This window comes from Centrocercus urophasianus, unplaced genomic scaffold (genome assembly GCF_019232065.1).
Source record: "Centrocercus urophasianus isolate 14NV4802_14NV808 unplaced genomic scaffold, USGS_Curo_1.0 seq_16, whole genome shotgun sequence".
In the NCBI taxonomy this organism is placed as follows: domain Eukaryota; kingdom Metazoa; phylum Chordata; class Aves; order Galliformes; family Phasianidae; genus Centrocercus; species Centrocercus urophasianus.
The window spans coordinates 38,432,741-38,548,164 of record NW_024884711.1 but is presented as its reverse complement, the minus strand read 5'-3'; the positions used below and the strand labels follow the sequence as shown (position 1 = coordinate 38,548,164).

The window sequence follows — 115,424 nt, the reverse complement described above, 5'->3', positions numbered from 1 at the left end:
AGAGGCAGATCTCTGACCAGGCCTAATCCCCAGCAGCAGGGGACAGCAGCTGTTGGCTTCCAGAGTAAAAATACCAGAAGAAGGGAAATTTTCCTGCTCTGCAGAAAAGGATCGGGCATAAGGCTTGCTGCAGGTCCTATGGTCCTGACTTTGTTTCTTAAGGTTCTTCTTGCATTTATTCAGCTAAGTGTAACAGGCCTGTGAAGCAATTTGCTTGAAGTAAGTTGTATGAGCAATTATCATACTTGTTGAGGAGCAAAAGTAAATTAAAAAGTATGAAAACTGACATTTACGCATTGTGCTAAAGTCAAATTTTTTGCATATATTAAGAATCTTTGACATTTTAGATACAAACTGATGGATTTGTTTATCACATCTCTTGTGTGGACTGAATATTTCATTAATACCTTGATTAGGCTTTAATTAGGTGCTGCATTAGTCACCTGGTTACAGTTTATTTAGTCGGGCACCTATCCATTTAGCATATGAATGACAACATATTCTAGCTAACAATTTGTGTTGCATAGCAACCACAGAATGATTTTTTCTTGGTCTTGAAACTAAAAGTTGATACAGGTAACAACAGGCTGGGTAACAATGATTCATTTTAAAGAGCCACATCTAAAAGCACAGATGCAGAATAGGGCTGTGTTGGATTTTTCAAGGATTGTGCTCGAGCTGTGAGCTGGTAATGAAGCTACAGCCCTATTTTCAGTTTCTCTAATGTTCTTCCTTTCATGAGTACCAAATTACATGCCTCTTTTTGACATGTCTGTTCATCTGCTCAAAATAATCTATACCCTTTGATAATAATCTTATATTTATTATCATTTTCCTGTCAAGTCAAGTTAAGGCAAAAATGAAAAATAGGCCTTCCACACATGGTTGCTGAGCAACAGCAAATAAAGATTTGCTTTTGTGCTATCGCTTCATAAACTGATCTTTATTCTTGTTGGTAACCTGTGTAAGAGATCTCAATTACGGATGCCTCTCAGGAGAATATCACTGTTTGGACTTCACAAATATTCTGTTTTAACCTGTATGTGACAACATTATAAATGCTTGTGAAGAAGCAAGCAGGTAATTCCCTGAGTGTCAGATGCTTTCTTGACATTCAGATTATTCTTTTTTTAATTTACAGTGTTATTTTCTAGATAATAACTTCCGATGATATTATTGTACAAATTATCTGCTCACCTATTAGAATTGTTACTATTTTTCATTGAACATGCAATACAATACAGATAATACAGAATCTGTGAATCTGCTCATCCATGAGGTGTGCTGTTAATCATTTACATGCCTTTGTTGCCCTTATCTTTTTGTCGTCCATACTTTGGTAAATAATCAGAACAGCACAGGAGAGAGCTGTAGTTTCTGAAATGCTATAGAATGTCCTCAGAAAGAAACTATTTTTGACAATATTTGCATGGCTAAATTCATCCACTGTAAATATAAGAAGTATTACTTTTCATGGTAACTACACCATTTTATGGCACAAATTCACAAACATCTTTCAGATTATTATATATCGATGAGTACATTTACATTTATCTGTCATTTCAGATGTTCCATTCCATTTCCATCTGCCGTTGCCTAGATTACTTTCACTCTCCTAAATGTAACATCCTGAGTTGTTAGAGACCAGCAGCTCTGGTAACACTCCTCTATATGGATAAAGAGAAGTCTATATGGATAGTCTATATGGATATTAGCATTATATATATCATTAGTCTATATGGATAAAGAGAAGAACTGTTTCTGTCGTACAAAAATACTGTTATTGTTGATTTTGTTAAAGCTTTTTTAAGTTTCAGTGTGACAGAGAGGCATCATCAAGATATGTGATTAATTTGATGTGAGATTATCAGGTGGAACATCTGTCCACTAGAAAACTTGAATACTTTGTGTAAATATTGGGCCAGGCATGATTTACTTGTTCATATTTGTTTTTATATGTGTGCGTGGATATCTATCTATCTATCTACACAGCATACTAATTGGTTGCAGAACATAGCAGCGTTTATTTGCCTCTCACATCACTGTTGGCTTTGTTAAGCCTGTGACAAGAGTGTTCCCCGTGTTCCTGATCTGGATCAGGAGCCTAACCAAAGCCCATTGCACTGTTCTTACAGGCTGTCTGTCCAGTTTCCTTCACAGGGAAACAAGTAGGAAATGGAGGGGTCTGTACTGCTTGCTCAGGGCTCTCCCAGTCCGTGGGGATATGGCTGGAGCACTCAGAAGTGCTTACAAGCTCACTTGTTTGGATGCACCTGTCTGTTATTCCTGTTCTGTGCATCAACCAGATTTAGTATCACAAGACCTCCTGCCAATGTCATTGGGCGTATTTTATGATCGTGTCCTTAAACAAAAGTCGTTTTGTAAGATACATTTTTCTATTAGAATTTTGTCTTTGCCAACTTTTCCCATGTTTATTGTACTGCTGCATGATGGAGTTTCTAGCCTCATTCTTCAACCATTAGAAAGAAATGGCTAAAGCTTGATAATGTTTCAAGTGTGATGGTCAGGGACTTTTCCCATGTTTTAAACTGTAATTTGACTTCTGTCTCCTCTGACTGGTTTCAAGTTTTTGCACTCAAATCCCATGATGAACTCAATTCTTTAAGTATCATCTGTGATCCAGAGCTAAGAGGGAGAGCAGAGCACATGGCAAATATGCCCTTTGTTTACTGCTTTTAAACTACGATGACTTCAGGCTCCACTCCCAAGGATGCCCAGGATCCAGGCCCCTTGACTACTGAGCAAGAAATGAACAGGCAGCAAAGACTTTTCAAAATAGGGTCTGCAATGCCATCTAGAGGAATATAACAGTGTTTTCAGGAGAAAAAAAAACATGCACCATGTCCATAAATCCAAAACTTTAGTCTTGTTGTGAAAGATCAAAAAAGCAAAGCTAAAATCCTTTATAAGAAAATTGCATGTTAAAAAATAAGCATTTCTTGTTATTTCCAATAAAAAACACACACTAGAAAGCGTGTTAAATACAGTGAAAGCTATGACCCAGAACAAAGTTGCACAAAATTCAGCAAGCGCCTCAGCAGTGCCAGTTCGAAAACACAGCGAGGTGTTGACATGAACTAAACTTCCAAAGAACAAATGGGGATCATGCAAAATACTTGGAATATTGGCAGAAGTATTTCTCCTGTGTTGAGGGATGCAAAGAACTGTCTTGAAGAGTATTTAATTATTAAACTGTGTGAAGTGCTTGGTAAGCTTCCTTTGTCAATTTGTGAGGATCGACAGAATAACACATTAGTTTGCAAATCCACTTGAAGAATAAAACATTCTCATTTGAAATTCAGTGCTGGAAATGACGACTATTAAATCTGAGCACCTGTTTTTGTTCTAGGGATCCTGCCTCAGCCATCCTGTGGGATTAATGGCCTTCATTCAGTACCTGTGGCAAAGCTGTTGCTTTGCCAGCATTATCTGTGTTACAGCTGAAATTCTGTGCATAATATTTGTAATTACTAATTTTTTTGACACTCACTTATTAAAGCTTGCAACCTTTCCCTTTCTTTTTTTTTTTTTTTTTTTTTTTTTTTTTTGTGCTCAGAGTTGCTACATTCTCAGCTGCAAAAACCTGGGGGCAGGCAGCAAAATACCCATGAAGACCTGCTGCAGAGGCCCAGGAGTGCATTTACTGATCTTTACATTAAAAGTGTATTGAAGAGTCACAGAATAATTCAGGTTGGAAGGGACCTCTGCAGGTTATCTAGCTGTGACGTCTGCTTAAACACAACACAACAACACAAGTTGTCCCAGTTACTCAGCAGATTCTCAGCACATATCTGATAAATGAAATTGGGACAGGCAGGTTACCGGGATGCCACAGCTTTCTTCTGATGGTCACTGCTTGCACACCATCTCTGGGGGCTGTTGGATGATCAGGAGTGCATCCCATCGTCCCCAGGCAGGAGCCACCCCTGGACGTGGGCACATGCAGCCCCATTGTGAAAAGATCTCAACTAGCGTTGTGTGTCCTTGTGTCTACTTCCATATTAAAATTAAAAGGGTGGCAGGTAGGCCTCACAGTGAAGTTTATGGCTAGTGAGGACACAGAGGAACATGGGGAAAGACATGCTGGCTTCACTTCAGTTGCAACTGAAGAAACAGATCTGCAGCATTCTGCTCAAATTGGATCCACCGTAGGTGACTGGCAAGCAGTTTTCCCTGCGGATGGTGAGAACAGAGAGCATCGCCTCTATCACATGAATACAGATTAGAGAACTTTACTCCCAGAGCTGCTGTCTAATCTGGCAGCTAAACTCACTGCCTAACACTGGAAGAAATAAAAGTGAATTTCTTACTGTAGTTCCTTTGCAGTTTTCAAATAATGTATTTCAGAAGTTGGCAGAGAATAGTGACAGCCCAACTGTAACCCTTAGAAATTAGCAGAAGAGCACACAATGATTAGACACTTCATTAACCTGTATAAAAGCATTAAAAAAGCATGTTATTAACTCAAATCTTTCAGAGGTCAGCTACAGCCACAAATGGATCCAGGAACCACCTTAAGTTTTGGTTCTTTCTACCAAATATCGAAATTACGATCAGAGTTTGTCTAGAGGAGAATATAGGTAACTAAAATAATTAAAGCATAGGAAACTAATTTTGGATTCAGCTCTTAGCTGTGAAAACACCTCAAACAACTCTATCGGTAACCATATAGGCAAATACTGCTCTAAGATACAAACTGGTCCAAAGCAGAGTAAACACAGCAGGAAATTCTAAGAAGTCTAGTCTTGGCTGAGCCTGTCAAATTAACAACTAAATCCATCTGGAATGTCATATGTAATCATTTCTGCTCTCTGATAAATCTTGTGAATGCATTCTCTCCAAGTGCAGACCCACTGGCCACCTGAAGGGAAGGTTTGTTTTGGATCCCAATCTGGAACATGGAGATACCTGAACAGCACTGGGACTGACTGGAGGTTTGCCAGCCAGGCACACCTTCCTGTTATGGAGTTATGAACATGAGCATGGTTTTACCCAGCATTTGCTGTCTTTCCAGTAACAAGCAGAAGCAATTTATTCTGCTAAAAAGGAAGATATCTTCTGTAAAAGAAAACCAAACAAAACAAGATCCTGTAATTTTATAGTTAGTATCAATGAAGTGTCCTTTCAAAATACAACACCGACCAGGTAATGAACTTCTGCAGCTTTTCTCTACAGATGATGACAACTTAAAACTAAGAATTCAGACACTTTTCAGCTGTTTAAGGAAAAAGGCTTTTATTACAATTACTTAATACAAACATTTTTCTGCAACAGATAGATGAGCCGATGGCACTTCTCTACTTTATCAAGTACATAGCTGTATTTTCTTCTAATATGTGCATTTCCAAGCAGGTGGAATGAAAGAATGCCATGTAGAAATTTGATGGTTCCAAATCCAAGGCAATTACATGCAATTCCAGGTCCTTTTGAAAGCATATTTCATGACATTCATTAGGAAGTAGTAAAATTCTGAGAATTTGATTAATTGATCATTTTATGAGGAAAAAAAAAAGCAGCACTTAAACTGAGCTTAATTCTTATGTGTGAACTGCTGCTCTTGGACCAGGGCAATCCCAGATATGTGTACAGAATGGGAGAACTCATTGAGAGTGGCTCTGAGAAGGAACTGGGAGGTCCTGATGGATGAAAGGCTGGATGTGAGTCAGCAGTGCGTGCTTGCAGCCCTGAAGACGAACAGTATCCTGGGCTGCATTACCAGAGGGGTGGCAGCAGAGAGAGGAAGGGGACTGTTCCTCTCTGCTCTGCCCTTATGAGGCCCCAGTACTGTTTACAGGCCTGGGGTCTCCAGCACAAGAAAAATGTGTAGCTGTTGGATAGGGCTACAAAGACGTAAGAGGGCTGGAACCCCTCTCATACGAGGAGAGATTGAGGGAGCAGGGCTTGTTTAACTTGGAGAAGGCTCCGGGGAGACCTTCCAGTACTTGAGGGGAGCTTATGAGAAGGAGGGAGAAAGGCTTTTTACACATTTGACAGTGGTAGGATGGAGGCAGGTGCTAGCTTTAAGCTAAAAGAGTGGAGATTTAGCATAGGTGTTACCAGTTAAAATTCTTTCCTCAGCGTGCTGTGAGGCACTGGAACAGACTGCCCAGACAAGCTGTGGATGCCCCATCCCTGGCCGTGTTCAAGGCTCTGGGCAGGCAGACTGGGGGAGCAGCAACCCTGCCCACCGCACTGGGCTGGTCCATTCCAACCCAAACCATTTTATGGTTCTATGATTCTGCACTTCTCAGTTCATTTTCCCTAATGTAAAATTCAACAATCTGCCCCCAGAGCAAGGCTACCTAGATTAGAGTGGTTGGTATATATAACTATATTTAAGAGCATAAAAAGCTCTTGTAATATTGCAAATAGGACAGGAATATGAAAATGAGTGCGCATGTGTGTAGAGGGAAGCAACACACTGACTTCCATATGAACCATTTATTGAATAAATACATGCATCATAATGTAGAATTACATGAGCAAAAAAGGCAATCTGTACAAAATTGATTACCCTTTGTTCTCATTCAACTCTCACCATTAGCTGCAGCTCTGATAAAGAATTCAAGACAAAATTAAAATTCTTTTATTCCAAACTCATGTGATATGCATGCTGATTTGAGTTTGGGTTATGCCACCGTGGTAAAAGAGAGCTGGTTTTCTCATCAGTGAAGCAGTTATTCTAAAAACAGTTTCAGCAGTAGAGAACATGTTGGTACATACAGGTAACAAAGCTCAGTTTTAGCCACTTCTTAAACTTCTTCATACGTTCATATTTTAAGGCACAGAATAAACAAGAACTACGTGAACAGAGATCAGTTGATACTAAACACATTGACTTGATAATGAGGTGCAATATCCATCCAGAGGAAAAGTGCTTGTCCTTTCTTCTTCCACACAGACAGAACACTTAGAACTTTGTAACTGTGATATAGAGGTTTGATTCTGTTATCTAGAACAGCCAGTTACGTTCTGATCCAAATTCACAGGGGAAAACTCTTCTAAATAAAGATCATCCACAAATGATTACTGTCAACTGAAAATACTGTTGTTGAATCACAAAAAAAAAAGAAAAATCTATCCATTTAAGATTCTTAATTAGGAACTGCACTTCTCTTGAGATCCTATTCCTAACATGGGGTCCCGAGCTATTTTGAAAACCTACTCTACATAATTTATCCCCGTCTTCACTCTGTGATATCACCTTGCATTTACCCAAACACTGCATCTTTTCCTCTGGAGACTTCAGAAGACAAAATACACACTCTTTTTTGTTTAAGTGCAGAAACATCTAACATCTGTCCTCACAGCTCACTTATACCTTGAAACACCAAATCAGTCTAATGACTTATTTGTAGGCTAGGGATGAAACCGGTGAGTCGTCGGCCAAGATGCAGAACCAAAGTCTGTCCACCTCTGGCTGAACCAAGGCAAAGACAGCTGTGCTGAACGACTGCATGTGCATCTCTTAGTTACAGCAGCTTTCACTTCTCTGCATTTCAACTGCATTAACAATCATTCTCTCTCTTTCCATTCCCAACATTTTAATGGAGAACTAGCAAAGAGAATCTAATATGAACAGATGAGTGTATATACATATAGAGACACTCATACATTGTGATATAGAGTGAAGCTTTCAAAAAGAAATGTTTTCTTACAATCAGGCTTGTTTACTAAAATTGTCTTATTTGAACTGTGACAATACAAAGGCCATCACTGTATAGAGATGTATGTATGCCATCTGACAAATGTTCTACCAAACCAAATTCAGACAAACTGAAATGAGTCAAATTCTTAAACTGGAAAATGACAAAAAGCTACATCTATGGTAGGCACTTTGGTACATCTAGTCATGTAGGCATATTCTACGTCTAGAATTAAGGTTCTGTCAGTACTTTTACAATAAAGCTAATTTCAGGAGTTTATTATTCTGCTTTAAAATTCTTTCTTGGCTGAGAGATCACTCTAGAATCTTAAACTAAACAACATACTTTGTCTGTCTACTTGCATACTCATCCAAGAAGGAGGCTGCTGGCTCTGAAAGAGCCAAACTGTTCTCTTGGATTCATAATGCACTTTTTTTTTTTTTTTAATATAACAGTCAAGAAAACTAGTTCTGGTTACAAAAAAGTTCCCCTTAATTCATAAAACTAGAGTAGTGAGCTCAGCTCTTGAGGCTGATGCTCTTCCTTCAACTCCCTATGTCTACTTTCATCAGGTTGTGCTAACCGTGCCACTGCTGCTCTTGCACAGACTGTGGCAATGCTTCAGCACCATGCCATGATTTCTCAAGAAAGCTGTGTGGACCACTCCATGCACCAAGCACAGTAAGTAGCAGTGAGGCAACTGTAAAGACAGTTTCAATTCAGTTTCACACTTCCTTACATACTGGTGTTCCACTGTAGTATTAGAGAAGGTACAGCATAATAACTACTTAGCACAGCACTGTATAATAAAAATAACATGTTTTGTACGTATGCCCACTATATGAACTTACAATGCAAGCTGATTTGTATACCTTATCAGAGAAACAAGGCAGCAAGGACAGTTCTGAACAGCTAGAGATTCTGTTTGTAATACAGACAAAGCCCTGTTCTCATGTCTGCAGAGTGTCTGGTACTGTAGAGTGCAGGAATAAATAACAAAACCCAATGAACCTGTATAATAAAACTCCACAGTTTGTAATGTTTACTCCATTACATGAAAGCTCAAATTTATAGACTGATTCATGGACCTCTTTTTATACAATATTTATAGAATTTTCCTTTTTGTTTATAATATTCTATAGCATGATTTTTGAATAATACATTTATATATAAATATTAAAATGTTAATGTTTTGTACATTTTAAGTTTGCCACGCCGGGCCAGAAGCATGATAAAGTAAAAACGTTTTTCTGCACTTTGTTTTTGAAGACTATCACAAAATGATAAACATTAAGACCATTGTGCTGCAAAGACAAAAGAGATTCATTTGAAGAAATTAACATGCATTTACAAGAAAATATCTATATCCTTTATCCGATTTTCTTCTCAATTCAAACCAGCATGAAAGAATTATAAAAAAATAGTATATATTTACATAGTACAGTATATCTTGGTGAGATATAAAACAAGGCAGGAAAACAGCAGAACATCTTTTCACTTTCTAATTGGTATAAATGCCATAAAGATGAATTTAAACACAAAAGGTTACATTACTGTATTATTGCACATGACAGTAACACGTAAAATTGTGGAGCAAATTAAAATACAAAGTTTAACAGTGAGAAAGGATATGTCTACATAAAATGGCCGAGCATTATAAAATTATTGGGGATGTGTCTAACAACTAAATTGGTAAAGCTATAAAAATAATATTGGTACATCTGTGAGAACAATGCTTTAAAAATATATAAAGGTTGGCAAAAGGAGGTGTGGGGAACTGCCAGCATCCATGGGCCTAGCTCGCGCCATGTGGTCTTGTACCATCTTCTGTTAAATCATACCTTAAATTAAAAAAAAGGCAAACTTTAAAAAAAAAAAGTATGTTATTAACACTATTGTTAACACACCAGTTATTGGTAGGTAATCTTATTAATAAAGGAAATGCTACACTTACCACTGGGTCCAGCCTTTAGCAAGTTCTTCAGATGCTAGAGGTATCAGTACCTATGGAAAGTTAAATTCATGCTTAATGCATTCTGTCTTTCATTCTGTTTATTTTTTTAAAGACTAAATTTGAAAATCCTCAATAGTGCAGTACAAGTAATGCCATTAACAAACAACATATTTTACTACTTACATACCTTCCATCATAGATCTACCTATCAACTGTAGCCTTGTAGTGAGGTCTGAAATTGCTGGCTTTGACCTAAAAATCTGCACCCTTAAGTAAAAACTTCTGAACCAGGCACACAGCAATCAGATGATGTATTTATGCCAACAGTCTTCCTTGTACAATGAAAAATTTAAGGATACCACTCACCACAAACTGACCACAATTCTGATCTATCTTATCCTCTTCACAAAACTTGATTACAGCAATCTGCATGGCTGTAAGAACTTCCTATTTCTTTTTGGATGCCCAAATCAAATGTGTAGGAAAGAGAGTGATTTAATGAGAGCCTACAGAACGCAAGGCAAAAACACAACAGCTGGTTTTGGTATTGGGAAAGTCTCCAGTAGCAGTTCTTTTTCATGGATTTCACAATCTGGAGTATTAATTACTAAAGCTAAATGTATTGTGTGCTTCTAGACAACGTGTAATCTTGCTTGTCTTTCTTGTTTGATATAAAGCAAAAGCTATCCTCTCACCGCTACTGCAAATAACATGTCAGAGCCACCTATTCAAGACCAATTTTATCAGACCATTTTCTGAGATATCCCTAGTTTTCTACTGGTTATTTCCTTTCTCTGGTTCTATAATTACTACATCAGACATGCAGGGTTTTTTTTTTTTGTTACTGCCAGCCTCAAAACTTACCATTCTTTAAAAGATGACCACCCCACTGTCTGATATCTGTCCTCTCATCCTCTGTAATTTATTCCTTCCCTTCTTGAAGTCTGACAGAATCTAAGCCATTTTTAAAAGCTTACTACCTGAATCGAGTCAGTCAGTCAACACTAACAAACTCATATCACAAGAGGATTTTAGTCTCTATATAACAACATACTGTATGAAAGGAATTTATTTTTAACTTACTTTGCCAAGAAGCCCTTTGTCTTTGGACAAGAAACCACCGCTGTTCTTCACTGCTACATCGAGTGTTCTTCTCTGTACTTCAGGCAGGGAAACACTGAAATCAAATCTGACAGGCAAGTGATGTTTTAGAGAGAATTTCATAGCTTAAGTGCAAATTCAGATCCTAAAGCTAAACAACAATTCAGATGAAAATCAAATCATCTCCTTTGGCAAACTACAGAAAAAGGAAAAAAGCTTGGAGATAAACGAGATTTTAAAAATCCCAAAGTTCTGCCAAAATACTTTCCTCTATACTATGATCATTATCAATACTCAGCATCAACATCAGATATCAGAGACTTCTGTCCAATAGTAAAAACAAGTAAAGAAAGCAAAGGCATCCTGATATCTTGACAGCTCAGCACCGGAAAAGAGAACAAAAACTAGTTGGTCTTGATTTTCATTCCTCTAGAGCTTGTTTTCACACTAAAGAAACCTACTAACTTTTAAGAGGCAATGAAACTTATGAAGAATTAGTACTTGACTGTACCACAACCAACATCTGTTTGTCACTACAGCTCTTAAACAGCTTTATGGTTTTCCAATATCCTTTACCTCAAAGGGCACAGTAGAAGCAACCTGGAATAAACAGGAGTGAATTGCACTACCAGCTACACCTGCCAGAGCCTCCAGCTGACCATCTGCCCAACTAGAGCACACTGCTTCTTAGCTACCAGCACAAACAGCGTGTAACAGACATGGGATAAGGCAAAAGAGAGAAAGGGCTGGTAACAGAGTGAGCAGGGCTACAGGCAGAACAGGGAATGGGAGGATGGGAAGAGCTGTTACAACTGAAGAACGAGGTATGACCAAATCTGCTGGTGACAACTGGGAGTTCCAACAGCACACATTAAGCTAAGTAGAGAAGTCTTGGTTTGTGAGCTTTATGATTAGATGATCTGAAACTACCACACACAATTTAGAACATACATTTGATCAAACACTGGGTTTAATGTCTTCTTTGATACATGTGTTTTTCTTCTTCCCGATCTTCTCTTATCAGGCAATAAATACATTCGAACATATGGATCAGATCCTTCTTCTGAAAATGCAATTAGATTTCTGTGACAAGTGAAAAACAAGGAAAAATGCTTTAGAAAATAAATGAAACACCGCTAAGTATATCTACATCACTGTCTCTTCATTTGGCACTTTTTACTTAACCTTCTTTTCATCACCACATACATATTCTTGGTGTTTCTCATGCATCAAGTCCAAATTTGCTGGAAAAAAAATCTCTAGAAATAAAGCACATAAATCAGTTGTGGAACATCCTGCACATAGTATGAGCAGGATGGTTACAACCTGATATGTAGAACAGTGAAAAAAAAACCACCTGAAAAATACCAAGCAGTAACTTGTACAAAATCAGAAAAACTGCAGGCAGAGAGCAGAGCTGAGAATACAGTGTTTCTTAAATTACAATTCAGTGTGTAGGGATGGCTTTCCAAAAATCACGTGATTTTTGTTATTCTATGAAAAACTTGAGGCTCTTCATACAGCTTCTAGATACTACCAATAGAAATTTACACACCATCTGAAACCACAATCAGATGCAGGCAAATAAAAAAATCACAGCAAAGTCTTCAACAAAGTTTTTACTGCTCTCTGTATGACTTAGTATATTCACAATTACAGCCAGCATGTAATTTTGAAAGCAACAAAGACGGTCCACACAATCAACTTCAGAGAGTTAGTCAAGCTGTGCTAATGTTTACAAAGAAACATGCACAGAAATAAAGTTTGGTCTCTGATGCTCACCTGCAGGAATGCACCACCACGATCAATTTGTTTCTCTGTGAACTATGACGAATTGTTAGCTGTACCTGTCCTAACGGAGACTGCCCCAGAGTTGTTCCACTGTGGGGGAAAAAGCAGAACAAAAGCTCAGTTCTGAAAAAGCACGTTTACAGTAAGATCCAACTGAAGTACATAATGAGGAATATTTATCCATTTCAATTTCTGCTTTATCAATGTGAAAGAAGAGAGCGCACAGAAGTTAGCATGTGAGTGTATCATTATGCTTGTAGTTTAGGTCTTTGTCCAACAGCTCCTTTCATCAAAAGAACGAGCTTGAATTCCTGTTAACTACAGGAAAAGAGAAAAAGCAACTTAGATGCAAGAACAACTAATTGATATCATACTTCTCAAGTTGCCGTAGTCTTTGCCGGAGCTCCTGTGTGGCAATGGGCAGAGATATGTCTGAGGCTATGCTAGGAGTTGGTTCTTTGACTGAGAGATGGCTGGGAGAATAATTGAAGTTAGAGGCATGAAGACTGGAGGAACTTCGGCTGAGATCTGTTGGCCATTGTGGGCTCGCATTAGGAGGATGGCTCTTTTCAGCCACATCAGCCTTTTTATCACCGTCTGTCGCTGGGGAAGCTGGAGCATGTTTGCTTGAGTCGAGCGGTGGTGAGACAGGAACCTGAGGCTTAAAAGATGATTTTCTTGCATCTTTGGAAACAGACGGCCTTTTTACTTGTGCTGAGTGTTGATGATCTGGAGATCTTGCTTGCTTTTCAAGAGAAAGGACCTAGATATAGTTAAAAAGATGTACAATGTTAAAATACTACAAAAAAGAGGAACATGTTTGTTTCTTCAAGAGTACTACTGACAAGGTGTTCACTTAAGATAGTAAACCACAACAAAAAATGCTACCACTAACTCTACAATAGACATTGTGACACAATCTATCTACTATCTACCTCATAAGGCTAGAATACCAGAAGTCATATTAGTTGTAAACACGCTTAAATATTTAAAAATTTTGAAATTTTTAAAAGTTTACAAAAGTTTGAAAAATTTTAGGAGTACCCTGAGTGCAATCTTCATGTTTATAGTGCTGTTTGGACCGGAGTTGCTCAACTGGAACCGCTGATGCATCGTCAAATCTTCACTCTCCAGCAACTGGCTTAGAGGCAGTTTGAAGTTCCCTAGAGAACATTGGTGCTGTTCATCCCTCACCTGAAGGAGTACAGAAGCTCAGTAACATGGCACCATGTAATTGGAAATATTCAGAGAAAGGAAACAATAGTTTTATTTAAAAACAAAAGCAGTAATGCATGCAGAACACAGTTCTTCAGCCAAGTTTTCCTGATCATAAATTTACACTGAAGAAGACAATAGCAAATATGCTCCACACCTATTACACTTCCACAGAAAAAGCAAGACAGAATATTAACCATCAGATCTACATCTAATTGATCCCTGATCTGTGGTGTCCAAATGATCTGTGCAAAATGAATTCCCAGAATTGTTAGAGGAAGGATGCAAATGGCACGTTGACAGCAAAAGGGACATTTGGATAAAGCGAAGACTTCCTCAGTATAAGAAAAGAAATAAATCAACCATACATAACAGCACTTCTGCTTGTAATTGAGAAGACTGTTAAGATTCAAAACAGACAGCAAAATTTACTTTTGTTTGTACTTTCAAAATATGACAACTATCAACTGTTATGTTCTTCTGAGGGACTGGTTATAATCTTTTTTACTTTTAGCAGTAAATGCAAACAAACGTTTCATTGCCTATTCTTCAAGTATAAAATTAATGGTGTTCACAATATGACATTCATGTCATAACAGCTGTAACACCTAAATATTGCTACTGAAATGCCTTAGAAAAGAAAGATATCTAAAGCGTACCTCAACTTCAAGATCCTGTCTTTTGGGATTGTGTACAAAGAAAGTGAAGTTTTCCTCCCATACTGGTTCATTGGTCTTGTATCGAATCTAAAATTAGAGAAAAAAAATAATAGGAAGCAGACAAATTATTAAAAAAAAAAGTCTAATTAAGCTAGTGTCAAGAGTACTTTTTTTTTTTTTTAATTTATCTTTGCAAAATACACAAAGGGACCTTCAAAGGTCATCCTGTCCAACTTCCCTCCAAGGAACAGGGACACCTACAGCTCCATCAGGAGCCCTGTCCAGTCTGACTTTGAGTGTCTCCAGGGATGGGGCATCCACCACCCCTCTGGGCAATCTGTGCCAGTGCTTCACCACCCTTATTGTGAATAACTTTTTTCTTATATCCAGTCCAAATCTGTGACCAGTTTTGGTCCCACTGTCCATTTAAGAGCCATTAAAGCAGCTGTTGAGGGTCTACTGGAAGACCATGAAGATGATCAGTGAGTTGGAGAACTTGAAACATAAAGAGGTTTGAAGGAATTGGGTTTCTTTTAAAGACAAAGATGTGCAAGGGCGATGGGATCGCAATATTCCATTATGTGAAAGACAGCTATTGACCAGTTGGGGATACTCTTTCACGAGGGTACACACTGACAGCAGAAGAGACAACAACCACCAAGTTCTTAAGGTGAATTTTTGTCCACATATATTAAAAAAATTATTTACCATGAGAACAACTGAACATTGGAATAGGTTGCTCATAGAAGTGGAACATCATTTTCTGGAAATATTCAAGACAGCTACATAATACTTAGACTCATCTAAGGTCCTTCTTAAATTGCATCACAGAATGCCTTGTGTTGGAAAGTACCTTAAAGCCAGTTCAGTTTCAACTCTCTTGCACAAAGCAGAGTTGCCAGCCACCAGATCAGGCTGTCCAGAGCCCCATCCAACCTGGTCTTGGATAACTCCAGCGACTGGGCAACCACAGCATTTCTTGCATGTCTGTTCCAGTGCCTTACCACTGGATCTGAGTACAAATTTTTCCTCCTAATATCTTATCTTAATCTCCCCCCCTTTAAAGCCATTCCCCTTGTCCTATCATTGTCAAGACTGTGTAAAAAGTCAGTCTTCCTCCTGATTATAAGCTTCCCTCCAGTACTGGAAAGCTGCAATGAGGCCTCCATTGTCTTCGCCAAACAGAAGTGCAATCTTTCCTCCTAGGAGAGGTGCTCCAGCCCTCTGATCATCTTTGTGGCCCTCCTCTGGACCTGCTCCAACATCTCTTGTGTGCTGGGGTCCCCAGGCTGGACACAGTACTCCTGATGGGGCTTCATGAGGGCACAGCAAAGATGAACAATCCCCTCCATTTCCCTGCTGGCCACCCCTCTTTTGATGCAGCCCCAGATACAGTTGGCCTTCCAGGCTGTAAGTGCTCATTGCTGGCTTCTCATCCACACAGAACCACCGGTTTCATAAAATTGATCCTGATGATCTTCAGAAATTCCTTCCAAACTGGATATTTCTGTAACTGTGATTCTACACATTTTATCTTGATCAGTGTTTTTGAAGCCTGCTCTTTGTGTGCAGTGTTACTTACACAACCACTATGGTAGAAATCCCAGTTGCAGATCACAACCTACTGCAAATGGACAGTAGTTACTACTACTAAACAGTAATTAATACTACTAAAATAGTTACAAATCTGGTCTCTCCTCAAGGACAGCTTGAATTAAGTACCTATCCAATTCTTGGCTTCCTGGTGGCAGTTTCAGTTCTGATGACACATTTTAGTGCAGTGAATGCACTCATCCACTTCACAGCCAACACCAAGTGAACACAGCCACCAAATGCCTACAGACAGAACCAGACATTGAGAGCAACAACTTACCTTACTTTCCTGTGCCTTATGTCCAACTGACAGCAAAACAAGCGGGTTGGGATTGCTGTTTAGTTTCTTTCCTGACTGGTAAAGAAAAAGCAAAAACTTTGTCCTCAGAATAAACTCCCCTCCTAATTGCCTCCTCTGAAACTTATATGTTTTCATCTCAGAAGTACAAATCATTTGCATTCTATTGTATGTGTATCTACTATTCTCAACATTGTACAATTTTATTCAGCAGGCTGGAATAGCAGTCTTGTTAGTAAGTTGAAAACACATTAACACAAAGGTGTCAAACTATTCCAAGTAAGCTAAAATATACCACTAGAATTCAACAGGAGTTTTAAACTCCTTTCTGTTTTCTTTGGATGAAACTGATAAAATGCAAACTGCTATCTTTTAATGAGCATTGAAACAACTCCCAGAATCCACGGAGCATAGTTAACATTGCAAAACAAGAATTTCATGCAGATGGGAGATATGGAGAAAACACAAACTTGGGAAATCACTTTATGTTATACTGCAGTAGAATAATTAAAATGGATGTAATATCAGAACATTGATTTTCTCCCCTTTTCAGTTTGGGGGGAAAGAAGATGCACTATAATGTACCTAATGTATATTTCTACAGTTTACCCAATTCTCTTTATCAGAGAATCAATCATCTGCCATATCTGAGCCTTGCTCACCAGCTGTACAGCATTACATCAAACTGTGAAAATAAACACGGGTTTAGAATCAAATCATATACACAAAGATACATTCTGAACTACATATTTATTTAAAAAAAAAACCCTTAATTTACATGACAAAGAAAGTTAGACATGAAAGTTAACCATCTCAAGTAGGTGTTAATGAAGTTTTAAAAGCCTAGAAAATATAGTATGCATGGTTAATGATATACTTTGAGCTCTACTCTGTAGGAAATTGTTCATAGGCACTGTAAACAGCAAGTTAGTTAAGATCTGCTTAATGCATGTAAGGTCACAACCAATTCAAATAATTAAAAATTTAAGAATGAGAGTATTTGAGATATTTTTGGATCTGAATTTACATCTTTGACATCATCATACTTTCACTAGTACTACTTGATTTTAACGTTACACACTGGTTATAACAATGCTTCCCTTTAGAAAAAAAAGCTGGTAGGAAATTACTCCTTTCTTGGATGAATGCTGCATCTCTTTTTGTGATTTCTAATCAAAACAGTGTGGCTCTAAGCAGAGGCAATGGAACACAAAGGTTTATAGAATACAGAGAAAGCTGGATTACACTCTAACTGGTGGTGTTAAAAATAGTAAGAGAAATTTGTTCCATAAAAAGGTGCCTAAAGTTTCCTTTCTTCATAAAATCAAGAAACTACCCAAGTTTGCAAAAAGACCATTTCTATTTATGTATCAGAATAAGCAACATTTTAAATTCATGCTAAATAGGTAGTAATATATACACACACGAACACGATGTACCGCTAACATCTGCCACTGACAGATTTGCTGCTGACAGGATATTCAGACTATCTGAGCTTGCCTATTGTCCAAGTTCTTCAGCTAAGAACTTGGCTTACGCCTTCCAACTCTGCTTCTCAACACCATGTCTTCCATATCACATGGCTGGGTTGAATATATTCAGCATTCATATAAATGATGTAAAACCTTCTGAAAACATCTAACAGAAGAATTTCAAAACCACATTAAGATACTGGTTAGTCACTCAAAATTGATCAGTGAAGCACTGTTCAGTATATAAAAGATGTCTTAGCTTTCATGTCAGCTTGGATCTTTAAATATTAATTCATACCAGTTCTCAGGAATACTTTATATTGATCTCCAAGAGCAGCCTGTACTCACTGATGCAAAATTCAAATTCCCCCAGACCACAGTACTTCACCAGACTCTTAGCCTCTTCTTGAAACTGAAAATAAAACTGAATTGTTCTAAAGAAATTCCATCCACCGTTGGAAGAGAAACGTTGCAGGTGTTTGTGCATTTCCAATTACTACTGCGACCTTAAATGGACAACTATGTTAATTTTACCTTCAGGGCTTTCTGAACAGCAGACTTCTTCAAGCCATCAGGATTAAATTCTAATGGATTATGCTTTTAAGTCAAGAGAGAATGAACACAGGAAGGGTTAATAAAGTCATGCAAAGAAGCAATTTCATTAGGTTAATTATTACATGACAACACAGGACAAAGCAAAAAAAAAAAAAAAAAAAAATTAAAAAAAGAAAAGAAAAGAAAAGAAAAGAAAAAAAACTCCAAAAAAAGACCACAACAATATTTCTAATAAAACACTGAAGGAATCACCCAAGTAAATAAATAAATAAAATCTGGCAAAACTTTTGCTTTCTGTCCTCTCTGGATGTTTGCACTGTGCTTTAAAACTAAGATAGGCACTTTCCACTTCTATTTCCCTTACCAAGTCTTCTAAAAATAATAAAGAAAGTTCATGAAATAGTGGTTTGGTGGGTTTTGTTTGTTTGTTTGTTTGTTTGTTTGTTTGTTAGTATATATTATATTATTGTTTCAAAGGATTTTAAAAGCCCTGAACAATTATAAAGGTAGGCAGCCAATGATTTGTGGCTGTTGAGCATGTCTCAGTTCCTCTGGAATCACAGCAAGGACAGGCCAAGAGGGATATTAGCTGGGGCAAATATGTTTAAGCCAGACTTCGGTTGAAAAGGGAACAAGCTACAGGTCCACGAGGAAGAGGGCTGAAAGGCTTGGAGGGAGGAGACTATGAGAAGAAATGGGAGCATTCAGTAAAGAAAGCCAATAAAGGACTTGTCTTGGGTGACAAAATCATTTTGCTGTGGTTCTGTCTCTACAATTACATGGAAAGGGGATGATAATCCAAAAACTACACCAATAACTGCAACGATGGAATAAATCATTAGGCTGGCATTCTGTAATGGCCAATGACATTTGCAGTAGATCCTAACAAACCCACACATTACGCGGCAACTAACAAGCTGTTTTATTACTAAGCCAGATGCTAATTTGATATGCTTTGGAGTACAACTTCTTACTTCTGTTAACTCACTAATTCTTGCCTGGGGTTCAAACGGTGTTTTAAAAGTTTCTAAATCTCAGCTGATGACCAGAAGACAATCACTGATCTGTAAGAGCTGATTTAAAATATGGATAATTTATGTTACACATACAACAAATATAATCATGAACTAATGATATCATAACAATAGCATTATGCATTTTCAGAAATTACAGTAAGAACACTACTCAAATTCCTTATCTTCAGATAACTCAGGTTTAGACGTGTAAATATCTGAATTAGGAGTTTTCAATCTAGGCTCCCAGCAATCAATAAAAGCATCTAGAAAGAATTAGAGCACTTAGGACTTTGGATTTTCCTCTCCTCCATATAAAGCAAACCTTTTTAGTGGCCACTAAGAACATACACACCCACAAAAAATAACTCAGACATGTCAATTTTGTACCTGGACTTAGAGGTGCGAATGTTTGCGTAAGACCTCACACTTGAAGAAGCCCTTGAAAACAAGGTGTGGTTCTAAGACTGTGCTGAAGCTGTTATCTCCAGCCTAGACTGTCCTCTCCTCCCTCCTGCCCTGCAGTCAATAATCCAGCCCCCTGCTTGCTGCCAGTCTGGCAGCCATGCACTGCAGAAGAAGCACCGTAACAGCGCTGCTGGAGGAAACTCAGACCTGGCTATCTTAAAACACTTCTATGCTGACTCCAAGAGAGCTTCGGGGATTTGGAAAGCTTTGTCTTGCATGTGAACAGGTGCCATTCTGTCCACCTGACACACTGTAATACAATGACCCTCGGATTGACAAAAACACCAGGACTTCGCTTTTATCAGAAATTTTGATTATTATTTTCTTATGATCTATCTGTACTTTTTATAATTACAGCAGCAACCGCTTATTGGCTGTCAACTGAAGCATGCAGTACATTGTTTGAAGCCTTACAACACCTATATGCGATGTGTATTTCCCCACAAATATATATATGGTAATAAATTGGTAATAAATAAATCTTATATGTTAAATTTTAACACACTTTGGTAATGGATGCAAAGGTTTTGATACTTTCAGATGGACTTCTATAAAGAAACTAATTGAAAGGATCGAAAAAAGGATTTTGTTTTGTTGGCTTTTTTGAAGAAAGAAGAGTGTATTTAAATCACTGATATGAAACAAAAGTAGCAGGCTACAAAGTAAATCTGCACTACCTACAACTTTCTGGCAAAAGAGTTCTTATTTTCAGCAAACACTCATTCCTCCAGGGGACGCAATGGTTGTGTTTACAGATCTAAGCTTTCACAGGCTCATTGATTTGCAATCACCTTTTAATGCTGAATTCAAGGAAAAAATATTAACTTGTGGTTCTCCTTAGCTTGGATTTAACAAACTACAGACTAACTTGGGGGGGGAAAAATGAAATAAAAAGGAGCTTGGGAATTTGCAAAACAAGGAGCAATATGGAGTGAAACAGAATTTACAAGGGAATTTCAGAGTCTGGTGATGCACAAAGAGTCGCAGCCGTTTTAAAGTTTTTAAGGAACACTCGAACCTGTGTGGAGAGGTTACAAGTTCTTGCAAACATTGAGTGCATCACAGTTTAACAAAATGGTAGGGATGTTGGTTGTAGTATTTAGTACTGTTTTGTTTTTCTGCAGTAAAAACCAACACGTGACCAGCACCCAGTGTGCTAGGATAGTATGCATTTTATTTCTCAAACTGAATCACAGATTTCAGTTAAATGGAAGAGCTTTTGTAGCAAAATTTATATTGGGTTTTTATCAGAAAAAAAGTTAGTTACTTACCCAATGGTATGCTGACCAATGAAATTTAAATAGCCTTTAAAATGCAAGAAAAATAGCACAAAAAACAATGCACACTTGTTGAAACCATGCAGCAAAACAAATTGCATGCTCTCATTCCACTAGAGTGAGTGGCTTTAGTAGCACTAATCCACACTCTGGCAGATAAAAGGTACAATACAAATAATACCAGAGAACTCACAAATAGTGCTCTATAGAGTGAGGTAGTGTTTTCACAAAAGACTAGTCCCGATGCTCTCCTCTCTTTTAAGTATCCACACCCAAAGTTTCCCTCGTAGATACTCTTAGGAAGATGGAAATGGAAGGAGAAAGCAGAGTGATGGGATTGTGGCAGAATGAATGCTTAAGCAGCTTTACTACACAAGAAAGTTAAAGAAAACAGTCAAAGGATTCCAGAGAAAACAGCAGATACAAAAATATTTGTCATTACAAATAGTCTCATCTGTTAAACAACTTTCTGAAGCACACTAAGGTGAAAATTTTTTATTACTTAATAGCACTTTATTGATTTACTCTTGGTAGCTCAGATTTACGTGGCAGACCCAACTAAGACAATTTAGAAACCACACTTCTAAGGCATTTCTCTTTCACATAAAACATATTTCTGATAAATCATCCTAGAGCTCACAAATTCACAACTTGTGATGATGGAAATGAAGATGCAAAAGAGAAACTTATGATAATGATCCACTGTAAATCAAAGAAAATAAGGCCAATACCAAATCTAAAATGTACCTGTGATCAGCAATAACTTAACAATATTGAAGATAATAAAAAGTTCTTATTCATTCAAAAAATATTTCAATTTTAGCAAAGAACTCATGGACAAAAGTCCTCAAAGCTATTAATAAAGAGCATAATTTTAAGCGAGAATTCACTGTCTTTTAACTTTTGTTCCTCATAAATATACGCAATGCTGACGAGCAATTAGTTTTACTATTATATAGTATATATATTACATAATAGTACATAAATATATAAAAGTAGATATTAAAAATTTACTACATTAACCCAATCAACAAATACAACATGAGAAACTAGCAGACTTCCATGTTTAGTCTCATAACTGTTGCTCCATATCACAAACTAATGGACATTAGAAGGCTGTCTTCACTACTATTTGCTGCATTTTATTATGGAACTCTCTGGCAGGATCTAATTATTGCTGTTAAAGAATCTATGGAAAACATTCCAGTTCTGTCACATGATGAAGTCATCCCATGGTATTTTTATCCCCAACTCCTTAATCAAAAAGCCTCTGTATCTGTTTTTTGTACAATGTGAATTTAACACAATGTTGTATTCATTACTGCTGTAAATGTAATTTTTAACTTTTGTTGCTACTTTCCTTTGTATTCTTCATAACACATAACTGGACAGAGAATAACTTGCAATTAAATACTGAGTTTTCCATAACAAATACTTCTATGGCCTGGCAGAGCAAGAAAATGAAAGGGATAAACAGGTCTCACATTATGACCATCCTTGTTCCCAGCCCCACCCAGGCAGTCCTATACTGTAAGCAGAACATCAGACAGCAGTAAGAAATTTGAGATCGTGTTCCCAAATTACCTCACTACTCAGCTGTGTGTGAGGAACTTCCTCTTTCTGTGCTCTACAGCTCAGAGATCTACTAATCAAAAGTACAGATTAAGACACTGACATGAAAACACTGTCTCACATAATAGGCTAACTTAAGGCTTGCAATCAAACCATTCTGATGAAGGGAGACAATGTTGCAGAATATTTAAAATAAGAAGGAAAAAAACCTAAAATTTATCACAAAACCTATAAGTATTTGCTGGAAAAGCTATTAACACAAGCAAATAGACATCATTTCAAATGGCAACCTGACAGACATCTCATACAAACATCCTGCCACTGCAATATCAACAACACAGCCGATATTTTATGCTGAAGGACTTTATTTCCTTGAAATCTACCACAAATTGCCTAAACCAAAGGAAGCAAGTTTACCTGAATTCAAGGGAGTAGGCCTTTTCCCAGTTCTTAAAATTCCCCATGCTGATCCCATACTATTTATGGACAACACTGCATAATAAAAACATGCAGCCTTTCAAGTCCAGGAAAGGAGCATTCTTTAAAGAAAAAATCACACCTATTGAAGAGTCATGTCTTTTAAATACACGTATACATGACCATACGACTAGAAATATGGACCTTACATTACACGTTTTGAGAAGAGAGGAAGTGTAGAACACATGGCTTAATGTGTTAGTGAAGCAGTGTGCCATACTACCAAGCAAGACATGCTGGAAAATAAGCAAGAGATACCTATGATGAAAGGTATCCACAAGAACATAACTTACAGGCAGGTTTCTTGCTGAGTCCAGGTAGAGAATAAGCAATGCAGAAGACAGCCCATCATTGGCTTGGTCTTTATCAGCTCTAATGCTTGTTAATACCTACATAAAAAACATACTGTGAGCTTTCCTGTAAATCAAATAATAACAATATTACTTCTGTCCCACTCCTGAAAAGTATTTTAAAAACAACTCCCCAGACCCAAACATTCACAAATGCACACTATAAAATACACAACACCTTTTTAAGACTTCATATAGATGCAGGTATTTCCATCAACTCCACCTCACTTCTTAAGTATCTTTTTTCACATTGGAAAGATTACATGTCATTGTCAGCTTTATGTCCAATGAAATGTTATCTCAATGAAATGTTAGCTGATGGTTTTTTGAAATCATAAGATTAAGAAAAAAGAAAAAAAAAGTGAAAATGCATTTTAAAATCCCATGCCACAAAAGTACAGACAGGTAGGACTCATTTGAGATTTCTAAAGAAAGACAGCTTGAACTAAACTTAGAGATTTATCCACATTTACTACAACTAGAGAATAAATGACTTACATATTTAAAACAAACACAAACCAAAAAAAAAAGAAAAGGAAAAAATCTAGAAGAAAAGTAATGTGTTCCTTAAATACCTTGTCTAGGTTTTCTGCTGTTGGCATCAATGTGAGCCATTCCAGTTTTAAATGCAGTTTTCCTTTGGACACCTCATCCAAAGTAAACCACTGAAAGTTAAGCAAAGTAACGTGAAATAACCGGACACCAAACAAATACATAACTGTAGCTGGCTCTGCAGGAAATTTAGGAAATGCTAAGGCACACTGCAAAAATCACTAGAGCTGAAATCTGCAAAACCCAAAAATACCTCAAAAGACCTAATTTGTTAAACCATTTATTAAAATATCAAAAGAATTCTTTGAGTTCTTTAAATCCGGTCTGCAAACACAAACCCTGAGTAACATTACTGTAAAAGTGCTCTTGCATGTAGAATAAAAATTCCATCTTCTTCTAAATTAGTTTAATTAGTTTAAGTCTAAAAGTAGTTAATCCAGTGGTTATTCCAAGAAAGTGTCCTCACTAAACACTTACGTCACTGTTTCCTGCATTCGTATGTTGGTAATCTTAAACTCCAAAGACAGAAGAAGAGTAAGAAGAATGCCATCATTCTCAGCTATCAGCTATCTTTAAACTACTGCACTGCTTGTCATGGAATCTATTTCTCTAGCATTAAGGTTATTCAAGCACACAACTACAGAAAAAAAAAAATACAAGAACTAAATATACAACATATGTTCTGTTTTGGCTTTGGTTTTTTCTTTGTTTTTTCTTTTTCTCTATTGTTTAAAAAGAAAAAGAACTTAACCAACACTTACCTCATCTAAAAGTCGCTCCTTTTCAACCTCAATTAAATCTATCATCAAACTAGAAAAAAAAAACAACACAAATATGGTGTATTAGACCATAGACCAAGCACCAAGAAAATACAGAGCTCAAACCCCACCCTGTTCTTGTTGGAAATCCAGGCTTCCAGAGAGAGCAAGAGAGCAGAACAATATTATTCTTTTAGCCCCTAAGAAAGAAAGAAAGAAAAAGAAGTAGGGAATAAAATGGCTGAGCCAGAAGGAATGCAGAATGATAGAAAATATGTCTATACTAGAGCCCATTCTGTAGCTAAGGGAGAAACTAGCAAAGTATGGCTCACATACATATGACAAAACTCTCCAAACAGTGACCACAACCAACCTACCAACTGGAAATACCCCCTGGACACATGACCAAATTCATGCCTTAGTACTGTTTGGAAGAATACTAGTTTGCACAAGTCGAGAGTGTACCAGGGAATCTGCCAACAGTAAACAGTGCAGACAAATGCGTGCTGGCTTTTTATTTTACTCATACTGATACAGACATCATGACCGAGTTGCCACTTTCAACCCCCCACCACTTCAGTGTAAGATTAGGGAAGTGCAAAGAAAAGAAGCCTTTGTACTACCTACTTCTTTATTTAAATGAGAAGAGAAGTAGGTACTGTTGCTCCTGTTAAGAGAGAAGGAGCTGGAAAGATAAGGGAGTTCTACTCTGTATGGAAAGCAACAATTGGAAGCTCCAAAACTCTGTAAGAAATAAAGGTGACAAATTACTGGAGAAAGAAGCAGACTAAAACCCTGAAATGTTTATGGGTAAACACTAAAGGTACGCCTATGGAATCTAAGAGTGCGTAATGTTTGCAAAAGCACTAGAGCAATATTTTTTCTTTATCCAACCTGCTAAAATCAGTTCTTAGAGGAAAAATAAACTCTGAGCTAGCCATTTAAAAACCATGCAGATAAGAAAGATGCATAAAGATATGCTAACTTTTCCTGAAGAAATAATTAGTACTTAATGACTTAATGCTAGCTTAAGAACATTAAAACAGGTAGGCTACAACTCCTAAAAAAAAAAAACAAAAAAAAAAAAAAACAAACCACTTTTTTTTTTTTAGTATTGATAAACTTACCTTATTTTTTTTTTCAATAAATATAAAAACATACATCTGTGTATCTGTACACACAAGCACAGTATTTTAATATGCATGTCTCCAAATATTCCGGTTTTAATATATACAGAGAGTCCAAATAATTAGCAAACTATTTAATACCAAAATTTGAAAAAGGTAAGTAACTTATAAATGCAATAATGTAACAGAAATTCAAGTGCAATGAAACACAAAAAGAGGAAAACCAAACATTTAATTTTTCTCCAACACCTACATACATATTCTTCACAGCATTTACCTTCCAAGGAAGTCATCTTTGTCTGGATCTTCATCAAAGAGCTCAATCTCTAGCTCCTGTCCTGGATGTTCATATACTAAGGCCTAGAAATACATTAAGACAGCACTGTTAATGGTAAAACTGACTGTTTTTTTTCAAATGGCACATCAACAATAAAACCTCTGATGTAGTATGCTTTAAAACACGACTCTATGAGGTGAGCAAGCATAAGAACCTTTCAGAAGTAATCTGTTAATGATGGCATTAAAAGACAAAATGCTTTTTCAAAGTTACGGATGTTAAGTCTGGATAAAAAGTTTATATAACAGTTGAGAATTTCTGCTTTGTTGTAAAATGGGCTTTTAGAAGTTCCTCAAGGAAATACACAGAGTATTTTATTTAGAAATTACAGAAGACAACTTTACAGAATGCACAACAAGACATTTTTATTGTTATACCTCATAAACTTCATTCCATTTTGGATTGAGATTTTCTTTGATGACCTTGCTTTGGAAAATCTGGTTGCCCACACGAATGATTCCATAAGGATCTGACTTGCCTTTGACAATCCCTTTTAGGTAGGTATCTTTACCCTCCAAGTCCTGAGCTTCAATAAAATGTATCCTTACAACACCCTGAAAAAATGAAACACTCAGTTTACGTGATAATCAGAAACTCTCTGTACGATTACAACTTAAGCAGTGTAAATTTTTATAATTTCCATAGCAATTTCCTTAAAATAAAACATAGTTCAGACATTTTGTGGACAGGGAAATACCACAGCAGACCTAGGATGCAAATTCCTGAAAAGAAAAACTGTCATTAGCAATCAGAAATGTGTCTGCTGTATCAAAAACTGCCATGCCATTGGGTAGCAGTGCAGTAAGTAGGAAAAGCTTCCAAGTTAAAAGCACTTCGCTATGCAGTGATAATAAAAAACATACACTACTTCATTTTTAATCTATACAGTTGAACTAGAACTATGCTTTACAGGTAATATGTAAAAGATAGAGCAAAACAAAAAAATCCTTTCTGGTTTTTATTATCAAACTCCCTAAAAAGTTCATAAATGGTGTCATTTAAATAATGAGAGTCGAGGTAACTTGTATAATCACAATAGCTATATTTTGAAATTCCTACAGATGCAAATAGCTCAGACAATTATTACTGCAGAAGAAAATAAATGCTTAATTATTACTACTAACAGAAACATGTTTACCTTTGGTATAGGAAACCGCAGCTGAGCAATCTGCACTTCGCTGACAAGGGGGACTGTAATTCTGTTTGGAAGGACCAGGTAGTTGGATATTATATCCAATATTATCGTGTCTGATAAGCCACTGTTAGAGAAAATAATCCTCAGTTACTACATGAGAATTAAACATGTCACACTAATGCTGCTCAAGCATGAAACTTAGCAGACAATCACATCCAAAACCCTTTTCTTTTTTTATAAACTTCAAAAACATACTGAAATAAGCCTAAGTACTAATGTTTTTTTTTTCAGTCACATCTAGAAGCTAAGAGTGGGTTTTGTCACTTTTAGAATAGATAACCAGCACTTGAAGGAAATCAGGGCAGAATAGAAAAAAATTCCTATGTCCTCATAGTACAGCAACTTTTATCAGCTACCTTTTATCTCTTTTGCTGATTAGCAATTCCCTACATGGACAAATATTTGTCCTTTTGGGGGGCAGAAGTAAAATCTGACCTTTAAACATTTTTATTTTTTTAACTGAAGGATTCCTCCCAAATCAGCCACCAGGTGGAGGCAGCCGATACGGAATAGCAGAAACCGAAGACACGAACATACAGTTCTCCGAAGGTCCCATCCCCCTTCCAAAGCACCCAGAATGAAGGGCTATTGCATAAGTTTTCTTGTCAGGGTTGCACAGAACCAAGCAGATGTTAACTGTTAATCTACTTTCACATTTTGGTAATAACTGTCCCTGAAAGTTTGGCTACCCGCTGTTGTATTGTTACAAAAGAAGTTGTTCTCTGGAGCTAGGGCTGTCATTTGAACAGCAACACAAAGAAAGCATGCTTTGTGGACAAATAAAACATAGCCTAGGGAGGCAGAACAGGTTTTGTGCTGGTAAAAAAGGGAGTGGCAGCACAAACACAGCGGTAATGAATCATTTAAAAACTCAGATCCCCAATTAGAAAAGGCTTCCTTAGCTAAGAGTGCACCCAGTTTGGGTCTGAACTACACAGCAAACACCAGTGGCTCAGTGTAGTGCCAAAACTGCCAGGAGGCAGAACGGGATCGGCACTGCATACCAGGAACTTGTGCAGGGCCAGCGGCTTTAGAGGGATGCCCAGACAAAACAACAAAAAAAGGTATTGAGGAGGTATTGTGATCTGCAGACACACTGAAGCTGGGAGAGCTGATGTGGGGACGCATGATTTCTGCAGCTACACACACTTAATCTGTAAGATTCTCCTTTTACAATCTTTATGAAATTATGATGCAGGCAATATGTTTGATTATCACATGCATTCTTCACATTAAATACTTGCATGTAATCTTTTTTTCTAATGCTGAATCCGCAGTTGGGAGTGGTGCTGACTCAGCAGCTAGCATATTTATACAACATGTATTATAAATTTATGTTATAAATGTAATATATATTACATTTTCCATTTGGGAAGAAAATTTACTCATGAGCAATAAACATATTATGGTAGAGATATGTAACAGAATTAACACATTAAATACAGCCTGCCCATTTCAAATCCATAGTGATCTTCCATGATAGAGATTAACAACCTGAACAGCCTGCATCCTTTGGCTGCCCTCTTTCACCACAAATGCACCCACTAGGAGGTGTTGGGACAAGTAAGGATTATAAACTTGCCAAGCTGCACTTGTACACAGCAACCTGGTCTCTAGTTCAGAAGGGTGAACAAGCAAAGGACCCACCTGCATGAATCTCTTTCACTGAAATACTTTACTGAGACTTAGATATGAATGCAACTCTTCAAACTCCTAAGTGAGAATTTATCTCAGCCAGTGATCGGCTGCCAGCTAAATAAAGGAGTTGAGATGTGCTAGGTGAAATTTCTATGTAAAGATGAAATGAACATTTGGAGCAATTTTCATGGAATCATGGAACTGCTTGAGTTGGAAGGGACCCCAAGGATGATCAAGTCCCAGTCCTCTGCCACAGGCAGGGCCACCAACCTCCAGACCTGGCACTAGACCAGGCTGCCCAGGGCCCCATCCAAGCTGGTCTTGCTCATTCCAGGGATGGAGCATCCACAACCTCTCTGGGCAGCTGTGCCAGCACCTCACCACTCTCTGTAAAGCACTTCCCCCAACATCCTAATTTTAACCAGTAATGAGAGGTTTCTAGGTTCCAATAAAATAAATGTAAAATGGTGAGACAACAAGAGGAACCTGTGATTACAGACTGAACTGTAATGGGTGGAGTATTACCAGTTAACCTGAAATACTTACCAGCTGAGCTCTATGTGCTAAACTGTAGAACATTTGCTATGTTTATTACTTCCAGTCTGGAAGAAAGCATGCTGCTGCCCTCTAAATGTGATATTACTGCTGACTTTGGAAAAAAAAAATACAGCAAACCTATGCTACTGATACAACTGCCAGTACCAAGGTCTTTTGGAAGAGGTATTATCTCGTTTGGCTAACCTTTTAATGAGGGAAAACAGTCACATTTATGAAGATCTTCCATCTACAGGAATGTTAAACCATACATATTTATAGTTTCAGTAATTCTTAAAATAACCACTACCACAAGATAATCACGTTTTCCAATTAGGTAGCTCTCTTCAGTTATCACAGTAACACATGGGTGCTTTTCAAACTTTCCCAGCTCCGTTTTGCTAAATATCAAGTTTTCAACTTACGAGTGCCACCACTTGCATTTTGCTAAAACATCACAGAAATGAACGTGAAAAATGAACTGGCATTCATGGAATTTCATTGAATTTTAGAAAGAGAAACTGGATTCATATCAGGTAGTAGATACTCGGTCTTTAAAAGCGTGGTGATCCCGTAAGCTTAAACAATGTGACACCTTCCAGCATGGATGCTCCCAGATGAAAACTATTCGCTATGAATACAAAGTAAATACAACTTCTTTTTTTTTTTTTTAATTTCATTACTTGAAAGTTTAACCTATGGAGAACAGAGGCAAATCACTGATCAAGCTATAGCCACAATAGTACACATTTAAATCCTTACAGCAATGAGAAAACTGTTGATAATGCAGTCTTAAAGTGTTTTGGTCACTGACCCTTGGTACAATTATTTTTTTAGCTCATGAAAATGAGAGAAATGGGAAGTGCTTTGCACAGTTTATTACAAAAAATGTCTTCAAAAGCTCAGTTTCATTGCAGAAAAATAACTAGCAGTTAACAAAACATAACTGCACTCTATTTAGCTTTCCCTAATTTTTATTAAGAGAACAAGCAGCTATGAATTTTTTTCCTCAATCATCTTCTATCATACTGTAGATATAGCACCTCTCTGATTGCACAAAGTATTTTTACTGCATCTCAACCAACCACAACAGACTTCATTTTCCTGTGACCCACATCCCCTTCTGACAGCACTTGAGCAGTCACGCTACCTCCCTCATACTGAGATTTTAATTCCACTCTTCTGTGAGCAATATTAATGATAGAATATGAATTACTTGTGTGTCCTTTCCCTTGTGGAGTCACATAGAAAGAATAATGGAAGTTGTTAACAGCTGACACCAACTTCCAGTAGCAAATGCAGAAATTCACTTAGTAGTATTAAGACATCTGCAGAATACAAATAAGTAACGTGCACCCAACAGCCATGGGATGAAAAATGTATCTGTGGCAACAGCAATCTCTTGTTCATTGCTGTTTGTAACAACAGCAATATGCCAGGCTGTCAAACCAAAACATACAATCCATCTATACAGATAAGAAAAGCAAATACAGCACTGAAGAAATCTACAGGAGAGGCAGAGCATGAGTCATCTCAGATACAGTTACTATAGAAACCATACCACATCTAGCCAGCACCATTATACACCAAGCCTCGTTGCTCTGGAGACCATAAACTTGAGATACTTAATGAGACTTCATTTACATTTCAGGTTTTCACATTTCCTGTCAGGCAAATAAGTAGCATGATATGTACCTCAGGAGACTCATAAGTTGAAGTACTAAATGTAGATTAGTCTTATCTCAGAAGAGCAAATCATTACTCAGGACCTGTATTTTGGAAGATATTTTCTCACTCATCAAGAGAACCTTTTTCCTTGGAGGCTGTCTTAAACAGGCTTAAAACATGAGCAATTCCTGCAACCATTAGCCTAATTAATGCAACTTCTAATTTCAAGATGTTTAACTGGGATTCCATGCAATGGCTTCATGTCTGAGCAAAGCAGAAATCGTTCCAGGCGTGCAACGAGCACTGAGGGATTAATTTAATATCTAAATTCAAACTCTTGGTTTTAGATAAGAAAAATAAATCCGGAATCAGCTCAGCCTTGAGTGTGGGGGTTCAAATAAAAGAGCTAGTCACAAAACCTGTGTATCAGATCCACTTATTATCCTCTTAGCCACTGTCTCAATACTAAAAAGCCCCTGGCTAACTATTATAATTTTGATAAGTACTAATGTCTTCATGGATTTAATCTTTTCAGAATGGCAGTGATACGAAACAATTTATTTTCCTCTCATACTTCTGCTTTTTCCTTTGTGTTTTTATCATTTACTATTCCTAAGAGCTCTAAATAAGCCATGTGTTTTCTCCAACACATGGTTAATGTTTTTGCTACTCCATCCAATCTTCACATTATAAACTGAAAGCTCTAAAAGGAAGCACTCAAAAAGATTGGAAAGTTTATTATTTTTAGATTAGAAAGTTTATATTATTTTAGCAAGATGTAGTTATACTTTTGATGTACTTACACATATAATCACTACCTTCTCCACGTTGAGTAATTTCACTTAATTCAAAATAAAGAGACAAATGCACAGAGTCATTTAACCTAAAGTGATTAGGTGGGTCTTATTCTGGGTTTTATGGGGGCTGTTGTTGGGGAAGAGATTGACTATCAAATACTGCTTTACATATACTCACTTCAGCCCTGGAACATCGAGAAGATTGGTCAGTCCAGTCCAGTTTATTTCTAAAAGCTGTGAATTACAGAGAAAGAGAAAACAAACAAAAAAAGAGAAACAAGAAAAGCAACTTAGAATTAATAGTACTGAGGAAATTAATGTGATGGTAACAACTTCTGAGAAGTTTAGTATTAATCATAACATTCCAGGAGGTGCTTTTTTTTAAACACAAAACCAAACCTATTCCATTCAAAATAATTTTAGTGATGGCTTTTAAAACAGTATGAGCAAAACAACGCACCGTCCTATAATCCATCCTTCCCCACGCACAAATACACAATGCACACGTTGCTCATGGCTCAGCTCTGCCAGCAGTGGGTCCCTTTAAGGGAGCTGGAGCTGGCTCTGATATGACGTGGAGCTGTGCTGGGCTCTGCTCACATAGGCCACCTGCTACCGAAACTTACCAAAACTACCAAAAAACTTATTTGCCACATAAGCTCAATACTGCCTGGAGAAGAGAAGGCTCCAGAGAGACCAAATTATAGTGGCCCTCCAGTACCAAAACAGGGCCTCCAGAAACAATGGGGAAAGACTCTTCACCAGGGAGTATCATGACTGGACAGGGGGCAATGGTTTTAAACTAAAAGAGTGTAGATTTAGATTAGATATAAAGAAAAAATTATTTGCTAATGAGGGTGGTGAGGCACTGGAACAGGTTGCCCAGAGAAACTGTGGATGCCTGGATGCCCTATCCCTGGAGGTGTTCAAGATCAGACTGGATGAGGCCCTAGGCAGTTGGATCTAGTGGGAGATGTCCCTTCCAACCCAAATTGTTCTGTGATTGCATGAAAAAATGTTAGAAGGATTCAGAGATTCCTCAGTTGAGAAACTAATAATGGTGAGTGTGGAAGAAGACAGACCTTCTTCAAGAACTGTGCTGCATCTTTCCACAAACCAACAAAAAGAATCACCTACACTTATTTTCTATTCAAAAACTAGTACATACCGTTCACTATAAAGGGTCTGTTTATAGTTTAATTAGTAATTTCCTTTGTGAATACTTAGACTAAAGTATCTTAGACTAAAGATAACATATAATAAATTTACATACGTAAGTAGCAATACTTAAGTAGTTACTTAATGTAGTTTTTTAATGGTGGCCAACTACGTCAACAATGTTACCTACAAACCACTTAGCTATGAACCACTATCTGCAACTGATAATTAGGAAGAAAATGTGCCTGCCAGCTGCAACTATTTTGTAAACCTACTATAAGAGAAAATAAACTGGGTACCATGCAGGCAATAATATTAGCGTCCAGGCAATGTTAATGAGAAGGATCGATAAACAGACTTGAACAGATGCTTAATGTTCAGTACTTGCCCATTGGTAGCCCTTTAGAAAACCGCTGCAAGATCATCTTAGCTTCCTTGCTTCCTTTTACACTCACTACACTCCTGCATCTCTGTGTATTCAGGAGAGAGACTGAGAGTGGAATGACCTTCATTTAATATAACTAAATGCAATATACGGAACACATATTGTCCTGTGGAACAATCTCACTATCAATACTTTGATTTTTACACAGTTCTCAAAAACAATGCTACGAATTCATTGTCATTAGTCTGAAAACCCCATCAAAACATAAAGCATGTAAAAACTAAGCACGGAAAGAAACTTAACAAATATATTGCTAATAATGGTGGTCATTTAGAGAAGAAATGCAGTTAGTGTCAATAAGAAATGCCTATTCATCCTCTTACTGTACAGGAATAAGTATGAAAAAGGTTAACTTTCAAAATGTTAAAGATAAATCCTTTTCCATTCAAAGTTGAAACTAAGAAAGTCAAAAACATTACTGAGGTTAAGCACTTTACAGGATTACTAGAAGAGCTTTGCAAATAAATCTTAAGCCATGAAATGTTTTGGAAGGGATATAAGCTTTCAAACTCCTGGCAGAAATCATGCTTTAACTGTTTGAGCTTTGAAGATAAATCGTCTTTGTGGACAAGGCTTGCTAAATTTGCCCAGTGCTGTGCCTTCCTTCCAGTTCTACCTGAAGAGACCAGCACTAATTGGAAACATACCTAACATCACTATAGAAAGAAAAACTTTCTGATCTTAATCTGCAGCTATTAGGGACAGATGCTTTTTTGTTTTTTTTTCCCCTTCATATTATTTCCTCTCAAAATGGTTGTTTTAAGTTGAACTTTTGGCTTCCATACAAAATTGCACTCCAACATAATACACAAATTCATTAATGTAGGAAAAGATGAGTTTTCCAAAAGGTAACACCAAATTCAGGCAATATCTGCAGTACTACAGAGATCAGCACTGACAACAAAAACGTTCATCAGAGAGAGAAGAAAGCCATCAAGCTTACTGCAGTAAAATGCTCTGCAACTGCATTTGAATACCATAACTTGCAGGGAAAGAAAAATAATTCTTAAAACTTATGGCTCTGATAGTAACCTAAAGCATCATCACCAGCCTAAAATACCCTATGGAGAAAAGGGAGCAAGAAAAGGATTGCCACTTAACAAATCACTTTTTGAAATTCTGAATACAGAAAACACCACGCTAAAACAAAAACAGAATACTGAACAAAAAAACTTTCAGCCTGTTGAGTGTCCAAAATAGCTGAGCAATACCATTCCCTTCTCTGCCACCACCTCAAGCAATGCATAATTATCTTGGTTTAGCTAACTTCAAGGAGTGCCAGCTGGTTCCTTACAGCAGAACCATGAAGGCAGCAGCACTGTGAAGGCATCATTCAGTTTGTCATCCAGTGAAACTCTGCCTGTGGCCAGAAACAGCGCAGCGTCCTTCCATAGCTCATGGTAGCCTCCAGGTGAGATGCCTTGCAAACAGAGGCTGTTAGCAGGCAGCAAACCGCCCCAGGGCAGGATTTCACACGCTCATTTATAGTTTCCAGTTAATGAGAAAGTGCCATATTACTCAAAGTTCTTTCAATTCCTTCTCAGCTGACAGCAGTGGGAAAAAAATTTGTTTCTTCCTAAAGAGTGAAGAAATTCGTCTTATCTAAACTCTGTACTGAAAGGCACTCATACCCAGACACAAATCCTTATTCCTGTACATGTTTTATTATACTAATTAAAAGAAAGGTAAAGGAATATAAAATCTTTATGTGAGAACCAGTGACTGTCCAAAATCTGTCCAATAAATTGATTTGGTGTACATGTGCTCACAGTGTTCAATGACTCTGTTATTGCAACTGGTATTCCAATAACAGAACATGTCTACATTTAAATTCTGACTTGGCTCAAGGTTTGTGCTAGTGGGCTGCTTTTCCAGGCCTACTGGTTCACACCCTGAGCCAGCAGTAACAGCAGACAGGGAGATGTGCTCCAAGGAGGCACATATAGGAGGTTGAACTTGCAGTTAAAAGCTTGGAACTACTAACACACACCAAGGACTTCTTATGCGATGAGCTCGCAGTGCAGCTGCCCACAGCAGGCAGGGAAAATGAAGGAAACGAAGGCAGCCAGGTTCTCCATGTTGGGCCCCAGGGCACCATCCACTGCAAAGCTACCTCTCCCAGGGGCAGCTGAACCTGCTCATTGGGGCAGCACCAAGAGAGAAAGAGCCAGCAGCTGCACAGCCAGGGCAGTGATCTCACAGCTTCTCCTCTCCCTACCTGCAAGGGAGCATGGACCCCAAACACTTCACTACTCAATCAACTCTGCTTCAGAGCTGGGAGCTGTTTTAAAAGTACCCTACATATTTTGTGTTTTAAGAAGCCCCAGTGATCAGAAGTGTTTTTGCGTTAACCCTAGCTGACTTAAGGTCTCTTCAAAGGATCATATAATTTTGGAATTTATTAATCAAACATTCAACCAAGATCAGACATCACAAATAATCATGTTATCCGGGAGAAACCCCTATCGTAAGCTCCAAGTTCCAAATATCAATTGTAATTTCCTTTATTCTCCTTCCCTACATCCTCTATTTACAGTATTTGAGACTTGAGGCAAGGCAGGGAACTCCTCAGAACCACAAGCTTTGGAATTCATCTACTAGCATAGTAGCAGAAGCACCGTGAGAAGTGGAAAGCTTCCAAAACCCATTTCAGAGAGCTTTCAGAACAAAAATGATGAGCTTTCAGATATTTTCTACATTTAAGAGAAGGAGTGGTTACATGTAATGCTTATTGATCATCTGGAAAAGCAACAGTAAAAGGAACCGGGGGGAAAAAAAAAAGCTACCTTTCCTATTTCAATGGACAGTGAAGGAGTTCAAGAGTGCCTGATGTGCAAGGTGCGATTCTTAGTGCTGACAAAGCAAAACAATGCAAATAAATAAACAGGTATTATTGAAACTCACAGGCACAAAAATAGCCATGCAGATGTTACAGCGATCACATAAAGCTTGACATCAACCTGCAACTGCACTAACAAGTTCCTATAATTAATCCCTATATTAGTTACATGCAACACAGGACAAATCCCAGGATGGTTAAATAGTACAGAAGAACAGTTCTGAGGTTCATAGGTTTTTAAAACCATAATAGAACGCTCCCTAAAATCAAGTGAAGATCAATAGTCTGGGAAGATGAGATTTTAACAAAGATAAAAAATTGAGGCATACGTGTGAACCAGGCAGATATGACATGACTGATTTATGCAGCTTTTGTTAAAATGCAAGAAACAGTGTTGTAAATATGTGACTTACACTTTCACTTATTATGTGCAATAGGAAAAAAACCTACATCTGTAAAGTAGAGATCCTTTAAAACACACCACTGAAGAAATAGAAATATAAAACATTTTAACAAGTTAACTTTTTAATTTTAACTTAGCTTTTTTCTTCTGTACACAGATAAGCACAGCTTAGTTTATTTTTTGATTGGTTCAACCATGGACTTATAGCGGCTGCATGACATGCAAGAGAGACTGAGTGTTGCTTTGAATTCTGCTCCGAAATACATTTCTTTTGTGATATTCTTAATCCATTCCTTCATTTCCTTTGTGTTACAGTTAAAGAGTTAAAAGAATCAATACACACACCTGCAGCCCATAAGAAAACACAGGCCAAAAACTGCTGAGTGTACTTATGTGTACTCAGTGTTTTCAAAACTGTAGATGCTTTATAAAGTGAAACAAACGTACTGGTATTGCAGAATATACAGTGCATTACAGAAGTCCATAGCTGCACAAAAGGCAACCTCTAAACATTGCCAATGTTGGGGCTTCATTTGGCTGTAAGTAAGCTCGGAAGAAAAACCACAAAGTAAGTTTTCAAATGCTGATGAACAACTTCCTGCTAATCAAGTTAAGAAGTGTAAGATTTCCGCAGGACAAATTTGAGCTCCACTGTTGAGCCCAAGACTGCAACTCCAGTGGTAAGCTGTGCTGCTTCTAAGAAATCTACTATGAGATGGGGACTAATGTGCCCTCTTCTGTTATTTGTGAATGGTCATCCAGGAATAAGTTTGTTTTAATAATTTCATAAATAACATTCTCCAGAGCATTTCCCCAGCAAACTTACTCACGCATAATAAATCTCAAGCAAGGCTAGACCATACAATGTAATAGAAAGTGGAAATAATGTCATTTTTCATCATTGTTATAGGAAACAGAAGGATTTCTTTGCACAGGATCTGTTTGTCAGTACTAGGTTTTTCAGTTTTATCTGTCTAAAGATTAAAGCAAGACAATAATTACACGAATAAGAGGTGTAGTTTGGCAGGGAGGAGAGCAGGCAAATTTGAGTGAAAGTGGCCAAAAGAAGTTTCATGACTGATCCTGTAAAAATCTTCTTAGAGTCAGCTACTCAAAGTTAAAATTCAAGCCAATTCCCTCTGATTTCTATTTTTTCCATCCTTCTATCAGCTCTCTGTTTCATACTCTCACACTAATCCTGACACACCGACTCAGTGACCAGAGCCCAAGTCAGCAAGTGGCAAGCACAGAGAGAATACAGAAGTAAGAGCTATAGAGGAATTCCATTCTACATTCCAGCCCTTGTTTATTCAGAACAACAATGTTGTCAATTTTGCTTTTTGGAGGTGGGCAGGTTTTGGTTTACCTTTTTTTAAGTGAAGGAGGCTGACTTAGGACAGGTTTTCAATAACAAACATGCCACTAAATAAGCTTTTGAATATTACCAATCACAGTACAACACTGTAAGCCATTTCTGCAAATGAGCCAAAAATCAAAATAATTAACTATGTGATATGTTTTGTTATGAAACTGAAAGATAACTGCATTTGAGAAGCAGAATGAATGGTCAGTGTGTGCTGTGTTAACATAATGAAAAGCCGTATAAAAGACCATAATGAAAAGCCATATAAAAGACCTTAAAATCTTGGCCATTTCCATAGTGCTAACCCATCCAGCACTGAAGCTCTGACTTAAAAGACAACTTCAAAACATTAGAATGCATGCATTTCTCTCTCTTGAGATTTCTTGAAATTCTGACATACTTTATAAGCTGTTGAAACTTCTACTTCTTTGCACTAGGAAAATACAGTATTTTGAAAACTCTGTGCAAAGTAGCAACTCGTGGAGCATTTTATACTCCATGCATTAGTCGGAAATATGAGACTGGCAAACTCATTAAACAACTATGTTCAGAACTATTAATTTGGGCAGCATTGCCTTATATAGTCATTAAGGCCAGCAAGCAGACGATACAGAGCTGGAATTGTTGCCCGTTACTTTAGACTGGAAAATATGAGAACAAAATCTACTGCTATTGCCAACTAATTCCTCTTCTCTCCTAACAAAAAACTAAAAGTGAAGTCAAGCCTTGATTGGCTGCAGCCACTTGCTTTCTAGTAAGGTGACAGAATTTGCTTACTGCTATAAGTCTGCTTGGAAAAAACCTCGAGATCTGTGTATAACATAAAACTACAGAATAACTTGATTCACAGATTTTTTTGGGGGGAGGGGGGAATGGGACAATCCCCACTTTAGTTTGCTGGGACCTTGACCACTATCTTAGCATTTAAATGAAAACAGGGTAAAAAATAATTTTATTAACAGTTTAGGGTGTGAGTATTGACTTCTTGGATTTTCCTAGTTTAGTCTACTCCCCATCCTTTCTCCTCATACTAAGTGAACCAGACCCTTAATCAGTTGGCACAGGGTTAGGACTAAAGACGGAAGCGCGCTGGAACTCTTTCCCACGCTGGGACTCATGAGGTCCTGATAACAAATGTTATTGTTTCATTTGATAAATTTTCAGTTTACTAGCTTAGGTGTAGTACGAGTTAAGCATTCAGTACTGAGTCAGGAAATGGATTGGGAGAGCACTGACCAGAAATAAAAACAGTGAGTACGCTAACGGCGACATGGTGCAGACTGCTCTCACATTCAATCCTTCTCATGGCCCTGTTTAATTTGCTAGTCTAAACATGAACGTTAACGGATGCCCTAAACCCCTACTTGTTGTGCCAGAGGATAAAAAGGAGATAAAACTAAGCAGACAATGTTTAGACTCATAGAAATGTGCAGATATCCAAATTTGGTTCATCTCAACTTATTCCTCCAATCCTTTCCAAATAAGAGAAACGATGTTTTTAACGGTGCTGCATGAAGTGCCTCCCTTTTACCAAAGGGCTAGAATAATGACATGAGCCACAAGAAAGAAGCAACCAACACTAGATTTTTTTTATTACACCATATATAAACACTCACACAAACCTACCTTTTCACCAAGTCAACAAAACCAATATCATAAGACAGAGCAAAATAACTATTAAAATAATGGGATTTCACTAAAGAATATAATTGCCTATCTTCTGACTTCATTCAAGTATGTTTCCACGCCTCCACACCATGAAAATAAGATCAACTTTTCAGAGCCATGGTGATGAGGAAACTAGGATAATCTATTTGAGACTGTTTCAAAGTGCCTAAACCCATATATCTGTAATGTAAATTCAGGCATAATCTGAATCTGCTCGAGTTGACATCACTCTTTTTATATTGTAATTAGAAAATATCCAAGACATAAAACCTTCCAATGCAAAATATACTTCTGAGTAACAAATAGGAACAACTAATTTCTTTAAAAAAGCCTGTATGTTATAAGAATTTCCATGATGCCCCCCACCTGCTCTCTTACTATGCTTATTAAAAACAATATTGAAGCTCAAATTACTGAAACTGCCTCACACACAAAACATCAAAGGAACTTTGAGCCAGCAAGCACATAACATGTATTACATACTCCTTTCTATTTCTCTAAAACAAGATTGTTGTATGGATGGAACAGTTAGTCCTGGAACCCATTTCCAAGCACTTGAAGAAAAAAATGACCATGAGAAATCAGCACGGATTCACCAGGGAAAAGTTATGCTTGACCAACATGACAAGCTACAACAAACTGAGCAGCCTGATGGATGAGGGGAAAGCATTGAACGTTGTCCTCCTGGAGTTCAGCAGGGCCTTTGACACTGTCTTCCATAAGATCCTCACACTCAAGCTGTTGACATAAGGGCAGACAGTGTGGGAGGATAAAAACTGGCTGAACAGACAGCCCAGAGGGTGGTGATCAGTGACACGGTCTATTTAGAAGCTGGTAACTAGCTAGTAGTGTACCTGAGATATCAATACTGTGTCCAAGCCTGTGTAACATCTTCATTAACATCTGGATGATAGGGCAGAGCATACCCTCATCAAGTTTGCTGATGACAAAAAACTGAGAGTGGCTGACACACCAGAGGGTTTTGCTGCTTCCCAGAGGGACCTCAAAAGGCTGGAGAAATAAACTAACAGGAATCTCATGAAGTTCAACAAGGTAGTAGCAGTACAAAATCCTGAGCCTGGGGAGGAACAGCACCGTGCTCACCACTGGGGATCACTCAGGTAGAAAGCAGCCTGGCAGAAAAGGACCTGTGCTGCCCAGACACAAAGTTGAACATGAACCAGCAATGTGCCTTTGCCACAATGGCATCCTGGGCTGCGCTGGGCAAAGCACTGCCAGAAGGCTGAGGGAGGTCAGAACTGTTTCAATTAGAAGAGCTATACCTATGTCAGTCCTAATGGATGTATGTCCAATATGTTCTTAAAAGACATCAGAAATTCAGATTATTTTTAAGCAGCCTATTGAAGTCACTCCCAAGCGCTACCAATCATGCTTTCCTTCATTCTCCTTATTCAGCCTGAATCTTCGTTGCTGAAATTTGTTATCCTGTCTACCCTATATAACTAGAACACATTACATACATGCTTTCTTTAACAGCTCTTGACATTTTTCAAGAACGTTCTTGATTTTCTCTAAACTAAACAATTTCTATTCTTTTGGCCTGTCTTTTATAGTGAACTCTCTTCTCCCTACTTTGGGTACCCTACAACTGGTCAGTATCTCTGCTGAAGTTCTATCCCTGAAACTGAAAGTTTCTTGCAAGCTCTCCTCTTGTTTATACATTCCAGTCTTTCTATGCAATTTTCATACCAGCAAGACACTGGCAGCTTAGGCTCTGGCTATTCTTCCTGCCCAGACAGGAACTTCAGCCCAGCACTTCTTCCAAATGAATTACGTGACATCTTCTCCCACTCTGCTACTGTCACGACCAATTTAAATGCCAATTCCATCTCAATCTGTACTATACCTGTTCTCACACTTGGGTCACTGGTAAATGTAATGAAAATTGCCTACCTACAATCGAAGTTAAAAACTTCAATCATCAGAGTAGATCATCTCCATACTCTGACTTTAACCTGTGGTTAATAGCATCCTCATAGTTTTTACAATTCTGCACATATGCAGTGGAATTTTAACACAGACCGTACTCCCTAGCAGACTGTCATGAGAAACAGCAGCAATGTTTTCTTACAAACCATCTAGAAGGTACCTATTGCTCTTCTTTTAACTGTAAGCTTGTAAGGAAAGTGGACAGCTTTGACATATACATTTCATAATTCCAAGGTAATTATTATTCATCTTGTTTTCTTCTACTAATAGTAAAATTTGTTCCACCATTTCCACGGGAAACTAATTTCAACCAAAGTGATTTCCCAAGTGATTTCCCAAATCTGTTCCTTTTGCTGCTTATTTCTTGCTCCATTATCTACTGACTAAAGTTGTTTATCATCTGAAGAGACTAGAAATGAAGATACTACTTACAGGTTTCCTAAGGAAAAAAAGTGATAGTGCTCCAATTAGGGGCATGTCTCCAATTAGTGGTTCCAGGATAACCCTCATAGTACCATGGATCTGGGAGAGAGAAACAGAAAAAGACAAAGGAATTGAATTCAGCTTAAGTTTAAATATAATCTACTCACTGGCAATGCTCACCGTTCTAATTCATAAAGTTCCCAATTTTGGAAGAATTTCATATTTTACATATATATATATATATATATTTATATTTATGTATAAAACTTCATCCAAATCCATAAAATTGTACATATGCATTAAATGCTTGGACTTACAAATTCACTTCATTAATCTAAAAGGAGATGGGAGGCTGATAGATGAGGCCAGGATAAGGAGCAATGGCCAAAAGCTTGAACGCAGGAAGTTCCATACAAACATGTGAAAGAACTTCTTTACAACAAAGGTGATGGAGCAGAGGTACAGGCTGTCCAGAGAGGCTGTGGAGTCTCCTTCTATGGAGATACTCAAGACCCATCTGGATGCCTACCTGTGCAACCTACTGCAGGGAACCTGCTTTAGCAGGGGAGTTGGACTCAATGAGCTTGAGATCCCTTTCAGCCCTTGCAATTTAGTTATTCTGTGATCTACATTATTAGGTAATACCTAAAGCTAAGATAAATGATTCCTCTTATGAACCCACACACCAAATGTACATTTGAACTAGCTTCATTCTCTCTCTTTTCCCGTAGAATATGGTACTGATTTAAAACAATTCTGTATCTCAAAGTACCCTTTTCAGCTCAGTCATGGTACTGAAGTTTTACATAATATCAATATTACTCAATTCTGGAAAAAAAAACAAAAAAAAGGTAAGTAACGAAATCACAAAATTAGTGGCTCTCTCTGGCAACTTGTAAACTATTTCATCCACAAACTGCAGTGCAGTGACAACTGGATATCAAAATAAAGAAGAATTGTACTTCACCTGTATACTTTTTACACCAGCTCTACAGAAGTATCTCTTGATTTCCAAATCAATTTCACAATTTCCAACAAAACTAAGAAAGAAAAACAATAAAGGAATACATTTCACTTTTGTAAATCGAACTGCAGTAGAGTTAGTTCTGTCCTGCACAACCCAACAAAACTATATGATCCTTGGGGTCCCTTCCAACCCAAGCCATTCTATCCACCTCATAACATCAACACTATTATCAAAACACCGAGAAATTGATACAAAGATGTATGTCATCATCCCCAGAAACATACGTAAGACAAAACACACATGATTAATTTTGGGAATTCTACGAAAGCTGTTATACAAGTCTCAATGACATTATGTGGAGCTAGGTCCACTTTTATCTAACGTGATAAAAGCAGCACTACGCTGAGGTTGTTGTTTTGCTACAAATGGAAGCTGTTTTGAGTTATCCAGAGACTTGTGAAAACAGACAATATTTAGAAATTCAATAAACTGAGCATGCTTAGTAGGATGATCCACTGAGCAAGGCTTAAGCCAAAAGAGACAAGACTTTGCTGATGGGGAAGGAAGGATAGAAGCAAATTAGAAAATAACATTAAAAACAATTTAAGTTCTTCCCTGAGGAGTTCTTGAACCTCATTTTGGGAGCACCCCAAATGCTTAAAATTTTGCACGTGCTGGCCAGTAAAACCAAAGCTTCTGCATGTTTAATTTCTTCCTGCTGCTTTTGGAGTTACTGCAAGACTTTCTGTTCCCTTTGAGCTTCAATTCAAACACAGAACGATGATCTGGCACTACCATTAGTTCCTCAAGTCATTCAAGCAGTAAGGACAGATGAATTTTTATTTTTATATCAGATATCTGTTGATAAAATAGAAAGGTATTTTCCGTTCTTCCAAGCTTATCCTTAGGAGCCCAAACAGTTTCGTAATACTAAAAACAAAGTCAATATCACTTGCTTGAGAAATCCTAGAACTGATGCACTTCAATCCTGAAATGTGAATTGGTTAACAGATACTTTCATCTTACAACCTACCAGCAGAAACATCTGGGTTCTTTTTAGATAATGTAAGCAGAGGTTATAAACTGGCTTGGATGTTGGTGGCTCTCCATATGTCAAACAGCTTTGCAGAAATATAGCTCCAAGTTTGAAATCATTTCCTTTCTGGCAAACGTTAATAGCAGTAAGATGGAGCTACCAATACAAGATTGTCACTTAAGGTATTCTAGGTGCAGAATTGTATTAACTTCCAAGAGACCTAAGCTGTATAGCAAAAACTGTTCAGCCATTTTTAAAAGTTTGATCTTATTACAGAGAAATTATTTCTGGGAAATTATGAAGAAAATGGAACCACTCACAAGGCAGAGAGTGTCTGCATTCATATCTGTTATTCAGATCCCCTGCAGTTTACTGTGCTGTGTGTGTGATGATGCTATCTGATTTCAAACAAATACAGTAAAAAAGAAAAGCACAAGAGCAGCAAAACATTCTTGTAATGCCCAACGTTGGAATTTATTTCAGACTACTCAAAATGACAAGTTTGGGGCACTGGAAGAAAACAACATAATGGGTTTAGGAAGATGACCATTGCTTTGTCTGGAAAGAATGCAGTTCAAAAATAGGTATATAATTTTTAATACACAATTTTAAACGATGTAATTTCTTTTTATATCTGTATCTAACTAGCCAGCTATTTATACACACACACACACATCCAACTCTATAAGTATATGTTATAAATTCATGTAACAGTATTACAGAAAGGCCAACTCAAACCTGCAATTGAAACTTCAGTCTTGGCACTGTGTAACAGAGTTATTTGTGTAATGATGACTGGGAAACAATATATTCATTTGACAATCCACAATAAAATGATTAGTAATCGGAGTAAGAACTGCCTTTAAGGATGCAATGTCAAAAACTTTCAACCTTACAATGAAGTTAAACACGGCTTTATCCATTAAGATATTTATCTGGGTCTGTCAGCAGTCAAAGCAGCATAGAACTCCACAGCAACATTAACATACAACTTGAAGACTCATTTACTCAGCAAGTTCTATACATTCAGATCATAGTACCCCAGTAAGATTATGGCTCCCATAATGTACAGACCACAGGGATAGATTACAGTTTAATGAGGATAGACTTGTGTGAATACAAGAATAGCTGTACTGAATCAGATCAGAAGCCAAGTACACTTTATGTGATCACTGTAGCCAGTAGGAAATTGCCAGAGGAAAAAGCCTTAAGAATAGCATAAACACATTTCCCAGATTACAGTGATCTGTAATTCTGTATTATGAACTACTCTCATTATTTTAAAAGGTCTACCAAACCAATTTTTATTTTTGTCTACTGCCAGTAGCAAAATTCTCCATTCTAGCCTCAATTGCTAGAAGCTATGATAGTTACCCCATAGTTCAATTTCTGTTTTCTGCCTGAAAGACAGTGCTGTTGGTAGCAATGTCAGGCTGTTAGGCTTGTTATTTAAACAACTTCAAGGAATTTAGTTCAGCCTGTTAGACTGAATTCTTCTCCAGCTGTTATCACTTTTCTAACTAGGTTCCAACATCATGCCATGTAACATATGGCTGCAGATTTCACTGAAGTCTAGGAAATAAGACATTCCTGGAATTTTTTTGGCCCTTGCTCACAGAGGTAATCAACCTCCCAGAACTGAAGCTCAGGATGCAGTAACCGATTTAGATCTTAACCCTCTGAAGCCCACCTTAGACAAAGGAGCCTATAGTCTTAAACACAGCTGGAATTTAGAAAAATATTTCAAAATTAAAAATAATCAAGTTTAAAGTTCGGAACTGACTTTGAAAACAGAGGCTGAGATGCCTAATTATCTTTTCAGTTACTACTGAGGAAGCAGCAAGAAATGCAGAAGGCTGCTTTCTGGAGGATTACAATGGACTGACAAATCAGCCTTTCCACAAGGTACAAGCAGCCAAAATAGTCACCATAATACTTATCTATGACTGTTAACTACAGAAACGTTGCTGGGTTCACTGAGCATGCTTTCAAAAAACCCTGTAACTGCAGACACTGTTGAGGAAAGTCTTTGGCAAGCACAGGGTAGGTCTATTTATAAACCTATATGAAAGGGCAAAGAAACCTGATGAACCTATAATTGTCATTATATAATACATAGATTTACTACAGTTGGAGGCATGACCACAAGTTTCTAAAGCAGCAATCATTATCTAATATTGTGTTTATAAAGAATCTAAGAAATTGAGAAAAGACAAGTCATACAGACCAAATCCTTTGGCAAAGTTGTAATGAATTAGAAAAAAAGGCAGTAACTCATACATGATGCTTTAGATTTGGAAATTTTTTTTTTTTTAGTTAACCAATGTTAATGTAATGATGCAGTCATACAGATAGTTGATATACTATTTGCCTCATTTAAATGCCATTTACAGCATGCAGTTCCTTCCTCCGTTCACTTGCAATCAGAAGTAACAACATTTGTGTACCAAAGCAATTCTTCTCATTCCACCCCAACATAACTGCCCACTTAAATAAACAAGACATATTCTAAAGCATAGGCACTGTTGCAATATGAAAATAAAGATCACCTGATCTGAAGATCCAAAATGATCTGCCTTTTGTCCACATTTTCAGTGTACACTTTTACACCATTTATCCTCAGAGGCTGAAAAAAAGAAAACTGAAGCTGAATCTTCTTACTGATATATGCAATATTAAACTCTGAAGTTAGAAATAAAGGTGCATATACACCTAATTATGTGTGAAGATACCAAGTTAGACATTTACTATAAGCACTATCGAAGGTGTGAAGTAATTCTATCAGTTTAGCTGAAGACAATCAGAAGGATCCACTCAATCACAACCCTTCAGGCAATTACTCTTGCTTTAGACCACTAGATTTCAATGTTTACTAGTTCAGTGTTTACTAGAGGCTTTATACCAAACCTCTACCTCAACTTCTCTAGCAAACATCTGATTTCTTTGTACTAGACACATCTTACGCTGTCACAGTATTGTGCCACTTTCTTGTCCAGGCAGAACTACAATTAAAATTACTTTTCCTTAGAATAATTTAGTCAGAAAAAACAATAATTCACTAACTCCATACACACACACACACACACAGAGAACACAACAGGTACAGCCCTTTGCGTGCTTTTCATCTTCTCAAAAAATAAAAATATTGGTTGAAGCAGGTAAGAATAAGTAGTGCCCAACTTATTGCAATTAGTGCTAACTTATTCTTAGCTTGGACTGGTCAAACAGGCTCTCCTGCAGGCACATGAGTTATATACTACGATCCCTTCTTCATGGGATTGAACAGCAGGTGAACATCTATCTGTTCCCTGAAACTGTAACACGCAGTAGTGTGAAAAGCCGAGCCAGAAGCCTTGTCACTGGACTCCATACATTACATGCTGTCAAGTACATCTGTTACAAAACAAGGTAATTGCACTTGGAACATCTGATAAGAAAAGGATAATGTTCCCTGCTCATTTAATCTAAAGCATTACATGAACAGTATTAAGATCATGTTGCTATGTGCTCTTCACATAACTAGATGCTGCTATACTTTGAGACTTCACCCTGCTCTCAGTCAGACTTCTGCAGTAGAGATAGCAGGAAAATAATAATAAAAAAAAAAACCAGCATGAAATCTGAACTCTGATTAAAAAAAAGCTACATTTTTATTTTAACGTTACACCAGAAATCAGAATCAGGCTCATCAAGCACCAAAAACTAGTCAGATTTAAACAGGATACATGAAAACAGTACTTAAGGCAGAGCCTCTTAAAAAGATTTGACCAGAAACTGACCTGATGACCAATATCGATCTTCGTGAAACTGAAGGTACTGAGGTGGTTGTTTGCTCCTCTTACTGCTGGTTCTATGGTCTCCCGAAAGAGTTTCTCAATAAATTGGCAAATAAAAGGCCACATTTGTTTTACAGTCTAAGAAAAAGAGAAAAATAAAAAGAAACTTACTTATAAAACAGCTTCAGAAGTAACTAGAAGTATTTTTGAAGGCAGATATTAATAAATACTGTACAATGTTTTGAACATGTCCATTTTGTAGACAGTTCATTACTGTCCTTCATAAGAAGGAAAAAAAATGATATTAAGCAATTTCTTCTTTTATCACACGTATTCACAGGCAGCCTGCACATGCTCAATGTTAAGCACATGCACTTTATTTACTATTTTCTAATGAACTCGCGTTCTTCTTTGATCTTTGAATGAAACACACTTAAATAAATCCAAGCTACACAGATCAGTATCTCACATTATTATTACAAACACAAATCAAAACTGCAAAATTGATTTATTTTTAGATTGTAGGTCAGGAACTTACAGCAACTGGAAAGCATCCCAGAAAAGTAGAACATAAAAAACTGTGTTTACAGCTGTGATGACTTCCACACAGTTATAGCTGTCATTATTCTAATGCCACCTAAAGTCACTCTCCAAAAATCACACACAATCTCAACCTTGTGAAAACAGATGTAATCTATCACAGCTCTGTCTCATGGCTGACTGGATCAGCAACTAGGAACTTGTAAAAAGAGCACAGAAAGCCAAAACCATCCTATTCCCAGATTCTTCCCTACTGTCTTTTAGATCTTGAATTCCCTTCCTCCTTGGATTTTTTGGGAAGCAGTGCTAATTGCTGCCCTCACCTTGTTGAGCCATTCTGCTCTTTCTGTGTCTGGAAAATGGACCTAAAAAGAAAAACAAATAAAAAATATAAAATATGTATTAATTGATCGTATCCAGTTATTAATAAAACAGGAAACTTAGTGGTCTCCATACAAACACTATATATGAGTGAACAACACATTAAATACCTGGTGTTCTTGATAAGATCATCTGAATTCAAGAAAATAAATATGAACTCATTTCCAAACTGCACAAATACAAGCCCAGGCATATACCTTATAGTGACATCTGGAATTTACTGTTGCTTTAAAACCACAAACAAGCTAAAAAGAAATAATAAGCATAGCTGACAGCTAGTGCAAGATGTCAGCTAACTTTGCCTCTCATGTTTCAAAGGCTTTTAACACGACTGCCAGAATTCCGACTCCAACTGTTCCTTTCATTCGTGCCAGGTCTTTTGCAATATCAATAAATTACGATTAGAAATATCTACTGCGTTCAGCTGAATCTCAAATACATGGATTTAAGTTCTCCCAACAGCTCTTCAGAAGCTATTTTTAATAATTCCCATTCTTAGGCAGCTGCAGAATTCGGTGAGAGACAGAGGAGTGATGGTATATAGCTGGATGGAAAGTGCTCATCACAACAGGAAAACAACAAATTGAAGCAGCTTTCCAGAAGTAAACCATGGTTAGTAATCTTGTCTCTTCCACGCAAACAAGACAGGTAAAAAAGTGCAGTTCAGCAGAAACACAGTTTGTTTTTCTAATATTGTGACCAACTTCAATGATAGGATGCAGGTCACACCACTGAAATACAAAGAGCCTCTGAACACACTAAAAATCCGTGACCTGCATCTGCTGGCTTTTGTAAAGCAATGTCTCAAATGAATTGCAAAGTCTTAATCTCTTCAGAGCAGAACAGACTGTCACACAGTGTAACAGGCTTTACACAGCAATGTGACTAGTTATTTTCTCTAATAACCCATTATATACATAAACAGTGAGAGGCACACTTTTTAAACTGTATTTTCAACAATTTGAATTTCAAAGCCCCTTACTGACCCTTTTTAATTGTTATTATATTTTTGCACTAACAATCAGCATAACCATATTCTCAAGTATACTCAAGTTATCTCCTGAGCAGCACCAAATTTCTCAGGGTTGCTCCCTGAAGTGCAATCAATGTAGTCATATTTTTCCATACAATTTTTTACAACTGTCTCACAGATCCAGCAAAACCACTACAAATGGTTGATCAGGATCATCAGGAGCATCTGCTTCTGACTGTAAGAAAAGCTTTTTTTTTTTTAGTAACAGAACTGTTTTTCTAAATAAATACATAGATGAAATTAACCAAAATAACCCACCATGCTGTTCTTTTTTCTCCCATTTTCCCTTAAGGATTACAGGTAAGAATTCCATTTTAGACTACAGTAAAAATAATTTGTCATGTGTTTAAAAGACACCTGCCTGAGGCCATATTATTTAATGTACAGCTGGTTCCTTCCATCTGTACTGACTGCTTAATTATTTGTTGCTCCAAATGAAAATCTTCAAGAAACTTGACTAGTCACTGCAGACTTTGCTATACAGTCACAATATAACCCACATTCTCAATATAATTTCAATATAAATAACTATAACTGAATTGCTTTCCAGTTATTCCCCAAAGGTCTCCCTGATTAGACACCCACCCCTTCTGCTTGGTTTGGAAAGTTAAAACTACAAACAAAAATCCCTGTGTATTAATAAAAGCACGTGTGTCCAGCTAACATCAAAACCTAAAAGGGTCAATCAGTCTACAACCTCTCCATGCATGACCAGTGGAAGGAGAGCATCCTGACTAGGGATGAGCAGAAGCACAACCAAGGTGTTTCAAGCCACCCAGAAGTACAGCATAAAAAACGATTTAAACTTAGCCTGAAACCTTAGATGGTGTGGGGAAAAATGAAACGCTAAAATTAAGTGATCCCTTGAATTATAACTGTCAGATTAATTTGCTTAAATTTGCTGCCATTTTAAGTCAAAACGACTAGAAAAAAAAATCATTTAAAAAATGAAGAAAAGGAATCCCAGTATTAAGAGTGTAATACGGTAGGATTGAAGCTCAGTTTAGCAGCACTGCACTTTTGTGTGTCTAGTCAGCAAGGCAGGCATTTTCGGTGAGAGAGCTGAAGATGGCTGATGGTTTGATGCTGTGTATTCCAGGCAGCAATTTCCTTCCCTCTCCAGAAGCAGGTGGATGACTCCCTCATTCACACAGAGGAGTCAGCCCCAATTTTCTTCTGCTCCACCCAATGTGAAAAGGCTGCTGCTCAAACACAAGGCACTCTTTTCTAATGAGAAGTAATTGTCTGTAAGTAAATGTATACTAAATGAAAACAAGAGTGAGCTGGAAGCAGGCACTGCTTCCCCCCCCCCTTCCACTGCCTGCCTCCACCTTCCCTTCCAATAATTCAGCTCTGGTGTTATTCTGGCAATTTCTTAACTCTGTCAATGACAGAAATATCTTAGCTCCTCTATCTTCTGAATCACAACGCAGAAACAACTGCAACTACTGTTGCAGAACTGCGGGATTCAGTATTCCTGAAACAGAAGCTGAAACAGTTAATAATTAGGGTTCCTCAAAAACACTGCAATTAACTTCAGCCATTTGTTGCCTAAATTAACAAACAACTGCTGTTTCCATTATTTTCCAGCAATCTGATTTGCTTCCGTTCAGCATACTTTGGCACGGATTCTATGCTTGCAGTCTTAAACGTAGTAAAATCATTAGCCTGTGCAAAGCAAAATCCGCATTCAGTGTTATAAATAGTTTGCTGTGAGTATGAGAACTAGACAAGGACCCTGACACAATTCTACTGAGCATCACTGTGCATGCATTGCACAGGGAATGTCTTCAAATCCAAAAACATCTGTAAGATCCAGAAGGAGGCCGAGTATGGAAAATCAGCTTTGTCATACATACTATTACAGCCCACAGGGTACTCCACAGAACTGCAACTGGAAAGACCTATGTAAATCAGTGAGACTAACCACGTCCTGAAACTAAAAGCTACATAGGATAAGCAGCACAGGGTTTGACGGTAATTGGCTGTAAACAAAAATAGATGAATAAGTAAATAAATAAATAAATAAAATCAAACATCTAAAATCAAAGGGAGAAGAAACCACCCCAATATAAATCAGAGAGATACAGGTGGGGAAAGGCCTTTGAAGGAACTTCTATGGCTCTCTGATCACTGTAAAAACTAAAGTAGAAGTAGCAGAAAAAATGGAAACCTATCTTAATGGAAGAAGCAGTTGTAGTGGCATGCAAGGTTAAGGACTGCATTTATTTATAAACTGGAATGTGAGGCATTTGAATGCTTGGAAAACACATCGGAAAACAAAATAAACCATTTAAAAAAAAAAAGAATTCCATGCCCTTTGAGTCAGATCTGCACCTATGAGACAGTGCAGCATTAGACACACATAGTTGGTGTCACACCAAATGTTCCTGCAGCACAGCACAGGCTGCCCCACGTGAGCTCCGCTATCAGCCCCACAAGCTGCCACGAGGCACAGCAGACGTGTGCTCAGCACACATTTCCCAGAGGGATGTCTGCCGTATTCCTCACTGTCCCACAAGCTCAGAGCCAGGGCAGGCATTGAGGTGAAAGAAGGAATTCCATCAGCAACACTACAACTAAACACAGAGCAGATTTGCACTTGTAGGAAGACTGAAACAAGCAGCTTTTCAGCACATCCATATGTGCTGAAAAATATGAACATGTGAAAGCTTCTATACAAAAGGAATATACCTCAAGTATTGAAAAGTATATACTCTGAATAGTTAAGAAAGTTGTATTTTGTTGTAGCCCTCTGTTTCTTCTGTTATTCTCTTCTTCCTCATGTCATACCAAGCAGTTCAAAACAGCTTACACATGAGATAAATATCCTGGCATTTCATAATGGGAACTTCCTAACACATTATAGCATTATACCTGGAAGACAAGGAAAACAATAGCAGCAGTGCACAGGATATTCTTTTGTAAAACCAGGCAAAGGTAGCACAGTGCAGGTCTTCACAAAATGCTGCAAATGGTTGCAGCACTGTTGTGACAGTCAACCCACCTACACACACTGCTGAATTTAATCTAAGCCAAAGTACAGAGGAAGATCACACACTCAAACTTTCTGCCATGCTAGCATTAAAACATGAAATTGAGTTGAAAATATTTAATGCTTTTCTAAATGCTGCAAGCATCTCTTATCAATGATCACAGAAGTATCTACATTTCTCTTTTAAGTAATATAATGCCATTTTAATCAGTATTTTTTTTAAAGAAGTTACACAAAACGTGCGTAGAATCACAAGGTTGGAAACGACCTGCAAGATCATCTAGTCCAACCATCCTCCCATCACCACTGCTACCACAAGCCACTAAGCCAGACCTCATAGCTCCTCATCCAGACGCCTCTTGAACACTGCCAGGGATGGCGACTCCACCACCTCCCTGGGCAGCCATTCCAGTGCCTGACCACCCTCTGAGAGAAAAAGTTCTTCCTTATGTCCAACCCAAACCTTCTCTGGTACAACTTACGGCCACTTCCTCAGGTTTCTTTTTGTTGCCTGGGAGAAGAGGCCATATCAGACTGCATATCAGACTGTAATTGGGAAAGTAACCCAGAAAGGCCTTCAAGCCGTGGCAGCTGTGGATCCCTCACTCACTCCATCCCCACTGCAACACTGCAGCACCACCAGTGTGCTCTCATTTGGACATTCCACCTGGCTGCTACAGGAAACACTGCCTTTGGCAACACAAAACAACAGTGTATTTGCAAAGGAAAATCCTCCCTGAAATACTGCTCTGATGTGACTGACAGAGCAACCCAGGACCACTCAGCTGAAGGATGCTGAGGCAGCAAAGCACAAGTTCAGTTTTCTCCATGCATGCCTTTCACTTCAGTACCTACTAAATATGCTTCACTCACACAGGCAGTGAGGCTTGTTGAGAACTGCAGTACTTTTCAGCAATTTGACTCATCAGTACAAAACCTACATAAAATTTGCTTAAGTGCTGCTATTTTTGCATGTGAGTGCAAAGAGAGACAGTGCAAGTACACTGCAGAATGAAGTTATCCAGAAACCTATTTTAGCAGCAGCTTGCCATAAAATCCTCTGGGATAAGCATTATAAGCAGCTGCTCTGGAAGAAGGACAGAACAGTAGTCTGCAAGCAGTGGAGCTGGGAAACCCTTCTTCTAGCCTGACACTCAGCCTTTGCAATCCCATCTCGAGGAATGCTGGTCAGCCCAGAAGTTCACTGAGCACCGCTCGCTTCCAGAAACATCGGACCTTAACCCCATGAAGAACAACACAAATATATACCCCTCGCCATAACATATTTTTTGTTCCTCTGTTTTTTCCCAGAGTTTAATGCAGGTTTCTGATCTCAAAACAAGTTACCAAGAACAGGAAATACAAAATTAGAAACTAACTTCACCAAGTAAAAAGATTTATTTTGCTTTTGTCTTTCCCTAAAAGAAATAAAAAATTATCACAACAGAAACAGACTGAGGAAATTAAGTTACGCTTCCCAGCTTGATGGCCAGATTTTGTATTTTAAATATCTCTTCAAGAATAAAAATTCTTTCACACTTCATATAGGAGGGTTTAAATTTAAAAGGACTAATGAAATCACTACATAAAGTAGAAACGCACGGATGAAAACCCCAATGTTCACAGATCTAACAAGGCATCCGGCTAGCAGCCCTTTGATTATACTGGTTGATTTCATATCCTTTATTCAGAAATCACCAAGGATAAGGACTCACTGAAAGCAACCCCCAAGTTCATGTGAAGTGAAAGATTCCCAACAAAAACATTCCAAGGCCTTCTTCATCTGAAACAAAAGATTAACCTTTCTTCTAAATTGCCAGTTGGAACAGAAATGAAGTTGAGCGCTTCTTAAAGAGAGGTGATTAGTTTTAGGTTTACCACTTATTACCCAAAAGAGCCAGGTGAACTTGCTACCTGCTAACCGTTAAGACTGCACAGTGCCCTCTGTCTCACCTTCAGTGAGTGCTCACAGCAACAGCAATTGTATTTAATCGTCCATGTCCAAGGAAAGGCAGGACAAGTAGAGTTAAGACAATAGATAAATGAAGGACTGATCAACATGACACCTGAAAACAATCAAGAAGTGGATTTACGCTCAAAGACTTGTTGTCACAGCAGGTGACAGACACCTAACTTAACCAGAATTCACAAAGTCAGACATCTCCTCATAGCCCATGCTACCATGTCTCCAGGTTCCCACAATTGCCACTGAAAGCAGACTCAGATTTTAAATGGTCGGACTGCTGAAAGGTACAGCATGAACCAAACTTATCAGGACTCTCATTGAATTTTGCTACTTGAAAAATGCTACTTTTTGACATGCTGCTCACTTAATCTCTTGTTATTCTCAAAAGTCATTTCAGTCATTTTCCTCTTTACCCTAGCAGTCTTAATTACCTTGAAATTTTAGCTTTCGGGTTATCTAAGTTTTATAGGGCACTGACACCTTATTTTTAATGTCACATTTTAAAAAATATCATATTTTATATTTGTATTTTTAAGCATAGATGACAAATTCCTTTCCAATTCTCTTGAGAATCCAGGCATGTTCCCAAGGATCGTACTGCATGCCAGAGTGTTTTGCTGTCTTCATGATCAACAGAAGAAAAATTTCCTCTCTGGATTGCTAAATACAAACTTTCAAACTAGCTTATACAACCAGTGAGGCAGCACAACTTACTATCCTTTGAATGGACTTGTGCAAAGCATCTCTCACTGTCCTACACCACATCCTTGTCTCTAAACCTGAGAGACATGGATGTGACAGCTGTACCGCTCAGTGGATAAGGAATGGCCCAGATGGCCACACTCTAAGTGTTGTGATCCACAGCACTGTTCAGGTAGTGACTGGTGACAAGCGCTGTTCCTCAGGGGTCTGTACTGGACCAGTATTGTTTAGTATCTTTGCTGGTGACAAGGACATCAGGATTGACAGCACTCTCAGAAAGCCTGCTGAAGACACCAAGCTGTTTGTCGCAGTCGACACAGGGGAAGGAAGGGATGTCATCCCAAGGGACCTGGACAGGTTTGAGAGATGGGGCCGTGAGCTGCAAGGCCAAGTGCAAGGTTCTGCACTTTGTCTGGAGCAATCCCAAACACAAACATCATCTGGACAGAGAATGGACTGAGACAAGCTCAGAGGAGAAAGACTCGAGAGTACTGGTTGATGAGAACATGAGCCAGATGTGTGCCCATGCAGCCCAGAAGGCCAACTGTATCCAGGGCTGGAACACCCTTCCCATGAAGAAAGGTTAAAGAAGCTGGGCTTGGTCAGCCCAGAGAGAACAGAAGGCTCCAGAGACGCCCCACTGAGGCCCTTCAATATTTAAAAGGAGCTTATAAACAAGATGGAAACTGACTTTTTCATGGCCTGATGACCCACTCCTGGAGTTGCTGAATGCAAGGCTGGATGGGGACTTGGGTAGCCTGATCTGGTCGGTGGCAACCATGACCATGGTGGGGGGTTGAAACTGGATGATCTTTAAAGAACCCTTCCAACTCAAGCCATTCTATGACTCTACTAACTTAGTGGGTCTCTTCCAACTCAGGATGTTCTGTGACTCTATGCTCTTCAATGTCACCTACAACCAAAACCATTCTGATTCCATGAGTTGTCTGCAGCTATGAAAACAAGTGCTGGCTTTTGTGTCAAATTGCCCACAGTTCATACTGCTTCTATCTGTACTAAGAAGTTAAAGATTTTGTCATAAAAATAGAAGTTCTCCCTGTTGCTGTTTTCATGTTCTCAAACACAAGTCTGCAGTTTGCTCACCCCAAAACCAGTAACATTACATGCAAATTCAAGCTGGGTTAATAGCATCCTTAGAAGCCAGACACGAATGCAGAACACAGTCATTATATAGTTCTTACACTCTTTCGCCTGATTAACTTCTAAGTGCAGCAAAATCTGTACATACTGTATTGCACACAGTACTAACTACCAGATTTTATTCTTCATATTAAATGATTTTTTTAAAACAATCAAAAATCTTAGAAGGTTTGACATCTTAAAATCTGCCTGTGTTATTTCTAGCTGAAAAACCAGCAGCTTACTATGTAAAATCCCGGAAGTATACAGGACACATGCAATGCGTGGCAGTTTTGTTGAACCTCTAAATATTCAGTGATAAACTCTAAAACCATACTGAAAAACTGACAGAAGGCAAAACAGACTAACAAGAAAATAAATGAAAAACAAAAACAAAAAACCAACACCCCACAACCACAATGTTTTATTTGGGTCTCAGTTCAAACTGTGATGACAAATGGTGAGGAGAAAAGCTCTGGTTAACCAACAGCATAAAATACTGTGTGGCACAAAGCATCTCTTTCTTGTTTTTCCATTCAAGTACTTCATTCGACATGCACAAGAGTTCTCTGAAACTGTCCATGTTTGTTTCTTGTCTTCTTAAGGACACCACCCATCTACAGATCAGTTACAACATGTTCACCCGCAACACCAGCACTTCATCCAGAAGTACAAGAAGCTTGCCTGAACAGATACTGAGTACTGGGAAGTCCAAGCAGACCTGCTTATGAAAAAACACAGACACACACAAACCAAGTGCCATTCGTACATTTCTGGGCTGGTTCTTACATAAAGCTCAGTGTTCTTAATGATCAGGTCTGCAGCAAGATTTCTAACATTCGCTTCCTCTGAAAGGATTTTGCCTGCCCTCTCCCCCCACAAAGGGACCACATCTCAGCACAGTACACTAAATACTTGCTGTTGTTTACCAAAGATACTCAGAATACAAAACACACTTCTTTGGCACCACTTACCAAGTCTTGCACTAGGTGAGATCAAAGGCCCTGCCTTTGGAGTTCAGAAATCAACATCTGCAACTACATCTGAGGCTTAAGGAAAGAAAGCAAGCAGCACCATGAAGTTATCCTTCCCTGAACATACTTGCAGTTTCTCCAAAAACTGACTGTAACCCTCAAGCAGGATCATGCTGAGAACAGGAAACCAAAGAAATGCAGAACTGGGAGACACTGACCATTGAATTCTAACCCACTGCAGGCATCATTATGCTATTTCTGTTTATAAACTCCACCTTTAAACCATGGAGTTTGCTGCCATTACTCAGAACAGAGCAGGAAGGACAGCTCTGGTGTGTTTTTGGTAGCGTGGGTTGCTAAGGAAAGACTGAAGCACTCTGCTAGACCAAGTTTCTATACTTAGGTATGCTACATCATGTGTTTGAACTACAAAGTGGAACCAATACTCACCCTGCCACCCAACTTAATTAACTGTTAGCTTCATTCTTATGTATCTTTATTTACTGCAGGCATATCCATTGGCTTTGAAATAGAAAAGTGTTTTCGTTATATATTGAGGAGATCTTAAAAGTATGTTTCCAGTCCTGCCTACAGCTCATCATTCCTCTATTCATCCAAATTGCAGATCTGTTTCAATAGCCAACGTTTCAACTCGAATAACTGCCCCGTGACTGAGCTTAACACCTCTTACCCATTTTATAAGTAGTACAGCAAGTGTGCTTAAATTAGACTGAAGGGATACCACTTAAAAAAAAAAAAACAAACCAACATCCACTGCTGAAAACACGCATGCGTAAGCCACTGAACTGCACAGTAACATCCAGCAAGCTGCAAATCTGCCACAAGATCCATGCTTTCTGTCAGCCTCAGATACCATCAGAAAAATGCTGTACAAAGTCCAGAAGCAGTAGGGTTTTCACACGTAAATGCAGCATTTCATTACTCTGGCATTAGAAAAACAGGTAAAATCCTGATTCCAGTAAAGTAGCTGCTGAACTATGAATTCAACAGGCTCAGGACTTGTGGCAATTTTATATTCCAGCACACTTATAATGCTACACTGATAATAACATGAAAATACCACAAAAACTATGTTAGGAAAAACCCTTCAGCATGGGCAAAGTGGCCACAGAGTGCAGATATAGCACTTGTACGTATACAATTAAAAACAGCCTGACAGCCCTGCACTAACACTTAGCTTTGACACTGATATTCATGAGATAAAATCTGAAATGAACAGAATTTAATACTTACAAGAACTGCAGTCATACACTGCATAATGAGTAAGTAGGACAAAAAAGTTTTATGTGAGAAACTGTGAGCAATGCTTCTTGAAATCTTAAATGATTTTATTCACAAAATGAATCGAACAGCAAAACACCCTCCAAAGCACTACAGGGTCTACGATGCTCCAAAACCAGATGAACAGTGCTGGGCAGGCGCTCCTGAGTCTGCAATATCATTTACTCCACACTCAGCAAAAACAAAGACAGGGCTCCCCATGCAGGACTGAGGAAGACAAGTGAACCTTTTCTCCAAGGCATTACCACATGTTGCAATAGCACAGTTGAAACATTCCTAGATACTTACTGCTCTGTTGACCCTTTGACTTGTGCACACAGAAACAGCACACTTCGGTCACTTGACTCTCCTTTCAAGTCTTTGTAAACCAACAAAACCAAGGTGGAAAAAAAATACTGCTATGAATTTGGAGTTCAGAAATCAACATCTAACTATAGCTGTATCATTTCAGTCTGCATCAAAACGTTCTTCAGTGTCTGTTATGAGTTCTTACATCATAAAAAGAACCATGAAAGAAACTGATCACAAAACACTACAGATAGAACTATTCTTTCTAAGCTCAGCTATTTTTAAAACAATAGTGGAAACTAAACAATATGCCTCCACCTGTTGTTTGGGTTGTTTAATGTGAGCAATATATTTCTTGAAGGATACTTCATTTTAATTCCTCTAGCTTTAATATAAGCTCACTACGCTTATTTTATTTGCAGATATTTAGAGAGGAAGACCAACATTTTTGTGAGAATATCCTGGACTTCTTACATAAGCAGTTAGAAAACCAGTCTTTCAACGGGATCCCAAGTTACAGAAACATCTTGAGTATGTTGCAAGGATTTTCAAGAGCAACTTTATGTAGCAAGCATAAACCAGCTGGAAACATGAACCACCAAGACATCCCTGTATACACAGCCACTGCTTCTGCCCAGCTGGTGCTTACATGAAGATCTTTGCCCAGAACCAAAACTAGCCCTCGTCTAAAGGCAGCCACTGCCCTTCAAACATATGATGGTTAGGACACAAGGAGGTGACAAACTCCGTGTGCTTCTTGAATGCAGAGGGGGAATGTTCCAACATCAGTGGGAATAGCTGGGCACCTGATAGACAGGAGGGAGAGGCAGCAATGGAAAGGATGGAGGGAAAAAAGAAGTTGGACACATTTGTCCTTACGTAACGCAGCACAGAGCTGTGACCTCGTATTACTGGTTATCACCCGCACTGAAGTCACTGCTGAAGACCCAAACATTCACGAACCTCTTGAATATTCATTACCCCTGACTATCACTACAGTCTAAATTCATTTCTCCTTTATACAGCTTCACAGCAGTTGCAAAGATTTCTAGTTTAAAGATTCAAGTATTCATGATCATATTAAATCTATTTTTTACACATTCAACAATAACCAAGGCAACCTGCATCTGCTCTGTCACTAATAGAGAGAAAAAAGGACCTCAGAGGAGATACACATCTTGAAACATAGATAGAAACCTCTGAAGACACTTTTACTAATCACAAAAAAAGTCTCAAATGAATGCAGACTTGTGTCCAAACTTAGGTTAAGTAAACTGTAGTTTCAAACAGAAACCAAATATCTTGTGCCTTAAAACCATCTGAGTACCAGTGCTAGAAATTTCTACCAACTGAAGACAACAGCCTGAACTGCCAGAAATCAACCCCTCATTCCCTAGAATCTAGCATCAGGAAATCTTGCACATGCCAATAACAGAATAACTACAGCACTTACTTGAACTGCTCCAAAGCAGAATCATCCTTTATCTGTAGTTCTCTTGACAGGGGATACATCTGTGCATAAGGAAACTTCTATATGCATTCAAAGTCACTGTTACCACCTCAACTCTCAACAGATTTTACAACAGGTACTGTTGACAGTGCTACAACAGTGCTCTTTTTTTTTTTTTTTCTTTAATGAGTTCTTCAAGAGAATATTTACTACATTAATTAATTAAAATCCAACAGCTGTGCCCAGATTGCTAATTTAAGCGTATAAAAGTAGCAGTGAAGCTGTGACCTCATTACTGCAGGTTCTTACTGCAAAGAGGAAAAGGGACCTCCTGCAAAAAATGCACCTCACTCCTTCACACTGACTAAAAGACAGATGGTAGAGAGGCTTATATCCCTACAATGAGGTGCCCAAGCTCAGCAGCATGAATTCATATTTCCGTTTGCTGTAGCAAATGTCATTATTTGTGCTAATTGGCAACAGCTTTTACTGTTGATTGTGTTGGTTTAAACCTGAATCCCAGCCTATTATGATTAATAGATACTTTCTAACTTTGGCCTGTATGCAGATCTTAATCACATGTAATAGCTTTCTTGCAAAACATTACTTGAATTTAGAAGAATGCAGTGACGACAGTTCAAGTGGAATCAGATCTCCTGAGTAAAACGCCACAGTTCTTTTCAGAGATCTGCATAAATAGTAATTAATTTGTAGTTTGTATCCTTCCAGCTGAAAAAAGTACTCCAAGGAATTAAATGGAAGGCTTTTCCAAACACAGTCAGCCTCTGGCAAAGAAAAAAAAAACACATTTATTTCCATTATAAAAGGCATACAGTGACACAAATCAAAATGCATCATTCTAATTGCCCAGTACAATTATGGTCAACACATCTGAAAAATACTCAGGACATGAAATAGTCAATAAACTTCACATTTATCTGCAAATGATTTTTGTTTCAACTAAGTTTAAAATTTTCTGTCTTCACAACACAGTCAGTTTGCTTATGGAGGAGTCTTCCATCAAGTGACTTGTAAGCAATACTGGAAAAAATTGACACCGTCTTTGCGATAGGTATTGCAGTGTTTCATTATCCATGTCCACTTTTGTCCCTGGGGGCTCAATAGAGTTACTTTCTGTTTAAACAGTGACATCTCAAATCCTTTGTCATTGACTAATCTGAGCTGTCCCAAATCTGTTTGGTTTATTTTTTTCCATTTATCTTACTCAGGGGGAGATCACGGCGTAAGAGCTTTACTTATACACTGCATGCACCACAGTACCACAGCTAGGAATGTTATTTCCATGTGCTATGCAATGCAATCAATCACAGCGATAACAAGCAGAGCTGGATTTCATCGCTTTGACTGCTGGAAGAAGAAACAAGAACATGCAAAACCCACAAGATGACTGACAAAAAGAAAAGTCATTTCCCTAAGCACTGCAAGCCTCAGGCAAGAAAACAAATGACCTTAGCATCTCTCACAGGTCACATCTAATCTTGAGGCCCCTGTGTTACATGGGAAGCACAGATCAGACCTTTACAGTGGAGGAAATTCCAAAGTGATCTGTCAGAGCTTAAAATCCATTACTTTTAGGAATAATTAAAAACTTTGCTCTGACAAGTGGAACCGTTTCTACTATCTTGTCAAAAGCTGAAGTGAAAATATCCAACAGTTTTTCAGCTGGCACTGTGAGAACACACAAGTGAATTGATGTTATTACAGTCTAGGATAAATGCTATAAAGCAACTGTAAGAAAAAGCTGTGATCACTTCCATCCCTTCAAGAGTTTCATGTAAAGCAGGAACATCTCCACTTCTTCACCTGAAGAAAATACCTGCTAAATATTCAATTCATGTCATGTCAATATTCATGTCAAATACCAGATTCACTTAAAAGTGAAGATGAAAGATTGGATGCCTCCACCAGCACTAACAAACACTGTCCTCTGGCTTCTTATCACCCATCTCCTGAGTTAATGTTTGAACATCTTTAAAAATTGCCCAACAGGTCCCACGTCCACTAGCTCCAAAAGAATTGCCCACAATTCCTTCCCAGTTCCGCTCAAACATCCAGAGCAACGCTGTGCAGATTGTCTCTGCAGACTTAACATAGAGAGGTTTACGACCTAGGAAGAAGGTGAAGACAAACACCAAAACACCCAATTTCAGCTACACAAACTTGTATTTCCAGTGACAGCTCTGCCAGCAGGGCTGTTACAGTGTACCAGTATCACAGACGTCCCTCCCAGCAGTGCCAGAAACACACAACATTCAGGATACAGGAAGCAGGTACACTAAAAACAACCTGTGAGTTCTTGAAAACAACACACGAGTCCCAGTCTACTGTTTTAAAATAACCTTTTTGTAGTTCCTCATCTCTCCTACAGTAAAATTAAGGTTTTTATTCTTATATGAGAACCAAATCAAGTCTGTGGTTCTGAATGGATCTAATGAACTAGAAAGGAAAAAAAAAATTACTGGGGAGTTTTTTAGCACATCAAAGTACCAGAATGAACAGATTGGTAACATTCTTGTTATTCACAACCATACTCTAGAGCGCTCAGACAGAACACACAGGACAGAAACTTCATAGACTACAACTGCAACACTATGAAAACACAAAGGAACTGAAGAAACAACTGCTGGCAAAAGATTTATGTTACACAGGTAAGACACAAGATGTTAGTATGTGCAACTTTTACAAAAGTTTTATATGTAGGCAAATCTGGTAAATAACCGATTGCCACAATAAGACTTATGTGAACAAAACAGGAATGAGACAATTGAGGTGATTGAAAAAAGATGGATAACTGGAGCACATTCACATCAATGCAGAGCTCATGCCTACCACACCCTGAAGAGAGAAAAAAAGCATTCTGAAGTCCAAATACCTTCCTTAAAAGACAAGCGATCATGAGACTACAGTTTAACCTATCAATCACTGTATTAATCATCTAATTAATCACTATTAAATCTTCTACTACATACAATTCAAATGACAAAAATGCCGATTTCCCCTTTCCCCACCTTACCATTTCCTGGCTGCTTCTTGACATGTAACTGGCAGAGAGCGGGCGGGTGGAAAAGTGTTTTCTTTCTGCTTCAAGTATTTTAGGAGCAGTAATCGGTTGAGGAACAAGGTGGTTTAAAATATGTATTTAGTCAGCATCATAAAACTCACTAGTAGACTGAGACAACTTCCTAGCACATATCCAAGATAATTCAGCATTCTAATTAACAAGATGAATCAACAGACTGGAGGAGGAGGGAAAGGAAAGGAAACAAAATAAGAACAGACATTTCTTCATTTGAAGTGTCACACATTCACTGCGGTAACGACAGCCTGCTTGGAAACATGCAGACAGATCAAACTTGCTCACTACCAACAAATCTGGAGAGTTTGTTCCATGAGGCTGCAGAAAGCAGCTCAGGGCACAGCTCCTAATTCTCTTCCCAGCAGCAGAATGCCACAAGGGTTCTCGTCAAGATTTTGCATACAGAATTACAAGCAGATCCACTGCTGTATTTCAAAGCTAACCAAGTTAGCAGCCTGCAGAATGTACTGTGTGAAGAAGGGCATCTGAGATAAGATAAGCTCTTTTCAGACCACGTATTACAAAGAAGCTGTAATACAAAGTGCTTAAATACGAAGCAAACTAAGAGCTGCCTCAGCTGACAAATTCTACTTGAGGTGTTGTCCTTCCCACACTGTTTTCTTTTCAGCAGGATATCACAAACTGATGGCACAGGTTTTAAGAACAGACGCGTGGACTGCAATACTGCAGGACTAATTCAAATCAAAACCTGGGGACTTACCTTCAGCATGCCTTATGGGTTCTTTTAAAAATTAATTAGGGAAACACTGCTTTTTAAAAATTTTTAATTTATACCAGTGCACCTGTTTCCTTCCTACCTTCCCATTAAGGCAGAAAGTGAGGGAATACAATAGACAACGGATTGCAAATACATTTAATTTCTTATTTGGTGTTCATCTTCCAAACTTTCCCTAAAGAAACTATTTCAGTTTGGGTAAGTCACATGAGCCAGTATCTACCCAAAGGAATGCAAAAAAAAAAACCAACAAAAACAACAAAACTCAATTCAAGCAAACAAATTGCAGACCTTTATTCCATCTACACTAAGTACAAATCTCTTCAGTGAAAGTGCTTGCTTTTGAACTGCAATGTAAATCTGACCCTGCTGCTATATGATAAGGACAGCGAAATGACAATGTAATGCTTGTTTGTCACATGACAGTTATTTTCAGGCAAGCAAAACCAGCTCCATATTTCCAGTAATGACTTCCTGAGGCATCATTCCAGACTGCTCCAGCTGAACACCGTTAGCCCCATCTCCAGTGTTCAACTGCTACTGAGAGTTCTGCAGTCACATCAGGGTGTAGCAGACAAAACTCAGTGCAATGACTCATTACCCAACAACGCTCTGCTTTGGAAGGTTATTTATATAACTGGAGTACTGTTGAAAATTGTGTGTTTTAGCAATTTGCTGCACAGAATTTTAATACTAGCTATTTAGCTGACAGCCATCTCAACATTCTACTGTTGTACTACCTCCCAAACAAAACTCTTCTTCAAAGATAGCCTCCATCTACTCCTTTCTGATGGTACACTTAACATATAGCCAAACTGCCTTAGTTTCAGCTGGGATGGATTGTTTTCTTCAGCTTGTGGTATGCTTAATTCCAGGTGAAAACTAATACTGATGTTTATAGCTGCTGCTAAGCAGGGCTGTACATTCCAGTTTCTCAGAGAAGGAGCTGGGAGGAAGGAGAACTGGGAGAGCTGACTTAAACTGGTGAAAGGGACATTCCATACTATAAGAGTTTTGAAGGGGGATGGGAGTTCATCCCACTCTCTTTCACTCGCTGGGCATCAGTCAGTAGGTGGCGAGCAATTGCCTGTGCATCGCTTGTGATATGCATTCATCCACATACGCATTTATATATATATAAAATCATGACTATTATTCTTTTCCTTTTCTCTTAGTAATAGTTTTATCTCAATCCAAGAGTTCTTTGGTGTTTCTTATCAGTTCTCCCTTCCATCCCACTGGGAAGTGAGCAAAAGACTGTGATGGTGAGCTACCTGCTGGGTTAAACCACAATACAAATGCTGCTATTTTATGCAGAAAAGGTTTCTTATCATTTGCAAGCTGCAGTTGCGGACTGAAAGCTAATTAAACGGTAACTTAAAACAAAACCAACCATAGAATAATTTATGCTGGAAGGAACCTCTGGAGCTCATCTGATCCAACAACCCACTAAAAACAGGGCTGACTCTGAAGTTGGCTCAAAGTATCCATAGTTGGTATATTTGATAATTAAGTATGTTTAAGTGTTATCAAAGAATCTGGACGTGCAACTTGACATTATGAATTTCCCAAGTGCGTATTTTGCCTTCCCACAAAAACATCTCAGCAGTGTAATTTGCCACTTGTTTCTGAAAATCGTCTTCATGCATGCTATTGCTCCATTTCACTTCCAACCTGACCGTAGACTTCCACATCCTCCTTTTTGTAGGCAGCAGCACTCATGTGGCAGCACAGTAAGCTAACTCCAGGAAACAATCCAGCTGAATGCTCAACCTGGCAAAAATCTGTGCTTAGTTGGCCAAGTAAATTCTAATGCTGGCACAAGAAAGCAGTGGGAAAATGCAACTGTGTGCAGGACATGCTTTTTGTCAGGAGTGCACTTTTACTTCATTTTGAAACTGCAGAAACACTTGCTTTGATTTAACTGCTGGACTCCCTGACTCTCTCTGGAATAAGCTTATTTGAGCACAGAGAAAAGCAGGACTTGGCTTACATATAAAACCTAGGGATGCTGTTTATATACATTCTCATGAATAAGGAATTGTTAATGGGAAGAAGCTTGAGAACTCCCACTGTTCTTCTTTAACAGTATCACAGGAAGTGCATAGATGGAACAGAGCAAAACTGAAAAAAGGCTGCAGCATCTAAGCCGCAAAGAAAATAAGCCTTCACAAGTCCAACAAAGACTGGCACATGAAGGTTGGCAGGAGCTACATAGGAATAAAAATTAGAATTGAGGACGAGGATGAAATAACTCTGCAAATAGGCCGAAGAGCACCTTTGCTTCACCCCTGAAACACCTTATCAATGAAATTCAAGAGCAGATTGGACACAGCTCACCTGCACTGAATATGCTAAGGAGAGACAGATCAGGAGAAAGTACCTTAAGAAGCTGAAGCAAATGGGATGCATATAGCCAGACCAGGGACTTACTGAACACACCCAAAGTCAGTGAAGGCTTTAGGGCAAGCTGATCTGTTGTAGAGAGTCCTGTCTGTGGTGGGGGGTTGGAACTAGGTATTTTTAAGGTCCCTTTCCACCCAAAGCATGTTATGATCCTACAATCATGATCATTGAAATTCACCTTTGTAATGGAACATAACAAAGCTGAATTTGGACTCATTCCAGTCCAAATGGGGAAAGAATCAACCACTGCTAACAGTTCAATAATCCACCTCTCCATATCCTTCATTTTCATTAAGAGTTCACAAACACCATACAAAGACAAGGATTTAATTTTTCTTTAAAGAAATGCAATATTCTCCCTGAACACGGAAATGCAGCTCTACTTATATTTCAAGTTCTGCTTGCCAAGCTTACATCCAACTCATAAGCTGTCCCCTGCTAGCTCCTAAGCTCCTGGTGGGGTTTGCATTCCCACCTTCCTTAGGAAAGAGCAGTAGCAGGCTAAAAATGTTCAGAACAACTATCCACATTACCAGCATCAAATACAATGGAATCTATAAAAGGCAATTCTGGAACAGCAACAGTGATTTCTGTATCTATATGTTGAACCACACCAACCTAATGATCTATGTTAGTTTATAATCATTTACTGCTGCTTTCGGAACCCCACATACAATATAAAGCTTTCAGATAATACAGAGGATATTTAACAACCGCATTCTTTTAAAACTTCATTTCAAAATAGGTTTCAAAAGCAGCTTCCAGAAACCCACATCTCAGCACAGACACACAATCAGCAAGAAATTGCTGCAAAGTTCAAAACAAGTTTTGCCAAAGGTCATTTGAGCAATTAGAAAACTTCTGTGCAATTATTAGCAATGGCTGGGAAAATGGGAGAAAATTAATTTGATTTATATTGCAGCTTAATTCAAAGACGTTTATTTTACTAGAAACAAAACACTACCTGTTCTTTCATTTTAAAATACAGGAACAGGACACTAAAGAATTGCTTTGAATACTCAAAATTTCTATGGCAGGCTTTCATTATTATAAGCTCATATGTAAACATTTGTATAATAGCCTTTCTATTTACCAACAGGCCCTCATGCAAAGTAAAAGAATGGAATGCCTATCCAACTACATTCTGTGATGTGTCAACAATCTCAAACAGCAGTAACCTAAAGCCAGAGGAAACTTGCAGAAGAGGCAGAAAAGGCTGACAGATGCTCTTGGTTCCTCTGCTCCCTTCTGTAAAACTTCAGTCTTCACTGCCAAGATCTTTATGACTTCTGCCTACTCAAATACAGCTAAAGTCAGCCCCACCCCTGTATTCAAAAACTATTCAGGCACAAAAACAGCACTGGCAGACTTGAATGAAGATAAAATAAAGATACACCTTCCTCAGTTATTCAGACAAACAGCACATTTGAAGAATACATTTGAAGTAGTTCCAAAAGTCGCTAGTAACTCAGATAATATCAACTTGTTATAATGAAAAAAACCAACAATATAAACACACATTTAGAAGGCCTGATGTACCTAAAAACAATTCAGAAAATCAAACTATTACTTTCAGGTTAATATTTTTCTACAGTATTTGACATCATATTGATAAACATCAGCTCATCACATGGTTTCCTATCGTAAGTACTCCAGAAAAGGATCTTTCTGTATGAATCACACAGTGGTGCTCATCACCACATTACTGCACAAGAGATTGAAGCACGTGACAGAAATCTGCTCAGTACATTTTTAACACAGTAAATTTGAAAACTTTATTTGAGAAAGAGGAATGGTCTCCATTCCTAATATCATCATTCACATCTCTTAACCATCCGGTACTCCCAGAAAGTCACCCAGGTTACCTTCTGAAGTACAAGCAGCGATACTGAACCAAATTAAAACTTCTTCCAAAAACAAACAAACACAGAAACACACAAATCACGTGCGATGATGTGATTACGTGATGTGTACACTACAAGGCACTTAGAGCAGAAAGCAGTTTTGAAGAAAAATAAAGCATCAGGCAGAAGGACGTGAACTTCATTTGTTAAGTGCTCTCCAGCTATTATTCAATTCTTACTCACACCCTTTCATACTTTCCAGATGCAGGCTGGCAGACTAGAGTATATGGCCATCTGTGGTACTCACCAACTAAACTGATGAGATCTAGCTTAGCATTAAGTAGCCATACATGGAAGTAATTTTTCTTACAAAGCACTGCTCAGGAAACGCAATCTAACATACCAAACTAACATTTGGAGGGAGGATGAGAAGGATGTATAGCAATGTCTCACAGCCTCTCTCTATTTTGGAATGTCTCATAAAAGCTCATTTATAATTCCTGCAGCTACAGCAATAACAGCATTAACTGACGGTGTAATTAGAAGTTGAGAGAAAGATCTCTTAGCTCAATGGGAATTAATAAACAACACGGCATTGCAGAAATCCATTGGTTTACCAGACGTACTGAGTACATACTTACATCAGCAGGGAGCCTTTGGAGATTCCTGTCCCAAACTATCAACCTAAGATCCAGTTCACAAATTCGGTTCTACAACATTCAGAACTCTTTATGCCAAACACATGTAAGAGCATCACCACCTCTACCCTCTGTACTCTGCAGATGCACCTCAGTACAGGATATGACTCTGCAGTTACAGCTCTAATGTTTCTTCTTTCACAATCATACTGAGTTATCAGTATAAAGCAGTTATTACTCTAATCTTCATTGCTCTGACCACATAACTGGAGTATTTGACAAGTTCATGGAAGGGTTTTAGGAAAAAAGTATATACATATATATTATTCTAACACAATGCTGATTATAAATAACTTCATAGTTCTCTGGGCATGTTCCTAGCATACCTGGCACGTGCACATGCAGAAGTAACTAAACTTTGAGCTATTATTTTCTTTCTTCCCCAAAAAAGGGAGCAAACAACCTGCTGTGATATCAGCACTTGGTAGAAAAAGCAACCCTGACATTTTGATTGCCACCAATTCATACTGCTTCCAAATCAGAACATGCAAAAAAATGTCACTGTGACTTTCAGGAAGTGTACATAGTCCCCAGGATTATTGTGGAAAGGTAAATTTTTATTTTCCCAAATCTAGCACCATTACAAAGGAAAATGACCAAGTGATGGAAGGCAACAGGAGCAGTGACTGACCGTGAGGCCCCCGACCAAGGGGCTGTGACATCAGTGAGATGACTAGACAATCATCTGTCTAGTCAGCCTGGTCTCGTGCCTGGACTCCAGCTGAGCGTGTCTGGAATGATCTGGAATGTTGAGCCAGGCTTCGAATCAGTGAATGGCTTGGGTTGGAAGGGAGCTCAGGGATCATCAAGTTCCAACTCCTCTGCCACAGCCAGCTGCTAGCTCAAGACCTAGATCATCTCATCTTGCTCGAATGGTGTGGGGCTGCTGGCATCAGTTTCAAGTGTCCATCTCTGCAGCACTGCTTGCATTTCCCTAGCCCAGGGTGATGGAGGTGGCATCACACTGGATCTACCAGGCTGCGGGCGCAGTCAGGATGATGTCAACTACCTGATCTTTATCTCCACCAGCTTTACTATTACTATGTGGCATGGTGGGTGTAGAACAAACCGAGTGGTTCCCTATGCGAGGATTAGATAAAGACCATCGGGTATTTGGTGAGATCAAACAATTACTTGGAGTGCTTTGTCCCAGAGCCTGCATAACACTCAGATGACAGCCTGCAGGATGAGAAGGGGGCTGCAGAGCCAGTGCTCAGCTGAGCTTCCCACCTGAGGTCTTGGCAGCACTTTTCTGGGAGCACCCAGGTGACCTCAAACCCCTGTTCCAGTGGCTGCAGGAGCTGGAAATGGTCTCCATAACAAATGATGGGAAGTTCTAGCAGGACAGAGCGCCATCACATGCTTCCTGTGCATATACAGGCTTGACCAAGTGCAGGCACACCATGGCTCAGGTAGGATGGAAGGTACACTTCTTCCTCTCAGTATGTTTATTAGAGAATATTACCGTATTATTGACAAGGTAGCTGGAGCTCCTGCTCACTCTTGCAGTCCTGGTGGAAGCCACAGAATCATATGCTTATTTCCATGATTAGAAAGCAAGAGAGCATACTTCAATTTGGAGCTTGCATGGAAATAGATGAACTGGATAACAGCAACCTATCAATAGTAAAGAGATGTCAGACTTTATATATACCTAGCATCTCTTCCTCGAAATACGACTGAAATTAATGAGTCTCCAGGATAACTTTAAAATAAAAGGAAAAAGAACAAATGTTGTCCAAGACAGATCACACAGACAGCAAAAAGACTCACACAGAGCTTAGTGACTATGACAGCAGACATCAAGGGTCACTTTTGATTTGGGTCATCCCTCAGTCCTCTAAACTGCTCTGTTTTCCAGATTGTATGTAATCTGGAAGCTACACTTATTTGGATGCAAGATACTTCTAGAATACAGCATACAGTTAGCATAACCAAAAAAAAAAAAAAAAAAAAAAATCCCACCACAAACGAGGTCTTTAAAATCTGAGAATAAGATTAAAGAAGTGAAAAAAGAAAAGGCGATTTACATCTGCCAACTGACATATCAGAAAGCCACACTCAGGGGAAGCCCTGCCTATCGATCAGCTGCTCTCTCACTATACGATGATACACAGCTGTTTGCAGCCAGCACCCATCCTTCTCTCTAAAATATGCTGTGGGCAGAAATCCAAAGTCAAGAAGCCCCTTTCTAAATTCAGTTATGCAGACAACTCCACAGAAGAATTAATTGCCATTTTATCAAAAGTAACAAATTATGAAAAGGAAAAAAAAAAGCCAATAGCTCTTACATTAGCTCTATGATTTCTAATTTAAGACTTGCATTTCAGCTCCAGGCAGTAAACCCACCTCATTTCTTTTAAAGACAGCCCCCCACTTTACTACAATATTTCCCCAGAACTCAGGTAAAAGACACAAGAAAACAGAAGCAAAAAGCCTCCCATTTCACATCTATATGCTGTATCTGCTCTGGATGCCCAAAACTTGCATAACTTCCTTACTGGAGCTGGGATGGGCCACATCAGGTGTAAGTGTGACCATGTGAAAACAGCAGCTGGGACAGTTACTGCAGCCCTGCCTCGTGCGGGGTCACTGAACCCAGCAGAGACGGCCGCCAGATAGGAACAGGGAGCAGCCAGCAGCAACACCGCATGGGAAGAGTCAGCAGGAACCCTCGAGGCTGCTGCTGGCGAGAGCTGCAAGCCCTGCACAGCAGGTTACTATGGCAGAACAGGCCGGGATGAACGCTGCCAGGTAGCTGGCTGTATGCTGTGTTTAAAGAAGCGTTAACGCACCAAAGTAAAAATTACAAAGAAGGGGTATTCAGCTTTGGAGCCGTTTCAGCAAAAAACTAAATTAAAAAAAAAAAAAAAAAAAATGGGAGCTCCAAAGACTTATTAGAAAGCTCCAAACCTCAAAGGAGGGTTTCACTTTCCAAGGAAGCCCTTCACAACCAACCACAGCGCAGCACAAACGAGGCCACCGCGCCCCTCACAGCAAAGCCCTGAAACCACTCGAACCACCACCTCGTCTTTCCGTTACCGTTAAGGGACGCGTCATTTAAAGATGCGGAACAGCTTGGACACTGATTTTGTCACCTCCGACCTCAACTTTCTCAGAAAATACTCCTTCCCCATCACGGGGAGCTCACAACATCTGCGGGTAACGCGCGGATCCCCGCGGTGAAGTTCACCGGGCGGGGGAAGCCCTACCTGCTATCGGGCCGGGGGGCAGCGCCGGGCTCGGGCTGACGGCGGCGGGGCCGGGACGCCGGGCGGAGGGACGCTCCCGGGCTCGCCCAACATCGCACAGCGCAGGACGTGCCCCCCGGGTACGGCATCTCCGTAGCCAGCCGCTGCCCGCAGAAGGGGCCGAGGCCCCGGGCCGCCCCGCAGCCGCGATGCCCGCCGGGCTCGGAGCCGCCTCGGAAGAGCCGAAGGGTGTCGGCCGCGCGCTCCCTCCCTCGCTCACTCACCCACGCAGGCAGATCGGCGGAGGAGACGCTGAGCCGCACCGCCTCCTCCTCGTCCTCCAGGAAGGCGAGCGCCCGGCCCAGGCGGGAGGTCTTGCCGCCGCGGTGCCGCCGGATCCAGAAGAGCCCGCACAAGGCGATGAGCACCCAGCTGAAGCTCAGCCCCAGGTAGCCCAGCACGTACACGGGGAAGATCAGCACGAAGCTCCTGGCGAACTGCGACACCAAGCCGGTCACGTCCACGCTCAGCATCGAAGGCGGCGGCGGCGGCGGCTCCGGCCCCGCGTCCCCCCCGGCCGCCGCTTTCTCCGCCGCGGCGGGAGTCCCCGCTCCGGAGCACTGCTTCTCCGCGACCCCGCTCATGCTCTACCGCGGCGGCGACTCCTACGAATGCGGCCGCCCCTCCCGCTGCCGCTCCTCCTCCTCGGGCGCTGGCTGCGAGCGAGCAGGGGGCAGGGCGGTGGCGGCGCCTCGCATCCTGCGCCCGGCCCCGCTCGCCGCGCACCGACACCAACCGCCGCCCGCTTCCGGGTTCGGGGCGGCCCGGCCCCAGACGCCGACCGCCGCCGCGGGCTGCGCCGCCGCCAGAGGGAGCCTCGCCCTCAGCCGCCGCCATTGGCGCCCTGCGAGACGCGGCCGTCCCCTCCCAGCCGCCTCCCTCAGACCCCGCCGCCCGGTTCGGTGCCCGGCCGGGTGTGTGTGACGGAGCTCCTGCTCGAGGGCTCGCCTCGGTGATAGCGCGTGCTTCCTCACACCGCAGCCTCTGCCCGCTCGCTGCAGTCCCGCACACGGTTTGGGAAGGTTCCATCAGTCATAGCGTTCTGTAGAGAGCTTCTTGGTTTACTTCGTTGGGGAGGTTATTAAGAGACGGAGTAATAAACGAGGAACCAAAGGCTGGTCACTCCCCACCCGAGGTGCGGGAGGTGTTTCCTGAAGCCCTGCTCACATCCTCTCACAGAGCTGGCTCCTCTGTCATCTCGTTAAGGTACAGCGGTTCCAGGGGATTACACAAACCCTGATCCGTGGAACTAAGAAATCCTGATTTGCTACAGGTTTGCATCTCGTATTTCTTTGTGACAGTAACATTCACTTCTCTCATCCTCCTCCTCCCATTTCTTTATCTCTTCAATAATTTCAATATACTCACCAGTGTTGCTTATCAGGTTGTTGCTGTGCAGCTGCTGATTAACCTCACTTGTGTTTTTTTTTTCCCCCTTTGGCTACAAATAGCCAACCTCTGCCTCAGCAGCAGCACCAAATCAGGGTTTGTTTTCCGCTCTTTAGCTAATATTCACGGAAGCTGTAGGCTTTAAGACCAACATTCGCAGGTAAGTAGAGGGGAGAGCAAATCAGGCCAATAGGCTGAAAAGTTAAGAAAACACAACACAAATGGACAAATAGGGAAGTGTATAATCAAGATGTTATAATCACAATATAATCAAGAGAATTAGGCAAAGTAAACAACGATCACAAAAGAGAATTAGTGGAAGAGGTTACCCTTCGGCTGAGCTCACCAGAAGACACCAAAAGAGGTGATCTCCAGAAGAGATCCTCCCCCTCTGGCAGCCAGCTCTTAAACAGGTCTAGGAGGGGTGCAGTCAGGCTCCATCCCTTCTGGCAGCACAGGTGAATTGCCTTCACTGTGCTCCTCTGGCTGACTCATGGCTCGCCTCAAGTGATCAATCAGAGGTTCAGGCCGTGACTCAGCAGTTCCCATACAGGAAGCTTTATTATTGGCTTCATTTCCTTAAGAGATGAAGACAACTTCATGTCAGTTATGCAGGGAAATAGAGAGTCAGAAAGGAAATGGCACAAAAGTAAAAGGTGTTTAACCGGTGCTGCACAGAATTGCAAGAATCCAGATCTCTCTGACTGAATATGTTGTTCCTGTATCATCTTCTTGAACTCCCTCCATGCCTACACTTGGGCTCAATGGATGACATGAAGAAAAACTCCTTCAAGCCATAAGCTCACACTGCTCTTTCTTAACTTATTCTTTTCCATCGATAGTACATGTTCTTCACTTGTATAATTAAGTTACGGTCAGGATAACGATTCAGAAAGACCAAATGCCACAAAAAGGAACAAAATTAACATTTACAATGAAAATGAGAGTTTTCTTATTCTCAGAGAATAAAAAACTTTGCTGCTGCAACACTTGGGAGACAGAAGGACAGCCTAATACCCTATGAAAGCTTGTTACCTTAAGCTGGGTGTACTGAATATGGCTGTGACCCATTTGGATACCAATCACATCTAACTAATAAGTGTGGGTTGGGTTTGTTTGTTTGTTTTGGCCTTTTTTTTCCCATTTACTATATTCCTAAGTATCGTTTTGTTTATATATAGGCTTTCTTGTGAATTCTCCAGTGCTGAGGTTTAGTCCAAAGAGACACATTCTTTGATGGCTCCTTCAATTACTGCAAATACGGTCATTATTCTCTCTTTTTTTTTCAAGCCCTTGGTTACACATCTTGGACTTAAGTGCTCCATTTGACTTCTCTATCTAGTTTCACAGGAAACAGAATATACCTGTTCCATAAACCAAAATGAAATTTCAAAACATTAAAAAAAAAGAAAGTGATTGAATTAGAATGACATTTTGCCAACTAACACTTTACCATATGCTGCATCTTGTTCTCCTATCCTTTATGTCTCAGTGCGAATTCTGCGAATGAGCTGGATATAGAACTCACCGAGCAGCACCCTGTGCACTCAGCAATAACATGAGAAAAATCTGAATCCTGTAGTAGCATTTGGTATGACAAACACAACTGTAGGCATGACAGCTGAGCATTGATCTTGGGCAGACTAATGAATTAGTCAATACAGAACTCTGGTTATTCAGAAGTAAAGATAATACAGTGCCAATCAAGTAGGCAAATGAAAGCAGGATCTTCTAAATTTAATTTGATTCTGTTGATGCTACATTTATCTGTAGCATCAACAGAAAGTTCTGATGATAAAGAGGTTACTACTGACTTTTTAAAGCTTCTGTAGATAACTGATCTGGCTCCACACAGCATTTGGATGAAGAAAATGGGTGGTATGAAATTAGTATGCTATTATTATAATAGGAACAATAGAATCTTATTAAGATACAAACTCTGCTGCTGGAGGATAAGTTCAAGTCACTTATTTTATTAGGGCATTTGATACAATGTTCCTGACACAAGTTGTTTGTTTGCTCTTATCTTTTTGGTGCTTCAAATTATTTAATAATTTGCCCCAGCATCTTGTTTTGTTAAGCTAACTCATCTGCTTCCTGATCTTATTTTTAATACTTATAATAGCAGTCTTCTTGAATGCATCAAGAACTCTTGAAGATAGACACAGCACAGAGACCACTCTGACTTTGCTTAAGTATCCTATGGTGAATTATATCAGCTAGAGAACTGATTGTATTTATCTCAGATAGTATTTTTTCTTCTCACCATCACCTTTGTAGACCTGTTGCTTCCTTGGAATTTTAATGAATGCCTTTTGATTGCAGTATTTCTTTATACTCAGTCATTTGTCTATGTTCTCTCTTTTCATATGATTCCTTTTTTTTGTTTTTCAAAACAGCTTTCCTCAGAGTCAAATGTGGGATAACAGTAATTAGCCATGATCCTTTTTACTCCAAGTAAGTAGCAACGCTATTCTTCAATGTAACTGATCTTAATTATAAATCTCAATTTCTTTTTTGAGGGTGAAAAAAATGGTAAAATTTAGTTTATGTATACTGAATGGAATCTGAGCATGTTTACTCAGATGGGACTTAGATTTGGAATTAGTACGGAAAATGCATTTTTACTGATGTGTGCTTCTGTTTTCAATTTTATTCAGCTATCTCAAGCTGCTTCAGATCATCTAGCATGAATTATTATTTATTGTTGCTGATACTATTGCATGATATTTATATGTACTTTCTACTATCATGTAATTCTTAAGTTTTTACCTTGATCACTACCTTATCTCCCCCATCAGGACTCTTACAAGTTATAGTTCAAAACTAAAGATGCAGGTCACTTCAGAGGTCCACATTTTTTCTCTTTTTGTTCAAAACCCTGGAGGTGTGACTACCATAAGAATTTTGAACACTTTGTAAGATGTCACTTATGCACCTATGTTGCTATTATTAGCATTTGAGTTTTCTTCTCATCTTTAGCAAAGATTGCTTTAAAAAAAAAAAACGAAACAAATCCAGCTATGTCCTGGATTCTAGAAGTCTCTTCCTTAACACAAAACCTATGATTTTCTTTTTTTTGCTTTTATAATATTTTAAATCATGGTGTAAGGGTGCCACGTTGTCCCTATGAGGGCACATATTTCCAGTAATTCTTTTGATGTAATTCCATAGTATGTCATCCCGAACACATCAGAAGCAATACTACCTCATAGGATTAGAGGAACATGTAGAAGCTAAAGACTTACTAAAATACCCAGGGTTACCAAAAGACTTGTTTACAGCACATTTTTCTTTCCAGAAGAAGCTTGGACATCTTTATATGCTATCTAGTAATACAACAGACATGTAAATTTTTTTGCCTTTATTCACATGACCAACATCTATCTTTATAAAAACAGAACTACTAACATTTTTTCCCACTAGATTAATAAGAAACTGCAGTTTATTTTGATAAAGAACAGAAACACAAAAACATGCACAAATTTTAGTTCTGTTATTCTGCAGCTGTTACTCCAATCTGTGCTCTTGAGCAGCAGTTAAGATTCAGTTTGACCACTGGCTTTGAGTTTTGAAAAGGTCTGTACAGACCCTCTAGTGGTGCCTTCCCACATCTGTGATTTTTCTCCTGTCATAAAGCTGCATGACTGGTATACTTTGCTAGGGAGAATAAAAAGCTATTAGTAGCCAGAACTGCTGCATTTTATTTTAGTAACCAATACATATGTGTATTCTAAAAAAATAGATGGTACATCCAAAAGTTGAAATAAAAGATACTTTGTTCTGTCTAATGTTTGGTATTATTGCTGTCATGTTTGATGGTTTTAGTTATATCTAATTGCTATATTGTTATTAAAAATAGAAGTTCAAATCGACTACACGAAGGTAGTTTTTGTCCTTGAGGCTCTGTATGGAAGACACCACATCTGTAGAGTATCCTTTACTAAGCAAATGCCTGTTTCCATGCATTTATAACACCATCACCACCTTGGCTAAAAAAGCTTTTTGAGTTAATTCAAGTTGGCTTGCAAGTGCATCTCTATTTGTTCAGGAAGGAAGATAACAAAATGCTTATGGATCATCATTGCTTGGCCAAAGACTGCTAAATTATTCACATGGATATTTATAAATAGTTTAGTATCCATAGATACTCATATTTAGTGGATGTAATGTAGATCTTAAGTTTTAAGAGGGGAGACGTAGATAAGATGTGCGGGAATTTTTTCACTGTGAGGGCGGTGAGGCGCTGGCACAGCTGCCCAGAGGAGCTGTGGATGCCCCATCACTGGAGGTGTTTGAGGCCAGGCTGGACGGGGCCCTGTGCAGCCTGAGCTGGTGCCTGATGTAGTGGATGGCAACCCTGCCCACGGCTGGGGTTGGAACGGGATGATCTTTGCGGTCCCTTCTAGCCCACGCCTTTCTATGATCCTATGTCATACAAAATATCAAGATTTTCTTCTCTGAATTGCTTCCTTGATTTGGTTTTCTGCTACATGATGAAAGACTTCATATTCCAGACAGCAAGGCAAACTTTATATTATTAATTTACATTGCAACACAAGGAAACGTGCAAAGGAAAAAAGGAGAAACCTGCATCAATGATGTGTACACGCTTGTCAAGAGACTATTTAAGGCCAAGGGTTGCATTTCATCACTGGAGTCAGCGCAGCAATTCCTCTACAACTAAAACAGGACCGTGGGGATTTTGCATTGCTGTTGCTGTTTTTTAATTGCTAGAAAGAAAAAGTACCCCGCAAGCACCCGCAGGAGCTTCCACCAGAGCACGTTTCTATGTTATAAACACGCGCTGTGAGAACAGCCCGCTCCCTGCCCTCGGGCCACCAGCGCCTGCCTCGCCTCACGTGTGCCGGGCAGCCAGCCACCAGCCGCGCGGTGCAGAGCTGCCGTGCTGCTTGGGGAACGTTAGCAGCTCTTTTATACGTATATCTTATGCGTGACGCAGCGTACCGCCCTCAGCGCTTTTCTTCGCACAGTAACTTCACTGAAATAGAATCATCTGTGCTTAGGAACGGTCTCACGGTTCTCAGCCTATAGAAGGCCAACGGAGGGCACAATAACGCGGAGCAGCTTAGGGCCGAGCCTCCCCCGGACCCCAGGAAACCCACCGCGGGGACGAGCACCGCCCGCCGCCGCAGCTCTGGCGCCCACACGGCGCTCCCGCCCCTCCGAGCACCGCCATCCCCGTTCCCACAACCCCGCGCGGCGCTGCCCGGCCGGGCCCTCGCCCGCCACTCGTTGCTAAGCAGGCCCGGACGCGGCCACCGCGCCTTCGTGCTCTCCCGGAGGCGGCCGGTGGCGTAGGGTGGGACGTGCCGCCCCGCCATGGAGGGCGATAAGGTGAGGGATCGAGCTGCGGGAGTCGGGAGAGCCCTCATCAGGGCCCTGCGGGATCGCGGCGCGGTTCCTCCGCCCGGTTCTGCCCCGGCCGCCCCAGCTCCGCGTGCCGGAGGTGCCGCGCCGCGCCGCTCGCCGAGGTCCCCTCGCCCGGCTGGGTCTCGCTGCTGCCGGCCGCGTTCCTTGTATCTGCTCGCCCTTGGGCTCCCTGCGCCGCTCCTTCGGCTCCCGGTTCTGTTGGCGCAGCGATGTCAGTCAAATAGTGGTAGTGAGAAAGCCCTTATTCTTGTAATGGAATAAACCTCATAACGTGTTATCTGCTGGAGGAATGGCCCTCGTTCTTTAGCTCTTCGAGAGCTCTCAAGTGGGCAAATCGTGTTGGAAATGAGAGGATGGCAGTGAGGTGGCTGCGGTCTGGAGCACGTCATGTGAGTGGGAAAGCAGCTGGGGAGCCACTGGAGCCAGAGGGAAAAAAAGAGATCTGCCCTCCAGTATCTAAAGAGGTTATGTGGAAAAGGATGGAGCCAAAGTCTTTACGGAAATGATCAGTGAGGGAGCACAACAGCCCTAAATACCAGTGAGGGAAATTATGACATGGGATAAGGCAAACATTTTCACATTTTTCATGCTCAAACCCTGAACTTGGTTCCCCATACCTCAGAGATACTAAAAAGTAAGTCTCTGACCCGAACTTAGAAGGTAGAAGCTGGGGGTTGAACCCAATAACATTGATACACTGATGACTTCCCAAAGGTGTGTGGCCCAGCTGTGTTTACCCACTTGGTCTGTAATACTATTGAATGGCTGTCATTGAAAAAACAAAGAATTTTGAGCTTCCTGAAAGGGTTCTGTCTGTCATCATAGGCATTGGCCGTGAGGTTTTATGGAAACAGCTGGTTAATCCAGTAGAAGTCCAAGCTTCAAGCCACTTCCAAGTCTAGTCAAATCAGATACATTGCAAGAACCTGATAAGAAAGGACTTTAACACATATACATTGACTAAATCAAATTAATGTTTACGTAACAAAATTTGGCATTACTTATCATCTATATCTTGATTTTTGCCTTTGAAAAGCTATTTATTTTTAAGTGATTTACTTCTCACTGAAATTGATTACTGTCTTGCTATCTTTTCTGTTCTAGAGAAGAACCAAAGAAGATACTTGGAAATCAGAAGAACTTAGGAAACATCTTCGGGTAATTTCATTTCTGTTAGTTTTTTTATTAACTTATCTTGTACAGGTGGCATCTACTGACAGTCTAAACAGAGAGGTATGACTGCTTGTTCTACTTGGAACTCTGTGTTCTGGGATCTTTACCTTCACAAGTTTTTTCTGCTGTGCTTTAAAACTGCTCTGGTGAATACGAACTGTACAGATTGTTAATGCATAGCTATTATCTTTCTTTCCACAATGGGCTATCTGGAACCTGTCTAGTCCAGCTATGTCCAGTGTCTGGCACATTCAACCATTTCTAGTTATGCAAGTCATATAATATTACTGCTCAGATTTCATAATTAAGTAAATGGAAATGATACCACTGGTATGGGAATCCCATTATACAGTGGGGTCTGATTTGCCAACCACCCAAATCCAAGTTACAGCTCTGCTTAATACATACATACTCAGTTTTCTACATCTACATTTTGTATTGTAATTGCTGCTGTTATCTGTTACATTAGTCATGTGTTTTTAAGCTGGTTAATTACTTTATCCATTGGCCAAGTACACATTCATGCTGTGATCAGTAACACTATTCACATTCATCACTATTTTGTTAAAAGCTGTTTTCCAATGCTCGTCTTTCTTTCTGTCTTGTGCAGATACTCATTACTTCATTGATAATCAGTAGATACTCTACTTGTTTGTTACCTAACTTTCTGCCAATTGCATTTCAAAGCTTCCCATTAGTTCAGTGCTGCAGTAAGTACTTTGTGCTTTCTAGATACTCGGTAATATTTCCTCTACTTCCACGTAAGGTAAAGCTAACAAATTTGGCTTGAAATGTTTTGGTCCCACCAGAAATAGAGTGATTGGGCTCTCATTACTGTGGAACAGATGGATAAAGTTCAATTCACTTTTCTCATTGACTGTAATCAAATAAAGTTCTATTTCTTTTGCATTAGATAAATAGCCAAAATCTTGGATGTAGCTAAACCAGTGGGAGTTTTGGAACATGCTTCAGAAATGTTCAAATATAACCTTTTATGACGTTGAAAAGATACAGGGATAGTAACGTCCTCATAGAATCTATGCCAAAAAATTCTCTTCTACAACTTTTTATGTTGTGTTCTGCTTTCTGTTCAAATAAAACCTAGTCTTCTATTCTGATGGCAGTTACAGGATGTCCAGTCATCCATCATTGCTCTTTGTTTCTGTTATGTATTTTACAAGGTAAAAACATGTACAGTTTCTCTACATGAGCAAAACGATGTAAGACACTCGGATAATTTTTTTGTCTGACTGTAAACAGAATAATGCACAGTTCTACTGTATTTTTTTTTACCAAAATATTTTCCCATACGTTGGAAGTGCATCTTACAAATCTCACATGTTCTTTCTAACAGACTTTTTTTTTGGTTTTTTTTTGGTACATCAGGCATCACAGTTAGAGAGTCAAAATGAAGACAGAAAGCACAGAGAAAAGAAACTGCAGAAAGAGAAGGTTGGTCATGATGTAGGCACTCATAAAGATGAACGCAAAGACAGAGGGAAGAGCAAGGAAAGAACAAGAGAGAGACTGAGATCTGTTGAAAGAGACAGGGATAAAATGAGAGAAAGGGGAAAAGAACACCGCAGAGATCAAGACAGAGAGAGACATCAAGATAAGCTTAAAGAGTCGAGTTTAGAGAAGGAAAGATACAGTGTACCGAAAGATAAAGACAGGGAGAGCAATAGAGAACGTGATAAAATGCATAAAAGACATGAGATAAAGCAACCAGGTATGCATAATGATCTGAAATCATTTGAAGGAAGAGATAAAGGACATCACAGAAGAAGAGAAAAAAGCAGGCATCGTTTGGGTGAGTTGCTTTGTGTTGCTCTTTTACTTTGAAATATTTGTTTTCTAGGTAGGAAATCAAAGAGCATGAAGACAAGCAGGTTTGAGTACCTTATGAGATATGTATCTTTGAAGAATCCTGTGGCATATATTTTATTTTTTAATTTTGATGCTGTTTTCCCTTTCTTTGAAAAGATAATTAATTTCACTGTTTTTGTTAGTTAGTTGACTAGAATGGTAAGCACCTTCCTGCCCATACATTCTCTGATGCTTGATGCATTTAAATCCCAAATAGTCATTAGTAGCATGTGTAGTTACTCTTACCATTATGAAAAAAACAGAAGGGTTCATCAGGAAAGTAGAAAGCTTTGTACAGAGAATTTCAACTGAGTTTTGTTTGAGAAAGTTAGTGTGTTTTAGAAAGTCACTGTCAATGAAATCATGTTTTCTACATGCAGTTTTCTACAGTTAATTATGTACAAAGTGTGAGTACAAAATGTGCATTTTTTTTTTTACATATTTTTTAGAAGAGGAAAAAACAAGAGGTGAAGAGCGAGAAAGGAGACATACAGGGAAGAAGGTAAGGGAAAGGAATGCAGTGTTTTGTGATGGAGTAAGATAAGATGGTAAAATAAGAAAGAAACTGGACCAGACCACGCTCCCCAAGAAATTCAAGAGCTGCATGCAAAGCAGGGTTCTCACAACTGTACAAAATATAGAAAGAAATATGACTGAGCCATTCTATTTTAAGGAGATACTTCATTCCTTTAAAAAAAGAAGGAATTTTGGGGTTGTAAGTATAGCGTTATTTTTGTACAGCTTCGTTAGATTTTCTCATCTGCTATTTATGCTTTGTTGCAAAGATATTGGTAGGTATACACCTTATTTTATGATAGATAACCTAGTAATTAAATAATTAAATTTGTATGTGAAGAATATGTAATCAGAAGAGACTATAGCGTAAACTGTGCAGTGCCCCTGAAGAAATACAGGAATCTGCAGTGTTGTGATAATTCAAAGCTTGCTTCTACATCATTGCTTTTGAAAAAATTGGCCAGGAGATCCATAATGGCAGTATGGAGATAGATAATTAGCAAATCTGTTTTTATCCATTTAAACAACGTATTTGTAAGATAAAACAATCTTGTAGAGCTTTTTAGCTCTTCAGTGTTCTTTTTCTTATTTTGCAGGATAATAATATGAAAACCAGCATTGATGCATTTTTAGCAGAGAGATTTGGAGGAGGTGAACATGGGCACAAGTTACAGAAGGATGAAGAATTGAATAAAGAAGAAAAGAGGAGATACAGGGAAAAAAAAGAACATTCCATCAGGCCAGGAAAAGACAGACTTTCAAAAGAGAGAAGTCATAAATCTTACAAAAAAGAAGAGGAAGAAAGACATAAGTCAAAGAGATCTGTGGAGGAATATCCCCATGGAGACAGAGGACGACCAGCAGAAGATAGGAAGAGAGTAAAAAGTGGGGAAAATGAAAGAAAGAAGCTTGATCTTAGGGTTAGTGTTCTTGTTTTTACACTTAAAAGCATTACCTTATCACTTGTTCTTGTTTATATATAATTACTGATAAGGTGAACAATCAAAATAGCAGGATTGTATGTCAGCATTTTCTGAAATTTGAGGCTAAGTTGGTAGATTAAAATCCTGCGTCTGCATTGAAGTGTTTGAACCCAGAGCTGATTCTACCCATGAAATTCAAACAGGGAACTTATGTGTATGTCAGATTATTTTTTTAAAATAAAATTCTTGATTACTGTGACATTCAAAAGTCAAGAGCAGGCTGGAGATGCATTAAGATGTAGTGACTTTTTCAAATAGCTGTTGCTGAATATGCTCAGCTATGATGATGATTCTGTTTCAGAGTCACATTCCTTTTTCTGATGTTTGTGGATAGATAAAAAGGAAATTTGTCTTGAATGACCTATTGAGTACATTTCCAGACTTTGGCATACCTTCATAATATAGACTAGAAGAGTCAAGTCAAATACTGGGAAACCATTGTTAACTGGTGTAGTAACTTTAATGTAGTCTTTAAATAAGTTAATACTTAGAGGTTGTGCTAAATAAAGGAGAAGGCTCAAGGTCCCTTCTCCTTTACTCTCCCAAGTATTTAATATGTTCAGGAGAAACTCATATCATGTGTATAACATATATTTTGGTTTCTTCCTTTAACACAGTTGTAAAGAGGAGAGTATTCTGAAAATAGTTAATACACAGAACTTCTTACAAGCAGTGACCAATGTCCAATGTGTTGTTGCAATTAATTTATTATAAACCTGTTTTACTGTTAAATATCACTACTACTACTAAAATAGGCATATATACATATTTCCTTCTAGTGTTTCTGACACTTGAATATTGTGATTTCTTTTACAGAAGAGTGAACACAAAACAGAGGAGGAGAATCAAGGAGAAGAAATGAGCCATGAGCATGTAAGGTAAATTCAGAGATTTAAAATGAGTGTGTACTATATGGCATCTACTCAGATGCAGTCACCACTAAAACATTAAGCATGAAATCTTGATCTCATAGCATCAAGTGTTTTGTCTCCAGTATGATTTATTTAAAAATGTGCATTTTTATATTCTGTTTGTTCTTTTTTCTGCACCACGGTAGTGGGAGGAATTTTGCTGTCCTTGCAAACTACAGATATATTAATCTAGGCACTTAGCTCAGCAGACAAAAATGCTGTTGTTTTACCACCTTAAATTCACTATGTACTTGTGTGGACAAAGGTAAGGCTTATGACCAACCCTGTTTTTATTGTTGCTTTTTCATCTTTGTTAGTCTGGCCGCCAGTATATATGAGCACTTTCTTCCATATTAAGACCAACTCAGAACAATCTCAAAGTCTGATACTCAGTTTCTGAAATAATCAAAGAAATTGTTAAGGAGCAGATGTGGTTCTCCATTTTCTCCCTGATTTTATATTTTATTGTCCTCACAAAGAAACCCTCAGAATGAAACACCAGCTTTGAATATCAGACCATGATTTACATAGATTAGCACATGTTACACCAGTACTATCTTGATGTCCACTTGTCTGCAGGTGTTAATAAAATGAATATGTATGGGCTTCAAATTTTTTTCCTCTTCAATTATTCTTCTGCATTGTTGGAATTACTGACATTACATGTGGATGAGTTTATTTTGCAGTTCTTGGCTGTCTGATCTCTTTGTGGTTTCATTCTTACTTTTTTATCAAAAAGAGATCTATAAAATTGTTTATAGAAATATTCCTGTTTGTATTGGAAAGTTTCAGGGTTTTTTTTTAATTTGCAGGAAAAACTGATTTTTTTCTTACAAGAAAAAACAACCGTGCTTTCTTCTGAGTTAACTGTTAAAACTGACATTTTGTTTTTCAGTAGGACTGGAAAAGATAAAGGAAAAATCAGTGAAAAAGAGAAAAGAGATGCAAGTCAAGAGGTAAAAATACTTGATTTTGGATCTTAAAATGTTATGTTTTTCTTTGGATTCATAACAGTTACAGTATGTTTTTCAATACAGTGCCATTTTACCATTCTGAGGTAATATTTATGTATATTATCTTCAGATACCTATTAAACTCTCTTTTCGGATGTAGTATTAGAAAGTGGATTTATGCTGTATAAATTTGCCAAGCATTAAAGGTAGCCATATATTAATCTTTTATCAGTATCTACTACACATGAAGAAGTAATTCTCAGTAGGTGGGAGGACTTCAGGCGTATGTAAGGTAAATAATCTACAGTTACCTTTAGTTTCTCTGAACAGCTGACACAGGCAAATAAAAAGTAGTGTAAGCCAAACAAAATGCAGCCAGCAGTGCAACATGTTACTTATAACAGTTGCCACAAGAAAGAAGTATTTTTATAAACAGGCAGGGTGTTCATTCATTCATTCATTTGTTTTTTAATGGACAGGTGCACCTGTAGTATGCAGGCTCCATAATCTTGGGTTTATTTGGAACCATCTGTGCAGATACAGCATAATTTTATCATGAAAAGCTTTAAAATATTTTATGATCTTTTGAACTGTTTGTAACCATTCTCCAAAACCCACATTCTTATTTGCTGTTCGTTTTTGGTTTGTTTTTTTTTTATGGTTAGAGTTCTGATGAGAGAAAATGTGGTAGCACTGATTGAAGACATGCTTTTTGTGTTCTCGTGTTGTGGGCAGCCATTTATCTTTCATACAAACTCAGATGTTTTAACTTCGATTAAAACCTGTTTTCATGCTGTGAATACATCTGTTTCTTAGACAGTTCTAAGATCTCTGTTACCTGTTATTCTTATGTTCTAGTTTCCTATACATTCCTGTTATTCTTGCTTTAGGACTAAAGTTTAGCTTAAATACTTTTTTAGGCTTTCTTCTCCTAATGAGTTTATAGGAGGCATCTCTGTTCTTTCTCTGACCTTCCTTTGATGATCCTTACAATGCAAACTCTTATTCCTCCCATCATCTGAGCATCTGTCTCTCTGTTTCAGTTTGCATTCATTTGTCTTGAATATGGGTGGCCAGAGCTGAACTCAGTACAGAATGCAAATTGTCCTCAGTGCCCAGCATAGTACTGTCTGAGACATAAATACTGAGGTGTTCCTGAAAGAAGCTTTCCAACATTTTTTTAATATGCACAGTTCTTTTCACTGTGGTGGAGAGTCATGCTGGATCAACTGATTCATTCAAACTATTCTTTTCCTCCATTGTTTCCAACAGCTGAGGTTGCAGGTTGTAGCTGGCACTGCACTGATCGTTTAGGCCTGGATTTAGCTCACCTTTAGGTATGAGTTGTTTGTGGTGAGGATATAAAATTCCCTGAATTACCTCTGTAATTTGTGGGGAAAAATAAGTAGTTTAATTATTCTAGGTTTGGTCTTCTGCATTAATTTCTCTGTCTTCATTGGCAATAGAAGGCAAACTAGGAGGAGGCAGTCAAGCCAAATTCCACAGGGAAATTTTGACCAGTTCTGTCCAAGTTGTTCCAGATGGACAGCCTAACTAATATAATCTATTATTGATCCCAAGATTGGCCTGGGAAATGACTGAAAGTGGCAGCCAGAAATACAAGTGCTTAAGTTCTAGTTCTGCCAGTTTGATGGCTGAAAAACAAGGTGTCCATATGAGCTGTAATGCTTTGGAGATACCTCTTTGAAAAACAGGTAGTTACCAATCCGTGCTGTAGTTGCAGCTATAGAAATGGGATTGTAGGCATTCAGTTAGACAAACTGCTGACCTGAATTTCATGAGTTTGCAATCCCTGGTCCTGTTGCAGAGTCAGGAAGCTCTTGAACAGTCCTGAAAGGATCGAGTGTGTGACTGACTGAAGGTTGAATGGATTGATGTGTGTTGGTTAAGTTTTTGGTTTGATTTTTTTATTACACTGGGGTAATTATCATGTTAGTTATTTTAAACAAGTTCAGTAAATTAAAGGCAGCTTCTCTGAAGTTTTTTCAGGGATACCATAAATCTTACTGTAAGTATAGTAGAGAATTGAATGTTAACAAGGTTTTGTATATGTACGACTTATTTTCTCATTGCATGCATGTATCTCTTCTGGTTCCAACATCTGCTTTATTTCATCAACAAATAGAGTCCTGCAGTATGATTTAGGTATGGAGATACCTTAATGTAATCCCTTAAAAATAGAACAGTTTTATTTTGTTGTTACAAAATATGATTTTGGTGATTCTGTGTAACAGTGTCAATTACTGCTTTTGTTTAGGAAGTCAAAGGTACACACATCTATAATTCAGACCCAGAGCTGGGTAACTTTTCAGCAGATTATGAAGATGATTTTGAAGTAAGTAAAAACATAAAATTGTCCCTTATTTTGAAATAATTCTGAAGTGTCAAAATATTGGTTAACTTTATTTACAGAAATGAGCTTTACTTTCATATTTTGGTGACCTTAACAAGGCTATCTAAATATGAAACTAGAATGTTATGTTGAAACTCTCTGCTTTGTATTTATTTAGATACCATTGGTGATTGGGAACCAGCTTTCTCTTTTGCTGAAGTCTTCATAAGATGCCTGTTCTGTCTGGGTGGCTTTCAATTATTTAAATAGGATTCTGTGAAAAATGCTGTACTTCTTAAATAATGGCAGCATATTACCAATTTAATGAGGAAAAAATGCCCTCATTATTTTTTAATGCAAAAATACATTGGAAAAAGTACTGACATATAGCAGTCCTTTCACTTATTTGTTTGACTGGACTCTCTTATTTTTAGTTCCCTTTATTTAGTTTAAAGATAAAATACTATACTAAAAGAGCTTTTATTGCTAGCTGAACCAAGAGCGTTGTCATCTTTGTTCAGCTAAAGTAGAATTCATCTCCACTGAGGCTAGGAGGTATCTGATGCCCATTGAGGTATCCACTGTAGTAGCCCTTTGCATTCAGTGGAGATAAGCAAGCACTTCTCAAGCTTCTTCCTATCTTTTGTTAAGTGATTTTGTGAGCATGAGATGAATTATCTTAGCTGTGTTTAAAAGAATTGTTATTATGTGCTTAAGGGTGGACTTGAAAACAGATTATACGGACCTTAGGAAAATTTGAGGGTGCCATTGAAGGTGTTGAATCTAACTAGCAAATAAACAACTTTGTATGGGTATGAAGCATTTACAGTACTGAACACCACCATGTTCTTTAAGGAATACATAATTTGCCTAAACAAATAGCCCCTATTTTAGGATATTAAAAAAAAATAAAAGGAAAAAGAATCTTATTTGAGGCACTGAAGAATGACACTAGGGGACTTTCTTCCCTTGGTTGAAATACCAACAATATCAGCATTTTTATATGAAGTAGTTTTTATATGAAGTAGTAGCTATGTTTAAGTTCCATTCAGTCAGAGGATTTGTAGCCAATGGATGAGAATTTTTATTAGGAATGCATTTCCTAATTTGTTAAGATGATCTTGAAGAATACATCTGTAATCCATGCTTATTAGTTATTGAAAGCACTGTTACTTCTAAAGGATTATGAAGATGATTTTGATGATTATGATGAAGACAAAAGTGAAGAAGAAGATACAGAAGACAAACTAAGAGAGATTCATTTTTCCAAGCCATCAGAAATTGAAGAAATTCAAAGAGCAATTAATGCAGAAAATGATAGAATCTGTACTTCACTGCCACTGAAAATCAGAAATGAAAACCAGGAACCAGTCATGGGTATGTGAGTAGGGACCAGTCTTTTTATATTAAGTGCGTGAGTAACCCGTACAGCTTCTGAGTAAACAGGCCATTTCTTCCTGAAGTCTGCCAAGAGGCAGAAATCTGGTCTTTTAGATGAGTCACTTGTGGTAAGTGCTGAAACTTCTCATATTGCTAAAGAATGATTCTGAGGCATTACTAATCGTTGAAAATGTGAAGTATAAAAATGTACAGACTAACATTTAATATGTCTTATTTTGGGAAAGGGAAGGATGAGGAGGTCTGGATTTTGAAATGTGTTAGAACAGTTTGAGTCGTCAGGTGACATTCATTGGCCTTCTTTTATCAAGATTGCAGTCACTGCTCTGATAGGGAAGGAGTGAAAAAAGCATTTACTGCTTACATGTGTAGTTTTGTATCACTTTGAAGGTGCAGTCTTACATTTAGTTGATCTGATATCTCTGAGTCCCAGATCTTTTTATTTAGCAAGCTACACCTGTGCTTCCCCTTTACACTCTCTACTTTTGTGAAAAAGAATCTTGGACAAGTTTTTACTGTAGTTATTACAGAGTATGGCAAAGCTAAGATGGTCATAGGAGAAGAGCAGTGTGTTTCTTTGAGCCTTTATGGTATCAATGGATTCTCAGTCAGGTTTTCGTCACAAATCAGAAACACTGCCTTGCAGGATGGATTTCTTCTTGTAGTAGATTAACACAATTCTTATTATTTTACTACTAATATGGAGCTGATAACAGAAATCTATTGAAGCTCCAGATCTAATGAAGGGTATGGAATTCTTATATGTAATGTTTATAGAGAGATTACAAATTCTGAATTACAGTACTTACTGCATTCTTGTAAATTACACGTTTTTTTTATTATAAAGTTCCAAAGTTTTATTTTGGTTAAAATGTTATTAATCATTCTAGTAAAAAAATTTAGAAGTTTCAGCGTTTTTTAATATTACAGAAACACAATACCCTCCTGCCAGAAACTCTTTTCGTGGAATATTCATGGATTTTGAAACAGCACATCAAAGACAAAGTAGCCAGAGTATGGCTAGTAAGCAGAAGTAAGTGTGCTTTACAGAACCCACGTCAGCTGTCAACATGCAAGGTGTCTTTTTTTCATTATATTTGAAATATCTGAAGTTTAGAAGCCTGTGAGGTTTGGAGTCAAGTATTATTTTGTAACCTAAAAGTAATTAGTTCTTAAGCAGGCTTTGTTATATGTCATTTGACAGCGGAAATTTACCTTTGTATCAGTTTGTGTAGCATTTTATTACATGATGAGTTGCCAGCATTGTCATTTCTCTGTGTAATTCTTCAGTCACTTAATTAGATACTGACTTACAGTACAAAAGAGCAAGCCTCGGGGCTCTGCTGGACTGTAATTTCTTGCCATGTTCGAGGTGCTGTAAGGTACGTACTGTTTCCAAAACAGTGTATTCCATTTTCAGAATAACACAAGTTGGTGTAAAAACATGTTATTACTGATTTTAAAATGTTCTAGATCTGAGACTTCTGGACTACTCTATGCTAAAGAAACCATAGCAATGGTTATTTCTTGTGGAACTTGCCAGTAGTTCCAGGATTTACCTGAAGCACTGTGTATCTCTCTAATTTGCTATTAAATAAACTGCAATAGTAGTACGTAAATCTAAGAATCAGTTTTATTGTTAGTACTGGATTCTGTTGCTTTGTAGCTGCTCATCAGTGGCTAGTGTTCACAGAAGAAAAATGTAATTGTCTAGGCTAACTCAAGCTGCTTAAATTTATATATCCAAATTTCATGTGAGTTCATTGGCTAGGCATTCTCAATGTGCAGTGGAGAGAGATTAGGAAATTCAGGTAGGCTCTGTCTGAAGAATCACCTGAATTATTTGTCACTCTCTCCTGATTACGGAGGGAATGTGAGCAAGCAGTTCAGATAAATAACTTCAGACAGCTGAAGTCCAGTAAAGTGGATCCACCCATCATTGTCTGATTCACATTCATGTGAGTGTATAGAGCACCGCTTTGTAGAACCTACATGAATAGCTATGCCTATAGCTTTCTTTACATGCTTAATGTATATAGCCTCTGAAGATAACTAGCATTTTCTTGGAAGCAGAAAAGGTTTCTAAATTTTAATACTGTGATAATAAGTTACTACCAATAAGTAGACTGACAGCATCCCATATACAAGCTGCACAGCTTTGGAATTGTGTATGTAACCATGAGGCTAGTTCATTTAATGTAAGAATTTTCTGAATGTGGCATTTAAGATTTCTAACGAGGAAGCTATTTGCATGAGTTTGAATTATATCTCAGCAATCTGTTCCTGCAGTGGTTCTGAAGAGGTGATGTTTTAGGAAGCGGAATTAAAAATAATGTGGATAAGAAAATGCAATAAATATAATTTAGCAGCAAAAGGGAAATGTGGAAATTCCCCATATACATAAAAAAAAATCCAACAGAAAACACTGGAAGAGCCATTCCATCTTATGTTACTCTAATCTTTTTCTTTTTTAAAGACTATCTTACTGAGAAGAAATAACAACTAAAATATATATCTGGAACACTGCTGAAGTGTGGAATTGGCCCATAACAGCATGAGTTGAATTTATACTAAGTAAATTAAAGAAATCTGATAGTGGAAAAGGGAAAAGACAACAAAAATGTTCCTATTACCAAGCAACCTGTACTGTAGCATGAATGTGTACTTAAAGCAGTAAACTTTTGGAATGTAAATGTCTTAATAATTTTATGACATCAGAATGGAAAGATTATTGTGTCCATTGTGACAAAGATTGATTTTTTTTTATTTTTTTTTTTATTTTTTTTTTTTTTTCATCAACCACGTAGCTACACGAGTGAAGCCGTAGGGTTTCAGACAGAGAAATGGATTTTTAAATAGTGCTAATGCAGTAAATCAAGTTACTTTTCTTGTGGAATGCAGTGTACTTGGTCTTAGCTAATTTTGTGTTTCTCTTTTGAAATGTATTCTACAGAAAACGGAGTGCAGAGCTTCTCCCACTAATTGATCTGGACTTCTCAGTTAGTTTTTCTTTATTGGATTTGCCTCCTGTAAATGAGTATGACATGTATATCAGGAACTATGGTAAAATGAACACTAAGCAGGTAAGTAACAAATGTAATATTTCCATCCTGAGAATGACTTTTCTTGTTTTGGAGGGTAGTTCCCCTTGCAAAATGAAGATATTAAAGCTATTGAGATAGGTCATTAATAAATTGTTACTTTTCGTGTCTAGTCTTTTATTACCATAAAGCAATAATATTAAAGCTTTTGGGCCAAATAGGCCATTTCCTTTCTGCGCTAGAAGGGATCTTCCTTCCCTGTTTTATGAAGGACTTTCTGTATGTTTTTGGCTCCCTGTCCCATGTGTTCTGGGTTTGGTCTATACGCATAATATGAAGCGTTTTGTATTTTTTCAGAAGGTCAAATGGTCTTGGGCAAAATGTGTTTAAATGTGTATGGCTGTGCTGTTGGTGTTGATGTGCTTAGATCTGAATTCAGGAACTGAAGAGAGAGCACTTCAACTTAAACATGAATATTTCTATGTGCTGTGTTGTCCTTATTATCTGTGTTACTCATCTCACTTTGTCTTTATACTTTAGGCCTATGTTCAGTGTAATGAGGACAATCTTGACAGAGACATTCAGACTGAGGAAGTTGAGACATTGGAGAAATGGACACAGCATCCAGGAGAAAGTGCCCTTGTATCTGGAGGTGAATAATGTTTAATGTTTGTCAATTATAGGGATCTGCACGTAATCTTACTGTACTGAATCTTCCTAATGTCAGAACTTGTAATGTGCTGACAGAAGCCTGCTGTAGGCACTGAGTTCCTTGATGGAGAGAGTGGAGAATATGTGGCAGAAATAGTTTCTTCCTCCTGGATTGTTTGTAGTGGATATAGCTCCCCAGTAGAGCATGTTGTTCAATACTATAGTTGCTTCTGAAAAGAAGTAGATTCCTGCCTTTCTCCTTGTGTTTAAAACACTGTTGTTATTGTTTTAATTGATTTCCTTTTAAGTCAAGCTTCACGTTTCTTTTCTGTTGTTTTGTTGGGTTGTTTTTATTTTCCTAGGTCCCATAAATGGCCAGGAGATGTCAGCAAATGGAGCTCAATCACCCAAAATTGATTCACTAAGATTAGCAAATTTCCTTCGATCAGCAGGCCAGGTATACTTACATACTTAATATCCTTTATGAGCCGTGTGCACAAAGATACAGTGTGGCAGGTCACTCACAGTACTTGTTCTGTCTAATCTAAATAATTTACCTAAATAGTACTTCCTATCAGTGAGGCTAATCTCTCTGTAAAGGCATGGAACCAGATCTGTGCTAAGATGTATTTGCAAAAGTATAAAGTAAACATGAGAGTTAGTAAAGATTTATTAAATTAATCTGCTTTTTGAAGCTACAGTAGGAAAACTGAAAGATGACCCTTTTACTTCTATAAATGTAATTATGTTTGGAAGGTGATTGCTGTTTTGCTAGAGGAAGATCAAGCTGCAGCACAACCCAGATGGAAACAAAGATCTCAACAAACCAGTCTGTCTATTAGTGATAGCTGTTTCCAGTTAAATACTGACCAACCATTCCTCCATGGTAAGGGAACTTTATTCTACACTTCTTAGTATATAGTTTGAACTCTTCCTTTTGCAAAATATCATGCTTTTTATCATAACTGAGGTACAAACAGCACATACCAGGATATAGATGATGTAATGCTAACTTTAATTGTTCTAATCTTGCTGTAACTCAGTACAGAGTGGTTTCACACAGGTTACATCCTAGCTGCTGCAGAACCAGAAGTATAGCCACTGATCAGCAGGATGTCCTGCTGTATCTTCTTGCACTGTTGGTGAAAGGCCATCTCACAGGGTGTCATTTCATGTAGGCTCTTTAGACTGAAAGTAAGGTCAAAGTAATAAAGCAAAGTCACTGAACGGGGAAAAATATAGCCTGATATATTTGAAGTATGCTGTGTCTTCCCCACATGAACTGTAAAAGTTCAAATGAAAAGAGAAAAGAAAAATAAAAATCCAGAAATGTGAAGAAGACCTATTATAAACCCAAAATGTAGGTATCCTAATATGAGCATGTGAGATGAACAAGAATTCTGTGCTGTTTCCTATTTGAGACTCAGCTTAATTTTCAGTGTACTTACTGACATCAGATCAGACTCTTTCACTGGCTTACTTACACCCAGAATAATCATACTATTAATTTCCTAAATCTATTCCTTTTTTGCTTTCTATTCCTTTCTCTTGGATTCCTTCTCTGACCCCTCCTCTCTTCTTGAATAGCATTAAAATCAATCCACTCTTAATATTCTTCATAATTGTGTTAGCTTATTTAGCTGTTGTTATGGCAGCTAAGTATGATTTTGCATCTCCAGTGATTTATTTTTTTTTCTTTTCTTTCTTGATTTTTTTTTTTTTTTTTTTTTTTTTTCCAATGTTTTAGATCGGAAGATATCCTGCCTGTATGTCTCTCAAGTTCAGAGGCAGGCACTGCTTTCTGTTCACGGATTACCTGAAAAAGTAGGTGTTGCTTTACTGAACAGAAAGAGCATCATATGTGTTTGGAACATTTGGCAGCCCTCCAGTCCTCAGAAAGTTTTAATATGTGACTCTGAGGTATGTTTTAATAATGTTTTGTAGTTGAATAGATAACACTAATATATATATATATTCTGTGTTGTTGGTTTTTGGGGTTTTTTTGACTGGCTGCAAGATACAGCAGCGTCTTTAAAGAAAAAAAAAAAAAATAAACCAAAAAAATAAACCACTTTTGAGCCTAGTGAGCAAACAGTATTCTACTTAATACTAGAATTTAGTGGTGATCTTTGTTTTGCTGTTGCTTTTGTAATGTTGGCTGCATTTAACGGTTTAAATGTGAACAGAAGTAAAACGGGGATCAGATGTTGTCAGGACATCTTGTATCACAGAGAGGAGTAACAGTTGAATTGCTTCCTTTGGCTTTGTGGCAGGGCCTGCAGGTTACACAACTGTCTTGACAAGTGAGGGCCTACTAGAAGTTTGGTGTCCTACTTTTAACTAAATTGTCCTCCTGCAGCACACACCTGTAATCTATCTTTTCTGGATGCCCAAGAGGAACGTATTTCAGACTTACAAATCACTGATCTTTTCCATTGTATCAATGATGTATATTTTTCCTACTTAACAGGTCTTGTGTTGCTGTTTTAGTCCCAGTAAAACAACGTTAGTTTTTGCTGGAACAGTGGATGGTTCACTGTTGGTGTGGGATCTTCGAGAAGACACAAGAATGCATCCTCACATCACATTCAGTGAAACTGATTGGACGTTTAGGGTTCCAACATTTTCCACTGGTTGGTATAAATGTACTCTCATTAGTCACTTTGTGGACAGTGAAGCAGTTCCACTACAAATAAATGCTACAAATGACCAAACCTAATTTGTTCACAAGCATATCAAATTGCAGCACCATGTTGAAGTACACGTGAATGGGTTGTTGATAGATTTTTGATTTCTCTTAGTAGAATGAAGGCATTTGGACTTGTGTTGCACAGTGGGCTGGTAGTCAAACACATGGTGAACTGTTTATGTAGGGATAGCTACTGTCAATAATACTTTGGAAAAGCCATTTTCTTTCAACTTTCAATTTTGTCTTTCCTATTTTGTAAGCAGTGATTTATGTTTTCCTCTATAGCTTATGCAGGTTGAAATTAATATAGTTCTCTTTGTGGTGGCTCTCAAATGGAAGATGTTAATTAAATGTGTGATAAAGCGACATAAATGCTGCAACAGTAATAAGCAACATAAATGCTGCAACAGTAATTTGGAAAATTAGAAGTGAAAACTAATGATGAAACACTGATTTATCTAACAGTGTTTTGCTAATTTAGAAACCCGTTTGCAGTATTGTATTTTTACTTTCTAAAAGTAACTTGTAAAGACTTTTTAAAAGCAACTCAGTACAGAGTTCATTATTTGGGCATATCTTTGTCATCGTTTTCTACTATAAGCTAAAAAGTGGTTAGTTTTGTTGTTTGTGTTAAAAGTAGTGCAGTGTTTGCTTTGAATTGTTCTTATTTACAGATGGTATTCTAAATTCAGTCAACCACACCTCTCCTATACTAGCAGTGGAACCTGTCTCAACCCTGTATGCTGAACAGAATTATGGTCTCACAAGCTTCTTTCATCAGGAGGGTAGGTAAAGTGCTCTGCAAAGAATCAGTATGTCTGAGTCTTTAGGTGTCTAGTAAAATAAATATGTCCTAGCCACATTCTAGGGTTTTTTAAATTGCCTTCTGCCTTCTAAGTTCTTTTTAGTATCAGTTACATAAAACATTCTCATTTATTTTCTGTTCTGACTTGTGTTCATTCAGCGCAGTTTCACATCAGATGAGAGTGCTTGCTTGTAATAATGTCCATTTTCAAGACAATATCTTGTTCTTCCACAACAAATGTTATCACTCAAAAACTGCCTTATGTAAGTTTTAATCCTTCTGTAATGTCCAGAAATTCCAGCTCGTATCATTAAAGCAACATGTTCTTATCTGACAGCTCTTAAAATTTGTGACACTAACGGGTGCTTCTTCCTGCACCTTTTGCCTAAAGGACCAGCCTTCATAAAGGGGCTTTTATCCTTATGTTCCCAAATTTTCAGGCAGTGTGATAAAGGAGACATTGTTAATTCCATTGCAAGAATACAAAAGTTTCAGAGAATGCATTAATCCAGGAAATGTTTAAAATCCTTTGATGTCGTTTAGGATGAAGGTGATTGCATGGATATGAACTGTTATTGTTCTTCCGTAGAAATGTCAGGCCCTCCGTTTCAGATAGCTTCAATGGATGAAAATGGAATCCTTAACACATGGGTGAGTGATATGTATATTGAAAAGGTAGAATATAGCATCAGAATAATAATAAAAAAAAGCAATGCACATTTTGCATTTCTGATGAGAATTTCATCTCTGCAAAATACAGCATTGCTGGTCTTTCTGTTGGAGTTCTCCTCAAAATGTTTGACCTGACTCCCTAATGCTAGGCAAAGCTATTAACAGGAACATCACTGAACATGCAGTCAGTAGTTCTGCTTCATTGGAGCACGTTCAGTTATTTCTAACAGTTGAACAATGGACCGTGGCTGTTATTCGTGCACTTTATTTTGTTTGAATCACAGTGGTTTAGAGAGCGTGCTGAATGTATGGGAGAAGTCATGTTTGTAATTTACATGAAATAAATGTTGAAGAGGCAAAATGTAGAAATCTCTGGATAAGATTATCCTGCTGTTTTTTTTGATTCCCTGTTAAACCAACGTGGTGCCAGCTACCATCCTAGGTAAGTATAGGAAAAGATTTCCCATTTTCTGCCTTCCTCTAGGGAGTTCCTGGTGGGCATGTGAAACTATTTTTAGCATTGCAAACATTGACAGGGAGTAGAGAGTCTACCTGTAGTCGTTTAAGGTTAGACTTTAAAGGAATGTTTAGATAGGTATGTCATACATTACATTATTACAATCATTAAAGAACTTTAAGGTCTGGTAAGTATTTGTTTTTTAATGTTAAATATTGACTTTACAGGTAGTTGTAGAATTACAGAAAGTGGATTTAGCTGGTTCACAAACTGATTTAGGTAAGTACTATATAAAGCTTTTGAGAATGTGAAGTTACTGAGGAGGAAGAGTGGTCTGTGGTGACAGCAAATAATGTAGGAGAAAGCAACGTTGTTGACAAAAAGATGGATTCTGAATAGGGCATACCTTTTCTATTTTGGGATGTATGGTAGGCATCAGGAGCCCCAGCTTCACTGCTGTCTGAATCTCTTCTGCTAATTCTGTGCTGTTGTAACGACAAAGTATTTGTGTGTCCTCATCAACTTGTCTTGAAGAAATACGAGATTTTGTGCTATTCTTCGTCTGTCATCAGTGTCAACCCAATTTGTATATTGCTATTGTTGTTACCTGTATCTCCATTTCAAAAATGATGGTGAAAGTTCTCGGTGAGGTATTTGATTCAGTGTGAGAAAGGAGATTCTGTGAAAGGAAAAGGGAAAGTCCTCACTGAGTTACCAAACAAAGAAAAATATTTTGTTCTTGGAAAAAATATGGATTTGCATATTTACCTGTCTGAAAATGGCTGTGATTAAAATTCTGGTCTGGTTTTGAGCACACGTAAGCAGGTAAGCATTGCTAACTAGAATTGTTGATCAGTTTTGCTTTATGATTTCCTGTGCCTTACGTGGCTGTGTTAACTGGTAACGCTGGGTATTTCTGTCTGAAGAAGAGTGCATTTTAAAGCTATGGTGGAGGGCTGAACACAACTTCAATTCTGCTGCCATTCATTTTCTTTTCATTTGCAAGAACTTGTGGAGTTTGAAGAATTTTGGTCAGCAGTAACAAGTAACACGGGATAACTTCTTGTAACCATTCTTACTGTCTCGTTACTGTAATTAGTTGTGAGGGATCAAGGCAAAGGTTAGAACTCTTCAGATTTTAATTCAGAAACAAATTGTTGTAAATGACGTAAAGTTCTTGCATATTAACATATTAGAAACTACACCTACAATAAACAGTTTTATTATGAAAGCATTTATTTGATAGCTTTGGTTTTACTTGGAGTGCGTGAATCGGTTTGAATAATTCATTTCTATAATTTTAGGCTTAATTCCTGGAGGGAAAGTGAAGTTAGTACATAGCTCTGCCATGGAATTGAATAAGAGGTAAGAAAATGGGGGCATTTGGATTTTACATATGCATCTCATGAAGCTAATTTTCCCCACACTTCATTGATTTACTGTTACATAAGGGGTATTTCACCATATTTACATTATTTTTTACGGTTTTTTTGATGCCTAGATTTCCTAGAGCTATTCATGCATGTTTGGATTAAGAGTTTCTGTAGTATACATGCATAGCTTTAGGGGAGAACTTTTACTATATTCTTCTCATCTTTGACCTGTCTGTTTTTCCTAGTCTTTTCCCAAAGGATGTGTGCCTGAGAATGCCTCAAACACTGACAGTTAAATTTCTGCCATCTGATCCAAATCATTTCATTGTTGGAACAAACGTTGTGAGTAATATGCTGATATTCACTTCGCTGTCATTTTTGGTTTTGGGTGTGAACCCATTTAATTGGATTTTTATCACGAGACTGTGGATAAAATTTGTGATTTGAGAATACTATCAAAATATGGTTACTTTTGCCAACTATTAATAACCTTTAAAGGTAGCTGTTTTGTGAAGTGAATACATAAATGTCAACTTTTGAATTACTAACATTATCTTGTAATACTGATAATGCAAATAATTTTTGCTTTGTTTTGTTTCTGTAGGGCCTGGTAGGCCGTGGTACAAGACATGATGTAAAAGTTCTTCCAAAGCTATTCAGACCCCAGGAGAGTGGGATAAGATCAATAAGCATCAATGCAATTGATTTCTTCCCTTTTGGAAAGTCACTCTTTTTGGTATGAAAACATTTTTACTTAATGCAAGTTTATTTTTAATTACGTATCAAGGGAAATTTTCCAGTGTGACAAATCTAACTAGATGTGTTAATTGATTTATTTAGCTAATTCCAGCTGCAAAGAAGGGTGGCAAACAAATATTGTCCTGATGTCCTAACTTTGCTTATGTACAGGGTGGAGGATGTGAGGCTCACAAAAACAAGTGTGAATCTCATGGATACCTTTGGCTTTGTACCTTATTCTGATGTTACTGAAATTCAGCATTACTAGCAGGACTTTTGCAGTGATGGTGCTTAAGCTGTTTTTCACTCTTATTTGTGTGTATTTCAGTAAGGTAATCATTTTGGAAATAAGATACCTGTGAAAGAAATGTCTGTGGGCATTCCTTGCCATATTTTCCACTTCATGGTCTTGCAGCTGGCCTGCTGACAACCCTTTTCTCTTGGGGTATACCTGGCAGCAATAGCATCCTGCATGTAATCAGGTGTCTTCAAACCTGGCTCTGCAGTTCCTATTGACACACAGTATTTTACTCATCTCCCTTGTGATAGTTTATTCAGTGTAAATTGACTCTAGCTCCATATCTACTTTCTATCTACTCATCCCTGCATATACTTGTACTTGATCCTCTCTTAAATAATGCATATTGCTAAATATGCTATGATTTACATGACTTCCTTGGGATTACTTGAGGTATAAAATGTATTTGACCACAGTGTACCAGTGTATCTTGTGTCACTGTGTGCAGTTCTCAGAGCTTTTGTGTACCTGTGTGGAAGTTTTTTCCTTTTTCACAAGTGTATGTATTTGAAGTGATACTGATCTAGAGTTTGTATTTGAAGAATCCTTATGACTGCAAGTACAATTTGTAGAGTCATCTTTAAAAGTAATTGTCATTTGAAAATCCTAAGAGTCTTCCTAAAGCGAAGGTGAAGACCACAGGATAACAAAATGTCTGGAACCAGTGAGAAACAGTCTGTTTTCCTGAAAACTGTTCCTGGTTTTACAGTTTACCTGTGTCACTGAGTAGCCTTCTGAATTGATCTCAAGGCTCAGGCCTCAACCTGGGTCAGACTGTTGTCACGTTGTGCTGATCATAGCAGTGAAATTGATAGTTTGAGAACTTTTAAATGGGAAATTGGAGCTTCCTGCCAAGATCAGTGGATTTGATTACTCTATTATACTCAGTGCAGACTTGCTGCTTTTGAACTCAAGGTCACATTAAAAGTTAAAATCTGGATAGTCTATACAGTGAAATATGAATAGGTGTGTGCCACCCAATTCAGATAGCTAATTTTATTTATATGCCTGGAATTGAAGTGATTTTTAACCTGCTTGTTTCCTTCTTTTTGACAATGGTATAGGTTGGCTGTTCAGATGGAAGCATTAGGTTACACCAAATGACATCAGAGTATCCCCTCATGCAGTGGAATGACAGCACAAATGGGCAGCCAGTTATTGCCCTGCACTGGGCTTTAACAAGACCTGCTGTGTTTTTTGTCCTCGATGCATCGTCTAATATTTACATCTGGGATCTTCTGGAAAGTGATTTGTTTCCTGTGGCAAAGCAAACTATTCCGTCCGAGAAGTAAGTACATTACAGTACTATACTTTTATCAAAATGCTCATATTCTTATGATCTACATTTTGTTTAGAGTTTGGGTGGAGATTTCTTAACATTAAATATTCATTACACTTTGCTTTTCTAATTGTATTTTTAAACTTGCGAAATTTAGAGAAACTGCATCTAGTGTAATTTTAGTCTGTACTTATGTACATATTATTTATACAGTCTGACAAAGTAGTAGTGTTAGTATAAATGAAAATCAGAAATAATGTTATCACTGGCACGGCTGTTTTTCTTTATGTGGAAAAGTTGCTGTTTACATGTGGAGGAAAGTGTTACCTCCACTGAAATCAGTGGACTGCTTGAGGACAAAGATAACTTTCTGAATCAGGATCAGCCCCAAAAATGCACGAGATTTATTGGAGGATATTTTAGATTCCTGTAAACATAAAGTTATTCAACATAGATATTGGGCTAATTGACACAAACAATATTATTTTTGGCTAGCGTACATTCACCAAGACTAAAACCAGGGCAGTCTCACAGTGCTGTTCCTGTAGTGAGTTACACTCACAGCATACGTAGGTATTCTATAGATTGATCCATAATCAGTTCAATTTAGCCTTTCTGAATTACAGTCTTGAGGATTCTCTTTCTTCCGTGCTGGGGAGAATCTCTCTTCCTTAGACTTAAGTTATTTTGGCGAATGTTTTTCTAACTAAAAGTATTCCTTATTGGTTTTCCAGCTATAGATAACAAAGTGCTGCTAATTTGGGAAGTAAATGTATTTTTTTAACTAGTTTTACTCTGTAAGTAATATTAATATTATCGTAGTACAGTATCATTAATATTATCATAGTGTAATATTCCTCTGTAGAGGAATATTATACTACGATAATGAGAATATACCAGGAATCATTTAGATAAAGATAAGTAACTTGCAAAAACACTTTGTCTCAATTAATCATAGCACCCTCCTCTTCCTCCTTTTGATTTCAGTGTTGTAACTATGGCTCTACTTGGAGAACCAGAAAAAACAAATGGATTGTTAGGAATTGTGCTGGCCAACAACTCTGGAGAGATAGACATTCACTATATAAAGAAGAAGTGGGCATTACCTCAGCCAGAGGAATCTGAAAAACTCAATTTGATTCTGTTGCGCTCTTGTTAGAAGCAGAAAATAGTTTGGTGCAAAATATTTATCATTTTTGATGGCATTTAAAAGATTTGTAGCATAATTTTGTATATTACTTGCATATATTTTAAATAAAATCTGTGTATTACTTCAGTTGAAAATATGTATTTTATCCTAAAAGTGACAGAATCAGATTTTGCTTATTGTACTAAAAAAAGATGATCTGTATTTTTGTGTTGAAAGAATTTTAGATTTGTATATTTTCCAAAAATTCTTCAAATATATTCCTATTCCTATTCCACTACTGTTTTTCATTATTCCATTCAGAAGTAAATGATTGCAATCCTTTGTCTAGCAAACATAAAATTTTGCCTCTGTGTGAGCAACCTGAATACATTGCAGCTTTATCTCTGGTCTTTTACACACTAATGCTTGGTAAAGCTTTTTTTGTCTGCCTGAAACCACTGTGCAAACAAATTCACATTCCACAATGCATTACTGCTGATTTCATCACGCAACCTTTGCAGAATGAATACCTGGAAGCTCAAGTTGTCCTGATAGATACACTGAATCAGACACTGGAGGTGATGTGCTTGGGACACTTACTGAAATTCTAAATCCTTTGGGATTTCTAATGTAAACTAACCTGTTTAATCCTGTAAATCATTTTGAAGGCTCTTATAGTGAGAAAGAGGAGAGTTTTCTGTAACATTCTACTTATATACTGTTGGTAAAGTTTAGAACAAAATCACCCACAGCAAATGTCTTTAATTTTTGTAGCCTTTCCAACTTGTCATTTAAAGATTATAAAACAAAATGTGGTTTTATTTTAAAAAATTTTTAAATTTTTAAAAAAGTTTTAAATCCCCAGAGATTTGGGGAAGAAAATGACAATTGAAAGATAATGTTTTCTGAACTTAGTGGATGTACATTTCTGCAATGTACTTCGTCTTCTAAAATAGTCTGAAATAATTTGTAAATTCTAATTAATTCATTTCAAACTTTTTTTTTTCTGTCTAAACTGTTCCTTAAATTGAGCAAACTCAGAATGGCCACATGGTGGTGCCAAGCCACTGCAGTAAGAGGTGAGTGCCTTAGATAATCAACAGTATACCACTGTAAGACTGAACTTCTATTCTTTTACACATTCCCTTCTCCACAAAAACAAGATGGAATCAAGGTTGGAGAAGACCTTTGAGATCATCCAGTCCAACCGTCCACCTATCACCAGTATTTCCCACTAAACTGTGCTCCTCACTACAGCATCTAAATGTTTCTGGGTCACCTCCAGGGTTGGTGACCCCACCGCCTCCCTGTGCAGCCCATTCTGGTGCCTGACCACTCAGGGAAGAGCTGCAGGGCAGAGCCTGGTGAAGTACAGGTGTGAGGTATAGTATAGTTCAGAGATCTGTGGTCAGCCATAGATTTGCTAACGGGCACGAAAAAGAGTGACTTCTCATCTTCATTGTGGGGTTTCTACAGTAACCTATTTGTCATGCAGGAGCATCTCAGCAGTAGTCGCTTTGCTTTTCTTCCTTTCAAATGTACTTTCATGTAAGCATTTTTGACCATGAATCAGAAAAGTAACAAGTATTGGTATGCTGCAACGCAAGAAAAGCATTCTATGCATAAGGGCTTGTAAAATTGTTTCAAGCAAAACAGTACTTAATTTTCCATCCACCGCTTCTGATGATTGTGAAGTTAATATTGCTACCATAACTTATTGGATTTTTCTTAAGTCTCAGAAGCAAGCAAAATTGCAAGTAATTAGAAATGAAAAGCTTAGCTGAAAGAAGCCCGCTGTTAATTCCTAAGTGTGTTCATATCCATAGCATTTTTCTTGGCAGTTTTGGTGTATGTACATATGCAAACACATTCTACTGAACAATCTTTATTTAGGAGGTAAATACTGCTGTTGTGAAACATTTAAAATGCTCTCAATAATAAATATGTGTGTTTCACCTTTGGGCAATTTTGGAATACGTATTTTTCACAGAATCAACTGTGGTTAAAATGCACTGGCTCATGTAACAGAAACTTAACGCTCAAGTGCTATAAAAGCCAAATCACTATCCGCTCATATTAGTAACTATTATAAAGTATCACCTCTAGATCATAAGCCAGCGATCCTGACAGCAAAGCTGACATATTTTAAATATGCAAAATGCCAGAAAGTTTTGGACAAAGTTCTGCTTTTATTTTCCACTTTATGAACATGCTTTGAAAGCTTTTTCTATTTAGAACATAAATATTAATAGTGTTTTTATTGGATTTTGTCATCTCACAGATGGGAAAATTAAGTTTTCAGTAGCTAAATAAGTTAACAGGAACAGAATTCTTGAATCAGATGGCTCATTTCTTACAACTGTTTTAAAATGCTATTATTAATCTGTCAGCCTATATTTGCTGTCAAGATTGGGAGAACAGGAATAGCATGACTCTGCTTTTGTACCAGAATATTTATTTCTAATTGCACTGAATGTGACCATCCTACCAAATACAATTTTGCTTTAATTAATCATAGCTGTCATTTAGCTAGGATGTGAAAGGCACAGGAGCACCATAGCTTCCACAGCAAAGGGAGGATGCTGAAACAGCTAGAGTATGTATAGCAGAACATAGCTAAATCATAAAATTATTCTTTTTATGGGCAGATGAGTTTTTGTTTTTTTTTCCTGAAGGAGTTGGAAAGTATATCTACATTTATTCTACATGTTGAAATTTGCTGGAATAAAGCAGGCAAATATAAAGGTTTCATTGAAGTACTGTTAGAATTGGCCTATCTGTAGAATTCACGTGGTCAGGAAGTGAGCAGAATTTGGCCATCACTGGCACACAAACCAGGAAGAGTTATGAAGATGCTGGAACAGGAACACAGCTAATAAGCTTATTTTCAGTGCTGGCCCAATTTCCTATCAGGTTTATCAGGACTCTATTGATACACAAGTGCTTGTCCATGCATTTCTGAGCCTGTGAGGTCATTGTGAGGAAGAAAGTATTTCTATTTACAGCTGCCCATGAAAAGTCATGAAAATAAAAGTCAGCTAACTTCTCTTTAGGGATTCCTAAACTTTTTAGAAACCATATTGATATAAAATCTTTAATTCCTGAGGAAGGCCTCTCTGTGCCTTATTGAAACCAGTTGAGCAGGGCTTACTTCTTGATGTTACAATGGTGGGTTTGGTTAGATGGTTTGGATTGGAAGGGGCCTTTAAGATCATCCAATTCAACCCCCTGTTATATGCAGGGACACCTCCCACTAGGTCAGCTTGCTCACAGCCCCATCCACCTTGGCACCAAGTCCCTCTGCATGACTTGATCATGCGTTGTTCTGGACACTTCCAGGAGTGGCCGAGACATCACTTCAATTAAGCGCAGTGCTTAATTGTCCCTCGGGTGTTGTCTGGGCTCACAGTCACCTGGGGGTCATCCCTTACGCCCTGTGACTCAAACACTCTGAGGTCTTCAGTAAGGATGATTTGCATATTGTGACTACTGGGAGAAAAGGAAGAGAGGACACAAGACATCATAAATTTAATGATTGCAAGGCTTGTCATTAGAAACAAAAATCCCAGATGTTGCTATACAACTGTAAATAACCCATATTCATCAGTTTTTTGCAGAACGCTTAACTGATCCATCAGTGCATTCAGTGATGCTGTTAGCTTGAGGATAATGCAGAGTGTGGAATACCCACTGAATCCCTTCCTCCTTGGCTCAAGAGGAAGCCCCTTGTAGCTGTAAGCTGTCAGCCACTGATGCTTTAAATTTCTTCTCGAAGGCAAAGTGTGCTGAACCATCTTGAGACCTCTTACCGTGTTTTCCCCATTGGCTGCTGTAAAGTCAGTGGCCACGGTGAGACCAGATACATGTTGTGGTGGGAGTGAAGTTGTAATTTCCCACCCGATGGTTTAAATGGACTGATATAATTCATCTGCCAGGAGTGCCACAATATTTCTTTATCCTAAATATGCAGGAGAGGCACTTTACTTGGATGGTCTGTGCTAAGTCATAAATGACCTTGTGAACAGGCTAAAAAAGCCTCTGCTGGACAGACACACCTGCATTATCCATTGGTCAATTTGTCCTCCTGGAAAAGGGGAGTTTGGGAGTCTGGGCCTGAGCAAGGCTGTCCTGCAGTCAGGTCAGTTGTTTGTTAAGGTGATGGTCTTATCATGCAAGTGTTTGAGCTGATTCCAGGTATAACACAGATAGGAGCTTCTTGTTGGTCAGCTATCTGGGGAAAGTCCTCTTTACAAAGGGAAATTAAATTATGTTGTCACTGTCCGAGTCTGTCACTGTCTGAGCTTCATAAATTGCAGTGTGCTTTGCAGCATTTGCTGTTCCTCCAAAGTTAAAACTGAAGCAAACCTGACTTAAAACAATGGTTACATCCCAGGGGATTTCACAGGTGGAAATCAGGCATCAACACGCCAAAGCATGACAAAGGCAATGGTATCAAACACAGAAATCACACCCTCATTTGCAGTTTGCAGAAGCTTACCATGAAGTGGCAAATGATTACATATATTTTTTAAAAACCCTCTTTTTTTCTTTTTTACTTCTTTAGATCAGCCATGACCAGCAAATGCTGACTCCTTCCTTGCATGCTTTCCACAGCCTTTTCCCTACGAATGCTGTGATTTACCAAGGTTTTCCTTTTTGTGTTCTGCAGCCACTGGTAACAATCTCACTATACAGGTGATGAAATTATATTGACTAATGGGATCAGTTTGGGCTGTTTCAAGTGTTTTAATCTATCAGTGGCAGTGGGAGCTGGGGGTTTTACTACAGCAGACACTGCATTGGCAGTAGTAAAGCAGTGTCTGTGTCTGACTATGTCCAGTAATGAAGCAGTCCACATTGAAAAACTTTTTTTATATACTCCATAGACTGAATTAAAGCCAATGGAAATGTTTCTGTGCAAAATTTGTTTTGTCCTCTAAAGACTGTGAGAAGGTTTGGAAAGTAAATTTCTCCCAGCAGGTCTTTATTTTTTCCTGTTTTCATATACTTGTGTTTATTGGCATTGATCACCCCTTGCCTCCAGACACACACTCCTCTCTCTGTTTGCTTTCAGAATCTATATTGTTTTCTCCTGTATAGTCAATATTACTATGGTTTGATATCAGCTAATGGGACACAGCTAATGGGAGAGGTCAAAGCATTCAATCTCTGTTCAGTAGTTTAAGGCAGAAAAGTTTCTCTGAACAAGTGTTGAAGAAAATAGTTTGTAAATCCAGTAAAATGCTGTAGGTGAATCGAGCTGCACAAATGGAAAATCACTGTGTGTGGTCTGTCTCTACCTGCTCTCCGTGTCCAGACCTGGGCACCCTGCCTCACTCCTGAGGTGCCACTTCTGTACTCTGCAGGAATCGTGGGGTATGGTTCTTCAGCAACAGTGATGGCCTTCAATTTGAGTGCAGGGAAACTGGATTTTGTCTTCAATGGGTTACTGACAGTGCCACATACAGATCAATAAATTACTAATATGCCCCTTCTTTGCTCTGTCTGCAAGGATGGGTTATGCCAAACACTGCCAACAATCACATACCCATGTTACTGAGGAAGCACCAGGAGGCCTGCTGCTCTAAACCATCTGAATTCCCATCCTCCAAGCATTTTCCGTGTTACAAGGAGCACTGGGAGCACAGGGAGGAGGATGTTACCCACAGCTGCTCCCGCCTGGCTGCCCTTCAGCAGGGCCTTGGCACGCCTGAGCACTCACAGCAAGATAAGGACAGCTTGGAGCATCCTGCTTTCCATCAGATCCACTTTGGGATGACAAGGGAACACGCAGAATGCAGATTTAATAGTGTCTTGTCCTCTGTGGTGGTGCTAATTCAGGCGCTCCAGGAGTTGTGTTGGATACACATTTTACAGCTGTAATAAAAACATTTTCTTCTCAAAATGCAATTTACCAATCTCAGCAGCTGAGTGTAATGGGTCCTGAGTTAAACTGGCTTTAGGCAGACATGAGGGCACCACACCAGCCGTAGAAAGGTATTCTGGGGTGATTCTTCAGTGATATTGGTGGGCTTCATTCTGATTGTGAAGAAATCTGGATTTTTGTCTTCATACAGGTTACTGACAGTGTTACATACAGACCAGTAAATTACACATACTTGTACACAGAAAAATCTGCATTTTTTTGCACAGATATACTTTAAACTTTTTAACACTGTACCTTTAAACTGAATTTCAGCTCCAAATAATTTATGACCTATTATAAGCTAAAGAGGCCTAAGTGCTCTGCTTTCAATTTATGCTGGTGCAACCCAATCGAAAACGGCACTACTATCCTAGTAAAAGCAGAAATAAAGTAATCTTGTAATAGCCCATAGTACCCATTGACATTTATAGCATGATTATTTTGATTATTTTTCACCTTTAGTTGAACCCTTACTTCTATTGGATTCATTACATTTTGTAATATATTTGTTGCCTTTTCCCCTAGATGTCAAACAGTTTTTGCTCTTGGATTTTGAAACATAACAGCCTCGTTGGAAATTAATCCCTTACACTGGTCAGAAAACCTGTTGCTGCTGAATAGGTTTAATACAACAAATGAAGAGCAGTTTGGATACATTATTGGCTTTCTAACAGAAGGTAACCACAGGGCTTTTTTAAAGAGGCCTTTTCTCCTAGCCAGCAGTTCTGCTCCACCAGCTGATAGTTTCACTGCTATTTCTTTTTTATGGTGCCCGTCGTGTGACCAGGCAAAAGCATTCAACTACCCTAAGCCACAGCTGCTGTTGCACACTGGGGGTTTCATAACCTGCCTCCAACTCAAAACTGCAGTGTTTTTTCTCTCTGTTAGAGAAAACAAGAAATAAGACAGCAGCTGGTTTGACTTCACAGGGCACGTTTTAATCCATGTGGGTCTTCTTGGAGACAGAAGAATGTGTGCTGTCTACAGACACAGGGATGTTCTTCAAGAATCATGCAGAAAGCACAGTCCATAATCAGGTATTTGTATCATCTTTCAAGAGCAGACTCAAATAATGAACCCTTGCACTGAGCTACATATAGACTGAAATTATAATGATTACACTCAGTAGAGCAAAATTTTTATGCTGTTCCTTAAGACTTAAGAGAAAAAATTAATGAACTTTCCTCAATTAAAATCATATTCGACAAGGAGTCAGGAGTCAATTTCTGTTGTACTGACAAAAGAAGTGGCCAAGAAAACACTCTTTGTCCCACAGAGCTTACATGATTTGGGTGGAAAAGATTTTTGTTGATTGCTGCATTTATTTGTAATGGTAACATGATACTCACACAGTTGAGCCAAAGGGCAGACTGATTAATTCCAGAGAAGCAGAATACAGGCAAAAAAATGACTGTGAAACCACCATTGTAACTTCAGTTAGAAAATTAAAGATTACTAAGGTTGCCTTAGACATCCAACTATTTTTCACATTAGAGGGCAGTGTTAAAGGGCTTCATTTAAAGATAAATTCATCCCATGTAATAACATTTGCACCAAGTTTAATGAAATTCTCTCACTAAAGTTGCTGGGGTTTGAGTTTGGAATCTGCTTTACAGAAAGACTCCACATTGATGTGTATTTTGAGTTTCCTTAGGCATTCAGTTTACTGGCTCAATATTTCCAGCTGTTCAGCAAGGAAACTTCACTAAGCAAATGCACTGTTACCTACATGAGGAATGCATGCTGTACAACACCACTGAAAACTACCTAGTCACGATTTCAAAGACCTAGGAGGCCAGACATTTATGCTTGCTTGAGCTCTAATTTGTATTCTTTTCGTATTTCAAAAGATAAGGAATGCACAATGTACCACATCCTGACTTCAAAAAAAAAAAGCCCTCCAGCTGTTATATGTCTCCATTGGTCTTTTTGGAAATCTGTCTACATGAAAACAGTCGTATTCAGACACAGGTCAGCCTCATCCCATCTACACTGGCCAACTGCAAATGTTGAAGAAATAGGGAATAACACAGGAAGCATGTTATGATACTTTTCTTCCAAGTATGGCATGTCTTCCAAGCTTCTAGCAATCTGTGGCATAGGAACTTTCTGACTCACAGATGGTAACAGATCACACAGTTTAAGAGAAAGGAAGACATTTTTTTCCATTAATTCATCCCACAGCTCTTTAAAATCTATTTATATTTTGGCCTCCAAAAGTTTTGTGGCAGTATATTCCACCAAATAACTATATTTGTATAAATATTGTATAAATGAATACCACTGTTTTAAGTCTACTGGCTATTCATTTCATTCACTGTTTCCTAGATCATGTGTGATTTGAAATGGGAGAGTTTAGCTAGCAGATAAATAGGGAAATGATTTTTTCCCATGCTGTCCCTGTATATTAATGACTCTTCATAAAGAAATTCTTCCAAATCCTCGTCATCCATCTCCCCTTTGAGGTGAGTTGTATTTAGAGAAGGATTTAGGCTCAAATGTTAACTCACTTTCAACTTCCAGAGCAGTACAATGAGCTTTTCTGTTATAGTTACACCTGGGAATACCAATAAATTGCATCAGCCCCTGCTTCAAGGACACTTGCTTTAGATAAGGAAGGTAGATATGTGTTGAAATTAGACTCACACAGAGCCTGGGAGCTCAGGCACTGGCACAGTGTTGTAGTCTATTTGACTCCAGCAGAGGTTACCAATGGAATGTGTCAATTTTTTAAATACAGAATACCTATTTTGGCATAGCATAAGATCAGTGATGTAGAAGATCAACCAAGTCCAGCTGATGTGACAGTAGAAATCTATGTTTAATTTTCCCAGATAAATGAGCAAGCTGGCCTTCATTTAGAGACGAAGATTTCCAAAGCAGAGCAGAAATAAGGGAGCACTGCAGCTGGGCTGAGCATCACTGGGGAAAGTGAAGATGTTACCATCCGTACACAGAACAAACGCCCTGCAATCCAGTGGAATCTTTGGGCTTGTCAACTCAAAGTTACAGGACACAAATCTCCACAAAGCCCAGGCAGAAACAAACTCCAGGTTCCTGTGGCTTCCACCACTCCTTTGGCACAGCTGTACCCAGCAAGCCTCATCTATCAGAGGATGGACTGCCTTTGTCCTTGCTGCTGGCTGCTCAGCTGACCAATATACAGATTTGTCATTTCGACAACAATAAGTGTATGGCTTTTTAATGTTTTGCTTGTGAATGTCTCTGGAGAGATGTTCCATTTCAGAGTGAAAAAAAACCCCAAACAAATGGCTATCCAAGCCTGAGTTACAAGAGATGTGGTAGAGTATGTGATGGGAATGAATCCTCTGCAGAATGCAGTGGAAAAGCTGTGATTCTTTGGAAGAGAACAGTTTACAGACGAGTTTACAGAAGACAGCAATACAGTTTTTCTTAATCCTGGCTCAGTAAGTATCTTTTTATTCTAAATTATATTTACTTGTTCCAAAATATTATTACTTGTGAAACTTTTCAGATAGAAACTAGAAAATCAGAATGAGTCAAGGTAACACATTAACGTCTATTGGATTAAACTGACAGTTAACAAGTTTGTAAGAAATTTTGGGATAACACAGAATTTACTGTAGTGATTGTCATTGATCTTTGAAGTTGAAGGTCACAGAGAACAGTGACATCATCAAGTTCCTAAGAACCAAAGGCAAGAAGTAGTTTTCTTGTTTCCAAGGCTCACTTTGCAATATACTGCTGAAAATTTGAAGTGAGAAGGGAATATGGAAAATACGAACCAGTGGAAGTTTTAAATATAAATGGAATCAAATCATATATATTTTCTGTACACACACACACATACTTTCCCATATTCACAACTTAGATATCTGATATCTTAATCTAGGTGATTTAGAGATCTAAAATCCCTATACCCACACTCTACCTATATAACACCTTTCTATATACTCACCCAGCTGAACTGAATCACTGCAATGTTTTGCCTTTTCTTAGCATGTGTTCACAGTGAAGGAGATGCTCCTTCTGTGAGCCACTGATGCTTTACTCCTTCTGAAGGAGAAGCTCACAAATGCAATGAACATCATTGCACCAGACAGATAAGTTGGAGCAAAACCACAATCCCCAAAGGATCTACAAACCACAGCAAGCGTTCAGGAGTCCTTGGGACCAAGAAGGCCCCGTTCATTAACTCAGCTCTCACCCATACTCACGGTTGTTTCCACCATCAAAACTGTCACGTCTTTGATTTAAAGCACTTCTGTATTTTGGTTTACAAATATCTCCACTCATTATTTTGTCTGTCACATCCACTGTATTCAGGTCATAGCAATACCCAGTGAACCAGGTTAGTGGCAAAAACCTGTCAGCAAGTTTGATGCTTGACTTGAGACTATGGCTCATAAAGCTCTGCTATCCTAAAATAATTATTAACTGCTGAAATCAATTTCAAGTAATTTTCCAAATTAAAGTGCATCTTTGCAGCATAATTAAGTAATGTAATTTACAGACATAGTTATTATTTATGCTTATCATTCATGTATTATGAGTAGTTTGCTACAATCCACATTTCTAAGTTTGATGGGTACATTAACATACATAATTTAAATCAATAAATTCTTAAAACTCAAACATTCATAGTGGCTCAGTTAACAACCACTTTAATGCCTTTATAATACATTTTAACTTGCTGTGATTGTCACTCAGGCTATTTTCACTATAGCACATACTTGCAATAGTAGCAATAACAACACATAGCATACTGTTTAAAATAATGTTTCTAATGTAGAACAAAATCATCAACAGAAAAGAGAGAAGGCAAGAAAGGGGATCCATTTTATACTGGTTGCATAAAGAATAGGCAGATACATCCAAATGCAGGAAGCTGCTCACACAGAATTTTGGAATGTACTGAAATATGTTTTGACTTATGGGTCAAAAGCAGGGAGACTAAATAGGCTGCAGAGTGGAATTGTGAAAAAAAAAACCATCATGGATTTACTAGCATTTGTTTTCCATTTGCATTATAAGCTTTTCAGCATCATTTGAATTAAAGACCTTACGTGTTTACAACCCTTAACTCTGGTGACTGCCCAGCAGCCTTGCAAGGAGCTACTGGAATCTCACATACTGTATTTAATGCTCAAGTAGCACAGAAACAGCTGCCTTAGAAACACTTCATAAGGAACAGTACAGCCATCCCTGCTGATCCAATTTTCCATGATGACCACCCAGTTGTGAGCCTGTGAAAATAATGAACTGCAGGTGTCAGAGCAACACTGCTATGCTGCTGCAGTAATGTACACCAGTGGTGTAATCACTGGCACACCTGTGGAAAACAAATACAAAATGCTCACAAATAAGTGGAAATCAAATATCAAATTCTACCAGTGTCGCCTCTTGTAGTTCTTCATGAACGCTCAAGAAGAGACAAAGCAGCGAGGCACTGACAGACTGGGTAAAGACAGGAGCTCAGAAAGGGGCTGAGCTCTGGGCAGGATTCAGCTCAACAGGCAGCGTGCAGGGCTTGAGGGAATCAGCAACATGTTGTGGGCATTTAACAACTCCTTTACCCCATCACACCAACCTCGTCTGCGCTCTCTGCATGCAGGCAGGTAGGCAGGCTATTCACCTTCATGAAAATAGAAGGGGGTAAGGAGAGCAATCCCACTCTGAGCTGTTTTCTGACATGCCAGAGACACGTGTACAGCTTTGTTATTTTTGCACCAAGATCAAAACCTCATTTTTTTATCTTGCTGCCAAATTCACAGAGCAATCAGTATTTTTCAATACACAGCGGCACAGATACCAGATGCATGTCTCACCATGAATCACTGGCATACCCAGAATGTTCTAAATATTAGAGTGCTGATGCAAAATACATATATTTTTTTACATCTGCAGTTTTCTGCCACTTTCCCATCCCCAAACACAGTCCCACGCAGTCTTCTTTGCACTGCTAACATGTAGTACGTGTCAGCTGTGGAGACATTAGCATTGCAGCAAGACACAGCATACTACCACAGCTTTATTCTAGGAAGGAGAGGGGTGTAGATTGTCACATCTGCCGGAAATTAGGCTGTAAAACACAGTTGTTTGCTAAAGAGAGTCATTTCAAAATAAACCAATAAAAAAAAGTCCCTGGCAAAGACAGCGTTTGCAAAAGCTTGAGGTATCCAGCATTTTATTATTAGCACTCAGTCCAAAAGTGTTCGCTATAGGGATTTATGCTGAGGGTGCTGAAACAATCTACAGAGAAGGGCAACAGTACCATGAATAAGAGTGCTGTAACAGCCTGACTGCTGCATTCAGTAGATTGTTGGCAGCAGTTAGAAAAGTAACGACAGTAAGAATTGTGCTGTTCATCAAAGTGACGTTTGCAAGGAATAAGCGGTGACAAGAAAAGGGCCAGAGACGGGGCACAACTCTCACGTAATGAACTGGTGGAGAAGGCAATCAGGCTGGGATGGAAATTGAGAGCTTTCTCGCTGTCTAGAGCATGAGCTGTTTCATGCCCCTGTGTTTTAGCTGTAATTGTGATAAACT

General features: G+C 38.5%; 2 protein-coding genes across 6 annotated transcripts; one reads left to right on the top strand and one right to left on the bottom strand.

Moving 5' to 3' along the window:
* Positions 1-6,447: 6,447 nt before the first annotated feature.
* On the bottom strand, positions 6,448-73,498 carry ESYT2 (extended synaptotagmin 2). 2 transcript variants are annotated; one of them, XM_042816960.1, is made up of 23 exons: positions 73,124-73,498; positions 48,960-49,001; positions 48,100-48,234; positions 46,870-46,946; positions 43,285-43,357; positions 42,327-42,416; positions 32,247-32,302; positions 27,375-27,495; positions 26,614-26,790; positions 26,177-26,259; positions 24,776-24,824; positions 24,038-24,127; positions 23,406-23,501; positions 18,285-18,347; positions 16,261-16,335; positions 14,388-14,474; positions 13,558-13,707; positions 12,888-13,276; positions 12,505-12,603; positions 11,674-11,805; positions 10,705-10,810; positions 9,622-9,671; positions 6,448-9,508 (listed from the first exon to the last, which is right to left on the bottom strand). In XM_042816960.1, the coding sequence occupies exons 1-23, from the start codon at positions 73,481-73,483 to the stop codon at positions 9,463-9,465; spliced, it is 2,646 nt and encodes an 881-aa protein (XP_042672894.1). In that variant the 5' UTR covers positions 73,484-73,498; the 3' UTR covers positions 6,448-9,462. The 2 variants fall into 2 exon arrangements, with proteins under 2 accessions (XP_042672894.1, XP_042672895.1); XM_042816961.1 differs by lacking the exon at positions 18,285-18,347.
* Positions 73,499-79,544: 6,046 nt separating this feature from the next.
* DYNC2I1 (dynein 2 intermediate chain 1) lies at positions 79,545-103,114 on the top strand. 4 transcript variants are annotated; one of them, XM_042817096.1, is made up of 24 exons: positions 79,545-79,646; positions 80,787-80,840; positions 82,242-82,665; positions 83,171-83,223; positions 83,834-84,157; positions 85,037-85,098; positions 86,030-86,087; positions 88,363-88,440; positions 89,619-89,814; positions 90,766-90,868; positions 92,789-92,918; positions 93,417-93,528; positions 93,890-93,984; positions 94,284-94,413; positions 95,275-95,447; positions 95,998-96,160; positions 96,891-97,001; positions 97,611-97,672; positions 98,378-98,429; positions 99,455-99,515; positions 99,769-99,865; positions 100,128-100,259; positions 101,624-101,847; positions 102,826-103,114. In XM_042817096.1, the coding sequence occupies exons 1-24, from the start codon at positions 79,632-79,634 to the stop codon at positions 102,995-102,997; spliced, it is 3,081 nt and encodes a 1,026-aa protein (XP_042673030.1). In that variant the 5' UTR covers positions 79,545-79,631; the 3' UTR covers positions 102,998-103,114. The 4 variants fall into 4 exon arrangements, with proteins under 4 accessions (XP_042673030.1, XP_042673029.1, XP_042673032.1 ...); XM_042817095.1 differs by having other exon boundaries at positions 86,027-86,087; XM_042817098.1 differs by having other exon boundaries at positions 79,626-79,646; positions 82,615-82,665; positions 86,027-86,087.
* The last annotated feature ends 12,310 nt before the right edge of the window (positions 103,115-115,424 follow it).

What these genes read in the sequence shown, in the direction of transcription:
- DYNC2I1 (XM_042817095.1), top strand. An exon ending in ATTATGAAGATGATTTTGAA is followed by an intron (nt 88,441 to 89,618) that starts GTAAGTAAAAAC and finishes TTACTTCTAAAG; the next exon opens with GATTATGAAGATGATTTTGA. An exon ending in ATGGAATCCTTAACACATGG is followed by an intron (nt 97,673 to 98,377) that starts GTGAGTGATATG and finishes TTGACTTTACAG; the next exon opens with GTAGTTGTAGAATTACAGAA.
- ESYT2 (XM_042816960.1), bottom strand. Translation starts at nt 73,483, where the DNA reads ATGAGCGGGGTCGCGGAGAAGCAGTGCTCCGGAGCGGGGACTCCCGCC. An exon ending in TTTTTTTCCTTAGGAAACCT is followed by an intron (nt 32,303 to 42,326) that starts GTAAGTAGTATC and finishes TGTAATTCACAG; the next exon opens with CTTTTAGAAATAAACTGGAC. An exon ending in ACAAAGGGCTTCTTGGCAAA is followed by an intron (nt 9,672 to 10,704) that starts GTAAGTTAAAAA and finishes AACTTTCCATAG; the next exon opens with GTACTGATACCTCTAGCATC.